Consider the following 141,404-nt stretch of genomic DNA (forward strand, 5'->3'; position numbering starts at 1 on the left):
TGCTCACTCTAATTATTACTGAGGTACAGCTGTTTGCTGAGGTGAAGTTGCCTCTTAAGTATTTCCCTGCCTGGCCAAGCCACAGACTGCAGCTCACTAGAAGGAAGCTGCCTGTCTCTGACTTACAGAGGTCACAGAACTAAAATGTCAGCCTCAGGGTCCTGACCAGGGAATAACTATGGGGAAATGTTTCACCTCTGGTATCACTGGAACCCAGTCTGGATAGTTTTTGCACATAATTGAATTCATTCTTCACTATTACTCTTCACATATACAAAGTATATGTGAGATTTAAAGGACTACATATCTGACCACAAAATGTTTTCATGCAAAGGGTGGAGGTCCACTTGGTGGGAACGTCTTCTCCATTCCTTTATTCAGTAAACATATATTGCGTACTTAACTTTGTGCCAGGCACCTATACAATATGAAAATGAATAGGGGGGTTGCTGCGTTGCAGGATCGGTGGCTGTGACACGTTTCTATCTGCGGCAGAAGATTGCCTGCGCCGTATCTCTGAGTCGTGGAGTTGCCTGAGCAAGTGGCCGTCGGGAGCGGTTGGGAAGGCCGGAGCCTTTCGCGCCGTATCTCTGAGTCGTGGAGTTGCCTGAGCAAGTGGCCATCGGGAGCGGTTGGGAAGGCCGGAGCCTTTCGCGCCGTATCTCTGAGTCGTGGAGTTGCCTGAGCAAGTGGCCGTCGGGAGCGGTTGGGAAGGCCGGAGCCTTTCGGTGAATTCCTTCGGACTCCGGTGGGAGCTCAGCCTCATCCAGTAGCCGGTAACAAAAAGTACAGAAATAGTGGTTCATCTTCACTCAGCACCTCCCAACCAAGAACCTGGTCCATTCCAAAGAAGTAAGAATTCCTATATCAAACTCTCCTTCAAAGAACTTGGCCAGACTGAAGAATGCTGCATGGCTGTTCATTTATCCAAAATTGTGTTCCTTGAACAACAGCTGGCATTGGTAAAAGGTCTCCAGAAATCCATTTCCCAATCATAGACTCTTCTCCCAATCAAGAAGTCCTGGACCAGTAGTAACAAGCTTCTTCATAGTATAGACTAGCTTCTCCTAAACTTTTAATGTTCTTAGGAGGCGGGGCAAGATGGCAGACTGGTGAGCTGTATGTTTTAGTTACTCCTCCAGGAAAGTAGGTAAAAAGCCAGGAACTGCGTGGACTGGACACCACAGAGCAATCTGTCTTTGGGCATACTTCATACAACACTCATGAAAACGTGGAACTGCTGAGATCAGCGAAATCTGTAAGTTTTTGCGGCCAGGGGACCCGCGCCCCTCCCTGCCAGGCTCAGTCCCGGGGGAGGAGGGGCTGTCAGCTCCAGGAAGGAGAAGGGAGAATTGCAGTGGCTGCTCTTACCGGAAACTCATTCTACTGATTCAAACTCCAACCATAGATAGACTGAGGCCAGACACCAGAGACTCTGAGAGCAGCCAGCCCAGCAGAGAGGAGACAGGCATAGAAAAAAAACAACACGAAAAACTCCAAAATAAAAGCAGAGGATTTTTGGAGTTCTGGTGAACACAGAAAGGGGAAGGGCGGAGATCAGGCCTTGAGGCGCATATGCAAATCCCGAAGCAAGGCTGATCTCTCTGCCCTGGGCACCTTTCCTTAATGGCCCTGGTTGCTTTGTCTATTAGCATTTCAATAACCCATTAGATCTCTGAGGAGGGCCGGTTTTTTTTTTTCTAAAACAATTACTCTAAGAAGCTCAATACAGAAAGCTTCAAAGAATTGAAATTTGAGCACGTCAAGTCAAGAGCAGAACTAAGAGAGCTCTGAGACAAAAGGCAATAATCCAGTGGCTGAGAAAATTCACTAAACAACACAACTTCCCAAGAAAAGGGGGGTGTCCGCTCACAGCCACCATCCTGGTGGACAGGAAACACTCCTGCCCATCGCCAGCCCCATAGCCCAGAACTGCCCCAGACAACCCAGTGTGACGGAAGTGCTTCAAATAACAGACACACACCACAAAACTGGGCGTGGACATTAGCCTTCCCTGCAACCTCAGCTGAATGTCCCAGAGCTGGGAAGGGGGAGCAGTGTGAATTAACAGAGCCCCATACAGCCATCATTTGAGCAGACTGAGAGCCTCCCAACACAGCCCAGCAGCCCAGAACTGCCCTGGGGGGACGGCACTCACCTGTGACATAGCACAGTCATCCCTCAACAGAGGACCCGGGGTGCACAGCCTGGAAGAGGGGCCCACTTGCAAGTCTCAGGAGCCATACGCCAATACCAAAGACTTGTGGGTCAGTGGCAGAGACAAACTGTGGCAGGACTGAACTGAAGGATTAGACTATTGCAGTAGCTTTAAAACTCTAGGATCATCAGGGAGATTTGATTGTTAGGGCCACCCCCCCTCCCCGACTGCCCAGAAACACGCCCCACATACAGGGCAGGCAACACCAACTACACACGCAAGCTTGGGACACCAATTGGGCCCCACAAGACTCACTCCCCCACTCACCAAAAAGGCTAAGCAGGGGAGATCTGGCTTGTGGAGAACAGGTGGCTCGTGGACGCCACCTGCTGGTTAGTTAGAGAAAGTGTACTCCACGAAGCTGTAGATCTGATAAATTAGAGATAAGAACTTCAACTGGTCTACAAACCCTAAAAGAACCCTATCAAGGTCAGCAAATGCCACGAGGCCAAAAACAACAGAAAATTATAAAGCATATGAAAAAACCAGACGATATGGATAACCCAAGCCCAAGCACCCAAATCAAAAGACCAGAAGAGACACACCTAGAGCAGCTACTCAAAGAACTAAAGATGAACAATGAGACCCTAGTACGGGATATGAAGGAAATCAAGAAGACCCTAGAAGAGCATAAAGAAGACATTGCAAGACTAAATAAAAAAATGGATGATCTTATGGAAATTAAAGAAACTGTTGACCAAATTAAAAAGATTCTGGACACTCATAGTACAAGACTAGAGGAAGTTGAACAACGAATCAGTGACCTGGAAGATGACAGAATGGAAAATGAAAACATAAAAGAAAGAATGGGGAAAAAAAATTGAAAAACTCGAAATGGACCTCAGGGATATGATAGATAATATGAAACGTCCGAATATAAGACTCATTGGTGTCCCAGAAGGGGAAGAAAAGGGTAAAGGTCTAGGAAGAGTATTCAAAGAAATTGTTGGGGAAAACTTCCCAAATCTTCTAAACAACATAAATACACAAATCATAAATGCTCAGCGAACTCCAAATAGAATAAATCCAAAAAAACCCACTCCGAGACATATACTGATCACACTGTCAAACATAGAAGAGAAGGAGCAAGTTCTGAAAGCAGCAAGAGAAAAGCAATTCACCACATACAAAGGAAACAGCATAAGACTAAGTAGTGACTACTCAGCAGCCACCATGGAGGCGAGAAGGCAGTGGCACGATATATTTAAAATTCTGAGTGAGAGGAATTTCCAGCCAAGAATACTTTATCCAGCAAAGCTCTCCTTCAAATTTGAGGGAGAGCTTAAATTTTTCACAGACAAACAAATGCTGAGAGAATTTGCTAACAAGAGACCTGCCCTACTGGAGATACTAAAGGGAGCCCTACAGACAGAGAAACAAAGACAGGACAGAGAGACTTGGAGAAAGGTTCAGTACTAAAGAGATTCGGTATGGGTACAATAAAGGATATTAATAGAGAGAGGGAAAAATATGGCAAACATAATCCAAAGGATAAGATGGCCGATTCAAGAAATGCCTTCACGGTTTTAACGTTGAATGTAAATGGATTAAACTCCCCAATTAAAAGATATAGATTAGCAGAATGGATCAAAAAAAATGAACCATCAATATGTTGCATACAAGAGACTCATCTTAGACACAGGGACACAAAGAAACTGAAAGTGAAAGGATGGAAAAAAATATTTCATGCAAGCTACAGCCAAAAGAAAGCAGGTGTAGCAATATTAATCTCAGATAAAATAGACTTCAAATGCAGGGATGTTTTGAGAGACAAAGAAGGCCACTACATACTAATAAAAGGGGCAATTCAGCAAGAAGAAATAACAATCGTAAATGTCTATGCACCCAATCAAGGTGCCACAAAATACATGAGAGAAACATTGGCAAAACTAAAGGAAGCAATTGATGTTTCCACAATAATTGTGGGAGACTTCAACACATCACTCTCTCCTATAGATAGATCAACCAGACAGAAGACCAATAAGGAAATTGAAAACCTAAACAATCTGATAAATGAATTAGATTTAACAGACATCTACAGGACATTACATCCCAAATCACCAGGATACACATACTTTTCTAGTGCTCACGGAACTTTCTCCAGAATAGATCATATGCTGGGACATAAAACAAGCCTCAATAAATTTAAAAAGATTGAAATTATTCAAAGCACATTCTCTGACCACAATGGAATACAATTAGAAGTCAATAACCATCAGAGACTTAGAAAATTCACAAATACCTGGAGGTTAAACAACACACTCCTAAACAATCAGTGGGTTAAAGAAGAAATAGCAAGAGAAATTGCTAAATATATAGAGACGAATGAAAATGAGAACACAACATACCAAAACCTATGGGATGCAGCAAAAGCAGTGCTAAGGGGGAAATTTATAGCACTAAACGCATATATTAAAAAGGAAGAAAGAGCCAAAATCAAAGAACTAATGGATCAACTGAAGAAGCTAGAAAATGAACAGCAAACCAATCCTAAACCAAGTAGAAGAAAAGAAATAACAAGGATTAAAGCAGAAATAAATGACATAGAGAACAAAAAAAACAATAGAAAGGATAAATATCACCAAAAGTTGGTTCTTTGAGAAGATCAACAAGATTGACAAGCCCCTAGCTAGACTGACAAAATCAAAAAGAGAGAAGACCCATATAAACAAAATAATGAATGAAAAAGGTGACATAACTGCAGATCCTGAAGAAATTAAAAAAATTATAAGAGGATATTATGAACAACTGTATGGCAACAAACTGGATAATGTAGAAGAAATGGACAATTTCCTGGAAACATATGAACAACCTAGACTGACCAGAGAAGAAATAGAAGACCTCAACCAACCCATCACAAGCAAAGAGATCCAATCAGTCATCAAAAATCTTCCCACAAATAAATGCCCAGGGCCAGATGGCTTCACAGGGGAATTCTACCAAACTTTCCAGAAAGAACTGACACCAATCTTACTCAAACTCTTCCAAAACATTGAAAAAAATGGAACACTACCTAACTCATTTTATGAAGCTAACATCAATCTAATACCAAAACCAGGCAAAGATGCTACAAAAAAGGAAAACTACCGGCCAATCTCCAAAAAAAAAAAAAAAAAAAAAAAAAAAAAAAAAAAAAAAAAAAGAAAATGAATAGGACATGCAGTGTTTGTCCCTAGAGAGCTCATAATCCAGTAGAATATTCCAGGACAGCCACCTAAAGAAACCTATGCAGCCAAAAAAAAAAAAAAAGGAAAAGAAAAGAAGGAAAAAACCTATGGGAGTGGCTAGGGAAGGAGAATGATGAGTCGCATTCCAAAGGAACACATCATGAATAAAGGCATAGAAGTGAGAAACAGTAGGGAGCATACACATGATGGAGTACCAGAAATGGAAAGCTTCAAGTAGGTAAGCTTTCAATCCTGACACTGTGATTCTCTGCCCTTTTCCACAGTGTTCATTTATTCCTATAGGCTTCTCTTAGACCAGTGCTGTATTTCCTGGTGTTTTCATAGGCTCCAATATGCACACTGAGTACTCACTCTGCTCCTTCTATCCTACTGTAACTGAGATAATTTGTACTCCACCATCCCTTAGAACTGGCTGGGCACAACTTAACCATTTTAGGTTTTTAAGGAGAGTTTTTAGGTGCCCAGGTCATAAAATAAATATGAACCAGTGAAGGTTACTTCGTGGTTTCTGTTGCCTTATTATGACATATACTAAAACCTCTATCCCATGTTAGCACTTTTTAATTCACGGCAGGCTACTCTTCACTCTTGTAGCTTGCAGCTGCTGGAAATCCTCTGAGAGAGTCACTTTATAGTGTTTGTCTAATCCTCCTACTGTGATTAAATAAATGGTCAAGAATTTGATCTCCTGTCAGACTTCCTGGGTTCAGATTCCAGCTCCTCTACTTAACTAGTGGGTGACCTTTCACAAGTTTACTCAACCCACTCTACTTCAGTTTCCTCATTTGTAAAATGGAAATAATAACCAACTTCGTGCGGGTGCTTGTGAAGATTAATAAAGTGATAAAGGTAACACTGAGTCCAGTCCCTGGCATACACTTACATACTCAATATTGGCTCTTATCTCCTACATGAACTACTTGCAAATAACTGACAATTGTAATATTGTTACTTACATAATTTTTGGCTTTAGAAGACTATTACATTTGATATTGAAGGATATAAGATAATTTGCCCTCACCTAGAATTGGATTCTGGCGTTTAAAGGAACCCCAGGCTTACATGGGGTATTAACTTTGGAAGCTGGCCTGTAAATTACTCTTTAATTTATATTTTTAATTGAAAACTCAGCTTGCCCTTTGCTGTCTTCCCTGCCCTGAAATCCTATTGTTTGGCCATTAAAAAAATTTTTTTTATTAAATTAAAGGACCATAATTCTCTCCTCTCCCCACAATGCATGAATTAAGGAGATTAATAATATGCACAGAATATAATAGTTATTACCTTGAACATGTACAAGCAAAGGTCTAGTCCTGTTTTTCACTTCTGGGAGTTTAATTCTTCATGTATGTGTAGAACGTTACAAAAATCATTGGTTTGGGGGTCAGGAAATCCGAGTCCTAGGCCCTTCACTGCCACCAAGATGCTACGATCGGTCTTGACCCTCTGCGCATTTGCTTTGTGCCTTGCGCAGTTGAGAAGTAAGCGCCTGGCACACGGCCGGTCAATAAATGGTAGGTATTACGTAGTAGCTCTCTGAAAAACAAACCCATTCTGATAAAGAAAATGGTTACACTGGGCAGTGACAAACTGCAACCATATCTTTTACACCTCCCACCGAAAGAAGGACGCAGAAACGTCAAGTTACACGAGGCAAACACTACACCTCCCAGCAGGCTTTGCAGCGTGGCCAGGCCGCCTTAACTTGACCCGGCTCCACTGCAGCCGCGCATCTTCCTTAGAGGCCCCGGATGTAGATGGTTTAGCTCAGTGGGTGTGGCCTCGCTGTAAGGCTTTTTTATTGGCTGTGGGCTTTCCGGCTGGACGTGGATGCGGAAGAGGGTGCTGTGTTCGACGCACTTTGCGCTGAGGGGACAACCAATCAGAAGCCTGGCCAAGCTTTGGCGGGAGGCGGGAACGCTGAGTCCGTGAGAATTTGGCGCGAGCTCGGCTGGCCTTTGCTGTTGCTGGTGTGTGGTTTTTGGGGAGCTTGTCGAGGAGAATCCCTGAGGCCGTGTGCGTGACAGAGAAGTGAGAAAAAGACTGCACTGAGGTGATGCAGCCCTTTGAGGTGGAAAGGAGAGGACTGCCGGGAAGAAGGGTGCTCGGGGAACCTGGGGTTAGGCAGCGGAGTTCTGTGAGGTCTGGGCCGAGGGCTGCGGGTTGCGATGAGGCCAGAGGTGAAGTGAAGGGAGGAGAGCTGAGACACTGGGAGGTCTGAGGTAAGGGTCAGGGGTGGGGAATGCCTGCGCCCGGAGGAATTTGGGCAGTTGTGCGTGTGTAAAGGAGCCGACTGCTGTGGAAGGAAGATGTTCCGGGTGGTGGTTGGGAGTTGCGTAGAGTGGGAACCGAGTGTAGGGTCCCAGGGAAGAACTGAGGGGAGGTTGTAAATGTGGAACGTTCCTGGGCTAAGCTGAAGATAAAGATGTCCGCCGTGCCTGGAGTGAGGGAGTTAGAAGTCTAATGGAAGTTAATTAAGATAAACTTCTTTACTGCATGAGAAGCAATATTGCTCAACAAGTTAAGAACATGGGCTCTGGAGCCAGAATGCCTGGGGTTATTTCCCTGCTTTGCTACTTCTAGTTCTGTGACTTTGGGCCTCAGTGACTCAGTTTCCTCATCTATAAGATAGGGGTAATAATAGTACTCACCTTCAGGGTCGTGGTAAAACATAAATGAGTTAAATATGTAAAATGCTGACAACAACATCTGTACAGATTTGGATGTGAAGCAGAACTGAATGCTAAAATACTGCTCTAACATAATTTACTTATGAAATAGGTGCTGGTCATGAGTTCTAGTGAACAGTATAAAATTCCGTTCGTTATCTTCACTTCATTTTCACCCACTGACTGGCTGACCCTTTTTCTTTCCCATACCCAGCTTGCTGCCGTCATGCCTCGAACCCGGTCTCAATCACAGGCTACGATTAACTTTCCAAAAAAGAAGCCATCTCGGACATTGGGCAAAGCTAAAAATTGTAGTGACACCAAACTAGAACTGATTAATGTCCAGGCTGTCCCTTGTTCTCCTTGTGTAAAAACTCAGCCTCTCAGCCCCAGAAAACGTCTAGGTAAGCTGTCCATTTTATAGGTACAACTTTTTGACTAGCAGCTCTCGAATTATCTTTCCTTCTGATATGATGTCTAGCCCTTTTAAGCAGCCTTCTATATTCAGTTAAGACCACTCTGTTCACTTTGGTTTTCAGAATGGTAGTGCTTATTGCTCTTTGGAGTTAAGGCACTTATTGAGATTACTTTCTGAACTACTTAATATGTTTGAGCTTCGATTCCTTAATATTGTACTTAGTTCTGTCAGCATTTTAAGATTTTGCAGTTATATATTTTGAAACTTGCCTCGATATTTGTGAAATTAAGATAATCAAATAAATGGTATTATTGATATTTTCAGTCCTTTTTTTGTTTTAGAACAGTAGTTGATAACCCTTTCTTGTTTTAGAACAGTTGTTTTTAGTGGGGCGGTGATTTGGCTGTATCTGGAGACATTTTTGGTTGCCATGACTGAGGGTATGCTGCCAGCATAGTGGGTAGAGGCCACTACTGAACATCCTACAATGCACAGGGCAGCCCCCCACAACAAAAAATTATCTGATCCAAGATGTCAATGGTGCAGTGCTGAGGTTGAGAACCCTATTTTACAACAATCTTAGAATTTCTTCCCGCTAAAACCCATTTGGCTTCTACCAAAGACTATTGAGATTCAGTGGTGCCATCTGGTGGCCAATATTTGCTTCTATTTGAGAAGACATTCTATTTGGTTACTCTGTCCCAGGTAGAAATTCACCTTGTTCTCAGGGAGCAAGAAGTCTTTGCAAGTCCTTGTACTTTCCACTGTCATGAATGAACACATTTTGATTTTCATATGTTTCAGGTGATGACAACCTGTGCAACACTCCCCATTTGCCTCCATGTTCTCCACCAAAGCAAGGCAAGAAAGAGAACGATCCGCCTCACTCACATACACCTAAGGGGCGCAGATTGCTATTTGATAATCAGCTAACAGTTAAGTCTCCTAGCAAAAGAGATCAGGCCAGAGTTCACAAAAGTAAAACACTTTCTTCAGTTCGGAAAGGTCAAGAGATCGCAACAACTCCTGAGCAGAGATATCCTCTGGAGAAAGAATCTGCATGTGTGAGACTCTTCAAGCAAGAAGGTTGGTTCCTAGATGGCAGCTGTTAGTGCAGCTTCATAAACAAAGCTGATGACTTTGAATGAAACCCACTGGGTCTTCTCTGTCACCTTCTGTTGTGTCTAATTGTCCTTTTGTGTCTGGCACAGGCACTTGCTACCAACAAGCAAAGCTAGTCCTGAATACAGCTGTCCCAGATCGGCTGCCTGCCAGGGAAAAGGAGATGGACATCATCGGGAATTTCCTGAGGGAGCACATCTGTGGGAAAAAAGCTGGAAGTCTTTATCTTTCTGGTGCTCCTGGAACTGGAAAAACTGCCTGCTTAAGCAGAATTCTGCAAGACCTCAAGGTACATTGAGGGTCTGAACGCTCTTGTTGAAATGACACTTGGCTATTGAAGGTTAAGAAAGAATAGGAGTGCTTAGAGGATTGAGGGTGTCCCCAAAATGGGACATTTTTAATTTCACTATCTTTCTAAATGAAAGTAGAGCTTCTCCTGTATGCTGTTAGCTCCTCAGACATTCCAGGTTCCATCAGATCTTTATCTGAGGCCAAAATAATTCTTGTATTTACATTTTTCTAGAAGGAACTGAAAAGCTTTAAAACTATTATGCTAAATTGCATGTCCTTGAGGAGTGCTCAGGCTGTATTCCCAGCTATTGCTCAGGAGATTTGTCAGGAAGAAGTATCCAGGACAGCTGGAAAGGACATGATGAGGAAGTTGGAAAAACATATGACTGCAGAAAAGGGCCCCATGATGTAAGTATTTCTCTGCTGCATGTTTCTTTCTGAAAATATGCAAGGTCTGTAGCCCACAAACTCACATTATAGTCTCCTGAATTATCTGTTTGCTCTTAGAGAACATTTCCTGTGTTACATAAAGGGGAAAAAAAAAGAAAAACACAACTTCTAATTACAAATTAGGAAAAAAAATGTTTTTAAATTAATTACTTGAAAACACCTGGATGTTACTTGTTTGCGATAGGGGTGTCTTTGTAACATTGACTGAAGATAGGACAGACGATGATCTTCAAACTGGTATCAGCTTTAGAAATGTGACCTAAAGTCAGCTCAAGTCAAACAGATTGGAGGTTTTAGAAGGTGGCCACACAAAATGTGACCCCTAATGTAAACTATGGACCTTAGTTAATAATATGACTATAATAATGTTGGCTCATTAATTGTAACAAATGTACCACAGTAGTGCAGAATGTTAATAGGGAAAACTGTGTGAGGAAGGGGTAAATAGGAACTACTTTTTGCATGATTTTTCTGAAATCCTACAACTGCTCTAAAAAATTAAAAAAAGAAAATGACCACATGCTAATTGTTAGTCTTTATTTGTAGTGTGCTGGTGTTGGACGAGATGGATCAGCTGGACAGCAAAGGGCAGGATGTATTGTACACACTATTTGAATGGCCATGGCTAAGCAATTCTCGACTGGTGTTGATTGGTTAGTGCGCATTTGTTAATGTTTTGTGGTAGTTCTAAAGTGTTCCTGCTTAGCTTATTTATCACCAGTTATTTTATCTTCAACCAGCTTTCTGCTTTCTATAAAATAATTCTATAAAGTAATAGTAATTTTAACCTAAGGCAAATCAATCTTGTTAATTCTGAATAGAAACAACATAATACTACATTTTAGAGACAGCCTCAATTTTTGGAGTATCTGCTGCTGCTTGTCAGTACCACACTAGTACCACAATTCTATACCTATGAGACTGTGTACATCTTACCTATGAGTATTGGGGGCCAATTAGAATGCTGGATTGTAACTGGAAATTTTATTTAGCTTTCTAAGGGTTTTCTTTTCCTTTGAAATGATTTGACCAATGATGAGTAGTATTATTTTATTTCCCCCTCAGGTATTGCTAATACTTTGGATCTTACGGACAGAATTCTACCTAGGCTTCAAGCAAGAGATAAATGCAAACCACGGCTTTTGAACTTCTCACCTTACACCAGAAATCAGATAGCCACTATTTTGCAGGATCGACTTAATCAGGTGAGTGTCATCCATTGTGCCAAATTATGTGTTCTTTGAATCCCTTGGTAGAGAAACCTAATAATGGTTCTAAAATATTTTGCTTTGATTGCTTTATTAATGGAACAGTAAGTTTCTAAGGGCTATAGTATATATATATTTCCACATATGTTTCCATTTAATGGATGCCTCAGTGTTGAAATAAAAGTAGGAGTTAGGGGAAGCACTCATGCTTCTTTAACAGCCTTTTTTTTTTTCTTTTTTTTTATCATTTTATGTATTTTAGATCCTGTAGGAAGTAAATAGTGGAGTTACAAATCAAAAATACAGTAGTATTGGTTTTTATATTTACCATGTAATCTTTACTGGAAATCTTTATTTCTTCATGTGGTTTCAGTCAATTGTTTAGTGTCCCTTCCTTTCAGCCTGCACAATTCCCTTTAGCATTTCTTATAGGACTGATCTACTGGTGAAGTCCCTCAGCTTTGGATTATCTGGGAATCTTTTCATCTCCCTCTCATTTTTAACATCCAGGTGTTTGTGAACTTTCCAAGTCTGTGATGGTTACCAACTTCTATTTGTATTCCACTGTGGTCAGAGAATATGCCTTGAATAATCTCAGTTTTTTTAAATTTATTGAGGCTTGTTTTATGTCCCAGTCCATGGTCAATTCTGGAGAAAGATCTGTGATCACCAGAGAAGATTGTGTATCCTGGTGATCTGGGATGCAGTGTTCTATATATGTCTTTTAAATTTCTCTATATCTCTCTCTTTTCTTTGTTTCTCTGTCAGTAGGGCTACCTTTAGTATCTGAAGTAGGGCAGGTCTTTTATTAGCAAAATCTCTCAGCATTTGTTTGTCTGTGAAAAATTTAAGCTCTCCCTCAAATTTGAAGAAGAGTTTTTCTGGATAAAGTATTCTTGGTTGGAAATTTTTCTCTCTCAGAATTTTAAATATGTCATGCCACTGCCTTCTCACCTCCATGGTGGCCGCTGTGTAGTCACTACTTAGTCTTATGTTATTTCCTTTGTATGTGGTGCATTGCTTTTCTCTTGTTGCTTTCAGAACTTGCTCCTTCTCTTCAGTATTTGACAGTCTGATCAGAATATGTCTTGGAGTGGGTTTATTTGGATTTATTCTATTTGGAGTTTGCTGGGCATTTATGCTTTGTGTATATTGTGTAGAAGGTTTGGGAAGTTTTCCCCAACAGTTTCTTTGAATATTCTTTCTAGACTTTTACCCTTCTCTTTCCCTTCTGGGACACCAATGAGTTTTATATTTGGACGTTTTATTTTATCTATCATATCCTTGAGATCCATTTCGATTTTTTTTATTTTTTTTCCCATTCTTTCTTTTGTTCTTTCATTTTCCATTCTGTGGTTCTTGAGATCGCTGAGTTGTTGTTCAGCTTCCTCTAGTCTTGTACTATGAGTATCCAGAATCTTTTTAATTTGGTCAACAATTTCTTTTATTTCCATAAGATCTTCTATTTTTTTATTTGCTCTTGCAATTTCTTCTTTATGCTCTTCTAGGGTCTTCATGTTCTTTATATCCTGTGCTATGCTCTCATTGTCTTTAGTTCTTTGATTAATTGCTCCAAGTACTGTGTCTCCTCTGATCTTTTGATTTGGTTGTTTGGGTTTGGGTTACCCATATCGTCTGTTTTTTTCATATGCCTTAAAATTTTCTGTTGTTTTTGGGCTCTTGGCATTTGCTTTACTTGATAGGGTTCTTTGAGGATATGAAGGATTATTCAAACACCAATCTCTTATTTGTCAGATCTACAGCTTGGTGGTGTACACTTTCTCTAACTAACCAGCACATGCGTCCACGAGTCACCTATTCCCTTTAAGTCAGTTCTCCCCAATTTTGTCTTCGTGGTGTGTGGGGGTCTGGTTCTTGTGGGGTCCAGTTAGTGCACCAAGTTTGGGTGTGTTGTTGGTGCTGTCCTCCCTGAATGTGGGGCATGTGTCTGAGTGGTTAGGGAGGCAGGGCAGCTTTAATAATCAAACCTCCCAGGTATTCCTGAAATTTAAGGCTGTTGCAAGAGTCTAAACCTTCATTTCAGTCTCGCCACAGATTGTCTCTGCCGCTGACCCACAACTCCTTGGTATTGGCGTAGGGTCCCTGGGATTTCCGAATGGGTTCCTCTTCCCAGTCATGCCCTTCTAAGGCCTCTGCTGAGGGAAGGTTGTGCTACGTCACCAGTGCGCTCCATCCCTCAAGGGAAACCCTGGGCCACCAGGCCATGCAGGGGCTGCTGTAAAGATGGCTGAATGGGACATGTTGATTTCCCCCTTTTCGCACAGCTCTGGGACAATTAGCTGTGGGTGCGCAAAAGGCTATCATCCACGCCCGATATTGTGGCATGTGCGCGGTGTTGCCGGAAGCACTTCCTGTCACACTATGTCCCTTGGCACGGCTCTGGGCTGTGACTCCGGCGCCGGGCAGGAGCATTCCCAGCCCTCCAGGAAGATGGCTGCAAGGGGCGTGTTTTTTTCCCCTTTTGGCTCACCTCTGCCATCCTCGCTCCGAGACAATTAGCAGTGGGTGCGCAAAAGGCTATCTTCCACGCCCGATATTGAGGTGTTTGCACAGCCTGTTCCTACCATGCTTCACTGTGTGGTTCTCGCTGCCGTATCTGCAGCCGCTTTTGGGTTTTTTTTAAAAAAGCACTAGTCAGCCTCCAAACGCCAGCCCACGATTTCCCCACACCACTGTGTGGCTGCCAGACTTTCAGCAGGCTCACTCACTCATTTCAGAACGCAGACTCCCAGTTTCGCCAAGTGCACGGTCCCTGTGGATTTAGCAGACCTTGTCTGGCTGGTGCATTGCTGGAAGTGGTGTTCTAGGTCACTTTCCGGCTTTTATCTAGTATTTTTCACGGAGGTGTTTTTTTGCCCTATCTCTCCTAGCCGCCATCTTAGGTTCTCCTGGATTGGCTTTTATAAAGGAGATTTGTTTGGTTACAGTTTGAAGGCCATGAAAATCTCCAAGTTAAGGCATCAACACAAGTACCTTCACTGAAGGAATGCCAATGGCGTCTGGAAAACCTCTGTTGTCTGAGAAGGCTTGTGGCTGGCATCTTCTTCCCTTGCTCCCAGGTTGCATTTCAAAATGGTATTCTCCAAAACGTCAGCGATGGCTTTCAATGGCTGTCTTCAAAATGTCTCTAAGCTGCAGCCAACGTCAGGGGTCCACCTTTAACAGCCTTTAAAAATAGGGCCTACAGAAAACTTTCTCTAACTTCTAATTGCTTTTTCCACTCATGAACCGCTACCATATTCTTCCAAAATCCTAATTGTGTGAAAACTCTCAAACATCTTCATTTACTTATAAGCCGAAAACGCATCTCTTGGACGCTACAGGGTGGCCAGTTAGATTTAGACTGAAATGTGAAAATATTTATATGAGTGGGACCTGGATTACAGACAGAAGGAATCTCATAGTTCAAACTGTCATCTTCTCTTTCTGAAGGTGTCTAGAGATCAGGTTCTGGACAATGCTGCAATTCAGTTCTGTGCTCGCAAAGTCTCTGCTGTTTCGGGAGATGTTCGCAAAGCACTAGATGTTTGCAGGTGAGTTATGGCACTTTCGTTGCTTTTATTAAAAAAAAAAACTGCTGTTAATTGTCTCATGTAACTCAAGTGAATGTGACTTCAGAGGCTCCATTCTGCTACTTTTTTATGCTCAGAAAGGAGGACTTGTTCCTCAGTCGGGAGCTCTGCATTTCTACCATGTTAATGTATGAAACATTATCAGTCCATTACCTACAGAGGGAGAAACAAATGAGATGTTGCTGACACTCCCTGTGGTGATTATAGATTGGTTAATTACATTTGTATTAAAAAAAGACTCCAGTTTACTTTTCCATTAGCTGGTCTCAAGCAGGTTTATTTATGGACCTGAACCATCTTTGCCTTTAGACATTTTTTCTTCCTTCCTTTGCTTCTGTGAGCACCCCTTCCCTCCAGTTGGTGGTCTCCCACAGTTGTACTCCAGACTATGTTCTCCCTTCCCATCCCCCTACCCCTCCTGCTGGGGAAAGCCTCTGTGCTGATGGATGAAATTTCTTCCTTCCCAGTAGGGACACTGGGTCCATTAAAATGTTACTTGCTGTGCTGGCCTGCTGGTCCAACCTCCCCCTACTGCCATACAGAAGATACAGGTCTGGCTTATGGCTTCCTGTGGGCAAAGTACTTTGGAGAGAGCAGTGGGAGAGTAAGCTCTTCCCATTGTTAGATGGCATGATCCTGGACTTGAAAGTCTCCCCTAGTCAGCAAACTACTTTGATAAAGACGGCAGCTCTGAGAATAGTCACGTATGCTGGTGTGGATGAGCCTACACATATCCTGTGTATATATAACTGACGCCTCCCCCTTTAGGTCTGGTGTGTGGGGGTGGTCCTCACTCTAGTCACCCACCCACCCTGCATATCATCTCTCCTATCTGTGATATTTTCTCCTCATCCAAAATGTTATCATTGGTTCAATGTAAGATGACCTACTTGGCATCTATAAAAAGAAACCATGTACTGTTAAAGTTTCTCATATTCCCTGGTCCATGAATTATTTCAAGGCAATTAAGTCCCCTTTAGTTGAGAAATAACCCAGTTTGGTTTGGGGACTTTAACATTATAAAATATGTTGTTTTAGTTAATGTGCCTGCTTTTGAGAGCTTGGTGGTTTGGTATGGTATTTGTTTTGGCTCAGCCTAAATTAATTATAGAAATATTTTTTTATAGGAGAGCTATTGAAATTGTGGAGTCGGATGTCAAAAGCCAGACTATCCTCAAACCACTGTCTGAACGTAAGTAGTTTTCCTCCTTCCTGCCTTCCTTTATGACTGGAAGCTTAACCTTTCTGAATAACGAGGTAGAAAGATGAAATGAATATTAAATCCCCAGACCCCCATTTTTGGGGGTGGTGTCTGTTTTTGGTCAATTTTCACCTACCTTATTGCAGTCTTGCCACGCATTACTGAAAGTGAGTTCCCTAGGGTATTACATAAATGGCTGGGACAGAGTAAGTTTTCTTTCCAAGCTCTATGAATGAAAACTGTAATGTGGTCAGATCACCTTCTCTCTGGTCGCTTAAATGTTGAGTGTACTTTGGATCTTGATGTAGGTAAAAGTAAAGCCTGATAAATAAAGGAGAGTCAGATAAAAGAACTGTGAATTCAACTTGGGTTATCTCAAGCTTTTGAACAAGTCCGGAAGGGTAGAGGTACAAAGATCATATTGCTACAGTAAACTGTAGACTATTACAGATGACAAAATTAATTTTCCTTTCCCCCAGCCTTGCTGTCTTAGCTGTTGCAGAGATAGAATGGCCATGAACTACATATCTTCCAAGTTTTTAATTTCCAGAATTAATCTTTAGAAACAGAACAGCCTGATTTGATTGTTTCTTCCTTTGCTGCTGCACTTCTACACTGGTCAGGAGTTAATAAGTTTGTTTCTAGCACTATAGTTCTACATAAAACACTTTCTTTTTTTAATCAACTTGTTAAAAGAAAATTAATAAAATTATTTCAAAAGTAGCCAAACTTTGTGCTTAGCCTAATGGTAAGCACTATATGCCAATGCATTGACCAGATGTTGGTTTTTTCTTCCTCAACTTTTCAGATTATTCCTTTTTTTCCCTACCAATAACATTTAGGCTTGTCATTGGCCTCCATGACCATCACTGGCACACATTCAGCTCAAAGAGTTTGTAAGTTCCTGGCATACATTATTAGACTAACTTAATTCCTGTCTTTTGACTTCTGGTACGTGTGGGATCAGCTTTAAATGGTTCCAGAAAGTTATCGGCAGACTGCCTTCAACTAAACATAAGAAGGAGCGTTCTAATAAATAGAACTAACTGGGCTTCTTTGAAACATAGTGCTTTCCCCAGCACTGAAACAGATAGATGACCACTTGCTGGGATTGTTTTAGAGGAGATTCAGTCCTTGTGTCGGGAGCAAGAATAGACCTTTAAATTCCTTTCAGCTTTAGATTCTGTTGTTTCATCAGTGATCTTTGGTTTCTTCACTATTAGTCCTCTGCAGCATTTTGTTTGTGGTAGTGAAATAGAGGGGAATTGTCATAGGGAAACTGAAAATGCTCTCAGGAAGTAACTTCAAGCAAAGGTTGTTACAGAGCAGATCCCTCCTCCATCTTGCAGTTCAGGCATCTCCAAACAATGAGGCCATAGTTTGTTGCAGCTTGTTGGTAGTTTCCCAGCCTCCGGCTTCTGAGATGGTACTATCTCTTAAGATATCCTGTTACATTTTCTGTAGCTACTGCAGGTCAGCTTAGACAAGTGAACCAAACCTCAAAGGTCATTTAAGGAGGCTGTCTGAAGGACCAATGTGGAATTGACTTTGTGCACATTTAGCTACTTATTTGATTCAAAGTAATGGGTAATTTTTCCATCTTTTTTTTTTTTTTCTTAATTACCAGGTATAGTCTTCATCTTTGCTTCATTTGGGATATTAGGCATGATAAAATAGTTCTCCATCTGGTTCTTTTTCTGTCATGAAGTAGATTTTTGTCCTCTGACAAATTACATTCTACAAGACAAAATAGCTCACTATACTGTGCAGAAAAAGGATAACCCTACACTCCAAGTCATCCCATTTTGGCATCTTTCTGAGGATAACATTGTTTCTCATCCTTTGGTTTCTAGTTAGAGAGTTGGAACCTCTGCTTTGCTACCATGTAACTATGCTTGAATTTCCCTTAGCTAAAACTTAGTATCAGCTGGCTCAACACACATAAACATACAATATTTTTGAAAATCGAATTAACCTTGATTTATTTACTTTATAGGTAAATCACCCTCTGAGTCTCTGGTCCCCAAGCAGGTCAGTCTTATTCACATATCCCAAGTCATTTCAGAAGTTGATGGTAACAGGATGGCTTTGAGCCAAAAAGGAGCACAAGATTCCTTCCCTCTTCAGCAGAAGATCTTGGTCTGCTCTTTGCTCCTCTTGACCAGGCAGCTGAAAATCAAAGAGGTCACTCTGGGGAAGGTAAGTTGGGAATCTCAGCAGATGGAACTGGGATGGGGAGGAGAATCTGCTTCATAGAGCAGATGTTTTCCAAAAGGTCTGTCATTCTCCAACTGATAGGAATTAAAAATGGATTTTGACAATAAATACTGGTACTATGTAAAAGGCAGTTCACTTATATTTCCCTTGGGTTGTGGTTGACAATTTATTATTAATCTCCCATCCTTTTCCCCCTCCATTTTTGTCTCTCCCAGTGAAACATAATACAACCCTTTTCCTGGATGGCCACGTAGGATTTTGGTAATATTTACAGAATGCCTGTTCAAGGATTTTGTTGAAAAGAGGAAGAAATAGGACATTTAGATATCTCTTTTTACAAACCCAGACTTAACATTTTTTAAAAAAGAGTGTAAGGTAACAAGAGATGTGCTTTTAAACAACACTTGTTCTCCTTTGTTTCCTCCCAGTTGTATGAAGCCTATAGTAATGTCTGTCGCAAACAGCAGGTGGCAGCTGTGGACCAGTCAGAGTGTTTGTCACTTTCAGGTCTCTTGGAGGCCAGGGGCATTTTAGGATTAAAGAAAAACAAGGAAACCCGCTTTACAAAGGTACAACTAACTGCTTTTTTATGATAATGTTTTTAATTATCCTGTTTTGGAGAGCTTTTCTTTTTTGCTAAAGTAAAAAATTTTTAGTGACCACAATTAAATGAATATCGGGCTTTTTTAAGTGGGGTTTAAGGTGTGTGTGGATGGAAGTGTGCTATGAATGGGATATTTTCAGGCTATTCAAAAGGCATTGTTTAATTTGCTTGCCTCATGTAAGAAAATTTTAACATGTTGGAAGTTTGTATAATAACAGCTTTACTTTTGTGAGTTCTGCACTGTGAGAAATCCTTTTCTCTTCTTTCCAGGTGTCTTTGAAGATTGAAGAGAAGGAGATAGAGCATGCTCTGAAAGACAAAGCTTTAATTGGAAATATCTTAGCTGCTGGATTGCCTTAAATCTTTTTTCTCTTCCACCAGTACCTCACCTGTCCAGTTGGCATATAGAGAGCTACAGAGTATTCATTTTAGTACTTTATACATTCAGATCTGAAAACAAATAGGACCTTTTTTTACCTGAAACCAATGAATTTTAATCTATAGGCATGAATATTAATACAAAATAATATCTTAGGGACTTTTTAATTTTTACCCATAAAAATGACCAACTAGACCCTTTTAAAATGATATTCACTACCTCTACCATTTGTATGTCTCTAGCCAGAATGCTTGCAAGTATGCAGAATTATGTTGTGGAAAGTACATATATTTGCCTGTTAGTGTCCTCAGACTTTGGTGTATTTTGTTAAGAACTTTGGAGTTAGAGTAAGAAGCATGAAAAATAATCCAGGAAAATAAGCAACTGCATATGGAAATTTGGAAGACTCTTTAGTGTCTTTTTGGAGTATACTGTGTACTTGTTGCAGATGCTACCACATTGTTACAACTTAAGGACTCATTGAGTTTCTTGGGCAGTCCCAAGGTTGTGGGGTGGTAAGGAGAATGTAACTCTACGGATTGTGAATATATTTATTTCACGTTGCATTCTTTGTCTTCTTAAGCAAACATATTTCAAGACAGCACAAGCTTTCCAAAGGCAATGTGAAAATTCCTCACCAAACATTCCTGCCATCTTAGCTGCCCCCAGATGAAGCCACTTGTTTCAAGTTGCCTTAGTTTGGGGTTGGATTTTCATCTAAACCACATATTTTTCTGTTCTTATTAGATAAATTAATCCATATGGTTCCTCACAGCTCCCCTTTTCTGGGTCTGTTCAATTGAGCTCCCAATGGCATTAAGTGGCAATTTGTAACTGGGACACCAGAGGGCACCATTTTAACTCTTACTGCCTCAAGAGTCAGGCTTGGGGCTGGGGTAGTTTTCTTTTGAGGGAAGGGGGAAAAGTACTGAAATTTGATTCATTGGGAAATTGCTATACTTTATAACTCAAGCTTGAAATCTAAACCTTGTGTGATATCAATGGTCAAAGAGCCAGTGACTAAGTCTCCTTCCTCAGCTCTTCTGCTGCCTGCCTTTGCCTTTTTGACTTGGACTTGAGTTTGGGAACTTGATCTGTGTATAAATGATCTGTTGGCCACTGTTTCATTCATCCTGCCCACTATATCCCTGAAATGTGATCTGGACCACAGCAGGTGGTATGGGATAGAAGGATGAGCAGAGAGAGCTATCTGGAATGAACACTACCCAATGGTGTGTGTAGCAGAGGGTAGTTCACAGGCACGAGTCTGCATGTTCTCATTCTCACTCCCCCTTATTGGAGCATTCAAGTGGGGTACACAGTTGCATACCTAGAAGGCTGGAGAGTGTCTGGGGCTATATAAGGGTTAACAAGCATAATTGCAAGATTGTCCGAAGGCTGATGGAAAGCAGAGACTGAATGGGATTGAGAACAGATGCGAAGCTTGATTTAAATTACATTTTATGGATACTGCAGTCTTAAGAGACGTGACTGCTTTACAGTTTGTTTCCACACTGTGGGCAGCTGCTGTCTGTTCTGTGTCCACAGTAGGATCCTGCCCAAAAAGGAGCGGCCTCCCCACCTCGTTGTGTTTGAGGCTTGGCGCCTTCCTCCTAACTGTGGGGCTTGAGTCAGGAACATGGCTTGATTCGCAGTGGAGCTGCTATGTATCCTCCATGGCTGCCAGCCAAGATCACATCTGCAGACTCAAAGGGGCTAAATTTCTTTCCTCTCTACCTCCTTTCTCTCCCTTTCCCCTGGTATTTGGAAATAGGTTTTTCTGTATTGGTTTGTTGGTTTCCTTTCCTTCAGTTCTCCCCCCACTGTCAATTTCTAGGTCATTGCTGCTCTCAAGACTTCAGCAATTGGAACAAGGTTGGTTCTGTCACTGATGCGTGAAGCAGTGTTAGAGTCCCTACCTGGCTTCTGCTGCCCTTGTGGGAACAAGAGCTGATGTATGTTTGTCAGTAAAGTCTTAAGTGTGATTCAGACAGCTGGGGAGCAGCTTGAGAGGAGAAAGACAGTCCTTTTCTTGCTGGCTTTTCTCACTGAAGCTGAGAGCTATGAGAAGGTGGTCAGATATTTAGTGGGCTGGGCTGGGCTTGCGGTTACTAGTTTTGCCAGGATCGTAGGCTGCTTCACATGGAGTGGTGGTGGCAAAGATGCTGACCTACATTTTTCCTCTTAGAGGTGGTGGGATGTGTTCTATGTCCTGGTTTTATATTTATATCTCACCACATATGTATATATATATATATTTTTTTTTTTTCCAAAAAAGATTAAGCTTCCTTAGAGTGTTGGTGAGTGTTGCCATGCAAAAGACAGGCACAATAAAGTTGGTGCAAGTTTCAGCCCACACTGCCAACTCAGATTATCAAAAAAGTTGATGGAGCCCTACCCCCTGCTCCCTACCTTTATTGAGTGCCCTTTTAATATATACCAATGAGAACTGGGGTGTGGAAATGAGGTATAACTTAAGACACTAAAAAAAAATCGACAGATGTTACCTTGAGTGCAACTGAGGGACACCTAGAAGAGAACCGAGGGGGAGATTTTATTCACATTTGTAACTCCAGCACTTAGCTCAGTATCTGGTACCTGGTAGGTATATTCAATACATAATTGTTGAATGAATGGTTCAATTAACCCAGTAAGAGTAAGACGGCTGCCGGTCTCTCCGTTTTTAAACAGTCCGAACCTGGAGTTAAACGTTGCTGTTCTTTCTGCACTGATGTTGAGCAGGCCCCTGCACAAGAAGCGTGCTCCATCTTACAGAATGTGTCTTGGCACAGTTGTGGGGTGTTTATTGGCCTCACAGATGCCTACCATTCACTCCCTCTGATGGGGCATTTTGCTTGAGGCAACTTCCATTTTGCTCTGGGGAAGCTTTTGCTGTGGGAAAGAGTCATACCTTCAAGCCTGTGTGAATGTTGTGTAGTGTCTGTGGAGATTGGCCAGAAGCTATGCCTTCAGTTGGTAAGGGATAGGAGGAACCCCCCTTTGCTCTCCTTTTTAACTTTGGAGAAAGTTGTGATCTCACCTTACTCCCCAAAAGATAAGGTGCCATCATAGACAAAAACAGCCCAGGTCTCTTCAGATCCATAGGGGGAGAAGGCCTGCCCTCTGGCCTCCCCTTGATTTTTAACCCCAACCCCAAGGCACTAGCAGTAGAAACTCATTGGGTACAAGGGGGCTGGGTAAGGCTTTCTGAAGACTGGCGAAAGGAGAGAGCAAGCTCCGTTTTAAAACAGCTCTAATTGAGTTCTGAATCAGCCTCACTCCCTTTGATCTCTCCTCTGTTTCCCACACTCCCCGAAAGAGCTAGATCAGCACTTTATAACAAAGGTGCGCCTGCTCCCCGGGCCTGCCCCCCTTCTGACGCTCTGCTGCTGCCATCCATTGCTTGTCTCCTTCAGTTAAGATAATGAAGATGCTGAGAGATAAAATGTGTATTTAATAAGGGTGGGGGTAGGGAGTCAGAAAGGGGCAGCCAGGGCCTTCTCTAGTTTGGGGCCTAGCCAAGATGAGCTGAAAGCAAAGCTAGAGTAAAACTTGGCCCCAGGGTGTAGGGGTTTCTGGGCCTCAGTCCAGCTGACTTCACTGCCTACTGTTGTCCTAAATTCCCCCACCTCCACCCTCTCACCCCCACACTTTCTTTTCTCTCCTGTTCCCAATGGGAGAAGGGACTCTTGCTCCAACTTTTTTTTCAGCTGGTAATTTGGCCTTTCTTGTGGTACCCCCACCCCAGAGTCAGCTGCCAGATCCAACTGGGGCAGCCCCCTCTAGCCTGGGCCTGTAGAAGCTGTGGGTTCATGGTGGGGGGTGCAAAAGCTGGAGTTAATGAAGACCAGCTGCTAGTCTGGGCTCTGCCTACAGCTAGCTGGAGGCCAGCCTTTGGTGGTGGTTAGAGGTACTTGGGTGCGTGACCTCTGTCCCTGGGCACAAGGATATCCTGTGGCAGATGAGGCTTGTGCTTCTCTCTGCGCTTGGTTTTATCCTTAGTTTGTAGGAGAGTAGTCTGTTTCTTCCCTTACTCCTCCCCTCCCCAAATAACACTCAGCCCTTATTGAGCTTTATAACTGTAGTGGTGGCCCAGCTGAGATCTGAGGCGCTCCAAGTCCTTTTGTAAACACTCATTAACTCTGCCTGGGAAGAACTGAGAGTCCTGTTTAACAGCTGGGAGAGAACTGAGGCACATTAGGGTGAAAGGGTTGACCTGAGCTCACCTCACAGACTCCACCCTGGGGCCCTCCATCATTACTCTCTAGCTCCTTTCCCCAGTCCTTCCTGTAGACAAAGAGGAGGAGGTAATGCTGTTACCCTCCCCACTTCTGGGAAGAGGCCATGTTCTCTCCCTTCCCTTAAGTCTGTCCCTGAGTTCTCCTGGCCTTTCACCCTATGACATTTTCCCTGCCCTGCTGCTAGAGAAATGTGCAACTCTCCTTGCAAGATGTTCTCAGTCCAGCCCTCTGCAGACTTCCCATCCCCTTTTTCTTTGCCCACCTGCCCCACCAAACTTGAGCTTTCCCCTTTGAGCTACTGAGATGATTGGCTATCTTAAATTGCATCAGTAGTTCACCTGACCGATGCTTCTGCCTAATGTTTATATCCCAAACAGCATGTGGGAAAATCTTCCCTTTCTTTAATTTGTTCATTCTGGTAAAAATCCAGAACCCTACTGAGGACTGGATAGGGGCACTAGGTGACCTTGAGGTTTGGCATCCTGTTCAGCCGTTGACAGTTGCCATTTCTGGTAACTGATGTAGCCCAAATTCTATTTGTTTTCCCCTTCTCCCCTAGCCCTACCTGCTCATACCCTCACCAGAATATGAATATTTACACCACACCCCACACCCACACCCACACTCAGGGATGCACCACTTCAGCCTCTTTTTCCAACTGCAATTCAAGTCATCCTGCCCATTTTACTTGCTGAAAACCAGGTAGGTTTTCCCCTCAGATGCTTCTTAAGCCCTTAGAAATAGTGGGGAGGAATGGGGAACCTGTACTGGATCTGTGAAGGGGAGGGTAGAAGCAAGCACAAGCACTCCACCCCTTCAAAGGTGAATGCCTCCTTCCCCAAATTCTCAATAGTAAACAGCTTAGCAGGGGTGACACAGAAAGAGATCTTAACCCCATCTCTAGCACCAAAGCCCAAATCCATCTGTTCAGTGAAGGCAGAAAGAAATTTATTTCCTGCTGTTCCATAATATCCTATCCTCAGCTAATTCATCCATGTGCCATGTATTTGAGACTGGAGACTGTTTCTATCCCCGGACCATGACTCAGAACCCCTATTTTTCTTCCAGTACTTTATTTCTCCCCCATCGGTCCTCAGCTCTGTACCCTCTGACCGAGTCAGAGCTGGCAGAAGAGAGCGGGGAGAGCCTAGCGTTAGAAAAGTGGACTTTAGGACCCAACGGGAGCCTGTGCTTCTTGCAGCAGCCTAACCAGAAGCAGGGGGGAATCCTGAATCGAGCTGAGAGGGCTTCCCCGGTTCTCCTGGGAACCCCACCACCCCCTGCCAACACACACCTGAGCAGGTAGGACCACACACACCCCTTCCCAATTCTTCCTTGGCCTCCTTCTGCCCAGGCCTCTTTGCTTCTGAACCTACCGTTTCCCTCTCGCCAGTTCAGGCTTCCCCTATCCCTCCTCCCCCATTGCTCCCTGTAGTCCTGGGAGGTGGGAGCCTGGGAACAGCAGGGTGTCCAAAAGCTCAGAGCCCCTGGACCCTCCAGCACCCTTCCTGCATTTCCCCCAAGGCATTCCCCAATCTCTAGCTAAGAGTGGAGAGGAGGAGGAAGGTCTGCCCAGGCCCCACACCCTTGCACCCACCTTTGCAGTATTGCCCAATACCCCTCACCAAGACAAGAAAATTGGCAAATGCTGGGGTCAAAGAAAGTGGAGGGAGCAGGAGAGGGATCTTGTGAGGGAACCAAGGTCTCCTTCCAGGTGTGTCTCACACTTGGGTGGCCAAAGGCTTTGCTGGTGGAGGTTGTGGGTGTTTTGGTGGCCTTTCCCTTGAAGGAAAGTTCTTTCAGCTCAGAGCCCCCATCACTGCCAACATCTCAACACCTATTGCAAAAATCCCTCCTGACCTGGTGCCATGTGTGTTGTGGGGAGAGACCATGTGTTGTGAGATCTATAAGCTTTGGCTGCAGGTGGCTGTGTTAAGGGGAGGGATCCCAGAGTGTAGCCCAGGCTAGAACAGGCTCAGCCCAGATGGCTGGGGAAGGGGGTGTGGATCAGATGGGAAGCCTTCCCAGCCATTCCAGTTCCCTGGGCACCTTGGCTTCAGAGACTCTGGCTCCTGGGGTTACCCTAGAGCTAGGAGGCCCTGTAGCCTCCACCCTCCTGCAGCCTCTGGGAGAGGCGGGCTGGCACCTACTGTTTGCAGTGGCTTATTTTCCCATCCCGTGGTGGGCTGACAGGTCCTGCTTTCTGAAGATCTGGAGCATCTCGTTCTGGTTCGGTAGGTTTGCAGGAGGGGTGTATGACTTGTCTGAGTAAGTGCGTGTGAATCTGTATATCGCCTCTGGGGTAGTAGACTGGGGAGAGGGTGATAGAAGAGACTGGGAACCCCTTGGGAGAGCCCCTGCAGCTCTGAGTGCAGGTGGGGGTGGGTGGCATGTCCCCCCCAGTAATTCTTTCTAGGAGTGGGGTGTGCTCTGCCTTCCTCCATGGCTCCCCCAGAGTCCCGAGGGTTGGGCTTGGAGGAAAGGGCGGATAAAGCACTGGCTTCATACTTAGTACAGCTCAGTCTTTTTTCAGGACACTCTTGACCTGAGGAGGGAAATAGAGATTCTCAGTGTGAGCAATAGTTTGGAAGTAGAGGCCTGAATTTGCGACTCAGCCAGAGTGTTTAACAATGTGCATTTATGCAGGGTTCCCCCACTCTCTAAGCTTTTTGCTTCATCGGTAAAAGTAGCTATCAACAGCAAGCCCTGCCTGCCTGACTGGGCACTAGAAAGACCCCACAAGATAATGCGAATCCTAAAGCCCAGCTTCTGGGATGGGCTCCTCTTCCTAGATGTAGGTCAAGCTCTCTGCCTTCAGGTTCCTTCCTCCATCCTTGCCCATCTGCGGGATGGAGGAGCCAGGCAAGGTTGTTGCCCCAAGGGCTGCAGAATCCCCCTAGTGTAGGTTGTGGTTGTCACAAGAGAGCCTGTGGTCAGGACAGGACAGGACCGATGTCTCTAGCAGCCTTCTCTTCCACTGAGACTCCACACCTTCTCCCCTGAGCCCTGTCTTCACCTGTCTTCTGCCATCTCTGCTCGGAGTCCTTGTCCCTATCTCTCCTCTGCCACGTGGCCTCCTTGTCCGGCTCACTGGGCAGGAGCCCTAATCGGATGCGACAGCTGAGCTATGTGTGGCAGCTGAGAGCAAGTGGAAGGGAAGCCAGTGGGAGGACGGTGTGAGGGCCGCCCCTGGCACTGCCCAGGCCTCCCGAGCACCGCCTTAGGCCTATGGGCTCCTCAGCTTGGCCCCTGGGAAGCTCAGGAGTGAAAGTCTGGCATCTGGAAGTTAGGATGGGGGAACACACCAAGGGCGCCATTGGCATTTGCCAGCTTTCATATCAGTATCTCGACTCTGATGGGGAGGAGAGGACAAGGAAGTGAGAGCCAGGCTGGTCTCGCCTCCTCCCCATTCCCACGGCCTGGCTTTCCTCTCTTGTTCAGAAGCGTGTTCGCTTTCCCCAGCTGGCCACTCAGCCAGCACCTCCTTAGGGGTCACGTCTGGGAGCCCCTGGGGGCACCAAGTGTCTGCCTTGCTTGGGGCTGTTTCCTCTCCTCCGAGGTATTTCTCTCACTCACTCTCTGGGCTGGACGCCAGGGCTCCTGGGTTTCCCGCCTGCCTCATGGTACGGGGCTCCCCTGCAGGCCTCCAGAGAGTCGCTAAGCTGGTTTCCTTCCTCCTGGGTGGGGAGGGCCTTCTCCCAGGGCTGGGCGGTGACAGGAGCCCCAGCAGGAGAGGGGTGAGGGTACAGTAGCCCCTGGCACCGCAGCCCCCGCCCCCCCCCCTGCTCCTCCCTCCCTCCTCGTCTCTGACTAAGCTTGGGGGCAGCAGATGCTGGCGGCAGAGCTGGCAGCCGGGCCGGCCTCGCCCCCAGGCTTCCATCTTTACATGTGGGTAGCCAAGATCTTCTGCTCTCCTTTTGAGCTTTTTTTTCCCGGGGCATCTGGGGGTGGCTATAGAAGCCCCTATGTCTGCACCCACACATTTTGGGGAGCAGGATACTAGCATGATTGAGGCTGGGGCACCATTTGTCTTCCAGTTCGGCCAGGATGAAGGAAAGTGGTACTAACTTCCCCACACCAATTCCCTCTACCCTCAAAAGACTAATCCGCAGAGCCAGGCCCTGCTCTCTCAGTGCCCACAATGTGGTTGGCACTGATTTGTCAGAAATTGGGAAGGTTTCCCTCTAGACTGCTTGCCTCTTTGCTCCTCCTCCCATGGGGTAGGGGCCACTCTGGGTTGCAGGCACTTATAGGCAGACCTCTCCATAGGGAAGGGGTGTGGGATGCCCCCGAGATGGCCAACTTGGCAGAAGCCCCAGGCTGGAGTGCTGGACATGGTTCTGAGCTAGGAGTTTGTGGGGTGGGCAGGACATGGGCCTCCCTGCCCCCCTCATTTCCTGCTCTTTGGGCAGCTGTGGGTGAGAGAGGCTGCAGGGACTATTTTTAGTTGGTCTGTCCCCTGGCAGGAGGGACGTGCAGAAAAGCACGGGGCAGGCAGAGGGGCTGGCCAAGGTGAGGGAAGGCAGGCAGGCGGAGGAGCGAGGAAGGGCCAGTGGGGCTGCAGATACAGTCAGGAGGCAGGCTGGCAGGGGCAGGCCCTTGCTGAGGCGAGTCGGGCCTGGGGAGATGGGCCGGCCTGGGCTGGACTCTCTGTCCGACTGGACTCAGAACTGGAAGGGACTCCAGAGGCACCACCTAGGCAGCCCCTTATAGAGGGGGGAGTCGAGGCTTAGCGAGGGGAGTGATTTGTCCTAGGACACTCAACCAGTCGTTGGCTTCACTGGGACCTGAACCCAGGCCCCCTGCATGGTCTTTCTTGCCACTGGCCCTCACCACACCTGGTTGTGCCTCTTTTACCTCCTGCAGCAAGGAAGACCTCAGGCCATGCATGCCTGGTCTGTTTCCATCTCTGCTTGTTTGTGCAAGGTCTCCGGTAAACCCCAGCTTGGTTTGTTTATAAGTCCCCACCATGTGGAGAGAGTCTGTGTCCAGGCTGGAAGGAGGTTGGGGTTGGGTGGCCTGTGGCCACTGGTGTGACCCAAAGGGCTAGGCAGATTCCAACAGGCTCTCAGGCTGGTGAGCTGTGAGGCTTGGCAGCACCTTAGAGAAGGGGCAGTGAGTCCAACTCCCTCATTGTAGGGACCCAGAGAGGGCCAGAGATTTGCCCCACTGTCCCAGGATGAGTTAGGGACAGACCACAGACTAGGATCCAAATGTCCAGACTCTCCAGAGCCCTTTGCAAGCCTCTCCTGTCACCCCTAGGACCTGTGCAGGTCATAGTGGTGGTTTGCCAATCCCCCCAACAAAAGAAGGGAGCAGGGCTGAGGAGTGGGGGGATGGCCACAGGTTTTTAGTCAGAAGGCAGAAGCCAGCCCTTTCTGAGGCCTGGAGGCAGGAGCTGGTGTTTCAGGAGAGTTGGGGGGTGCATGGGGAAAAAGTTTCTGGGAGATCTGTGGTGCCCTCAGAATTCAGTCTGTGTCTGTCTCCTACCTCAGCCTCATCCCCAGGGCCACCAAGTTGCCCACCTATGGGGGTGTCACTCCACAGACTGACCTGCCTGGTGTGCCCCCTGGAGTTGTTTAGGGACCTGCTTGTGCAGCCAAACACGTCCACCTGTCCCCCACCTCCTTTTTTGATTCAGCTTCAGACCCAGCTGGAAGGAGGTGTTCCAGGCAGGCCTTAGGCCAATTCCCACCCCCCCACCCCACCCCCACCACTCAACATCTCCTATTCCTTCTGCCCCCGAAGCAGGTCTCAGTGAGCCGCCATGTGGTGCTGGAGCCCCCCTCCTCTCTCCACTCAGTTTCTCTGTCTCTAGGGGGCTGATTTATCACACACACACACCACCCCCCAACAGGACTGCTGCAGTGTGTGAGAAGTCAATAGTGTAAATGGATTGAGGCTGTTCAGCCTGTCGACTCCCCTTGGGCCCTGTCAACTCTTCTGGGACTTGGGGAGTTACTGAGTCCCATTCCCTGTCACCATCACACACATTCACACGCTTAGTGGTAGGCAGAGCCCTGAGCACAAAATGACTCTTTCTCTCTCTCCTTCTCTCATGTACTGAGCTGGTCTTAGCATGACAAACACTCTTCAACATTTATTTTCTAACTTGGGTGGAGTGGGGGTGGTGGAGCTTGAAGGTGACAGGCTGCTAGCAGTGGTGGGGAGGGAGGCTAGGGGTGAGGGGCTGTGCCCCAGAAGGAGGACTAGCTGGGGAAGGGATTGGGTGACAGCCCACCCTGGTAACTCAATACCTGAAACCCCCCACCCCCCATCCCACCCTCTGGTTTCCCTCCTGCTCCACAACTTCAGCAGCTGCTGGCAGAAGCCGGGCTGGCAGAAGTGTGTATGAGGGCATGTGTGTATATGAGGTGATGGTGGTAAGAGGGGCTGTGGGGGCAGGGGTGCTGCCAGGACATGTTAAAGGAGACTCACAGCCTGGGTACAACTTGGGTGGCAGGAGGAGGAGGGGCTGGTGGGAGAGTGGGTGGTAAGTGAAGGGCAGGGGGCAGGCTGTGGCGAGGCAGTGGTGAGGCAGGGCAGCCCAGGGGTCTCACAAAACTTGTCTGCACTGGAGCACGGCCTGCGCAGGAGGTGTGGCGGGGTAGGCAGTGATGAAGGGGCAGGGGTGGGCCCAGCCACACTCAGCCCAGGATGCTGAGGCCTGTTCTTCACTAGGGGGCGCATGTAGCCATGGAGGGCAGAGCTGGCCCTGTCCCCCTCACTGGGCCATGCCTGCCGGGCATGATAGTACTGGTGACTAAGTCGCTTCGGTCTTGGGGCTGGCAAGGTGCCAGGCTCGGCTCTTCTCGGTAGGTGAGTCACTGTCCTGGCATCTTCCCTGGAAGCAGCTGAGTCACCCAGCTGTGCCGGCTAGGGAGGTGGGCACCAAGCTTGGGGTGTGTGCGGGGGCTTATGTGTGTCGCCCCCAGTGGCTTCTCTGATCTCTTTCTGGCGTGTCCTGGCCCCACCCATAAACCTGCAGAGCCAGGCAAGAGTGATGTCTCCCAGGGGCCCCACTGAAGGGTAAAGGAAGAGCAGCAGGGGGCAGTATGGAAATGTGCTCCATCCAGAGTAAAGGGGAAAGGGCAGAGCCGCAGACTGTGGGTTTGGATGCCAGCCCTGCCATTGACAAGCTGTGTGACACCTTGGGCAAGCCACTTTCCTTTTTGAGCCTCGGTTTCCTCATCTGTACAATGGAATCAGGAGCTCTGCCCAGGATTACCCTTCAGGACTGCAAGCATCAGATGGGAAGGGGCCATGAAGGTGTTTGTGGGAGGAGCTCCTTTGGGGAGGAGCACTGGGAGGTTGGGGAGGGAAGGAGGAGTCTATTGGGGCTGGTTCCTGCACATATGCCTCACCCCACCTGCATCTAGGATGGAGGAACTATTGCCTCCCATCCTCTGGTCAGATGACCAATGGTGCTATTCTTTAGGAGCTCCCCTCTGGCTGGGAGAGGGAAGCCTTGTTTTGCTCAGGAGAGTGGGTCTTCCTAGGGGGTGTCAAAGCTATTGTGTATCTTGTTTGACTGCTGGGGGCTGTCAGTAGCTCTGTATCTGTTATCATACCTAGTAGGGCTTTCTCTCTGGCTTCCTCTAGTTTGGAAGCGATCCTTGTCATGGGAAACCAGCAGCTCAGGTTCCTCCCCCAGCGCATCTCCTTCTGTGTGCAGGAGGGGAGGAATAGGCCCCAAGGAAGAGTGTCTTCCTAAAGTGTGAGGAGCCCCTGGCCTGTGGCTTTTCTCCTTCTTCCCCACCTCTTCCTAGTTTCTCTTCCCTTCTCCTGCACGAGAGTCCCTGGCAGGAGAGAGGACGGAACCCTGTTTTGAGGGTTCCCTGTTTCAGGCTCCAGTACTGCCGGAGTTCAGCTGCTGCTGCAAGTTGAAGACTCCTGCCCACCCCCTCTTCCTTACCCCTCACCTGGGACCTCTCCTGCCTCCTGGAGTCAGGTCTGGGTAGAACTGGACCTTGGTCAGGCAGCACTGGATGCCCTGGGTAGGGACAGAGTGTCCCAAAGGTGCGTGGGCTATGCAATTGTATACGGGTGCCGGTCCTGTGTGCATGAGTGACTGACCCTGTGGGGAGTGGGTTTGTGTGTGCATGAATTTCTTCCCCCATCTACACATGACGCTATTGCTCTGCCTTCAGGTGTGTGCCTGATCCTCCTCCGTTCATGCCCTTGTATGTGCACAAATGCCTGTCGCAAGTTCTTGTTCCATGTGTTCATGGATGTGCACACATGCGTGCCCTGGGAGTGCCTTTGCACGAGGGTGCCTGAATCTCGGTGTGCACTAGTGTACCTGGACCCATGTACTTGACAGGTGTACATGAAGGCCTGCGCCAAGTGTTGTGGGAGGCAGTGTTGCTGTGTGTATGCTCGCTTGCAATTTTGTGTCCAGGTCTTGCCGTCTAGTCTGCTGGAAATTAGACGGGTGGGATCTAGGCGGGAGGTGGGGCCTGTGGGCGCTGGGGCTGGGCTGGCGCTGAGCCCGCTCCTAGGCTCCTCCCTCGCCCCCGCGGCGCCCCCTGCTGCTGGTTGGGCTCAGGCTGGGAGGCCACCGAGGGAAGGAGGAAGGGGCGGGGGGGGGAGGTGGGGGCTGGGGGGGAAGGGGTTAAGCGGCGGCGTCCACATCTGGGAGCCATTGGCGCATTCCTGCCCGCTGAGCGCATGTTTGCGAATGGATCTGGACCGGACGGGACGCGACGGGGCGGGAGGGCCTGGGCAGGCGCCTCGCACCGGCAGACGGAAATCCAGACGGGAGCAGGAGACAGCCCCGGCCCAGCGCTGTCCCGGGCACCCTTCCCCTACGCAGGAACTCAGGGCAGAGCGCGTCTCCCCGACTTGTCCTACCTTTCCAAGGCTGGGGGACTAAAAGCGGGAGAGAGGCAGTCATACCTCAATTCTAGACCCGGATTTGCAACCAGTGCGACCATGGACAAAACCCTATACCCTCTCCAGGCCTGTGTTTCCTCCTCTGTACAGTGGGGGCCGTCGGACCTGTGGGTCTGAGAGCACTGCCAGTCGGGCCAGGCCGAGTCTCCTCACTGGGATGGACACCCGGGAGTGTGGCACTTCCCCTTTCAGTGGGAAGACTGTGGGGGCATTTGTGGCCCCTTCTCTGCCGGGGAACGGAGGCAGGAGACATTATGATTCCGTTCCTGCCACCTTCATGGGCTGCTAGAGGTGGGGAGGAGCAGACTGGGAGGGGGCTTGTGGCTCTGTTGGGACTGGGGTCTCTGCAGATAGAGGGTGACTGCCCAGCTGGAACATGAATCTGAGCTTTCCTGCTCCTCCAACCTTGGCCAGGGGGAGAGAGAAGCTCGAATCGGAGTCCTCTGGCGAGGGGGTGCTCTTGGGCGCCCCCTACTGGAAGATCTTAGAGCTTCAGCCCTTTGGGGGAAGGGGTCTTGAGAATGCCGAAGGGTTGGGTCAGGCCGCGAGGTGTACATGCGGGAGGTCTCCTCCTGCACTCCTTTTTTGCAGATGAGAAAATTAAGGTCCAGAGAAGGGAAGTGACTTGCTCAAGGCCACACAGCTCTCATCTCCAACTGGTCCCTGGAGGACGATTATAATTCTGGGAAGCTGAGGCTTGACAGCTAGTGACGGAGTCACAGTATGCAGTTCCAGATTATACCGCCGCCTCTTTCTCCCGGTTTAGGTGTGGGGCGGGTGTGTGGATCCGTGCCCCTGTGAGTGTGGGCATGTGTGGTGGCGAGACCAGGGTACAGGATATCACACACCGTCTTCTGTTCCTTTCTCCACCGAGTTCCTTTCCTATTCTTTACGCAGAACTTCGCCTCCTCCTCACTGAGTCCCCTCTTCTGGGTCCAAGGGAGGGATTCTCTCAGATTCCCACGGTTCAGCAGTCTGAGACGCGCGGCTTCTTTAAGAACGCCCCGCCTTCTCTGGGTCTGTTAAGGGAGGGGGGGCGTGATTATGTGGGGCCGCCCCCTTACAGATGATTGGCCGGTGGGCGGGCAGGGGCGGGCCTGAGGGAGAGAGCCTCCCCCCTTCTCGGCACCCTCCGCCCCCCCCCAGCGTGGGGCTCCGGGTAAAGTTTCAGCCTCCGCACGTGACTCGCCATGGCCGCTGCCGTCGCCCCGCGCCCCTGAGCCGCGGCCCCCGGGACGGCTCCTCTCTCGGGACCCCACACCCCTGACGTCGAGCAGCATCGAGGCACAAGGCCAGGGCAAGGCGTCGCGCCCGCGGGCGCCCGGGACAGATTGCGCTCCCTTGCTGCGAGGTAACCTCTCCCCCTGGGGATTTTGGGAGCCCCCGGCTCCCTTCGGCATCAGGGTCCCATGGCCTGCTCTTGATAGTAGCTGCGGGCGGGGATGGGGTGCCAGGAAGGGTCCGACAGGAACCCGGAGTTTCCTGGGCTCCCAAATCCGCCTCCGCCGGGTCCAGGGTGGGGGAGCCGTTTGTGCGTCTGTCTGCGCCCGGGTCTCCGCGCGCGGCCGAAGGCGTCTGGGGCCGTCTGCCACGCGTGTGCCCGGCACCCGAGCTGGGGCAGAACCACCGCTGGGAACTCCTGCTCGCGCGCTCTCTCTTTTCGCTTCAAAAACAAGCAAAACAAAAAGACTTTCAAACCTGTTTGGGGAGAGATCGGATGCCCAACGGACTAGCCCCCTCCCTTCTTCCCTCCTGTTATCTGAGCCGCCCTGTGGTTTGGGGAGAACCAGCCAGGGGGCCCACCCCCCACCAGAGGGAGCCTGGCTGGAGGGGGGGGCGGGGTCCACTCAGCTGGTGTCCCCCTGGAGTGAGGGGAGCCGTCAGAACTGGGTGCGGGAGCCAGTGCAGTTGGGGTGGGAGGTGTCTCAGGGCCTGGTGCTACCATGGGGTTGGGGAAGCTTTTTGGCGTGAGGGGAAGACCGAATAGACTGTCTGTCCTTGCTCTGCTGAGGTTGTCTGGGACCTGGTGCCACCCACGAGGACGGGAAGCTGCTAGCCAGATGTGTATATGTGTGTGGGGGGCGGGCTGGGAAATTGGCTTGGTGATGTCCCCTCCCCTCCTCTCTGGGCACTGCCCTATTGTCAGGCTGCTCTGTGGGAAGGGGTTAGGCCCCCAGTGTGGTAGACTGAGGGTGGCGACCAACCCATGAGATATTAGGTCAGAAAGCCCCTGCCTTGGAGACCTTTCTCTAGCTTCCATTCTGTCATTAGTAGAATGCCCAGTGGGCCGGTATGGCGGTATACCCCCTGCCCCCCATCTTCTGTAACAGTGCCTTCTGCCTGCTGTGTGTGTGTGTGTGTGTGTGTGTGTGTGTACTCTCAGAGAGAATTGTTTCTGAGAACACACCACCCCCTTCTTCTGGTTGCTCCCCCTCAACCCTCACTTCTGCTTCTGACCACTCTCCCTCTTCCGTGTCCTGGTTAGGAGATCCAGGGATGACTCTTGTCCCCTTCCCTGGCTGCAGTCTTCATAGGGCAAAGTCCATCTGGGGGAGAAGTGGTCAGCCAGGACCCCCAGATCTTGTAAGGAAGTTCGGGTTCAGGCCTCAAACTCTTCTCCAGGGCTTTGTGCTTGATGGGGAGGCTGGACCGGGGAAGCCTCAGGTTGGAGTGGGAGTGGATTGGAGTCCTGGGGCTTCCCCTGGGGGGTGGGGTGGGGATGAGTCTGGGGGTGGAACAAGAGAGAGTATTTGGAGCTGGACAACATGTAGCTCTCCCTCCTGGAGGAAGAAGGGGGTGGTTGTGGAGTCAAGAAGTTTATGGCTGTGAAAGACGTTGGTGCACTGGGAGGGGCCAGGACATCTGCACCGCCTGGGAGTCTGGGCCATGCTGTGTCCTGAGACAGAGAGGTCACTAGGGTCAGACGCTGAGTAGGCCCTTGGGAGCTGAAGATCTTGGATTTGGAGGGACTTTGAGGGTGTGAGTGAGCATGAGTGTGCATGAGGTGGTCACTGCAGGCGTTTCGCCACCATGCTGGCGAGGGCGGTGCAGATACAGTGGCAGTTCTGAGAAGACCCTGGGCTTGGAATGCCTTCATCCTGGCCCTCTCAGTCTGTAGCCTCTGAATCTCTGTCTGTTCAGTCTGACCCCAAATGCCCCTGGGGCACCTCTCTAGCCACCCCCCTCCACCTTCTTCCAACTGTGTGGCAGCCTGGCAGGAAGCTTGCTGTGCACATCTCCATCCTGACCACCCCCAAGCCTCCCCCACTGGGCACAGTCACCCACACGTGCCATGACGTGGTTCCTGCTACCCTGTCTAGAGTGGAAGAGAGGGCATTGTCTGAGTGGCCCTTCAGGTCCGTTTTGGGGATACTGACCCAGACCTCAGTGAGTGAGCTCCCCTGCCCCTTAATCATTTGGTCTCAGAAGCTGGCTCTGCCCTCTGGGACCTTTTCCCCCAGGCCACTCCTTGTTCATTCTCCAGCATCTTAGGTGGGATGGTCACCAGAACTGTGTGAGGTGCAGGTGGGGCCTGCCCCAAAGAACAAGCCTCATCACCCAGTTCCGAGTCCACTGGGTGCTTGGGCAGGGCAAGGCCTGGGCTAGGCTGGAGGGGTGGGTGTGGTTGGGCCTCTGGGGGTTCTATTTGGGACCACTGCCTGGGATCTGGGGTGACAGGCATCTGGGGAAGGTAATCCCATCCCTGTGACAAATCAGTAGGGTAATCTCCTCTGGCCCAGCACCCCACCCCTCTCTGGTGCTGGTGGTTTGGGGAGTGTGGGAAGCTGGCTGGGCCCCTGGCAGGATGACCAGGATTGTCTTGACTTACTGGGTTTTGGGAAAGGACTGTGGCAACTGATACCCCCAGCTCCCAGGGCCTTGGCTGCACATCCTCGCTGACGCCTGCTGTCTTTCCTCTCTGCTCCCCTCTCCACCCTCCTGCCGCTGTCTGCAGCCCACACGGTTTGGGTTGGGGGGTAGAGCGGGAGAGCTGGATCTCTGTGTGTGTCCAGGGAGTGTTCTGGGAGTTGGCAGTATTGGCTGAGGATGTCTGGGTGTCTCCGCAGGGTGGGCGGTGTGCGGGGACCTGGCCCAGAGTGTGAGAATGTGTCAGCGTCGGTATGTCTGTCCCCAGTCTGGCTCGGGTGTGGGTGTCTCTTGCTGCGTCTGGATCTTGCCTCCAGCTCCAGTTCACCCGCTGCCCCCCCGCCCCCCAGCTGGGACTGCCTGCTATTGCTCTTCCTCGCTCCCCGCAACTGGAGCCTCCCTTGCCTGTTCCTGGAATTTGGAGAGGAGGAGGAGGAGGAAGAGGCAGGCAGACAGACCTCCCACACTCTAGCTGGCCTGCCTGGCATTGTGGGGAAAGGAAATAGGTGATGTGGAACTAAGGATTCCCTGGCTCCCCCAGATACCCCAACACGCATTGCAGGGGCCACATCTTACAGAAGGGCCAGGGATTGCCCCCACCAGCTAGGTAGCATCCTGCCCGACCCCCAGGCACCACTGTTAGCCTGGGGAGGGGGTGGGGAGGATTAGGCTGCTGCCAGCCTGGCCTGCACCTGTTGCCAACCCCCAGCTCTGTAACTGGAGCTGGCCAGAGAAGGGGCTGCAAAATGACAGGTGGAATTTCTGCGGCCAGGCAATCCCCCCCCACCACTAGGTATGTCTTTCCCTAACAGCCAGAACAAGGAAAGCCTGTCCCCCACCCCCCCCACCCACCAGTGTCAACTTGATCTCATGGATGTTGCCCCTATCCTGCCTGGGGGGGGAGGGGGGTGCAGGGCCTGGGAGATGAGCAAGGGGATGAGTTTCTTGCTATTGCCTGATGACCACCCATACCCCTCATCCCTGGCTGCAGGGCTGGGCTGCCCTGGTTCAAGATTTCAGAGCTCTGCTGCCCTGGCAGGGCTGGGGGTGTGTGTAGGGGTGTGGATGGGGGTGGTTCTCTGTTAATGTTTTAATTGCATAAAAACTGGGAGCTCAGCTCCGGGCCAGTGGGGAGTCTGGGTCTGGCTGGCCGCCCGGTTTGGGCTAAATATAGTCTGGGACATCTGCAGAGAAGGGGAGGGGGGTAGAGGGAGGTTCCATTCTCCCCACCTCCGGCCAAGGTGCCCTCATCTGGGCGGGCACCTTGGCGCAGGGAGGGGGTTTCCTTAGCACAAAAGGCAGGGGAAGGTGGAGGGGGCTGGGCAGTTGGGACCCCGCTTGTCATGAGATGCCTGGGATGAACCTGGAGGCAGGGTTGGGGCTAGGGTCGGGGCTAGGGAGTGGGGTGCACCCGGGGCTGGGTCCTTTGGCTCTCTGCCCCCTCCCCCCGAGACTGCCTGAGGTCAGGCAGCCTGCCTGTGTGTCACTGCGCCCAGGCAGTGTGTCACCATGACCCACTCTCTGGGTGTCTGTGTGTACACACCTACTTTTGAGTGGCTCCCTCCCGGCCCCTCCCCCTGGACCTCTGTCTCCTGGGTCCTACTGCAAGTCCCCAGCCCTTTCTCCCTCCTTCCCTCGACCCAAAGTGAAACCTTCAGCCCAGGAATCGAGACCTGAGAAGGGGAAGCTGCGGTGGGGAGTTCTCTGATCTCCAGTCACGGCAGGAAGTGGAGGGGAGGGGGGCCGAGGGGGGAACTGTGAGTGGCAGGCGGGGAGGGTGGGCCCGACAGCCCTGCCCCCGTGCACACTGCGGTGCGGGGTGGCACCCCTCCTGGCTTCCCTCTCCTCCAGCTCTCTGTGGGGAAAACTTGGGGGACAGCTGATTTCATCACCACACACACACACACACACACACACACACACACACACACACACACACACACACACACACACACACACACACACACACACACACACACACACACACACACACACACACACACACACACACACACACACACACACACACACACACACACACACACACACACACACAGAAAAATGTCTTCCTGTCACGTGGCTGTCACTTCCGGTCCCACCGTGGTTCCCGGGCTGTTTGTTGTTGGTTGCCATGGCGATGCCGCTGTGGGCACTACCCCTGGTTCTTGTGGGGAGGGAGCTGCCTCTTCCCCTAAGGCCCATGGTTGGGGAGGGCTGGGGGGCCCTGACTAGGGGGCCGTTTCAGGCTGAGTGTGTGTGGTCTCCGATGCCCCAGATCCCCACGGGCCCCCCAGACTTGTGTCTGTGGGAAGGAGTCACAGCCACCCACTCAGACGGTGTGTTTGGGGAGACTGTGACCGTGTCTGGCTGGGCTTTCCTGGGGCTGACTGTGAGTCTGACTGATTCTGCAGGCCCCGTCCCGTCCCCTCCAGCCTGGGCGCCCGGACCTCTGCCCTCCCCATCCTGTTGTACCCTTTAGGAGCCTTCTGCCATCCTGTGTTCTGATGGAAACTCCCTTGCCCAGGGAGTTTCTGTGGCTTCTTGGGGTTCAGGCTGGAGTGGGGATGGGCTCTGGGTGGGATCCGGGTGGGCGGTGAGGTGAGTGCTCTGCTCATGGTCCGCTGTCCCTTCACATAGAGCCTGCACCAGCTTTTCCCTGGTCTCGCAGGCCCTGTTCTTTAGGGCAAAGGCCATGGGACCGTGTGACCCTTTCTCCCCCACCCTGCCCCTGTGGGCTTCCCTGTTCAACTGAGTTTGGAGTGGGGTAGAGATTCCCTCTAGTTCTAGCTCCTACTAAGTAGGTGAGTGTGGGAGTAGGAAGTTCCTGGGGGGTTGCTGGGTGGGGGGGTGTGGGGCGGGGCACCGTCTGAGTCAGGCCTGGTCTGGGGTCAGAGCCAAAAGGATATCCTGAGGCAGGAGTTGGGGGGGACGTTCCCGGCTTCCCCGCAGCCCGGGTCCCCAGGGAGGGTGCTGGGAGGGGCCTAGTAGCACTCAGTCCTTCCAACCGTCCATCTGCCCTGAGATTCAGAATCTGACAGTCTCAGGTTTGGGTTTGAGCTGAGGGGTGGGTTTAGGGGCTGCTGTAGTTCCCCACCCTTGCTCCTCCCCCACATCTCTGTAGGGTCTGTTCCCCCATTGTGAGAGAGTTGTGGTTCCTGCACTGAGGGGGGGGGTGGGGGGGTGGAGGCAGTGGTGAGGAGGCAGTGCCAAGGTGAGGGTGGGGAAAGCCCCGTGCCAGGCTGGGCATGTGGATGGTGGTTTCCAGGCTGGGGGGGGTCCCCTTTTGTCTGTGTCCCCTTGTCCTCCCACCCAGGACAGAGCTGCCTTTGTATGGTCCACATACTCCTGTGGTCTGGCCGCGGCCTCACCCAGATCATCTCTTCCTCTTCCTGTTTTCTTCCTTCCCCGTGGGCTGGTCCCTCCTTGAAGCCTGGGCTGCCCCCTGACCTTTCACCTACTCTCCACTTTGAAGGAAGACGGTGTAGGAGACTCCAGCTATGGTTCTGAGTGGGCCCCTCAGCTACCCTGGGCTTTGGAGGCCCTGAGCATATCTCCCAGGGGCTCTGGGGTGCAGTCACTGGGAGTGGAGGAGTTGGGGGCACTGCACTGCCCGGCAGAGACCCCCACTTCCTCCTCCCCAAATCTGTCCTGTCCTGGGCTTGGGTTGTCCAGTTGTCCCTTCTGCCTGGTCTTCAGTCATTGCTGAGATCGTGGCAGTTGGAGATGGGGCAGCTCAGTGCAGCTGGGGCAGACCCTTGGGCTGGGGAGAGGTGCCCAAGTTGGGGAGATAGATGGCTGACCCCCTCTTCTGGGACTGGGTGCTGCATCTCGATGCAGTAGCAGCACCCGGAGGGAGGAGGCTGGACTCCAGCTCGTCCCTCAACCCCTCTGAGGATCCGCACATGCTTGGGGCAGGCCTGGGGTGCCGTGGGGCTGGTGGGGAAGAGGTGCCTTCCACCCTGGGGAGCAAGTTGGCCAGGGGGGTACCTGGAGGAAGGGAAAAGGGAGTAGTGGTCACTGTCCTGCCCCTCGCCCCTCATCGAGCAGCATGGGGCTGGGGCGGTTGTGGCTTTGTGTGTGTGAATGTGTGTTTTCCTGGAAAGTGTATAAATAGTTTCAGCCCACTGTTCTCATTTGAAGTTTTCCCTGTGCTGCCAGCTCCTGGTAGGGCAGGGGGACCGGAGCGGGCCGGCCTTGCTCTCTCCGCCAGGGCTGGAGTTCCCCCCACCCCCAGTTGAGCTTGAGCTCTGGGTATCATTTGCATATGATTCATTGACTGTCTAGAATGCTTAGGAAACCCTCTGTCCCCCCTTGTTTTAAGTTCCCCAGTTCTTGTCCCTTTTTTGCAGCCCCTCCAGGACTGCTTGGCTTCTGTTCCTTGGGAGCCATTGTTGGTGTAAGGGGGGTGGTGGTGGTGGGCAACCAGGGAGCAGGGAGGAGAGAATGAATGAAGAAGGGGGGCCGGACCCAGCTGGGATTGGGGTTCCCTGGCTCCACTCTCTGAAGATAGGGGAGGAAATGGCCTGTTTCTCTTTCCCTCCTCCCCTCCCTAAATCCAGAGGTTTCCCTTTTTTGGTTTGTGAAATGAAAGAAGAGAATTTGGGAAAGGGTTGTGGTCAGGTCTCCACCCACACCCCAAATATCCCTCTCCCCACATCCCTCTTCTCTGTCTCAGAGGAAGCAGACCCTGGAAGACAGCGTAGTCCTCCTTCCCTGCCCTGTCAACAGACACCCAGCCTGGGTGGGCAGGGGGAGGAAAAGCAGGCAGGCTTCGAGGCACCGCCGTGGGGGTGAGGCGCGTGTGGCGAGGGACGGACCCACTGTGTGCCGGGCTTGACGCCAGGTGCTTTCCAGGACTTGAGCTCTCAAATCACCCAACCAGTTGTCCAGGCAGGCAGGTCACAGACGAGTAAACAGATGCCTCGAGAGGTTAAGCGACTTGCCCAAGGTCACCCAGAGTAGCAGAGCTGAGATTTGATCCTTCAAACCCTCTGGCTCTTTCTATGATCTTCAGGTTCAACCAGCTCTCCTTTTTCTTTAGGTGTGTGACTCTGCAGGGCATAATGAACGGGTAGCTGGGCTCCCTGCCTCTGGGGAAGGGATTATGGTAACTTTTAGGGGTGAAGGAGGCTACAGAGAGCAGGGGCGGCTGGCTGGTGGCGGGCACTCCACCCCCTACCCACATGCGCTTCTGTGCATTGTCGAGGCTGAGCTCTGTATATCTGGAGGTGGGACCCAGGGTTTTCTCTCCCTCTAGGGAGGTTGATCATGGGCAGTGCTGGTGGCTGGCATAGGGTGGAGGTTGGATGTGGGTAGTTTGTTTTCCCTTCTTTGGGGTTGGTTTCGATTCTCTAATGTTGCCTTCCCCCCTTCTTGGGTGTAGGGCCTGGGGGCCCAGGCGTCTTCCCAGGGCAGATGGCTCAAGAGGGACCTTGGAAGGCAGGGCCTGTGCTCCTTCAGCCCTGCCTCCACCATCCTGCCTTCACCCTTCCCTGTTCCCTGGCCAGCCTGACCTTTGGCCCATTTCCATGACCTTTATCCTCTCCCCCAGCTCAGGCCCTCCCCAGGGAGCTGAGTAACTGCACCAAAATTTGCAGCCTGAGCTGGGCTAGGTGTGTTGGAGGCTCTGATGTGAGGGGATGGAAGGAGGGGGGCTTCAGGCTTTCCCCGGGTGTGTCTCTGTGGGAGTTTGAAGTCTACGCCGATTTCAAACCCTTCAGGGGCAGAGTTGAGCAGTAATTCTAAGGTGACTGTAGTTATCTCCCCCCTGGGAGCAGGCGGTGGTGATCTGGACTGATTGACCCACCCACCCACCCAATCTGGGTCAGATGCCTGGAGTCTGGAGTAAATGGCTCTCCAGGCTCAGCCTTGGCACAGGAGGCCTTCCTTCCAGACAGCTGCCTCCAGGGCTTCACCTGTAGGGAGGCCAGGTCAGTGTTTGGTTGCAGAACCACCTGAATAGTTCGCGAGGCAGGGTGCATCTCTGTGTTTCAGGGTGCATCTCTGTGTTTCAGGGTGCATCTCTGTGTTTGTGGACCCCATGTGTTTTGGGAGTGGGCACTGGGCCTGGGCTGGGGCCACAGGGAGAACCTTAGAGTGTCTCCTGTAGAAGAGGCAATTATCAGGGCCAGCCTAGCTGAGTAGGGACCAGGGAATGTGCATTTGGGAAGCTGAGGCTGTGGTCGTGTTTGCAGGGAGCTGTGTCCTGGGGCCCGTGCACCCCAGCCCTAAGCTGTGTTCATTGTGTGGTGGAGCCCAGGTGTGGAGAGATGGTATCTCCAAGCTCCCTCTCCTTGTGAGCGTGCCCGCACACACACAAGCTGGGGCGTGCAAGTGTGCTCTTGCCCACCCAGATGCTTTCTGTAGACCTGCGTGCATGTCTGCAAGTGTGTGGGGTGTGTGTGTGACTTGTCGACACTGTTGAGGTCCAGCAAACCCCTCCTTCCCTTGCCTGCCCCCCACCCCCAGCCCCAGCTCAAGTTCCCCTTGTGTAGGGCCTCATGGGGGTGGGGGGGGCAGGGCGGCAGCTGGTAGGGTGGGTGGGGCCGCTGTTCCTCTGACGTCAGCCCTCTCAGCCTGGGAGGGAAGCAGCAGCGGCCTGGGGAAGGGAAGGGGGCACCTCATTGGGGAGTGAGGAGGGAGGCCCTATGGTTGTCCTATTTAGTAACCGTAAAAATCCCAATCATTAACAAGGACCCCCCCCCAGCAAGAACCTGTCCCCCTCCTTCTCTTCCCCAGCCCAGCTGGGCCCAGATGCCCTGGTCTCTTCCACAGTGGCCTTGGCAGGGATCCCCCATCTCAGACCTGGGCCTCGGCCAAGTGCTGGCCACATGCTTGTCCCCTGGTGTGGCCTGAGCCCAGAGGACTGGAGAGGGGTTGGGAACGGAGGCAGTCCTTATTTTCGGTCTCAGTGGCCTACTTTTTTCTTTATTCCCAAAACAGCTTTATTGACATTTAATTCACATATCATAAAACACCCATTTAAAGTGTACAATTCAGTGATTTCAGTATATTCAGAGTTGTGCAACCATCACCACCATCAATTTTAGAACATTTTCATCACCCCAAAGAGAACCTACATACCCATTAGCAGTCACTCCCCATTTCCCCCAGTCCCACCCCCCAGCCCTAGACAACCACTGATCTATTTTATGTCTCCATAGATTTGCCTATTCTCAACATTTCACATCAATGGAATCATATAACATGTAGTCTTTTGTTACTAGCTTAATGTTTTTAATGTTCATCCATACTGTAGCATATATCATTTCTTCCTTTTTAAGGCCAGATAATATTCCATGGTATGGGTAGACCACATTTTGTTTATCTGGTCATCAGTTGATGGACATTTGGGTCAGTTCCACTTTTTGGCTATCATGAATAACAACATTCATGTACAGATTTTTGTGTGGACCTGTGTTTTCATATCTCTTGGGTGTGTAGCTAGGAGTGGAATTGCTGAGTCCTACAGTAACCCTATGTTTAACATTCTGAGGACCTGCCAGATTGTTTTCCAAAGGACCTGTGCCATTTCACACTCCCACCAAATTCTCCACATCCTCGCCACCACTTGCTGTTATCTTTTAGATTATAGCCATCCTAGCGGGTGTGAGGTGGTAGTTTATTGTGGTTTTGATTGGCTGCTTTTGTCTGTCTCTTTTGTCTTTCTTATAAATATAATGTGTGTGTGTGTGTGTGTGTGTGTGTGTGTGTGTGTGGTGTATTTGTTTATAATCTCCTACGCCCAAAATGGATTATCATCCGCTCGTGGATCTGTTTCTCTCTTGCTGCCTCTCTGCTTTTGGAACTGCTGGGCTCTGTCTCCCTGTGGCATGGACTTCGGGTTCACATCCCATATCCGTCTCTCTCTCTCCCCCTGGTGTTATCCATGCGAATCCTCTGGCCCCAGCTGTTCAAACAGGGTGTGGATCTGTGCACACGCGGGGTGGGGGAGGGGCGCCTGGCTTTTCCTCTTCTGCCCACCTCCCACCCTATTCCGGGGGTGTTGCTTCTGCAGACAGAAGTACATGGGTGAAGGCTGAGAGTCTCCCTGCCCATGCATTGCCTGGGGAGGGGGCTTCCATCCCCAGCAGTCCCTGCCCCCCTGCCCCTGGCCTGTGCATGCTTTAAGCTTTGGGGGTGATGCCTAGGAGAGTCCTTGGTTCCCATTTCCCCATTTGTGTGTATGTAAACGGACCTCCTCCCAACGTCTGTGGCACAGGCGCATCTGGGGTGCTGGGACTTGGATTTTGGGGGGAAGTGGTGTAAGAGGCACCCTGGCCTAGGAGTCATTTTTCTGAGAAGTGCCAATGCTTTAGGGAAGCGGCCTTTCCTCCCCCTGCCCCTCCATAAGCACACGTTCTTTGCATCTTGACCTCAGGTAACCTTCACTGGAGGAAGGAGGGCCAGCCGCCTGCCTCAGCTATGGGGGTCCTGTAGGGTGGCACCGTGGGCCCTTTCCCCCCGGGACTGCGGTGAGAGGCCCTCCACCGCTCTGGGCTCTGTCCCTGTCTCCCCAGCCTGGCCATGCTATCCTGCCACCCCCAGCAGTGTCTGGGCCCTGCTCCCAGGCCGTCTCTGCCAGCCAGGCATGGTGCCAGCTGTCTGCTCAGCCGGGTGCCACGGGAAAATCTCCGGCCGCCCAGGTTGGGGAGCTCCGTGGGGAATGCCCATGTGCCTGCTCCTCAGTGCCCACTCACCTGTCTTTCCTCTTTCTGCAGCATCACAGGACATGCCCCCCCGAGCCGCCTCGACGGGGCCCGTCTAGGAGTGGCTTCCCTTTCGGCGCCCTGAGGGCCAGCTCTGGACCTTCCCAGGAAAGTGCCAGCCCACAGAACTGCTTGAGCAAAGGACCAACTCCAGGGACGCCCCTCAACCCACCCGGCCCCCAGCTCGGGTGGGGGCTCCAGGTGGCCGAGATTAGCCTGCTGGCCTTCGACAGCAGCTCTGGGACAGAAAGGGGGGGTGGGCTGACCACCCAAGCCCCCTCTGGGCCTGGGCCCCATGCCCCGGGGAGGGGCGGCCTGAAGCCCGCCAGAGCTCGCTGCCGGACTGTCTGCCTGTCCTTCTGTGGCTGCTTGGCATGGCCAGCAACAGCAGCTCCTGCCCGACACCTGGGGGCGGGCACCTCAATGGATACCCGGTGCCCCCCTACGCCTTCTTCTTCCCTCCTATGTTGGGTGGACTCTCCCCGCCAGGCGCTCTGACCACTCTCCAGCACCAGCTTCCAGTTAGCGGCTATAGCACACCATCGCCAGCCAGTAAGCTGGGGGGCAGGAGGATTCAGGGGGAGGGGGCCGTGGAGGGCGGGCAGGGCCTCAGGGCTTGGGCTCCGGGCGCATCTGTTGTACTGTAGGCAGGGTGAGCAGTGAGGACGCCCCCAGACAAGGGGGTGGTCATTTGGGTGGCTTGAGGATGAAAGCCCACAGTTGCAGGCTGCTCAGCGGGGGTTGTGTTTGATTTGGGGGTGGCAGGAGGAAAGATGGAACCATGTTGTCTGGAGCCTGCAGTGCTCCTCAAGCCCCTTTGCTGTGCTTTGCCATTGGGGGTCTTATAAATAGCTCTAGGGACCAGATGCAGAGGTTCAAGGAGGATAAACAAACCTCTCAAAATTTGGTGGAACTGGTAGCTCCGCCAAGAGGGTACCCACCTACTCCCCAGCCCCACCCCCCCAGGCCTCCGAGGGAAAGGGCTTGAAGGAATAGACAGAGGCAGGCTGGCCGGGTCCGCTCCTTTCCGCCTGCCAGCTCTACTCACGGCCATGCTAGCATGTGCTTCCCTTTGTGGGGAGAGGTAGAGAGAGACCCCTCCCGGAGTGGGCCGGGAGAGCCGGTGAGGACCCCAGGAGGGGGCACTCAGCATGGACGCATGGTGCTCTCGGAAGGGCCTGTGTTTTCTCCCTGCCTCCATCTCTGTCACAGGGGTCGCCTGTTGGCTGGCTGGGGGTCTCTGTACCCTTCCCAGGCTGGCCGAGCCAGGTAGTGGGAGGTGGCGGTGGCTGTGGCCAGCTGGCAGAGTCCAGGCCTGGGGCCTGCCAGGCCGCTTACTGTAACTCTGGCCCCCAGGGCCCAACTGGGCGTCCGGCCAGGGCTGGGGGGAGGAGGGAGCCGGGGCCTGGCCTGGGGCGGGAAGGGGTGGAAGCAGCGGAACGGGCCCTGGACGGCCGGCGGGGCGGTCAGCTGCTGACCTGGGAAGCGTGTCCCACCTCTCCTGGCTGGCAGAGACTGAACACCCTGCTCTGGGCACCCACCACTCCTCCCAGGGCTGCTGGCAAGCTGCCTGGCACCACTGCCCTGTGTGCCCTGCTGGGCTGGGTCAGGGCCCCCTTCTCAGTGTGGGGGCAGCACTCTCTCCCCGGAGCCAGGGAGTCTCTTTGTCCCTGGGGCAGGCCCTGGCCGGGCGCCTCACTGCCCGCACTGGCTCCCTGCCCACTGCCACCACTGCTTCCTGGCTCGCCTCCTCCGGCTCCGCTGCGGCCACCTCCCTCCCAGGCTCCACCAGCCAGTTAGGAGTGGGACCCTGTGTCTCTGCTCCTTTATGTCCCCAACTCTTATGGCTGGTGGTGGGGGTAACAACACAGATGCTGCCTCAGTTTCCTCTGCCATCCTTCCTTGAACCTCCTTCTGTTTACTTCTTTCCACCTCACACAGAAGTGTTAGGTGGATGGCATATTGAACACCGATTTTGGTCTGGTCTTCTGGTCTGTGTCAGGTGATAGGGGAAGGCCAGTCCTTGGGGCTCAGGGTTGCTGGGGAATGGGTGGGTGTGTCTGTGGGTTCCTACTATCTTTGTGGATTGTTTGCTGTATCTGAAGGGACTGGGGTTCAGATTCTGGGCTCGGGTAACTGGAGCTGGAAGAGCATCTACTTCCTGCCAGGGTGGGACTTGGGGGGAGGGAAAGAAATTGGGGGCCTGTAACCTGGTGCCTGTGGGCAGCTTGCCCTTTCCTCAGGTGATGTGGACAGAGCCCCCAGGCGGGGGTCTGGACCTGAGGGAGGGTTGCAGGAGGTGGCTTGTGCTTGGCCTCTGCCCCTGCCTGGTCCTGTGCCAGGCCCAGAGAATGCTTTGCCCTCCCCTGAAATGTTGCAAGCTGCTTCCTCTTTCTTAGAGGTTGGTGGGGAGGGCTTCCGGATTCCCCCGCTTCCCACCCTGGTAAGCCTTCTCCTCCCAGGGTGAGGGCAGGGGTGGGGTACCCACATTTCTTTGGGCAAGTGTAGCCTCTGACTCTCCCCACCCAGGTTGGGCAATGCCCTCTTCCTGCCCCCTCCCTCTGTGAGGGTTCCCAGTTCCTCCCCCCTTCCTAGTAAACAACTCCTCTTCCTACCCTGGTCCCCAGCTTCTGAGCGTCAACTTGACCTTCCCCTTCTCTGGAAGCAGAGGTGTGTCCCTGGGCCTGTGCGAGCCCAGCATGTCCCTTCTTCACCGGCAGGGTCCGGTGGCCTGGTGATCAGAGCTCGTCAGCCTGGGCAGTGAAGCATGACAGATAAGAAACCTGCCCGCAGTGGAGATGGAGACACCTGTCCTCTGTTCCTCCCTGCCTTGGGGCTGGCCTGGGAGGGGTATGGCGGTTCCTAGGAGAGGTGAAATCTGTGAGCACCCCCATTCCTGCAGAGAGTGGTGCTCTGCTCCTCTGCCACCCCTTTTGTGGGAAGTCCAGCGCAAAAGTCTCCCTCTTCCCACTCCCCACCAAACAAAGATGTATGGGTGGTCCCCCCTCCTTTCATTCTGCCCCTCAGGTGGGGAGAGGAGGGGCCCGAGGTGTTCTGGGTCCTGGAGGCCTGTGGACAACAGAAATCCTCTCCGGGTCACCATGGGGGAGGAAGGGTGGGTGTTTGTCCTGCTGCCATCTCCCAGGGTGTCAGGGAAGGAGGCTCAGGGACAGTACAGATCCCCCCAGCAGCCACCCCCACCCCCACTGCTCTCCCAGGCAGCCTCTGGGGCTGGTTAGGTCTCTGAAGATTCGTATTTACTGTGGAGGTTTGGGATTCTGTGTGCATTGTGGGGAGGGTCATGGTGGTATGTTTTGGGAAGGAGGGGTCAGGGTCATGTGTGTTTTAACAGTGGGGGGTCAAGGTTGGGTGTGTTGGGAGAGGAGTTAATGGCTCTGGTAGGTTGGGTGAGAGGGTCAGAGAGTTGAATGTGTTTGGGGAAGACAAGTCGGATCAGTTTGCTGGGGTGTTTTGGGGCATTGAGCGGGTTAGGAGGCGTGGCCTGCCGACTGCGTCCCGGTTGTAGCTGTGTTTGGGAGGGGAGGGTCTCTATTTCTTATGGCTCTTCTAGGCTGGACAGGAAAACTAACCTGCCTTTTTTGTTGCTCACCCTGGGAATGCCATGGGCAAGGGGCAAACTCGGGGCTGTGGAGCAGGCACTGTAGCTTAGCGGTGAAGGGCTCAGATGTGGGTGCCAGCCGGCCCTGGGTTCAGGGTCTGGTTTCCACACTGACTATGTGCTGATAACCTCTCTGAGCATGTTCCTAGTCTGTAAAATGGGGGTAATACCAGAACCTCCCTCAGATGGTTGAGCATTAGGCAAAATCGTTGGCGTAATGCACTCAGCTCCACGCACCTGATAGGTGCAGCGGCTACAGCCGTGGAAAGGGATTCATGTTCTAACTAGGTGAGAGTTAGAGAGAAAGGATGCTGATGTCTGTGGAGCACCTACTGTGTGTCAGGAACTTTATGTTTTATACAAATCCTAATCCTTACAGTCCTAGGGAGAGGGACGTTATCCTCATTTACATATGAGGAGACAAGAACTGGCTGTGGTCATGTGATGGTAGAATTGGGTCTGTGGGATTGTAAGGCTGGATGTTTCCCGCCATCCACATAGGCAGCTGCAGTGGGGGACACTCCTGTGTGTGGAGACCCTTGGGGGGTCAGTGCCATTGTTGGAAGCCCCTCCCCCATGGCCCAGGTCCTGCTTCTGCAGTGCCACCCCGTTTCCCCCCAGTAGGGGGCGCAGAGAAGAACCCAACCCCCGCCCGTCTTCCCTGTTTTGGATCTTGAAGGCTAGAGGGAAAGGGAGGTAAGCGGCACAGGGCCAGATCCCCATCCTGTCCTGGAAGCTGCAGATACAATCTGTTCATCCCCGGCACCACCCCCGAATCTGCCCACTGCAGCCCACAGGAGTTTGCAGAGCTCAGCGGGCACCCTCCCCCATCTCCAGACAGACACTCAGGGAACAGAGTGTAAAAGCCACAGTTCTTAGTCTTATTTTGTTTCCATTTGGGGAATGGGGGCAGGGAAGTTGGAAGCAGTCAACAGAGGAGCCCGGTGGTGGGAGCCCCAAAGGGCAGCTCAAAACTTGGCTGTCCACATCTTCACCCTGTGTGCCTGGAGACCAGGGAGCAGCTGGGACGGCCAGGGGGTCTGTGGTGAGATTGGCAGGAGACAGAGAGGAGACGGGGTGGGTGCCCTTTGCCTCTTCCCTCTCCTCTGCCACTTCCACCTCCTTTGCAGTCCGAGAGGGCATCCTGGAGGAAGCTGCCTGTGCACCCTCCCTCCCTTCTTTCCACCCTTTCCCTGGACAATAGGAGGGACAGCCCAGGGGGAGGGGCACGGCCTAGATGCCTTTCATGGCATCTAGAATGCAGAGTCAGCCAAAAGACATGGGGTTTTCAGTGCAAATGGAGCCCCTCACCTTTTATCTCCCAGCACTGATAATGCACAGGCCCCCTGTTGCACAGGACCCCAGCCTGGGCTGGAGGAGGGGTCACTTAGGCTGCTCTTAGGCTGGCCGGGGCTTGAGACATTGTGCCCACCCCATGCCAAGGGGCGTGTGTCCGTGGGGCTATGCCAATTCAGGTCCTCACTGCCCTTTGGGGGGTAGCATCTGAGGAAAGAGGAAGCCGTTCCCTTTTCCAAAGCATTTTGGGGTGGTGCTCAGACTTTCCCTCCCTCCCCCTCCACAGAGTAGGGGCACAGTGTCTGGTCTCCCAGGGTAGACTGGAGGCCACTCAGCCCTGGCTAGGTCAGAATAGAGACCATCTCCTCGTCATGGAGCTCTCTGGGTTGCTGGAAACTCCAGCCAGCCCACAGACCAAGGCACCTGTGGGCAGAAGTCTTAAAGGACACCTTTTCCTATGTGGCCTTGGGCAGGTCACCCCATGTCTCTCTGAGTTTGTTTCCTCCTCTTGAAAACAAGACTCATAATCCCTCCCTGGGTGGGCAAGTTGCCATGAGGCTACAGTCCCTGCTTGCTGGCAAGGGCATTGGCGAGCTTGAAGCAGCCCGTGTGGGCAGTGGTGACAAGGGGCGAAGTGGAGCCGGGCCTTGTCTTGGGGGGTGGCCACCCTGTGCTGGGACCTGATGCCTGGTGCTGGGCCTCGTGATTTCCTGTCTGTCATCCCCTCCAGATGGGGGTGGGGACAGGAGGGAGCCCTGCCTGGCCCAAGAAGGGCTAGTTCAGTTCAGCCCATAGCTGCTGAGGGCCTACTAAATGTAAAGCCCTGGAGAAGGAGCTGTGGGAGATGTGGCTGAGCCCCAGGCCTGCAGACAGTTGCCACAGGAGGGGACCCGTGTGGCTGGCCACAGCCTTCCTTTCTTCCTCCTCTCCCGTTTCCCTAGAACACAGTGTTCTGCTCTGACTTTCCCCACGACCTTGCTGTTGCCCAGACAAAGGATCTCAACTCCCCGGCCTCCACTCCCATCCCCTCTGTTCTCCTGTCCTGCTCCGGAAATCCTCTCCATCCTTCAAGGAACATCTTGAATGCCGCCTCTTTTCAGAAACCTTCGCAGATGTTCCCCTTTCCTTGCAACACTGTCTCTCCCTCTGAATGCCTGTGGGTCTTTATTTTTTTTTTCTCTTTTAGCACTCATCCCTCTACCACGCAGTTACTAATACCCCACCTTGTTCCTGCCATGAGTTGTGATCATCTGGGAGATCTCTCCCCAGCGATGAGGTCTTTGATGGCAGGGACAGGTCACTGGTGCCTTAGCACCTCGTGGCCATGAACAGAGAGCCTGGTACATGACTGGTGCCCAGGAGCTGCATCATTTAGGAGGAGAGACACCAAAGGCCGTGGAAGCCTTTCCCCTCCTACCCCCGGCAATCTCGTCTACTCCCAGGGCTTGTAGACCTGCCCCAGACCACATATCCACCTGTCCAGCAGCATAGTGGACTTCTCGCTGTTGCATAAGCCAGAACCAGAGTTCTCTTTGTTACCTCCTTTCCCATCCCCCCACTGATTCTACCTTCAGAATATCTGGTGAATCCACCTTCCTCTATCCATCACCACAGCCAGTTTCCTAGGCCAGGCCACCATTGTCTGCTGCCTGGATTCTTGCAGGAGAGTCTGACTGGTATCTCTTGCCCTCCATTCTTCACATAGCTGCTAGAAAGATCTTTTTACTCTGTAAATCAGATCTTGCGTCTCCTCTGCTTGGAAACTTTCTGTGGTTTCTCAATGTATTTAGGATAAAATCCAAAATCCTTATTGGGCCTACAAGCCTGTCTGGTCTGGCTTCAGCCCATCTCTCCAGCCTTGCCCTGTGCCCCCACTCCCACCCCCGCATTCTCTGCTCTAGCCACCCTTATCCTCTGTCAGTCCTGGAATGAATTTACCAATTTCTAAAGTCCCAGGACCTTTGCACAGGCTCTTCTACTGGGATTTCACTGCCTACTGCTCTTTGCCTGGCTAACTTCTACCCTTTCTTTAAGTCTCTGCATTGAAGTCTTCTCTGACCCGTCAACCAAAATTTGTTACTTCTATTAATTCTCCTTCAAAGCATTTGTGTCATAATAGCACTCTTCTCAGTTTGCAATTATATATGTTTATATTTATATTTTTGCATGTGTGATTATTTGCTTTATGTCTGTTGCTCTGTAAAGTCTAAAAGAGCAGGGACTGTTTTGCTCACCAGGGAATCCACATAGGAGGCGCTCAGAAAATACAATATTTCTTGAATTACAATCAGTTCGGCCTGATGGGAACATGGGCTTTGGCAGCAGAAAGCTCAAATACCGGGTCCACCCTTTATTAGTAGCTTGACCTTGGACAACCTACGTAGTCTGCTAAGGCCTGTTTCTTTATTTGTAAAATCGGAATAATGTCCACTTGATCTGTTGTGGAGTTGCTGTGAGGATTAAATGACAACATATGTAAAGAACCTGGCTTTTAGAAAAATATCCTTGAGAGGCATGTAATTACCCATCCCTTCTTTTTAGAGTAAAGGAGCAGGTGGCATAGGGTAAGGGAGTAATTGGGAAGCTCCCTTCTTTTGGGCCTTTCTTGGAATGAAACAGGCGTCCGGAGGGCTTCCGGGAGGAAGTGGTCAGCTGGAAGGCACCGGGAGGGGGGTGCTCCTGGTTTCGGGGCGGGAGACACTCTAGGCGGGACTTGGCTCGCTGGAAGCACCCTCTGTAGGTGCTGTGCCGACGGCACCCGCTCCGAGCGTAGGGTTCCGGCGGGCGGGCGGCCGGAGTCTCACATGATGTCACAGACAATGACACCAGCGGTTGTCTCATTCCGACACAGCGCTCGAGCTGCACAATGTCACACCCGGGACACCCGGCACGCCGCGTTCGTGGCCCTAACGCTTAGTCACAGCCCCGCGGCCCCTCCCCTCCCGCGGCCGCTCTCTCCATCACCAGGGACGCGGGCCGGGCCGGGCCGAGCAGGGGGCCGGCGGGCGAGCCCTGCGGGCGGGCTGGCGAGCGGGTGATGTCACGGGCAGCGGTGGGTGGGTCACCCGGAGGTGAGGCGCCGCCGGGCGAGTTCAGCGAGAGTTCAGTCGCATTGCATTAGGCAAATGAGGCCCGGACTGGGTTGGGGGATTGTTGGCGGGGAGGACACCGGGACCACCCCCCTCCTCCCCACCCCACTCCCTCCCGTCTTCGCCGGGCCGGGGATTGACCAAACCAAGGGGGAGGCTGGGAGCCGGAACTGGGATGGGGGAAGACCCCCGCCCTTGTTCCGTCCTTGCCTCCGCCCGCAGCCCCTTCCTCTTCCCGTCCCCAGCCTCCTCGGGTACTGTGCGCACTCCTCCCCTCGTGCCTTTTTCCCTTAACTTCCCTCTTCTCTCCTCCCTCTCCCAGGCTCCCCCCACTCCCTATCCTCATCCCGCCCCTCTGTCTCGGTTCCCTGCATTTCACCGGCTGCAGCCAGACCCGCCGGGAAAGGGTTAAGCCAGGGGCGGTGCCTGGGCGGGGCGGTGCCTGGGCGGGGCGGGGCGGAGGGAAGGGGGTGGGGTCCAGGGAGGAGTGGGGGCGCGCAGGGCTGGGGTGGGGTGCCGCGGCGCGCACCATCGTAGACCCAGCGAGTTGCGGGCTGCCGGGCCCTGGGCGGAGGCGGAGCCGCGCGTGGTCCCCACCCCCACTCGGAATCCTCGCCCCGGAGAAGCCGGGAGCCCCGGAGGGGAGGAGGAAGTGCTCGGTGACCTCCTCCACCCCCGCCCTGCGCTGATCCCGCCCCTGGCCTGCGGACTTGGGGAGCCGCCGGACTCTGTGTCGGACACCGTGAGACTCCAGACGGGAGTCCTCTGGAGGTGAAACCGCCGAGTCTCTGGGCCTGTGCCGGGCGTTCCCTGGGAGAACCGAGGGACCCCCTCTCCCCGTACTCACAACTTCCCCGCTTTTCACCTGGGACTGGCGGAGCGGTCGGCGGACTTAGACGCGGGGACTTCAGGGCAGGGGGCGGCCCCCTGCCCGGCCACCAGTCCGGGTGGGGGGACGTGCCCCTCGCCCTCAGCGGCTCTCCTCGGATGGCGCCGCCGGCTGAGTGAGGGGGACGGCGCGCTGGACCACCCCGCCCGGACCTCTTGTCTTCGCGGGGGAAGATGTACGAGAGTGTGGAAGTGGGGGGGCTCACCCCCACCCCTAACCCCTTTCTAGTGGTGGATTTTTATAACCAGAACCGGGCCTGTTTGCTCCCGGAGAAGGGGCTCCCCGCCCCCGGCCCCTACTCCACCCCACTTCGGACTCCGCTTTGGAATGGCTCAAACCACTGTAGGTACCGGCCTCCCCCTCTCCTTGGTGGGGGGTGGGGACGGGGGGCGGGGGCTTCCGCTCCTCCCCGCGGATGCGGGCCGGGGGACACTTGCCTCGACCCTTTGCTTTCCCCTATCTTTCTTGCTGAAACTCGGGTGCCCATGCTGGACAATTGGAACCTCCCCCAACTAACCCCGGGCGCTGTTTCTGATATATTAGGGATTAGGGCTGACGAATTTCAGGGGTTCCTCCTTTCAGAAAGTATTGGTTCCTCTCCCCTTGCACTTCCTCCAGTGTAAATGAAGCCCCTTCTGCCCTATTTATACCGTCTTGTTGGAATCCCTTTCTCCACTCAGGCGGTGGGTGAAGTCCTGTCTGGGGGCTTGTCTGCTGAGGGGGAGGGGCCCACCCCCTAGATCCCACCCAGGCCAAAGCCTGGGGGAGAGCCCCCTTCTGTGTGACAGCTGCTGCTCCCAGCCCCTGCTTTCGCCCATTAGAGTGGGTGTCAGGGCTGCTCCATGTCTCTGGTGTTGGCAGTGGGGTGCGACAGAAAGGGGCAGCTTCATCAGACATCCATCCATTTCACCACTCTCAAGGAGGGGCACCTGGTCCCTCTGGGGGTGTCCTGGCCCCCGACACTTGGCTGGCACCTTTGAGGCTCTTGCCTCAGAAATGGAGGGGAGAAGCCACTCTGGCTTTTCTCTGGGAGATGAGTTTGTTTTTTTGTGGGCCTGGAGCTACTCTGGAAATGAGGAACACACCTCCTGCCAACATCACCAGGTCCTTTTGTTACCCTGTCTTCACTAGGGGATAGGGCCAGGCACTGGGCTGTCCCTTCCTAAGAGAGGTGCTGCTGAGAACCCTGTAGTCCTGAACACCTTGCCCTTTCTGAAGAAGGGGCTCTGCACACGCGGGAGCTGAGAGAGCATGGGGTGCGCACCTGGCTGGCGCAGACCCCTCCGTGAGGCAGTGTGCACTGGGTGGGGGCAGGCAGGCACTTGGGGCTTATTGTTATATGGCTCGGGTTTCTCCCCCCCCATTTCCCCCCCACTGGGCTCAACTCTCCCTGGAGGTTCTCCCACCCTCCCTGCCGTGCTGCCTCCCTCCTGCGTGTCAGGCCAGGGAGGAGGGGCGGAGGGGGTCCCTGGGGGTCTGGCGGACGGGAGAAGAGTTGGAGGGCAAAGAGCTTATCCCCACCCAGCCAGCCCCTCTGGCGCTAGGGAGAGAGACCTACATGGAGAGAGACCTCACCTCTGCCCCTCCCCAGAGCCACCCAGCCTTTCCTCTTTCCTCTGGTCCTGCCCCCTGACCTTTGCCTCTAGGGTAGAATCTGGCTGGAAGGCTGCTGTGGGTGGGAAAGGAGGGTGTGAGCGTTGGATGACTTTGGGAAAAGGGAGAGGTGAGAGGTGTGAGGCCAAGACCCTTCCCCTGCTCCCAGCGCTGGAGGAAAGGGCCCCTCTCCCCGCAATGGGCTAAGTGGGACGGGGCTGCCAGGGCCACTCTTTGCGGGGGGTGGGGGGGGGTGGGGGCTGAGACCTCAGCCCTAGGGCTCCAGCTCCTTCATTAGCCTTTGGGAACGGCCTGGTTCTTCCTGGACCAGAACTGGACGGACAAGAGGAGTGTGGAGAGTCGGGGGGCTGGTGGTGGGTTGGGTGAGCCTTGCTTCCCTCGACTCCTGGATGATGGTCTGGGAGTGGGTGGGATGTAGAGCTAGAGCCCTGGGCTCCCAGTTCCCCTGGTCTCTGTGTATTTTGGTGAGGTATCTGTGGACTCAGGCCCCAAGACTGGGATAGCAGTGTGGGCGCCGGGCTTCTGAGGCCCAGGAACCTCCTGGAGGCACAGTCAAGGCTGGGGCTGGGGACTAGACCCTGTCCAGGGCACATGGGATTCATGCCAGCACCTTGGAAGGAGCCCTTTGGTGTTTGTGTGGGGTCCTCTAGGGACTGGAACCACCCCCCAGCTCCCTTATGGAGAATTTTCCACTTTCTCTTGCCACCTCCACTGGAGGTGGGAAGAGACAGCTGGTTGGCTGTGGGGGGAGGAGACCTCCTGGGTCCTACAAGACCTCGCTTCCCTCCCCAGAGCCCCCATTTTGGTGCACTAGAGGGCAGGGGGTGCACAGGATGTGGCGCCCCATCTGTCCCCACCAATCACGGCTCACGCCTCCGCCCGCTCCCAGACGTCCAAGAATGTGAAGCACGTGGATGCCCCTAGTGGGGGGAGGGGAGATGCTTATCGGCGGCCGCTGGGCTGGGGGCCTTCTTCCGCCGCTGTGCCCCAGCCACCCCCACCCTCTCCCCGGGAGGAGGAAGGGCGGTACCGAGGGCCGGGCGCCCCCTCCCCACCCTTCCCCAGGGGCTGCGCGGGGAGCTGCGGAGGAGCGGGCGCCAGCTGCATTGGGAGGGGAGCCGCTGGCCGGGGGCCCGGCCGATTTCCTGCTGATCTCCTCCAGGAAACCAGCCCCTTGTGCGAGCCTGCGAGGGCTCTGGGGCGTGGGGAATCCGGAGCGCTCTGCGCGCCCGCCCGCCCCGGAGGGAGGCAGCGGGGAGGGGGACCCTGGCAGTGCCGGTGGAGGGGACACCTGGCTTCCTGGGCCGGTTCCAGCCCTCCGCTGGGCGCTGGAACTTTGAGCCGAGGAGGTGTGGTGCTTCCCCAGCCTTAGTCCTTCTGCAGGAAGCGGTGAGATTTGTGGGCTGGGCCTCTGGGGAGGGAGATTAGCAGGGGAGGGGCCAGGCACGGCAGTACCTCCCCCTCCGGTCCCCAGACGGACCTGTACGTGCAGAGTTAAAGCTGGGTCCTGATTCAGAGTCTGAGGGGTCCCAGAGGCCCCCGCCCCTGCCTCTCCTCCCTTTGACTGCTGCCTGGAGGCTTTGGGAGGGGAGTCTGTACCCGGGCTCTGGTTCAAAGGGCAGAGCTGGAACCCTCAGAGCTGTTACCTGGTGACAGGTGGGGATGTGTTGAGGGTGCAGGTGCAGGGCGCATTAGTCTCAGAGGCAGCCGGCCAAAGCGAGGCCTCACCCAGCCCAAACTGTAGCCCCTGCCTGGGGTCATCTCCCTCATCCTGCCAAAAACCAGTTTTAAAAAGCACATTTTTTCGGTTCTATAAACACCCTCTGGACTTTGCCTTAGTTTCAAATTTCCACCGGCCTTTGCCCCTCTAGTTTGTCCCCGGCGTTAGAGCTGTTGCCCTCATCCTGGTGTCCTCTGTGCCTGCCCTCCCTCCGCCCTGCTGGTATCCCAGAGCTGCCCAGGTCCTCGCTCCCCCTGGAGACAGGTCTATTTTAGAGGCAGGGCCTTGGGGGGGGGGGCAGGGCAAAGGGTAGATCAGGAGGGGAGGGGAGGTCAAGGCCTTGGTTCCCTCCTTGTTGGAATGCTGACCGGGATTCTAGGCTGTGCCCCCTTCTTGTCCTTGACACCCCCATCCCCATCCCCCCCCCCCCCCAGCCGCAAGCAGTCTGGATTGTCTATTGTTACTGCTTTTACGTCTTGGAAAAAGTTAGTCCAACAAAGGGCTCCTTTGTCACTCACCCCTCTGCCTCCTGTCCTCCCCCCGGGCCCCCCAACCCCACCCCCAGCATCTGTTCTCAGGCCTCCCCGCCTGTCTGATTTGCTTGTCTGGCCTCCGGGAGAATGAAGTGGGGGAGAAACCAGGCCAGGGCAGTTTGGTACTGGGGCAAGGAGTAGAAGGGCCGGGGGAGGTCAGAGAAGAGGCTGGGTGGGGAGGTAGGCCACTGTCCCTTTGCTGCCTGCCGGTCTGTCTATGGGCAGGGAAGGGGACATGGGGCTCCAGCAGTGCTGGCACTGATCCCTAGCCGTCTACCACCTGGCACCCCCCACCATGTGTGTCTGCAAGTAAGGGGGAGTAGTAGCATGGCCGACCCCAGGGTCTAGGCATGTCCTCCCCGTACCCAGACTTTGGGGCCACGTGATCGTGGCTGTAAGGTGGGTGGGCCAGGAGCCCTGGACACCTTTGAATGCCAGAACCCTGGGTGCTGGAATTTGGAGTGGGGCCACATAGGATTCTGGGGTGTGGGAGGAGACAGGGATCCTTCTACTCAGTGAGGTCTCCTCTCCCACCTGGAGACTTTGGAAGGGCCTCAGGGGGATGCTGGGTGGCCCCTTGGGAATCTGGGATTCCCTCAGTCCTGGTTCTCCCACCCAGTATATCCCCCACTGAGGATCTGGGCTGAGGGTCTGGGCACGGAGCCCCCACCCAACCCAGCCCCGTTCTGCCTGGGGTGAGGGCACGGGGCCAGGCACCGAGGAGGATTTGGCTCGTGGGGGCTGCCCCTGCAGGCTGGGTCACCCCTCCTGGCTGCCCTCTTGGAGTCCAATAACAGGAGGGGAGGGGGTGATAACTCGGACATAGTACTGAGGCAGGACAGACAGGGCATTGATGGGAACAGGACCCCTTTGTCATGCCCCCCCCCCCAGACTGGGGGCTCTCAGGGTGATGGGCTTCCAGGTCCACGGGAGGCCCGGCTCCCTGACTCCAGGGGGTCCCTCTGCCTATCTCGGGGAGACCCTGCCTGCTCTGCCCCACCTCCAGCAGGGAGGCAGAACGTAGGCGTCTCTTCTTCATGCACACCCCGCCTTGGGTCCCCCTGGTCAGGGGATTGTTTGGTGGGGGAGGGGCTGTGGCCGCTGGCAGAGGGGGGTGGAGGATAGCGGAAGCAGAGGGGGCGGGGAGCGGCCGGCTCTGAATATCCTGTTGACCCCAGTTTCCTCTGCCCCCAGCCTGTGTCCTCTTCCCTCCCTCCTCACCATGCCTTAACTCCTTCCTAACTTGGGGGATTGGGGCCTGGCAGAGTAAGGGTGGGGGCTTTAGCCCTGGGCTCACTCCCAGCCCCAGGCATAGATGTATGCACACACATGCAAGCTGAAGATCTGTAATCTGATCTTTTCTGTTTTTTTCGCTGTGGGGGGGGTCCTGAGGGAAGTGGACAGGAGTGACGCGGTGCTGGAAGCTCCCGTGGCAGACTCCCTCTCCGAATCCAGCTCGGGAATCCCAGCTTTCCCGAGGCTGTGTGCCCAGAACGATGAGGCTGGGAGAGGGTCCTGGGAGAGGCCCTGAGGTGGGGTGGGGCACGGTCTTAAGGATGGCGACCTGGGTCTCTAACCACCCCACCCTCTTCTCTCTCTAGCCATAGAGACCCAGAGCAGCAGTTCGGAAGAAATCGTGCCCAGCCCTCCCTCCCCGCCCCCCCTCCCCCGCATCTACAAGCCTTGCTTTGTCTGTCAAGACAAATCCTCAGGTTACCACTATGGGGTCAGCGCCTGTGAGGGCTGCAAGGTGAGTTGGGGGGTCATTGGGAAGGACAACAGTGACTAGATAAGTGTGATGTCCCCATCTCCGTGTCCTGGGAGCATGCAGTCGGGTGATGGTGGGGGAGTCCCTGAGGCTGCTGTTCTTGCTTCTGTTCAGAAGGTGGTGGCAGGCCTGGAGGAGGGGGAGATGCCGGGGATAGGGACTGCCCCCCCCCCCATGGATGAGCAAGGGCTCCCCGAACCAGAGATCCCCTTCCACCCTGCCTGAGCACCTTTCCCTTTCTCCGACCTCCAGCTGGCAGGGCGTGCACCCGCTGCTGTCACCGCTGCCTGGGTTGCCATGGCGAGCTGGCTGCCGCCTGGCTCTTGGCTGGGGACCCAGGAGGCTGCCCCCGGCGGCCCTGCTTGAACCGTGCCATGGCAGCCTGGCAGGAGGCAGTTCGAGGCTGGCACCCTGCCTCAGTCTCCCCTGCAGTACCCAGGCTGTGGCCTCCTGGGTGTCCAGCTGGATTTCCCTGCCCCCGTGTTAGGCCCCAGGGCGCTGTGGCTGCCATTTTCCCAGTGGCTCTGGGCTCTGCTTCTCCTTCCCAGGGTCTGAGCCTCTGTACCTGTTTCTTCCCCTGGAGACTATAGAGACTGGGGCTCAGAAGCTGCACAGCTTTGGGACTTTGGACTCTGGGCTACTGCTCAGCCTGGAGTAGCTCTCCCCAGGTGTGGGGCAAAGGTCAAGGGCAAAGCGCAAGGCCTCAGACTCTGTGTGTCTGCCATCCTGTCTGGTGGTTCCTGGCTTGCCCTTGGTCTATCTGTCTGTCTGTCTGCCACACTGGTTAGGCTGTGGGTGGAGCCTCTGACCAGCCCGGGTCTGTCTCTGTGGTGAGTCTGTGCACGTCCGTCTGGCTGGCGACTGTTTTGCTTGCTGCCTGGCTCATGAGGACATGCGTGCATGTGTGTGCACGTGTGGGGGCCTCCCTCCCCGGCCAGCCTGTGTGTCTCCCTCCTCGGCCTCTTCCTGGTTGGTCTCTCTTCCTGTGTTCTGAGCCAAGGGTTCTGGGTTCCAGATCTCTGCCTTTCTCCCAGCCAGCTTCTACTCCTTTTGCTGAGGCCCTTTTCTCCAGAGGGGAGGAGGCTGGGAATGTGGGTGTGGGTTGAAGGAAGACCCCTGCCCACCCTGCAGCGTTTAGGCAGGTGCTAGGATTTTCCTAGGCAGCATCTTGGGAGGTGAGCCCTCTCCCCCCTTGTCTGGCCCACCCAGGTTGATGATGGCCAAAGGCTCTGGGTCGACACCTGGGCGGAGGCTACAGGCCAGGAACTGCTCCCGGCGTGGGTGTGGCTGACCTCCTCCCTCCCCTCCACACCCCCAGGGCTTCTTCCGCCGCAGCATCCAGAAGAACATGGTGTACACCTGTCACCGGGACAAGAACTGCATCATCAACAAGGTGACCCGGAACCGCTGCCAGTACTGCCGGCTGCAGAAGTGCTTCGAAGTGGGCATGTCCAAGGAGTGTGAGTACCACAGGGACCAGGGGCCCAGCCACGCCCTAGGCAGGGCCTGAGGGCCCCCTGAAGGCCACGGGAGCAGGGGCGCAGGGGTGTCTGTGTACGCGAATGTGCACGCAAGTGGTGCCCAGGCTCATAGTTAAGGTTGGTGTCTGTGTAGCTGCGAGGACCTGGCTGGCTGTGTGTCTGGGTACTGGTTGGTGGTCAGTGCTTAAATACAGTGTGTCTGGCCATGTGCACTCGCACACATTGCACACATGTCTGCCACCCAGCTTGCTGTCTTCCATGCCCTGCTTGGCTGGGTGGTGGGGCTCGGAGGCATACCTGAGCCCGTTTTATGTGGGAGGGCCTGAACTCGGAGGGGTGCTAGGTTGGTGGGGGCAGGCACAGGGATCAAAAGCCATTGTGTGGTTAGGCCTGGGACCTGGAGTTGGAAGAGAGAATTGGGACCTCCCAGATCCCAGAGGAATAAGGGGTTTCCAGTTTGGGCTCAGCTGAGGCCGAGAGAGAGGGAGGGAGGAGCTGGACCCAGAGACCCTCTTGTGTTGAAGCATGGGTGTTGCCGTGGTGACCGGTGATTGATGATGTCAGAGATAAATGACGCTGACAGACGCCTCCTTGTCTGCGTGGCCGTTGCCATGGAGCCTGAGCCTTGGGGGATGGAGGATGGGGGAGGGGTCTATGGGACCCCCTAGACCTTTGTGGGAAGGGCAGTGGGAGAGGGAAGTGAGAAAAGACTTGGTGGGGGGGGGGGTGGATACACAGGGAGCCCCAGACAGGAATGGAAGGGCCCCGCAGCATCCTGCCACCTCCCCATGGAGCCTGGGGGATACCTTGCCCTTAACCCAGGAGAGGCAGAGGCTCCCCACTGCAGGAGTGGGTGACAACTTGGGACCCCGAGGCCTGGCACCCTCTGCTTAAGGGTCCCTCACCACCTCCTTCCTCTGCTTCTGCCTCCTTCCGCTCCCAGTGCTGAAAGCACAGAAGGACCAGGGTGGGGACCCCCTCTGCCTTCCACCGCCAACTCCCCCCTTCCCTCCTGCCTTCCCCTCTCTGGGCTGCTCTGTGCCCCGGAGCTGAGCAGCTGCCATTTCAATAGAATTAAAGCTTCCGAATGATAAACGTCTTGTCACAGCTGCAATTTTCTCTTCCCAAATTATCCCCCCACTCTCCCTCTCCCTCTCCCTTCTCTCCCCTGCACTTTATTGAATTTGCAGAATCGACATGAGTGATCTTCAAATTATGCCAGCTCCCCCCCCACCCGCTGCCCCCTCCCCAGGCCCCCTCACCCCCACCCTTCCTTCCTCCCGCGTCAGCAGCCACCACCACTGGCCGTGAGTGATTGTGTGTCTGGGATAATCGGCTGGTAACGACCCCATCGCTTCTTTAAAGCCGAGTGGTGTGTGTGGCTCAGCGCCCCTGGTGATTTGTCAGCTCTCCGGCTAATGGGCCAAGAGATTCTCCCCACCCAGCCCCCCACTTGGGCTGGGGAGCCCTACTCCCTGCTCCAGGCTGCTCTGAGCCAGTCCCAGGGACCCCCAGGGAGAAAGCTGCCAGGAGGACTGGGCAGGACTTTCCTGGAAACAGACAGGAGTGGGGGCCAGGGAGATGGTGGGAGGTGGGGACACACTCTGCACACAGGCGCTCAGCCGGTGACACCCACCTGGAGTAGATGCGTTGGAGTTCTGGCCACGGCTCGGGTGTGCATGGACACGGCCGTGGTCTCGAGGCCCTGGGGTCGGGGGGTGAGCTGGGCACCGGGGCGGAGCTCTGCCTTCCATGCCCTCGCGTGTGTGCCCTCCTTGGTGACCTGCCCAGCCAGCCACTCTCTGGCTAGTAGGAGGCGCTTGGGCTGGGGAAGGGCCCTGGGCCTGGGGTGGGCCATGCACCTGCCCCCTAACCCGGCCCTGGCCTCTGCCCTCCACAGCGGTGAGGAACGACCGAAACAAGAAGAAGAAGGAGGTGCCGAAGCCTGAGTGCTCCGAGAGCTACACGCTGACGCCGGAGGTGGGGGAGCTCATTGAGAAGGTGCGCAAGGCGCATCAGGAAACCTTTCCTGCCCTCTGCCAGCTGGGCAAATACACTACGGTACGGCCTCTCCGGGCTGCCGGGGCTCAGGATGGACACCCATGGGGCACCCCTTCTACTGGGCTTTCCCCTCCCCACCCCCACCTGGGCCTCTGCATCCTTCCCTTTCCTCTTTCCCCCTCCTCCTGCTGCCTCCTTCCAAGGAGTTTGCAGGAAGTGAAGGCTGGGTGGGGCCAGCTGAGAAGGGGTACCGTGGAGGAGAAGGCCCTCATCACCCCCCTTCTCCCAGAACAACAGCTCAGAACAACGTGTCTCTCTGGACATTGACCTCTGGGACAAGTTCAGTGAACTCTCCACCAAATGCATCATTAAGACTGTGGAATTCGCCAAGCAGCTGCCTGGCTTCACCACCCTCACCATTGCCGACCAGATCACCCTCCTCAAGGCTGCCTGCCTGGACATCCTGGTGAGGGGCTGTCCCTGCCCACCTGGGCCCAGCCCCTGTGTCCTGGGAAGATGTCCTCCCACCCAAACAGCCACCCGCTTACAGTCCGTCTGGAATCACCCCATCCAGATGCCCACCCACTCAGTATTTACCCTTCCTCTCACCCAAATTCTGCCTGCCAGCCATCTGCCTGTGCGCTTCTCCGCTCAGCTCCCAGATGTGCAGTGGCCCACCCACTCACCCATGTGTGCATCCATCCATCTGTAGCCCATCCTGCCACCCATCTATCCATATCCATTTGGTCACTAATGAAGGTTCACCCAGGATCTTCCCTCCCTGGCCAGGCCTTGCTCTGGTTGTCAGGAACCCAGAGGTGAAAGAAACAGGATCCTCTCTCCTGACAACCTTCTGTTTGGTGGAGGCCCCAGACTTACAAATAGAGGTTGCCAAACTGACAAGTGCTGGCCATGGATAGGGAGGAGGGCTGCCCCCTCCTGGCAGAAGAAGGAGCCACAGCTGCCTGGGACAGGTCCCCAGTGAAGATGTCCCAGAGGGAGTGCCATTCAGGAGTTTGAAGGAGGGGCAGGAGGGGGCATCCCTAACTAGATACAGTTCTGGAGGAGACACAATCACTATATGTGTTTCTCTGCTTGGAGTCAGGATGATCTAGAGCTGCACTATCCAACACGATGGCCCCTAGCCCCATGTGACTATTCAAATTAATTATTAGAAGATGAAACTAAATCCAGTTCCTCTTTTGCACTAATCCCATTTCAAGCGCCCAGTGCACGTGTGACTAGTAGCTGCTGGATTGGAGAGCACGCAGGAAGTTTTCTCCGACAACACTGGTCTAGGTGTTTGCCAGGTGGTCCTTGGGGAATGCAGGTGCTGGAGAGCCGGGGGTGTTTGGCTTGAGTCCTGGAACGTTTGCGTCCTCTGCACCCAGATCCTGCGGATCTGCACGCGGTACACACCTGAGCAGGACACCATGACCTTCTCGGACGGGCTGACCCTGAACCGGACCCAGATGCACAACGCTGGCTTCGGCCCCCTCACCGACCTGGTCTTCGCCTTCGCCAACCAGCTGCTGCCCCTGGAGATGGATGATGCGGAGACGGGGCTGCTCAGCGCCATCTGCCTCATCTGTGGAGGTGGGCTGGGGCTGGGGCTTGGGTCCCCGGAGTCTCCCCCAGGGAGCTGTTCAGAGAGCATCAGATCAGGAAGGGACTTTCCCCTAGGGGGAAACCAAGGCTCAGAAGGGCAGGGGCTGGTCTGTGGGCACCGAGCGAGGGAGTGGTGATGGGGGCCTGACCTCTGGTTCCTTCCTCCTGGGGCAGCGCTCCTGGAGGGGCTCAGGGGGAAGGCAGGAGGGTCAGATCACCTGGGCTCACATCCTGACCAGCGGTGGGACCTCGAGCAGGTTGCTGAACTTCCCTGAGCCTCTGTTCCTGTAAAATGGGGGCTGTAATGACCCCCACCTCATAAAGTTGATGGGAGGATTAAGGTGGTAATAACTAAAGCAGGGCTGCCCAGAGTAAGACCCAGTAGACAGGGGCTGCCGTTAGCATTTGATTAGTTTTTGCCACATCACACTGGTCTCCAGAATGTGAACGGGGTGGGAGGGAAAAAAAAGGATAAGAACGGGGTGGGAGTAGGGGACTGCCTGGGAACCCTTCCCCTTGGCCAGATGGCAGAGCCTCTGTGCAGGGGACCCGTTCCCACAAACTGGGCTGTTGGGGGGCTTTGGATGACACTTGTCTGCAGCTCCTCTTTGCTCACATTTATGAGCCATAGGGTCTTTAGGCCTCCACCCCCCACTCGCAGCGTACAGCCCTTCCCCGCATTGCTCTGCTGTGGGGAAAGGGGAGCCAGGGTGAGGAGCCCCACCCCAGGCCTGCTGGGCCGGCCTTCAGGCTGTGGCCTGGGCAGGTGCGCCCCCCAGTGGCCACGCTGGGAATGCCGCTGTGATCCCGTCGGGCTGGCCCGGGGCAGCTGCTCGAGGGGGCTCCTCTCTGCTTTCTCATTTCTCAGACCGGCAGGACCTAGAGCAGCCAGACAGGGTGGACATGCTGCAGGAGCCGCTGCTTGAGGCGCTGAAGGTCTACGTGCGGAAGCGGAGGCCCAGCCGCCCCCACATGTTCCCCAAGATGCTGATGAAGATCACTGACCTGCGAAGCATCAGTGCCAAGGGTGAGGAGCTCACACCCCGAGGGTGATGCCCGATGTGTCCCAGGGCCGGGCCCCCCAGCACTGGGAGCACTGTTGACGTCCAGGGGGTGCCCCCCACATCTGAACCAGCATCCCCTACTTTGGGCCCAGACGGTGCCCCACTCCTCTGGACCCCACATGCTCCCACCTGAGACCTCGCCCTCCTGTCTTGCTCCAGGGCGGCTGCAACCCCTTGCATGCTGGTTGAGCACCCAGACCCTGTGGGTGTGTGTCCTTGTACAGGTCACTTGGTACCTTGGAGTCTCACTTTCCCATCTGAGGAGTGGGGATAATGATGGTCTTTGCAGAGTCGTTGTCAGGTGACAGAAGGAAAATCTGTAGCACACGACACGTAGGAAGGACCCAATGCCAAACGCAGGTGGTCCGACCTGGGTGCCCCCCGTGCGTAACCACTTTGCCCCTCTGTCCTTGGCCTTGGGGGTGAGGAAGCTGGCTTATGTAAAGGAACCAAGCCCCGAGTTCAATGCACGATCGATGCTGACAGTGACGGTATTGCTCCCCGAGCCCCAGCAGCCCTCCTGGAGCCAGACTTGCTGGGTGGGCGAGTGGGCCTGGGGTGCTGACCTCTGCCCCCTCCTTTCCGGCAGGGGCTGAGCGGGTGATCACGCTGAAGATGGAGATCCCGGGCTCCATGCCACCTCTCATCCAGGAGATGCTGGAGAACTCCGAGGGCCTGGACACTCTGAGTGGACAGTCGGGGGGCGGGGGGCGGGATGGGGGTGGCCTGGCCCCCCCACCAGGCAGCTGTAGCCCCAGCCTCAGCCCCAGCTCAAACAGAAGCAGCCCGGCCACCCACTCTCCGTGACTGCCCGCGGCCCGTGGACACAGTCCTCGCTCCCACGCCCCGCCTTTTCTCTGCCTTTTTACCAACCGTGGGGCCCCCTCTAGCCCTGTCCCCCACCTGTCCTCCCAGACAGAACCGGGGACCTTCCCCTGAGGACAGGAGGGAGGAGGCGGTGGCTCTTCGGACAGAGGCACAGGCCCGCGACGGACTGCCCTCTCCTGAGCCTGGGCTGGCGTTGGGGGGCAAAAGGCTGTGAACTGCGTGAGGACTCCTGGACCTGGGCCTTGGGCTGGGGGGCGCCTGGCAGCCTCATGTTCATCAAGACGTCCCCCTGCCCACTTCACCACATCTTCATCACCAGCAAATGCCAGGACCTGGCTCCCCCATCCTCAGAACTCGCAAGCCATTGCTCCCCAATTGGGGAACCTCTCCCTCCTGCCTTGGTTGGTGACAGAGGGGGCGGGCCAGGGGTGGGGGGGGTCCCCCTGTACATACCCTGCCATACCAACCCCCAGGTATTAATTCTCGCTGGTTTTGTTTTTATTTTAATTTTTTTTTTTTTTTTGGTTTTGATTTTTTTTAATAAGAATTTTCATTTTAAGCACATTTATACCGAAGGAATCTGTGCTGTGTATTTGGGGGGGAGCTGGATCCATAGTTGGAGTGGGGGAGGGCAGATCCTGGGGAAGGGATGGGACTCAGAAGGGGCTCCCCCTCTCCCTCCATGTCCCTGTACCCCCCTCGCCTTCCTCCCCAGCCTTTTTCTCCTCAGTTTTCTCTTTAAAACTGTGAAATACTAACTTTCCGAGGCCTGCCCTCCCCTCCTTTGTGCTGTGGAAGCAGCCATCCCCCCCCCCTCCCTCTGCGTACCCCCTGGATGTGGACAGTTTCCAGCAGCCCCGAGAGGGAGGAGGCTTGGGCCTTTGGCACCTGCCCCGCTAGCCCTGAGGGAAGGGGGGACGGGGCTGGGGGCCCCTGGAGCACACCCACCAGCTTTCTCAGTCCTCCTCGGACAGAGCTGCCTCCCCAACAGGACCTGTTCACCTAAGCCCCCAGACCCCACTGTGAAGGGGCTGGCCAAAGGGTCTGAGCTGCCCCTGTCCCCGGCCTCACAGCCACCAGCACCCCTACAGGGCCCCCAGACACGTGTGCGCACACATAGACACACACACACACACACACACACACACACACACACACTGAGGACAGACGGGCACTGGCGTGAGTCCCTCCACCCCCTGGCCCCCACTTCCCCCGCCTGCCCCACGCTCATGCCCCCTACTTGCCCCTCAGGGCGGGCCCACAGGGGTCCCCTCCCCTCACCCCTGCACCCCTGGGCTGGGGCGCTGGCGATGCCCTGCCTTTCTTGCCCTGGGGCAGGGGCCTCATCCCACGGAGGCCGCTGTGCACCTGTTACTGTTGGACTTTCCACTGAGATCTACTGGATAAAGAATAAAGTTATATTTATTCTACACGCGCCTCAGAACCTCGCTGCCTCTGCCCCTTCTCTTGGTATCTGGGCACAGGGCTTGGAATGGGGGGGCTTCCCAATGGGCTCTGGGCCGCTGCTGGCCAGATGTGAGTGCCAGGGGCCAAGGACTTGGCAAATGGGCCTCCCCAAGCTGCCTCTGGGCCTTCCTCCCCGTGCTGGGGTCTTTGGAGCTCCTGCGGAAGGAGACAGAACTGCCTCAGGAAGCGCTGTGTACACAGTCCATGGAAAGGCCACAGTCTGCGGGGAGGAGGCAAGCCTGCCCTAGGTTCAGGGGCTCCCCAATCTGAGGGCGGAAGCCAGCTCTGCCTCTCAGGGAGTCTCAGTCTGAGGGGGGAGCCAGCTTCTGCCCGGAGAGAGCCCTGGCCCTTGGGATGCCGGAAGTTAGGTCTGGGAGTTCTAGTTCAGACTTGAACTTCATGGCAGGAATGAAAGCTGGCAGGGGGCTGGGGTCAGGGGCTCGTGAAAATCTCAGAGAACACAGGGTTGGGGTGGAAGTCTAGGAGGCCAGCCCCTCCCTCTGCCTGCAGGAAGGCCCGGCCAGCCCTTCCCTGCCCACGCCTAAGGCGACAGCTTTCAGGAAGGCTTGGATGCCCCTGGCGGGGAGGAATGAGAGTGGGAGGCCCCGAGGGCCCTCAGAGACCAGCCCCTTATCCTACTCATCAAGGCCCAGAGAGGGCAGTTCCTTGCCCAAGGTCACACAGCATGTTAGTAGCAGCTCAGGGACAGGTACTCAGGGCTCCCACCTCAGACCAGGGCTCTTAACTGGATCCCTGAAGCCCCCACCTAAGCATCAAGCACTGAGTTCTGACGGATTCAGGGAGGTGGCGAAGGAGACTATCAGGGGAGGGTAGGCAGGGTGCGGGGGCGGGCAGAGGCAAAGCCTTCCCCTGGGGGCTGCTGGCCATTTCTCCTTCAGCCACCAGGTGGCGGCAGCTTCTCGCTCATCTCTTGTCTGCCCCAGGCTGGAGGGAGCTGGGAGACAGGCTCGCTCTTTCTCTGGTAAATATTTTCTAACACGTTCTTTACAAATCTGAAATGAAATTCTAGTATACCCTACCTACATGCATTCTTTCAAAAACCAATATGCTATCACAGCTCTGTTACATAGAGAAGTTAAGAGATTAAGTCCTTTATAACTTTCACTTTTGGGCACAAACACTCGGCAGATATGGCAGTCGCTTGCCTCGATTTTTAATAAATATCTTTGGATTTGAAAGTCGTATGAAGAGCGGAAGCTATTTTGCACAAAAAAGTTCAAGAAAATTAAAAGGTGTGGGTGGACATTCAAATAAAAACTGACCTATTCAATTATAATAAAATATGCCCCCAAATCTCTTAATGCTTTTTCATGTAACACAGAGTCAGGTTTTGGTCTCAGGTAATTGTATAGAGGTCTTTCACGATGAGACTGTCCAGTGGGACATTCTAAAGCTGTGCGTGACAATTCGTTGCTGTGGGACGATGTCGTGGCATTCGTAGCCCCTGCCTGCTAAATGCCAACAGGGGCCCATCGTTGTGACACCTAAAGCACTGGCCCCCACATTTACAAAGTGGTCCCCTTGGGGTGCTGCAGTCCCTGTTGGGAACCTCTGGACTTGGGGTCACCCTCGATTTTCAACAATTCATCACTGTCGAGCAGGGTTTCCCAACCTCAGCTCTACCGACATTTGTGGCTGCAGAATTCTCTGCTGTGGGGCCTGCCCTGTGCATTGTAGGATGTTTAGCAGTATCCCTGGTCTCTACCCAGTAGCACTGCTCCCCCAGTTATGACAACTGAAAACCTCTCCAGACATTGCCAAAAGTCTCTGGTGAGCAAAGTTGCCCCCATTGAGGGCCCCTGCTGTAGAGGCATGTGCTTTGCTCTGGGCCAGCCCTAGATGGGGGGACAGACCCAGAGGGTTCTGAGTGGGACGCCACTGGCAGACTAGAGGCTGAGTCTTGCACGGGTCTATGGAGTGCAGGGCAGAGGTATCGAACCAGGCCTGGGGTGGGGTTTGGAAGGCTTTCTGGAGGAGGTGCACCCTCACCCCCCAGCTAAGTCTCTAAGGGAAAGAGCTAGGGGAAGGCAAAGGTGATACAGAGTTTCTTGCGATCAGACACCATCAGTTTCTGATGGCATGTTTTTAAAACTTTGGTTTTTGAAGGGAAGGAATAGCTGTAGAGGCTGGGAGGGGCTTAGATCAGCCTATTTCAGGAGCTGGACCCGATCCTGAGGGCAATAGGAGTGGAGGGTTTTAAGCCAGGGTGTGAGGCGGTCAGACCGGAACTGGAGAGGGTAGTAACCGGGCCGTGGGAATGTTCCACAACATTGTGACGGGGCTGACCCTGGGCAATCCCTGAAGGGACAAAGAGTGAGCATGGAAAGGAGAGGCGTAGGTGGTAAAAGGGAGGACCAGGTGATGGACGGGATGTGGAAGGTGGGGAGAGGATGGGCTGGAGCCCCGGCAGGGGGAGGTGTTCTGGTGGGTGGGGCTGCGTTGACGTGCTCCTTGTCACTCACTCCATCCCAGCCACAGTAGCCTCCTTGCTGGGCCTCAAACCCTGACCGCACGCTCCTGCCTCGCTCCTGCCTCCGGGCCTTTCCCCTGCCTGCCGGCTCCTGGAAAGCTCTTCCTGGAGATGGCGTCCTGGCTAGACCTTTGCCACATTCTGCTCAAGTGCCACTTCCTCAGAGATGCTACTTTCCCTCCCCTTACCCTTATGGCTACCTGACTGGTCATTCTGTATCTCTTTTTTTCTGCCTTCCTCCCCAGAATGCAACCTCCAGGAGAGCAGGTTTTGTTCATCACTGTAGCCCCAAAGCCCAGACCTGATCTGTTCAATACAGCAGTCACTAGCCACATATGGTGACAGGGCCTTGGAAATGAGCCTGGTGTGGAGTGAGAAGTGCTATAAGTGTAAAATGCACATCAGACTTTGAAGACAGTATGAAAAAAAGAGATTGTAAAATAACTCAATATTTTTTTTATGTCAATGTATTGAAATGATATTTTGGATAGGCTGGGTTAAGGAAATATTTTACTAAAATTAATTTTGCCTATTTCTTTTAAATTTTTTATTGTGGTTGGTGGAAGACTTGCAATGACATATTGTCGCTTGCATCCTGCTTCTACTGGACAGTGCTGATAAACACACCTGGCACATAATAGGTGCTCAACAAGTATTTGTCAGATGAATAAGCCTGGAAAAGAGCTGGACATCCATGGCTGCCTCTGACCATCATGACAGAGAAGGTGGTGCGGGCAGTGGGTGTGGATGAGCACTCAGGCACCGCGATGCTGTGGGCCTTGGGCAACTTCAATTCCTCACCCGACTCATCTTGATGAAGCACCTACTATGTGCCAGCGAGGGGGTGAGGGCAATGCCAAGCAGCAGAGAAGTGTGCTGCCTGGGGAAGCATCCAGCTCTGACTCGTGGGTGGGGGGCTCATCAAAGGCATCTATTTTCTTCCAAAGCGAGACCCAAAAGGCTTGTAGGAGTTGGCTGGGCGAGGAGGGGCCTGCAGGGAGAGGGAGTTGCTCTGGGCAGAGGAACAGCATGTTCAAAGGCTGGGAAGCAAAAGGGGGCACGGTGCTTGGTCAGAACAGAAAATCCGGTGTGGCTTGGAACACAGACACACGGGAGAAACCGTGCGATGGGGCGAGGCTGACGAAGCAGAGCCAGACAGTGCGGGGTGACTTGGGAAGGTGTCTGGACTTGACTCTGAGGGCAGGGGAGCCCCTAAAGGGCTTGAAACAGGGGGCTGGTATTTAGAAAGACCCTTCTGGCTGTTGTGGGGAGCACAGGAAAGCTGAAGACAGAGAGGGAATGGCCAGAGGCAATGAGAAAATCTGGCAGGGTGGGGCGGTGGCAGTCACAGTGTGTGGTAGGGTCCCATGAGGCCCCAGAGGTGCCATCAGATGGTGGCCTGGGAAACACCCCTGGAGTTGTCGTTTAGGCCGTGGGTGATTTCATGGAGACAGGTCCCACTAGGGCGGTGAGGGAGAAAGACAGCTGGGAGGCAGAGGAGACACAGGCTGCCATGTAGGCTGCTCTTTGGGGGAGAAACGAGGGTGGTAGGTGGGGAAGATGCAGGGCTAGGAGCATGTTTGTTTCGGGGGGAGGTTTCTTCTGCGGTGGAAGGGACTCAACCCTGTTCTTAGACTGGGGGAGCAGCAGCAGGGTGGGCAGGGTGAAGATGGGGCCACAGTCATGCTTCCTGCCCTTTGACCCCACAACCACCCCAACCCATCTCACATATAAAGGGAGCTGCCCGGCCACCCTGCCCAGGTCACAGGTCAAGAGTGTGGATGGTACCCACAAGCTTGACCAGACTGAGGCCGGCCCCAGGGATGGGTGGGGTCTCCCCTCCCCTCCCAGTCCCTTCCTGAATGGGCTCTCATCAGCAGGGAGGCCCTTCCTGTGGCGCCCTTCCAGGTGGGCTGGGTTTGGGTGGGATGGAGCAGCATCTGCCACTGCTGTTGGCATTGGATCCTGGCCACCCATACAGCGCATAGCACAGATCACACACAGAGCTCACGTAGATATGCACGTGTGCGTCGCACAACACATAGCTAACACAGGATGTAGTGTGTCCACACATGCACAGCCCACAAGGGTGTACATCTTTATGAGTGTGAACATGGCTCAAAAAGGATGCACATGTGTATGTGTGCACACATGCACTCACAGAGCTCACACACACAAAGCGCTCCCACAAGACATGTATGTGCACATGCTAAGAGATCACAAGAAGTACACCAGTGCACCTGTGTATATACACAACTCACAGGATATACATGTGTACGTGTGCATGCTCACACCCACAGCTCAGTGTATACATGTGTACATGTGCTTACACACACAGGGCGCCCCTCTGCCTGAACAAGGAGAGGCTCCTGGAAATGCTGTTCATTTGTTCCCAGTTAAACACACCTGGTCTCCAACTCCCGCTCCCCTTCCACTCTGCTCTGCCCTCCTTTTGTGCACTTTCTCTCCGGCTTCCTTGCCCCCTTCCTTTCCATCTGGATCTGGGTATCAATGACCTGCCTTAGTTCATTCTCTGCCCCCCGCTCGGCTGTGCAGGGCTGCACCCAGGGCCAGTTGAAAGTACTAGGGAAGTGCGGATGCTGCCCCTGCGGCCATCCCCACTGCGAGTCTCCGGCTCAGGTGGGGTCCTGCAAACAGTTCTTGCGGACGCCACTTCTAGCGTCTGCTCCGAGGGCCAGAGCGGTGGAGTCCGGCCTCTGATCTCATCCCCCTTCCGAGCCTGCCGCTAGATGGCCAGGTCCTGGCGGATGGTGGCGAGTGACGCCTTGCTGCGGCCGCTGCCGCCCTCGCTGTCGCCGGCTGGCGCCCGGTGCGCATAGGCGGGCGGGGCGTAGGGGTCAGGGTCCTGCCGCCGGGAGGGCAGGGCTAGCGGCGGCGGCGGCGGCGGGAGCAGCTTCTGCGCCTCCTCGTGTGCGCGGTTGCAGCGGTTGTCGTGCTCGGCAGCTTGATGAGCGTGCCCGGGGCCGCGGCGGCGCGGGCGGCCCTTCCAGAGCAGGTGGCCCAGCTCGGCCACGCTGAGCAGTGCCGAGAGGAGCCCCACGGCGAAGTAGAAGACCACGAACACAGTCTTCTCGGTGGGCCGGCTCACGAAGCAGTCCACCGTGTGCGGGCAGGGCGGGCCGGCGCAGGGAAAGTGCGGAGCCACGCGGAAGCCGTAGAGCAGCGTCTGGCCCGCCAGGAAGCCCAGCTCGGCCACCAGGCGCAGCGTCACGCTGAGCAGGTAGCAGCGGCGCGCGCGGCGGGCGCGCTGGGCGCACGGCACGCACGGGCCATCGGGGCGCCCCCGGGCGCACGCCGCCCCGACTTCCGCGGTCCCGCCGTCTGCGTTCCCGCGGCCCGGCTCCTTGCTGGCCTGGTGCATGGAGTAGATGACGAACAGTACGGGGGGTGCCGAGAGCAGCAGGATGTGGAAGAGCCAGAAGCGGTAGTGGGAGACCGGGAAGGCGCGGTCGTAGCAGGTCTGGCGACAGCCCGGCTGCAGCGTGTTGCACACGAACTCCTCCTGTTCGTCCTCGAATACCGCGCCGCCCACGGTGGCCAGCACCAGGATGCGGAAGATCAGCATAACCACCAGCCACAGGCGGCCCACGAGCGGCGACTGCAGCTGGACGGCATCCAGCAGGGAGCCTAGGAACGCCCACTCCCCCATGGCGCTGGGGATGCAGGGCGGGGCGGGGGGTGGGTGGGTCAGAGGACGGGACAGATCAGGGACTTTCCCCTCCCGCGCTCACGCCCATGGGGGAGAGGTCAGTTAGATCTCTAACTTCGGTGAGGCAAGGATTAGCAGTGTTTTTGTGAGCCCAAATGATGTGGAAAGCCCGGGGTGGGGGGTTTTGAGTGTAGGAGGTGATTCTTAAATATGGGTTCCGTTCTCCTTGGGGTTGATAAGTGCTGGGGAGGAGCACCCCTGGTTTTTTTTTTTTTTTACCCAGGCACCCATGGGCCTGCTTGTTTAGACCCTAGGGGCTTCTAGGTTCCAGATTCTTAGGCAGGGACCTTAAAAATCAGCAGGGCCAGCCCCTGACTTGCATTTGTGGAAGCAGAAACCCAACTGGTGCCTTTATGTGCCCAAGGATGCTTTCCAAGGCCAAGAGTGGTGCCTCAAAGGCAGGACACCAGACTCAGTTTGGTACCCCTGGGAGAGGTGGGAGTCAGCAGGTGCAGCAGGACCCCACCACCTTTCTCCACCCATCACTTCTCTTGCCCTAAAGTACAGTGAACTCCTCTCAGGGTTTGGGGGCTGGCTCAAAAGTGGCCCCCAGTTCCATAAATTTATCAGGATCCTTTGTCCTAGGTGTCCCCAGCCACCGCTACTCTAGCCTGGCTGGAAAGCAGGCCCAGCCCTCTCCCATCTCCTCCCTGGAGCCCCTCCGCTTCCACCTCCCACGCTCCTTAGAGCCTTCCTCCTCTCCCCAAAAGTTCCCGCAGGCCCCTACTGCTCTGAGGCTCTCACTTGACCTCACTCACCCTGCGGTTGTGGCTGGGGCGTCAGAGCTGAGTGCAGCACCTCAGATGCTTGGGACCTGGTCCTCCTGGTCCTTCTTTCATTTTCCCTTTCAGATTTGGCTGGGATGGGTGATAGGACAGGATGACCGAGAGGGGCTAGCGCTCCCCCTTCTCTTAAAGGGACAGGACGACCCTGCAGGCTGGCTCCACCCTTGGGAGCAGACACAGGGCCACGCCCCTTGCTGGGCTCTGTCAGCCCTCCCTTTCCATCCCTCAAGCACCCTCACCCCATGGGTATGTCTCCATCTGGAAATGGGGGTGGGGTTCCCCAGAGCCATACCCCTTACTGATAGGCACTCTTCCCTGGCAGATTCCCTCCCATGAGAGGTGTAGATCCTCTATTAACTGTCCGCCCCCAAAGGAGATCCTCAGGGCTGGGGAGGGAGGTTCGGTGCTGGTGTTGGGGGCCCTGTTATTTTAAGAGGCAGCAGCATCCAGTAGGTTCTGGTTCCAGCTCCATCTCTAACTTGACTTTGGACAAGTCACTCAATAACTCTGAGATGGAGTCTCCTGGTTTGCCACTGAAGAGGCTGGACCAGCTGATCCCCAAGTTTCCTTCCAGCTCAATATCTTAATGCTAAGGTTCCAGCCATGCTACAGAGAACCAAAAAACCCATGCCTAGGAAAAATTCCATATGGAAAAACATTAAGGTATCAAAAGTGGCTGGCCTTGTTGGGTAAATAAAAGCTTTTGTTTTCTTTCTGCTTTTCTGTAATTTCCAAATTTACAATAATGAATATTATTTTATAATACGAAAAATAGAGAGAAAGGCTTCTCTAACCCCTAGAAGGCTCTGAATTGAGCGTCACCTCCCTTGGCTCTAGGAAGTGGAAGGGGCTGGCCCGTGGTGGGGGTCTTAGGATGACAGGCTGGGATGTTCTGTTTGTCCGTCCCCACTGCCTTTGTAGGAGGCTGCCCAGTTGGCAGGTCACCCCTACCCCCTCACCTGTGTACCTGCTCCGGGCGTGAGCCTGTGCTGAGCCTGTTCCACAAATTAGCTCATTTAATCTTTGGAACCACCTTACAAGGAGGGTACAATTCACAGTGGAGGACACGGAGGCTCAGAGACATTTGCCCACGTGTCCTCTCGTCCAGCCTGATTCCAGAGCCCCTGGAAGCCCACCATGGAACTGTCCTCCCTCCAGCCTGGCTGGCTTCTCAGGCAGCGTCCCAGGGCCTGAGAGCACCTGCCTTCTGGGTGACATTTTCCCTCCCCATCAGCCATGGGTGCTTGCCTGGTTTTCCATCTGTTGAGGAGGACCCACTGGCCCGCTTTCAGGAAGGGGTGGGAAATATGTCCTTTCACCCTCTCTGGCTCAGGGCCCCAGCCCAGCCTGGAAAAACTCAAGGTTAACCCCTGCTTGGGCAGGCCAGGGACCCCTCCCCACCCTTGTGCAGCATTCCCTTGGGAGCAGGCTTGGGTGGGGACACGCTGCCCTGGATGAAGTCCACCTGTAAAAGCACGTGTCAGGGCCCACATTCCAAAAACAGGATGTGGGGTGGGGGCACTGCTGACCTCCCCCACCCCCCACCTCCGCCTGCCCCTGGCAAAGCTGTTCCCACCCCCCACCCCCAGCCATGGGGGCTCCCAGATACACCTCATCACTGACTGCCCAGGAATGGCCCCCGCCCATCCTCATGGCCCCCTGCTGGGTCAGGCCACCGGCCCAGCCTGGAAAAACCCCATCAGGTCCCTGTCTGCTTGCAGGAAGTGGAATGTGCCAGAGGTGGTGGGCAGGGCAGGGTGAGGGGTAGAGAGCTCATGGTCACCCTGTGCTGTCCCCGTCCCTTGCTGCCACACATCCAGACACAGGAGACTCTACAATCTCCAGGACCCGTCCTCCTTCCCTGATAGCACCGTCCAGTTCGGGGGAAGGTGTTGCTGACACTGCCCAGAGCCAGCAGGCACACGCCCCGTTCTTGGCCATGCTTGAAGTCTGGGGCTGCGCTGAGAGGCCTTGCCTGGCTTGATTCGCATCCAGCCTCTGTCCCAGACACCTCCCCTGTCCTTCGCCTGTTGCAGCTTGGAGCCACTTCCTGCATGGCTGGCACACAGATGCAGCACATACATGTTTGTACCCAGGATGTTCACGCCAGTGACAGAATCAAGGCACAATGGTATTTCCTGCCTCCCATGCCCCTTTAAAGTCTTTACAGAAATGTTGCCTTTCAGCATGGCCTCCCCAAGCCACGCTAACTGAAATGTTTCCCCCTGCTTCCTATCCCCCTTAGCTTTCTCTCCTTGGCACTGATCATTACATAATACGCTTTCTATTATGTATTCTAGCATGTAAGCTCCATGAAGGCAGGGATTTTAGTTTTTTATTCCCTGCTCTACCTCTGGTACCTAGAAGAGTTCCTGGTACAAGGTAGAGGCTCAGTACACACTTGTCGGACGGATGAATGAATGAAGGTGGAATGCCTCTGCCTGTGGATGAGGACTCCAGCTGGCCCCATGCCTCCGTGGCTCACTCTGGACTCCTTATGGGCTTGTGGTCACGTTAAGTGGCTAATTTGGTCTCAGATCAGTAATCAGAATGACCAATCCTGGCTAGAAATGAAAACTCCAAAATCGATTAATGGCAAATTCTTCTGCCCCCAGGTCAGCTGGCTTTGGTCTGGGTGCCTGAGTGGGAAAGAAGAGGGGGTGAGAGGGGTGGCCATGGTGCTTCTCCCCCCACCCCTTGACAATTTTGCCTTGTGCTTCTACCCTCACCCCCTAAGAGCTACCACCACTTTGTGGCCCAGTTTCTAAACCTTCAAGGGTGAAGCAGGGGAAGTGAGGCAGGTTATGGGGCAGAAAAAGTTGTCTTTGTACTGGGGCCCTTGTAAGCAGGCTGTGCCTGCCAGACCTGGCAGGTGTCTAAAGCTGACTCTTTCTCACTTGCGGTGCTTTTGACGGTTCTCTCTCCTGGCTCCCTGGACCTGGCTGGATGCAGCTGAGTCCAGATATGGGTCCCCCTGGCTTTCCAGGCAGCCCTTACTGGTCAGGACCAAGACAACCCAAGGCTGGTTCTGGCTCCCATGGGGCCTGGGATGCCCCATTCCTCTCCTTTTGGCAGAGCACAGGCCCTGTCTTTAAGGAGTTTGCAACCCCATGGATGGGACAGACATAATCATCCAATCCTTTTGAACAGATCTGTACTTCTGAGGGATCTTAGACTGAGTCATCAGGGAACGCCTCCCAAGTGCCCTGGAACCGAGACCAGAAGGCGAGAAGATGACATGACTGGGTGGAGGGAGGAGGGGCTTTGCAGGAGCCGACTTGGAATATCCAAGGAAGCCGAGCCAGCCACTTTGCAGGGGGATGAGACTGGGAGACCAGGCAGGGCTCTGTGGGACACAAGAAGGAGTCTGGGCTTCATCCGGAGCACCCCGGGAAAGAATGCTCAACGTGAGGCTACATAATCAGACCTGGATTTTGAAAAGGTTATTCTGCTGGCTGCACTGAGAATGAACTCACCCGAGTGGACAGGGAAGAAGAGAGATGGTACAGCCCCCTCCGCACCCTGAGCCCGGCCTTCAGGCCCCTTTTCTGGGTTCCATGGGCCCCTCTTGGAGCTTTGGATGGGTGGGAGTTGTCTCCAGGTGCTCTGGGGCCTCCTCAGGAAGCTGGCAGATGTCCTGGGGCAGAGAGAGAGGATTGGAGTTCAGTTTCTTCTAGCTCTTTTCTTACAGACTTACGCTGGGTTTTCTCACATGCAGAGCCAGGCACCACAGGACACAACAGAATGGACCAAGAAATAAGTGTCAACTGTGCGTGTCAAAGTTCCTAGAGCAAGGAGGAACTTTAAGGCTTTATGGCTGCCCTCTGATGTTACTTTTTTTTTTAAATTAAATTCAGTTTTATTGAAATATATTCATATACCACACAATCATCCATGGTGTACAATCAACTGTTCACACCACCATCATATAGTTATGCACCTCTGATGTTACTTTGACAAGATGAATCTGGGATTGAGATCCAGAACCTGGGAGACTTTTGGTCCTCTGAGAGGGGTGCCCTGCAGTGGACAAGGTAGGGATGCTTGTTTCCAAATTCCTATTACGTGCATGCAACTTTAGTGATTTTTCCACATCCTCCTAACTCTATGCTATTATTTCCTTAATTTTTTAAGTCAACTTTAGTTGATTCACTTTTTTTAGCACTGTTATCAGCAATGTCTGGGAAATGATGAGTTGGAGCCACCTATGTTTTTTTCCTAATGCCCAACAGTCCTTCCAATCCACCCTAAAAGCATCTCATCCTCCTCTAGTGATACAGCTCCCTACCATGGAAAACTTTAGCACGTTAACCCAGACAGTTTTCAGAAGCCTCTTTCCCTCTTTGCCCTGATTCTCACCACACAAACCTGAGCCCAGTTTGGCTCAGTGCTGTAGAGGTGTTCCCCAGGAGGGTTGTGAGAGAACCCCACCTATAAATACATCGAGGCTCTTTTGGCTTATACAGCATTCTCCTGTGAGTTTGTTCAGCAAGAGTCTATCCCCAGCTTCCTGATAGGTTGCGACTCATAAGCTACAGTGAAGGTTCAGACTTCAAACCAGAATTCCCCAGAGTGCAGCTTCCACATGTGTGGATGTGCCACCATCCAGCCTGTACACCCATGTGCTTCTTTCTTCACAGCAGCCCACCCAGACAACTCTCCCCAGCGGCCTGCAAACCTCCAGTCCCGACAACCTGGTCACCCCCAGCCTCTCCTCACCCCACAATTCTGGTCATCAGCCTTTGGCTCCCAGTACATCTCTCAGGCTTTGCGGTTTTACCACAAACTGGGACCCACTTCCTTGCCCAGCCTCAGCTCCTCCCGTAGCTTTATAATTACTTAGGATTAGATTCGGCTGTGGATAGCAGCAAGAAACGTAAACAGTGGCTAAAATAAGAGAAAAGCTTGATTCGCCCCCACATAAAGGAAGGCGGGCGGTTGGTAGTCCGGCGCTGGTAGGGCGGATCGCAGCCTCTAGAGGTCCTTAGGGGTGCAGGCTCCTCCCGAACCCCTCCTTGGTTGTGCTCCTTATTCTCAAGATCCACAGCCTTTCGGGTTCAGGGCAGCGGAGAAAAAGGTGCAAGGAAGGCTGTCGAGGTGGGCCGATGATCGTCACGTGACCGATGTGTTCACATATCATTGGCCAAGAGGCGCTCCCATGGCCACACCTATCCGCAAGGGAGGCTGGGAAATGCAGTCTTTCTTCTAGGTGGCCCTGCGGAAGGGAGGAATTAGCCTTTAAGGTCACCGATCAGCCTCTGGTTTTGGCTCACCGCGGTGAGATGGGGGAATCGTTAATAAAGACACCCAGTTACCACAACTCTGCACCACCAGCCGTTTCTGAGCAGCTTCTCCCTAAGGAAGAGAGAACAGAGCCCCCACCCCCCCATCCCATAACCCCGACCCCCGTCCCCTTGCTTGTGCCTTGTGCCCAGGCCCTTCCAAACCACTCCCCCTGGGCCTTCCTTCGTGCGCCTCTGTCAAGCCCCGTCCCCACTTTCCGGTTCTTGGGCAGAAGGGTCATTACGGTCAAGCGGAGACCCCCACCCCTTTCCTTTTCCTTTCCCCATTTCACCCATTTCAAGGTTGCACGTGCAGCAACCTCGCTCAGTAAGGACAATAACACAACCAGAACACGGCTGTGCCTTCCGGCATCCTCATCTGAGCTGCTCAAGGGTTAGGGGCCCCCCTCTCTTCCTTCCGGGGAAAGCCCAGGGTGAACTGAGGAGAGAACTCAGGTTGAGATGGGGGGGTGGGGAAGGGTCAGGGTTTGAGTTGCCAAGTTCGTCTCCTCTTCCTACCAGCTATGAAAGGCTCGTGTTTGTAAATGTCAAGATGTATATGTAGCCACAATCAATCTGTCGCTTGGGGTCCGCGCACTCTCTCCATCAGCCCAGCCTCGGGATCCTGGACTTGAGACCGTAAGGAGAATGTGCACGGAGGCCCCTTCCTTTCAGCATCTCTCAAGGAGGGCTGTGCAGAAGTGGGATCAGGTCAGCTCAAGATCAGCTGACCACGGGACCCTAGCAAGTCCCTCCATGGAAGCAATTCTTCTGGGTCCCAAGGACAGCACCTGGCACAGCCCCTGGAAAGTTACTGTGGGCAGGACAAGGCCACCTATGGTTTGGGCTTCCTTTCCTCTTGCTGAAATAATATTTACTGTTCTATCTTTTTGCACTCCCCGGGATGTATTGGGGCCACCTTGAGGCCAGAAAAGATATGGTCTTACCCAAAAGAAACAAAAATCTGACTCCTGAAAGTACTGGGAAAAAATGTAAGCGGATTGTAAAATGATACAGCTGCTTTGAAAAACAGTTTGGCAGTTTCTTATAAAGTTTAACATACACTTAACATATGACCCAACAATTCCACTCCTAGGTCTTCACCCAAGAGAAATGGAAAAATAAAAGTCCATAAAAAAGACTTGTACTCTAATGTTCATAGCAATTTTATTCATAACAGACTAAAACTGGAAGCACTCCAAATGTCTGTCAACAGGTGAATGGATAAACAAATCCATACAATGGAATAATATTCAGCAATAAAAAAGAGGGAATTATTCTATGAATAACATAGATAAATTTCAAAAACATCCCAATGGATGAAGCCAGACACAAAAGCATAACTACTGTTTGATTTTATTTATATGAAGTTCTAGAGTATAAAACTAATCTATAGTGATAGAAATCAGATCACATTGTCTAAGACTGAAGAGACACATAAGATCTTTTTGGGTGCTGAAAATGTTTTATATCTTGATTGTGATGGTGTTTATGCAGGAATATACATTTATAAAAGTCATCAATCTGTACACCTAGAATGGAGGTATGTATCTATGTATGTAAATTATACTGCAATAAAGTTGAAATAAAGGGAAAAAACATAATGCACGTCTCTACTGAAAATCTGTTGAGGAGGTGATGAAAAGAAGAGAGCAAGACTTTCTCTACATTATCATTATACACGTTTCTCAAAACTCCACCTCTCTGGGTAAACTTCTCTCCTCCTCTTTCTCCCCCACTCTACAGTGACTCTCTAGCATCTGCCTCTTTTCCATTCTTCTGAAAACAGAGTAATTTGCCTGCTCCTATCAGTTTGACTTTGTAATGTTTGAAGGGGCCTTCTGTGCACAAAATAATGATCCTTGGGTTTCAATTCATTTTCAGTTTATTAAAAATCTAAAAAGAATTTAAAAACCTACTTTTTTCCCTTTTAAGTCTTTAAGTTCAACTTATAAATTTTGTTATTCTATTTATACATTTAATAATTTGGGTATAAGAATAAGACCAATCACTTTCACTTGCTTTTTGATTAAAATCCAATGATCTTATAATTTTGAGAAGTTATATTTGCCTAAACAATTAACATCAATAATAAACCTGGTTAATTCAATTTCCAAACACTGCCAATGCCTTATGGGTGAAACTTACAACCCTAACAAATAACATTTTCCTATGTGTTTCAGTTTGCTAAAGCTGCCAGAATGCAATATACCAGAAATGGGTTGGCCTTTTCAATGGGGATTTATTAGGTTACAAATTTACAGTTCTAAGGCCATGAAAATGTCCAAATTAAGAGGAAGATAGCTTCTCTGAGGAAAGGCTGATGGCATCCAGGGTTCCTCTGTCACATGGGAAGGTGCATATCAACTGGTCCTTCTCTTCTGGGTTCTGGTTTCAATGACTTTTTCTCTTAGCTCCTGTGGATCCTTGCTTATTTCTCCCAGGGTGTTTCTCTCTCAGCTTTCTTGCCTTTTACCTTTAGTAAAGGATTAAGATTCACCTTGAATGGGCTGGGTCACATCTCAATTGAAATAGCCTAACCAAAATGTCCCACCCATAATAGGTCTGCCCCCAGAAGAATAGATTAAAAGAACTTGGTCTTCAAAGAGGGATGTGAAAGGAAATGAAATAAGCTTCAGTGGCAGAGAGATTCCAAAAGGAGCCGGGAGGTCACTCTGGTGGGCACTCTTACGTACAATATAGACAACACTTTTTAGGTTCTAATGAATTCGGGTAGCTGGTGGTGGATACCTGAAACTATCAAACTACAACCCAGAACCCATGAATCTTGAAGACAATTGTATAAAAATGTGGCTTATGAGGGGGGACAGTGGGATTGGGGGGGGCATAGGGATCACACTCCCGTTTGTCTAGTTTGTGGATGGATGAGTGGAAAGGTGGGGGAAGGAAACAAACAAACAAACAAACAGACAAGGGCGCCCAGTGTTCTTTTTTACTTTAGTTGCTCTTTTTCACTTTAATTATTATTCTGGTTATTTTTGTGTGTGTGCTAATGAAGGTGTCAGGGATTGATTTTGGTAATGAATGTACAACTATGTAATGGTACTGTGAACAATCCAGTGTACAATTTGTTTTGTAAAAAAAAAACAAACAAATCTGAAAAAAAAAGAACATGGTCTTTCCTGGGGTACATAATAGATTCAAACCAGCACACTATGCATTTAAGCAACTCTTGTAAATCTAATTTACATATGTAGTAATCCAAGTTTGTTAAAACCTTATCTTAAACTTTTCATATTGAAGTCACATCTAAAAATTAGTTGCATATTTAAATTGAAGTTACAAGGCTAATATCAAATTCTCTTAAACATTAGGGTCATTTAAAATATGTAACACAAACATGTTAGACTGATGATTATGCAGCATCACTAAATTTAAACCCAAAATTATAAATACAATGGGTTTGATTACTTCATCATTTCTATGTTTATATCTTTACAGTTGCAAATTGTAAAGTCATCTACACAAATAATCATGGGTAGTTTAATCATGTCAGGTGGACTGAGAATTACTAAATAAAGTCAAGCCTGAGATTCAAGGTCAGAGATTCAACGCTGAGACTTGGGACCAGGCTGATTCTTTTCTTGTGGTTGAGCTCTGTCTGCTTCATCAGCAGGCAGTCACCAAGCCCACTCACTTCATTCAGTGGGAATTTGTTTTATAACTCAATTGTCAGATTGTTTTCTCATGATTAGATTCAGGTTAAACCTTTTGGCAAGAACTTTACATTAGGAGTCCATAATGTCAGTTTGTCCCATTTTTTGCAATCCTAAGTTTGAAAACTTAATGTGGTGTGCCAGTTTGAATATATTGTGTCCCCCAAACTCCATTATCTTTGATGAAATCTTGTGTGGGCAGACATTATCAGTGTTGATTAGATTGTAATTCTTTGAGTGTTTCTTTGGAATGCACCCCACCCAGCTGTGGGTGATGACTCTGATTGGATAATTTCCATGGAGGTGTTGCTCCACCCATTCGGGGGTGGGTCTAAATTGATCAGTGGAGCCATATAAATGAGCTGACATAAGGGAAGGAACTCAGTGCAGCTGTGAGTGATGTTTTGAAGAGGAGCTACAGCCAAGAGGGACACTTTGAAGAAAGCACAGGAGCTGCAGATGAGAGACAGTTTGAAGACGGCTGTTGAAAGCAGACTCTTGCTCCGGAGAAGCTGAGAGAGGACAAATACCCCAAGTGCAACTGAGAGTGACATTTTTGAGGCACTGCAGCCTAGACAGGAACATCCTGGGAGAAAGCCATTTTGAAACCAGAACTTTGGAGCAGATGCCAGCCATGAGCCTTCCCAGCTAACAGGGGTTTTCCAGACACCATTGGCCATCCTCCAGTGAAGGTACCCGATTGCTGATGTGTTACCTTGGACACTTTATGGCCTTAAGACTGTAACTGTGTGACCAAATAAACCCCCTTTTATAAAAGAGCCGATCCATCTCTGGTGTTTTGCATTCCAGCAGCATTAGCAAACTAGAACATGTGGTGTCTGCCAGAACTCACCATTGCATAGGTAACATTTTCCCTCTGTAATTTTCAAAGATAGGTTTTCATGTTCTCATTAGTCGTCCTTTCATAGATTCTCTTTTTAGCAAAGAAAAAGACAAAGTCCGTAAATTGGGTTATGCACTCCCTGAATTCTTCAACCATACAGGTGGCAACGTAACCCTTTCCCCATCTGCTTCAAACTCCCCTCTTCCATTTGATAAGAAAAGATACATTGATGGTTTCCATAGAGCTTCTTCAAGGCAGATGGATACTTTCTTCCCAGTGCAAATCTCTCCCCAATAACCACAGTACACATTCTGATACATGCTGCTGCAGAGACTGCCCGTCAATTCCAGATTGTATTGGTAGGTGACATTTTCAGTTTTCTCTTTTAAGTGGATTTCTCACATAAACACACAGAGATTTGAGATCCCAGCAACTTGAACACAAGAGTATCACTTAGCAGGACTGATGGCCACCACTTCCACTTATTTCTATTCCAGTCGTGATTTTCCACAATTATAGAAAACCTATCTACTGTGCCAGAAGGGATCTAATGCCACTCTACAGAATATTGTTACCAAAAACTGCAGCCAAAGTGAAGGACCTGCTCATATGCCTCAAGGCTACTGTTTCAAAACTTGGGAAGTTACAGTACAAGAGGCTCAGTGTCAACTCGTAAATGCAGTTTGTGGCACAGGACAATGGGCTCACCCTTGTCTGCTCATTCTTGGCAGTGTCATTGCCTTTCTGTGGTTCTTTGATTAATTTCTCTGTCTACACTGGCTCCTCCATTTTACAGTTGTAGCCTTCATAGCAAACCAAAGATGGTCTTATGCAGACAAACAGCATCAAGTCTTTGGAAATCTTGCTGTGCATCAGACCAGTAAAAGCAAGTTCAGGTCTGAAGGCAGGTTGAAGTCAACTTGTTCTTACTGATTTTTTGGTTTTCAGAACAACTTGACTGCCTGCTTTAGGGATGTCATTATCAGGAGTTACAACCCATCTGACCTTACGCAATTCAGCTGGTGGGTTGCATAGCTTGTGAACCCTTTGTGTCTGGGGGGCTGTAGAAGCAGTAAAAATGACAAGGCTTTTCAGAAGATGCTTTAATGAAAATCATCATCTGCTCCTATTTGGTCATCCCCAAAGCTTCAGTTTTGATGTAGTTGAGAACTGAAGCCAAATACTGTGATGGTGATTCTGTGTTGAACTCTAGTCACACACAGCTCAGTAGCTTTGCAAACTTTCCCTTGTTTTCTACCGGCAACTTGTCACTACTGGATATCTATCAGTAGGTCAGGTGGCAGCTGTGTTGAAAGCTTTCTGATGGTAACCAGAAGTGAACATGTGCCCACCAGTCTTTTAAAATTTTATTTTGATTCCTCACAACTGAAGAGATCAGCAGAACTCAACAGTTGCACACAGTTTTCTGCATTTACTATTTTTTTTTTAAATTAGGTATTCTCAACATTGTTGCAATGCATCTTCCATCTGTGGGAAACAAGTTGTTTCAAAAAACTGTTCTACAGAATTGTCATTTGTTGCTGTTACTGTGTGTGCATAAGTTACTCTTATTGTAAGTTGGCCACATCTACATTCCCTAGGTATGAGTGTGTCTGTTTGCTATCACTTGTTCACTCATGAATGTGGCCTGACATAAAAACTGCACATTGCAAGAACCATCTTATGACAAGAGAATTCAATGCCTCTAACAGTTAACACTATGCCAGTGAGTAAGTTTTTTTAAGCAGTTTGTTAAGCAGTTTTATCGCTTCCAGCAAGGACACAGCAGATTCAGGATTGATCTACTTTTCTCACTGTGATGGACATGACCGACTGTAATCTACCTGCATCTTTGGGGGCATGTTGGAAAAGTCAGTCTTCCTAATGAAAGAGGATCAAGTGAATGATTCCAAAGTGAAAAAAAAAGAGGGGCTTTATGCTACATTATCTGCAGCATTCAGAACTGAGGCTGACACACAAACTATCCCAGGTTGCCCTGAGTTCTTTAGGTGCCAAAATGTTCTTTGGAGTCTTTCAACAAAGCCTGCTGGCATCCTGTTCAGATTTGAAATGATGCAGCACGTGAGTGAAAGAGAAGAACATCTGACATGAATGTTGACGCCACATCCTGGGGAATAACCCTGTCTGGATGGGATTTGATCCCACTAGCAGCCCGAGGACACAGGGGACTTTCAGGCTGGGGAAGTCCCATTATCTAGACTTTCAGTTCTTTGTTATGATAGATATTGTTCTCTTTTGCTTTGGTATTACATACATACGTTCATGTATACTATACATATATATACTATATACATATTTGACGATACAACTTTGCCACTATTGATTACTTTAACTTCATGTATTAGATAGGGTTCTCTAGTGGAGCAGAACCAACAGGAGATATCTGTAAATATAAGATTTGCAAAAGTGTCTCATGCAACCGTGGGGATGCATGAGTCCAAATTCCATAGGGCGGGATGCACAATTACATGTTCTGTAGGGCAGGCAGTGAGCTGGCAACTCTGATGAAGGTGTTCAATGAACTCCCCAGGAGACTAAGAAGTCTAGCTGAAGACTAGACTTCGGCTAGGAAAGGTTCTCTCTCTTCTCCCTTAAGTCTTCAACTGATTTGATTAAATCCAGCTGATTGAATTCTCTCATTGCGGAAGACATGGCCTTCATTGATGTAATCAGTCACAGGTGCAGTCAGTTGACTGATAATTTAATATACCACCCTTCTGGTTTATTAAGCAGCCACAAATGTCCTTGCAGTAACAGTTAGGCAAGTGCTTGCTTGAGCAACTACCTGGGCACCATCACCTGGCCAGACTGACACATGAACCTAAGTAACCATCACACTTCATATTCCACTTTCAGCGTTTTCAAGCTTTGTCTCTCATGTTTACATTTTCACTGTAGTCTTGTGTAGCAAATCCTCTGAGGCTTTATCTGCCTAAGAATATTTTTTATTATGTCCCTAATATTTGCCTGGAAATAAAATTCTATTGTTCTTAGTTATTTTCTTTCAGTGCTTTGAAAATATTACTATTGTTTTCTCACATCCAATGCTTCTTTGAAAATCTGATTCTTGTTCCTCTATATGCGATTTGCTCTTTCTCTATATAGGTTTTCTCTGTTTTTGATATTTAAAAAATTCACTCTAATGTATCTAAGCATGTGTTTTCCCTTATCTTTTCCCTATGGTACTCCAGTAACCTTTTCAATCCAAGGTCTTACACCTTTTCTTCTTTTCTTTTTTTTTAATTCTAGGAAGTTTATCCCCATTTTTTCTTCCAGCTATTTCCTCCTTTCTATTTTTATTTCTCTTTTTTGGGGGGCCTCTAATTATCTGGATGTTTGAACTTCTACTTCCATCCTCCATCTCTCTTAAATTTTCTTTTCTGGTGTTTTTGTTTTGTTTTGTTTTCCCCTTCCCATTTTCCTCCTGGGAAATATCCTCAATCCTGTCTTCCAATTCACTAATTCATTGTTCAACTGTATCTACTCTGCTACTCTCCCACCTTTTAATATTTTTTTTTACTTCAACTATGATATTTCTCATTTGTAATATTTTGTCTGGGTTCCTTTTTCTGCATTCTTTGCTACTCTTTCATGTTGTCAATATCTTTTTTTTAACTTTTATGTATTTTTTGCTAATTAAAATTTTTATGTTGTCTAGCTGATCTAATATTTCTTCTTCTCAATGAAGTCTGTATTCCTATATCCTGTTTTTCTTTTGAAAAGTTGTTTCCTAAATGTCTTACTACTTTGGCTGGAGCTCATTTCTCCTGGGGTTATCTGCTACATTGTCAGGCTTATGTATAGGGAAATTTAGGACTCAGTTCTCCTCAGCTTCTGTGAGCTCAGTTGGCAGCTGAATCAGTCTGAGTAGAGAGTCCCAGCACCAGAAAACCTAGTCAATTATTCCTCACCCCAAAAGAAACAGCTCACTCAGGGCCTTACTCTTTGACCCCAGAAAGATTCACTCCTAAATTTTAATCTCTAGCCTTGGGGTTTTGGGGGAAAAGGAATGGAGAGATTGTTGAATTCCCAATTGTTTCTCTCAGCTTCTTACAATCACAGGGCTTCTGTGCTGGCCCAGTTTTACTCCTGAAGATATTCAGGCCAGAGGTCTGAGTTGCCACAAGTGTGGAACAGACACTGTTCCCAAGACTTTGGTAGAGGAGAGGCAAGAGCAGAATTCCAGTAGTTCACTTCCTATACTACCCACAGCCACAGCCAAGGCTGCTTTCTATCCCAGTTCAAAGCCACTAACCCATACCACACATGAATTCAAAAGAATTCTCTTCAGCACAGAGTTTCTCATCATTTTGTTTTCCTTAGTTCCTCTGTGTTCCATCTTCCCGGAGTGGTACTTGTTCATTCAGCATTGGATTAGAATGGGAACCCATATGTTACTTTTGAAAATTTTTTAAAACTTTCATTAGTTTTTATTTTTAGTGAAGTTACACATGCACACGATTTGAAAATTCAAAAAGTTCAACAAGATTTGATACAAAATGTAATAGCTTCTTTTCCTCTGCCCCCTCCACAGATCTTAGCTGATTATTTTGTCATTTCCTACATTTCTCTGAACATATATTACTTTTATAAAGAAAAAAAATTATAAGCTATTTGCATTTTGAAAGAAAACATACATTTACTTTAAAAATTGCAAATCTCATTATTCAGAGAAAAGCAGCTGACGTTCTGCTGTAACTTGCAATGGGTCTTCCAATTGTTATCAAAGTTCAGTGTGCATCAGAATTAACTAGACAGTTTGTTAAAACAAATGTTTCTCAGTAGTTCTAGTGTGGGCCCAATAATTTGAAATTCTAACAAGCTCCCAGGTGACAGCTGATCCTGCTGGTCCAGGGACCACACGCTGAGAAGCAGCAATACACCACCTTTGCTCTTCCAAGTGTAGGGTCCCCAAACAGCAACACTGGCATCACTTGGGAACCTGTCGGTAATGCAGAATAGCAAGCCCCTACTGAATCAGAATCTGCAGTTTAACAAGTTATCTAAGGGATTGGTAATCAGAAGCTTGAGGAGCACTGGTTTGTATTTGAGCCTCTTCCTGTATAAATGTTAGCCTCACCCCTTACTTTATTGAGCTTTAAGTTACATACAATAAAATATATCATTTTATAATACATGATTTGATGAGTTTTGACAAACTATACAGGATACTTTTGTATTCTTTTTCCTCCCTACCCAAAATAAAGAAAACCTTCCTGTGCTATTAAATTTTCTTGGAAAACATGACTTTCAATGGCTGCACAATACATTGTAAGCGAGGATGTACAAGTTTAACCAGTTCCTCTATTGTTGGATATTTATGCTTTTCCCAATTTTTTATCAGTATAAATAATGCTTCAATGAATACTTTTGGCATAAAGATCTTTTCTATGTTTCAGACTTTAGAATTACATTCAAGAAATGGAATTATGGAGGAAACAGGTACTGGGCAGGCAAAAATAGATGTCCATTACTCTTGAAAATTGAAGAATTAAATAATTTTCTATGTGTTTGGGTTTCAGGGAAAATGACCAGAAATCACTTAAAAAAATTTCATTGCAGCTGGAGCAGTGGAATGAAAGAGATGTTAAAAAAGACTTAGTAATGAATGGGTCTTCCTGGAGATGTGGGACATGGATTCCAGGAATGAGCCTGACCCTGGCAGCAAGGGATTGAGAATGCTTTTTGACCAAAAGGGGGAAAAGAAAGGCAACAAAATAAGGTTTTAGTGGCTAAGAGAATTCAAATAGAGTCAGGAGGTTGTCCTGGAGGTTACTCCTATGCAAGCCTCATCTAGATATGCCAGATGACCACAATGTGATAGGCCCAAGTCAACAGTAGTCCCCAAAATCTTCAAGAGTGCCCTGATTCCTATCTGAGACTGTATAAAGGTTTCACTAAGTTTATTCATCAGAAACGTAGATCCTTCAGCGGGCTCCTAGGCCAGCTAAGTCCCAAAACCCAGAGGGAATAGCCTCTCTTCAAGAAGATCAACTAGATGTGTACTCTTGCTTATGAAGTTGTCACCCCTTTTCAACATGAACAGGTTAAGGTGGTCACTGCCTAGACCTCCCTGAAGATCAGGAAAGTGCTTGAACTACAGGAAGGGGTAGCAACAGACAAGATGGAATTTAGCAAAGGATTATGAATACTGAATATTTATATAATTTTCTTTTTCTTAGTTGCTAGGGTATTAGAACAGTTAGAAAAGAACTGAAATGGTGGCACTGTAACCCAGAGCATCCTTTGAAATTTGTTCTATAGCTACTTGTGAAATGGTAATTTGAAAGCTATACCTGTGTGTATATATGTTGTATTTCACAAGAAAATAAGCGAAACTATGGTACTATAACTCGTAATAACTTTGGAAGTTTCCTATATGTCTACTTGTTAAATCATACTTTGAAAGATATTATCTTTTGTATATGTTATATTTCATAATGAGGAAATAACGAAAACCGTGGAATTGTAACCTATAATATTCTTTGAAATTTGCTGACTACTTGTTAAATTGTACTTGGAAAGTTGTCACTTTCATATATATATGTTAATTCTACAATAAAAAAAACATTATTGAATCAATTATCAATTAATAAAATTTTCAAATCTCTTATTTTCTCAACCATTCTTTGAAAATTTTATGTAATATTATTTATCTAAGCCATATTACACATGTATAGGAAATAACTACATCCTATGAAGGGTGTAAATATGTATAACCAGAAAGTTTATTAGCACTAGAACTTTTATCTTCTCCTTGAATGTCAGTGGCTTAAGGAACAATGATTGGTCTTTCCCTTCAATTAGCAAACACTTCACTGATCAGGAGTGAACTTCCACTTTCTTGAAAGGAAACGTTTCTGATCTTTTTGTTTCTCAGGAGGGATTTATGTGCTTTTTCTCCCACTTTTTTTTTGGTAAGTAAATGTATAGTTACCAGATGGGGATTTCATCTTTGATTTGTAACCTGCTTTCTTCTCTCAGTGATGACATGAACATCTTTTCATGGCAATAAACACAATGATCATTCTTAAGGCATTCCTCATTTACTATAATTTGTTTAACCATATTGTCTTACCAGATATCCTTATTGCTGGACATTTAGTTTCCTTTCAATTTTATTACAGAAATTTCAAACATCTTTGTGGCTTTTTTCTTGTGCATGTATATATATACAAAATTGTAGGTTCGTAGGCTCACACGGTTTTAATAAATACAGAGATCCTTTGGACACTTTGTCTACCTTCTATCAATGGTTAGCATTTTGTAAAATTACAGTATTTCACAGCCAGGATACTGATGTTGATATAACCCAGTGATCTTATTCAGATTTCCCATTTTACTTGTACTTATGTCTGTGTGTACTTAGCTTTTTGCACATGTCCGATTCTTCTCTTGAACTAATATCCTCAGAGTAGGAACTGCTGGGTGAAAAGAACTTGGACTTTCTGTCTAGGTTCTGATGAAAGGGCCCATTTCTCCATATTTTGTCAACACCATTTCCCCTATTTTGTCAACACCAGGTATTTTTCTTTTTAAGGATAAGGGAAATGGCATTTTGTTTTCATTTGCTTCTTTGAATATGATTAAGTTTCAAGACTTTCTCATTTCAACTATAGCTTTTCTCTAGAGAACTGACTTTTTGTTTTCTTAGTTCATTTAAAAATTATGTAGCAGTATCTGGGAACTCCATTTTGTGCATGATTTTTCTGTAAACCTACAACTTCTCTAATAAAAAAAAAATTAAAAAATAAAAACATTTTCCTGGCTCTTTTTTTCATCGCTTTTAATTTTTGTATAGAAAGCGATCATAAATTTAAGTTTATATAGTAAAATCAAACTTTTTATGATTTTGCCCTTGGGGATGTTTAAGATATCTCTCCATAACAAGATTACCTTTCTTTCAGTACCCTTTAAAAAGTTTTCCTTTTAACTTTTAAATATCTAGTCTACTTGTTATTTAAATTTTGGTGTAGGATGTGAGGGAAAAGTTGGATTTATCTAACATTTTCCCCCTCAAATGATTTGCCAGTTGCTCCAAAATAATTTATGGGTTTAGTCTTTGCCCACTGAATTGAGATATCACTTTTATCATCATAAGCTCTCTTTCTGGATACCATCAAGTAGTTGACTAAGTCATCAGAATAGTTGTTAAAGTAGGGAACTAAAAAAAAAAAAAAAAAAAGATACATGCATATGTAAAATGATTTACTGCTTTAGGAAAGGTCAAGGCCTTTGCTTGTGGAGGAGATGAAGAACTTCTTTTAGTACCCGAGTTTAAACTCCCAGGAAAAACCTGATTAGCCTCAATTAGTTCATGGCGCCCATCTCTAGGACTTATCGTCATGGCCAGGGCTTCTCAGGCCCATTAGAATATGATTCTTAACAAGCAGTGAAGTGGGATGTATTTTAGAGGAGGGAAAAGGGTGTAATTAGAGGAAAAAAAGGGCAATCAATGGCGGCAATGTTTAGAACATTTTATTAAAGTACAAAATTGTTAGAATTAAGCTAAATAGAAAAACACAGTAAATATTTACAAAAACATTGATAACACCACTCAAGTCACACACATATATAATAATTCAGAAAGGTCTTATGAAGTTTATAAACAGACATTATGGAGATTTCCCAATGTGGATTTAATAGCTCACTGCTGGGCATGGCGTCAATACATGTAACATCCTCGAAAGAATGTTGTTCCCACTCTTCAGTGACCCAGGGCTCCCGAGGAATTTGTTCCTTGGGAGATTCAGATTCAGAGGTAGCCAGAGAGGACAAGTCAAGAGTTGAGATAGTCACGTAACTGGTCTAATTTTCTTCATCCTATTGACTGTGTTGGGATTATACAGACAGAGCTAGGATGTTTTTCTTCAGCCTCTGATGATATTCAAAAGGATATGAAGAATAGGAACAATTTCTCATTGCTTAGAACGAAAATTCAGCACATAAGAGGCCGTGCAGGGAATATTTACACTAGAACTAGAAAGCTCTATCTGATGAAAAATTACCTATAAACTAAGATAAAACAGGATGAATCATGCTTCATGCTCTATCTTGTATTCACTAAAAGTAGGAAAGGAGGCAGAGTAGACACTTTAAAATCAAAGTGTTCCAGTTTTAGCTTGAAGAATGGTCAACAACCAAATTATTTATGCTGAAGTGACCACATAACTATCTCTTGAGTCCAGTAGAACTTAAAATCAGATTTTAAAGACAAAAGAAAACAGACTTAAAACACAGACAAAGCAAAGAAACAATGCCAATGAATTGGTCACTATTTAGACAGTATTATAAAAAGTTAAGGGGCACTTGGCTCTACTCAAGTTCACTTCGATGGTTCTAGATTTAAAATACCTCCCGAACTAAATTCAGAGGGGAGGAAATTAAGAGCTTCAGACAACTTTAAAACCAGTCTTGGGCTCAATAAGACTATTCCTTGAAAAAAAAACAAAAATAACCATCTTGCATTTTAAAACAGATCATCTTCATCTGATTCTTCAAGGTATTTTATAGGTTTCTTAGCTCGTCCAGATTTTGCCCGAGGAGCCACAGCTGAATCTAAGTCCAGCTGGAAGTCATCACTCTCCCCTTTGGATTTCTAAAAGAGAAAGGCCCAAAGAATTTGCACAATGTAAACCTAACTAATTTTAATGTAAAAACTTATCAACAGACTACAATTCAAGGAACTTTCTTCCTTTTCGTAAGTAGTTAAGAAATAAATATAAAGCAACTCTCCTACTGACTAAATAAGTAAGTGGAATATTTAACTTCATTACAACTAAACCACCAATAGTAAAAGCTGATGGATTATAAGGTTTAAAATTCTTTTTTAAAAAATGTGCCATATTATTAACAGCAATGCTTGGTTATGTGTTTCAAAACACCTACAGCAAAAGGATTGGTTAGCATAAATACCTTGCTTGTGGCTGCTTTAGAAATCATTTTCTCAAAATTAGAGTCGGAATCATCAGAAGTAGATGGCTTCCTTTTGCGGGGATTCTTGGTTTTGGCAGGACCAGGCTTTTGAGAGGTGTCAGAATTCAAGCCAGGATCCTTCTTGGCCCGTCCTTTTGGTGCAGCCCCTTTTTTGGTGGTGGCAGTGGAGGTGGAAGACTGACCTGCAAGTCAACACACACATTCATCATGGCCATTCTTAGATGGATTTCTCTTATTGTGAACCTTCTTTAGTAACCTGTTAACTGCCTATATTTGACATAGGAAAAGACAATCTAATATAGCCGGAATACATTAGAGAAAGAAAGCTTCATTTTTTCCCATAGGTACATATTTTACATTAAACATCTATAAATGCTTATAAATCCTATCCCTTTCATAGAAATGAGTTTGAGAAGGTCTGGCATTTTGAAACATAAGCTGACTTTAAAACTTTTGACTACTACTTTTGATTATAATTATCTACAAGACAATTATTTCTATTTGGAAAGATTTAATTTCAATACCAATAGTAATTGATAAATATTGAAATTGACTTACAGCAGCCAATTAGCTAATCCCAGTATCAATCCATCTCAAAGATTTAGGCTTACTTTTTGCTGCTGTTTTCTTTACTGTCACACCCTTTTTAGAAACTGGGTTTATAACTTCAGTTTCAGCTGGTAAATCAGCAGGAGGAGAGCTTGAAGAAAGTGGTACATTGTCCTTAGCATCATCAGTATCCAGGTCCATTACTTCAAATGGAAACGAAAACAGTACATATAAAAAACAAATTATGAAAATCTGTTTCCTGCTTTGTCTGCCCTATGAATTCCTAGTCAAAGACCAACTATGAAGCTTTTCAGGAATATTTAAAAGATACTCATAAACTTTTAGTACACTAAGATCTTCATGTGCAAGTAAACATCATGATAATGCTAATAAGAACCCAAATTTACTTCTAAAGGCAATACTTGGAAAATTACTGGAGTTTTATCCGAATCAGTAAAAATCTAAGAATGTTTTTGAATTGGAAAATGGCTGTGCCTGCCTTGGCAGTGTTTTCATTTATAAAACTCCTTCACACCCAAATGATCTTGACATTAATCTCAGGGTGCAGGCAATGAGCCCCAGAAAGGCTGCAAGTTGCTCACGGTTACATTATTAGTAACACAGCTAAGATCAGAACTCAGTTGGTCCTCTGAGTGCCTCAGTAAAGCAGACATCTGACTATTTTTCCTTAAATATATACCTGATATGGCACTTTTCTGTGGCTTCAGTTCTTTGTTAGTACTTCTGGAATAGAAAAATAACATTCTAAATGTGTCAAACAACAAAGACTATATTGACTACAATTGAAAACAATCATGATAACATCCATATTAGATAAGACACTTACTTTGGGGAAGTTTTGGTCTTAGGTGGACTAGCATCTGATGGGATAAAATCTTCATCTTCACTTTTTTCATCAAAATCAGAGAAATCTTCATCTGAATCCAAATCTACTGTGAATTTGGTTTTTGCTATTAAAAACATACATATGCAAACAATTAAAGAGGGTAACAGAAACATTTAACTCACAGATATACCGTTTTATGAAGACTTAAGCTTCAGTTTAATCTCTTAGAAGATGCTTAGTTTTTCAAATTTGTGACATAATCACTGCTCTAAGATATAGTAATTTCTGGGATTAATGCCCTGAAGTATATTGGCCATTCCAATCTTGCAGCAATATCTAGCATGTCCTTCAGCTATTCTTACTTGCTGCTCTCCGAGGCTCTGTTTCTCGTGGAGGGACATCAAAATTACTTTCATCATCGCTCATATCTGATTCTGAATCAGACCATGGATTTCTCTTCTTTCCTTTTTTAATTGGTTTAAATGGCAATGTAGTTTGTTTCTTTGTCTTGGTACCTAAAGGTGAGACAGGAGTTAATCACCTTTAATATATTCACTTCTCTCCATCTGTCATTTATCCATTCTTCAAATATTTATTGAGCACTGGGAATAAAATGAAGAACAGAAACAGATATAAACCCTGTTCTCATGGAGCTTGGAGCCTGGTCATGTGACCCTCTAAGTAATTATAATGTACTGATGTAGTATATATGGCATGTGGTATGTATGTAAATGTGTGTATATGTCAGGCTTTTCCAACAAAGAGATGCTTGAGCTGAGATCTGAAGGTTGAACAGAATTAACTAGTTCAAGAGAGGTGGGTGATGGAAATATTCCAATTCACAAAACAGCAAGCACAAAGGCACCATCAGGCAACATAGTGCATTTGGGAAACTGAAAGACCATTAGGCCTAGAAAGCAGAAATCAGGGGAAGAGTGAAATAATTAAGGCTGGTCTTGTTAAGGATTTGTTTTTTTTAGCAGAGAACCAAAACGACCAGCTTTTTATTTAAAAAGTTCTTTCTGGTTGCAGTGTGGAGCTTGGAAAGGAGCAAGAATAGATGCAGGGAGAGAAGCTCTCTCCCAGCAAGCGAATACAGCTCAGCTGAGCTCCAACTGGGGTTTTAAGTAGCGAGTGTGAACTGCTCACTACAGGTACGCAGCCCCAAAAAACAGACAGAGGCTTTGGGTGACGACTGACCTGGGAGAGCAGGAGGGTCGCCTTGACTGGGTCTGAAGGGGACTATCTGTTTCTTTTTTGGCTCAGTGGAGAAAGCCCCAGCCATTTTCAGTTTCCAGGGCTGTGACTCCGGGAAGGGTGGAGACACCCCAAGCAGAGAGTGAAACCATTGAAATGCTAATGACCTCCACCTGAGGGGACTGTCTTCTCTAGGAGGAAAGGGGTGGGGCCCTTTCCATTCAGAACCAGACCCCAGAGCCTGGGGGAACACGGCCATACCTCCTCACACCAGTCAAGAATTATAGGCTAACAGGCGTCACCTGCTGGGCAGAAAAGCACAGTGACCCGAGGCATCAAAGGGTGGAGCAATTTTCTAAGACACACCCTCAGGGAAACCAGATACTGAATATTTCTTCCTTCTGGGACCTGAGCCTGTTCTGGTCTGGGAAAACCTGATTTGGATAACCGAGGAAACCATGCCTAGACAACAGAAAGTTACAACCTACACTAAGAAAAACAAAGTTATGGCCCAGTCAAAGGAACAAACGTACACTTCAACTGAGATACAGGAATTTAAACAACTAATGCTAAATCAATTCAAAAAGTTTAGAGAAGATATTGCAAAAGAGATAGAGGCTGTAAAGGAAGCACTGGACATCTATACGGCAGAAATAAAAAGTTCAAAAAACCTACTAGTAGAATCTATGGAAATGAAAGGCACAATACAAGAGATGAAAGACACAATGGAAACATACAACAGCAGATCTCAAGAGGCAGAAGAAAACACTCAGGAACTTGAGAACAAAACACCTGAAAGCCTACATGCAAAGGAGCAGATGGAGAAAAGAATGAAAAAATATGAGCAACGTCTCCGGGAACTCAAGGATGAAACAAAGTACAATAATGTACGTATCATTGGTGTCCCAGAAGGAGAAGATAAGGGAAAGGGGGCAGAAGCAATAATAGAGGAAATAATTAATGAAAATTTCCCATCTCTTATGCAAGACATAAAATTACAGATCCAAGAAGCGCAGCGTACTCCAAACAGAAGAGATCTGAATAGGCCTATGCCAAGACATTTAATAATCAGATTATCGAATGTCAAAGACAAAGAGAGAATCCTGAAAGCAGCAAGAGAAAAGCAATCCATTACATACAAAGGAAGCTTAATAAGACGATGTGCGGATCTCTCAGCAGAAACCATGGAGGCAAGAAGGAAGTGGTGTGATATATTTAAGATACTGAAAGAGAAAAACCACCAACCAAGAATCCTGTATCCAGCAAAGCTGTCCTTCAGATATGAGGGAGAGCTCAAAATATTTTCTGACAAACAGACAATGAGAGACTTTGTGAACAAGACGCCTGCCCTACAGGAAATACTAAAGGGAGCACTACAGGGTGATAGAAGACAGGGGTGCATGGTTTGGAACACAATTTTGGGAGATGGTAGCACAACAATGTAAGTACACTGAACAAAGATAACTATGAATATGGATGAGAGAGGAAGGTGGGGAGCATGTGAGACACCACAAGAAAGGAGGAAAGATAAAGACTGGGACTGTGTAACTTGGTGAAATCTAGAGTATTCAACAATTGTGATAAAATGTACAAATATGTTCTTTTACGAGGGAGAGCAAGCAAATGTCAACCTTGCAAGGTGTTAAAAACGGGGAGGCATTGGGGGAGGGATGCAATCAGCATAAACTAGAGACTGTAACTAATAGAATCATTGTATTATGCTTCCTTTAATGTAACAAAGGTGATATACCAAGGTGAATGCAGGTAAGAGGGGGGGAGGGGAGGCATGTTAGACACTTGACATTGGTGGTATTGTCTGATTCTTTATTCTACTTTGATTTAAGGTTATTTTTCCTTTTGCTGCTTCCTAGCTGTCATTTTTTTGTTTCCTCTTTCTTTTGCCTCTCTACCTTCTTTGACTCTCCCTCCTGCCTTGTGGAAGAAATGTAGATGCTCTTGCTTAGTATGAGCAGAATGTTCAATTAGGATGAACTTAAATGTTTGGAAATGAACAGGGGTGTTGGTAGCAAGATGTGAGAATAACTAACAGTGCCGAATGGTGTGTGAATGAGGTGGAAAGGGGAAGCTCAGAGTCATATATGTCACCAGAAGGAAAGTTGGAGGTCAAAAGATGGAAATGTATAAAACTGAATCCTATGGTGGGCAATGTCCATGATCAACTGTACAAATACTAGAAATCACTTCATGAACCAGAACAAATGTATGACAATACAATTAGAAGTTAATAATAGAGGGGCATATAGGGAAGAACTATATACCTATTACAAACTATATACTACAGTCAGTAGTATTTCAACATTTTTTCATAAACAGTAACAAACGTAGTATATCAATACTAGGAGTCAACAATTGAGGGGGGTTGGTTAGGGATAGGGGAGGTTTAGAGTTTCCTTTTCTTTTTTTCTTTTTTCATCTTTCACTTTATTTCTTGTCTGGAGTAATGAAAAGTTTCTAAAAATTGAACAAAAATTAAGTGTGATGGATGCACAGCTGTATGAGGGTACCCGGGGGCAAGTGATTGTACACTTTGGATCTTTGGATAATTGTATGGTATCTGAACAATCTCAATAAAAATGAAAAAAAAAAAAAAAAAAAAAAAAAAACTGAAGGAGGGATTAAGACATTTCCAGATAAACAAAAGCTGAAGGGTTTGATCACCACTTGGCTGGTCCTACAAGAGATGCTAAAAAGATTTCTGCAAAAATGAAAGGAAAGGACAATAGACAATAGATCAAAGCTGCATGAAGAAATAAAGATCTCCAGGGCAATTTTATGTTACATATATGTTCCCACAACTTAAAAAAAGAAGAAAGAGGAACAACTAAAGAGACAATAACAATCAAATGCAATACATGATCCTGAATGGGATCTAGCAAGGGAAGAGAAAGAGCTTTAAGGGACACTGTTGGGACATACTTAAAAATTGGAATCTAGACTGTGAGCTTTATTTCATTGCTAAATTTCTTGAACTTGATAACTGCACATAAGTTCTCAGGAAACAAACATGGCAGTATTAAGTGTTCAAGGAGCATGATGTATGCAAACTACACTCAAGTGTTCAGAAGACAGACAGACAGACAGATAGGCAGATAGGAAGAAAGAGAAAGAAAGCAAGCAAATATGGCAAAATGTTAAAACTGGTGGATCTGGGTATCAGGGGGAATAGGGATATGTTGGAATTCTCTGTATGGGATTTCTATTATTTTTGTCACGATCCTATACATTTGAAAGTGTTTCAAAATAAAATGTTTTTAAAAATGGCATATATACAATTAAAAGAAAATTAAGAAAACAACCATCACACACACACAAAAAAAAGAATAGATGCAGGGAGATCTACTGAAGGTTCTCTAGTCCAGGCAGTTCTAGTCTAGACAGTTCAAAGAAAAAACAACAGCAAGGACCAAATCTTGAGGGCTGTTTGATGGTTGGGTAGGAAAGCGTGAAATCATTAAATTTTGTTAATTCTTTTCCCCCCAAATGCCTCTCATCCCCATCTTTTGCTCTATTTCCCTCATCCTGACCCTCAAAGATAAGGGCAGGCTTCATTTTGGTCTGACACAGTCCTTTCTTCATATTCTTGTTAGATGAATTTTGGTACCTATTTCATACTGGTAATCTATATGAAATACTGATGCCAGTCTTATCCAATCCAATCCTATCTATCCTTTTCCAACAACCTGGTTACCTAGCTCTCCATAATCTGGTGAAACCATCTAATTTACAGTATTTCCCAGTAAAAAACCTCCCATTCTGTTAAGAGGATCTTCTCATTATCCCATGAACATTATACACTCATTTTTCCCCTCCTCAATCCAGAACACCTACACCTTAATTGTCAAGGCTTTAACCCAACTCCCTCACAAAGCCTTCATAATCCACATGGGCCCATACTTATTTTTCCCTTCTTGAAATCCCAACAATGACTAGCACAAATGGCTTAATTTTCTTTTTTTTTCATATATGCAGTAATTTGTGTGGTTTGTCTATTTAATTCTGTGTAATTTTATCACATGTGTAGATTTGTGTGATTACCACCACAATCAAGATATAGAACAGTTACATCACAAGAATCCTTTTATAGCCACACCTACCTTTTCTTCCCTCCTAGTATCATTGTAATACAAACTTTATGGATTTAGATTGCTCATCTTAGTTCAGGGGTTTTTGTTTGCTTGGTTGCTTTTAGGATTTTTGCATCTATGCTCAGCAGAGATGAGCCTATGAATTTCATTTCCTATAAAGTCCTTATCAGATTTAGTTAATTTTGTTTTTAGATAAACTTCTTGAGCATAAATGGCATGCTCTCCCACTTCTTGTGCTCTTACAATATTTCATACAGTGATGGGAACATTGATGCTCAATATACTTAACTGACTCATTGGTTTTATATTATATACTAAATGATTTCTGGCTAGGTTTCAAGTTAAACGAGTGCTGCATTATAAGGACAATATATAATTTTGCAGAACATGGCATATACAAAATAACTTCTCTTTTTTAATATTAGGATTTTTCCGTTTCCTTTATTCATCTTTATATTCCTCACAGAATTGAGCACACATTATCTATCATAAGTAGAAACTCGAGGGGATAGACATATAGATAACTGGAATAGAATAGAATTGAGAGTCTATAAATAAACCTAAATATTTATGATGAGTTAATTTTCAACACGGGTGCCAAGAAAATTCAATGGGGAAAGAAAAGTCTTTTCAAAAAATAATGCTGGGACAACAGGATATCCACCTGCAAAACAATGAAGCTGGACTCCTTTATACCATGCAAAAAACTAACTCAAAATGGATCATAGATCTAAATGTAAAGAACTAAACTAGAAAACTATAAAACACTTAGAAGAAAACATGAGTAAATCTCTGTGACCTTGGATTAGGTAATGGTTTCTTAAATATGACATAAAGAGCACAAGTGATGAAAGAAAACATAGATAAATTAAGACATGTACTAGGATAGCTATAATCAAAAAGATAATAAGAAGTGTTGGTGAGGATGTGGAGAAATTGGAACTCTCACACACTGCTGATGGGAATGTAAAATGGTACAGCCACTTTGGAAAACAGTCTGGCAGTCCCTCAGAAGGATAAATGTAGACTAACAAAATGATCCTGCAATTCCATTCCTAGATACATATCCTTGAAAATGGAACCATATATCTACACAAAAACTTGTACACAAATGTTTACAGCAGCATTATTCATAATAACTAAAAAGTGGAAGGCACCCAAATGATTATGTGCTGATGAATGGGTAAGTAAAATACGGACAGTGGAGTATTATTCAGCAACAGCAACAGCAAAACAAAAACAAAAACAAAAACAAAAACAACAACAAAAAAACAAAACAGAAGTACTGATAAATGTCATCACACGGATGTCCCTCAAAAACACTGTTAAGTGAAAGAAGCCACATATTTATGTGAAATGCTCAGTAGAGGCGAATCTATAGAGAGATAGTGGTTGCCTAGGTCTGGCAGTGGCAGGTTCTAAAACTCTGAATATACACTAAAACTATTGAATGGTATACTCTAAATGAGTGAATTTTATGGCATGTGAATTATGTCTCAGCAAAGAGATGTTTAAAAAAACTAGATATTCATTAAAGGCATAATCAACCATACTGTATTTACTGAGTGTGTTTTAACTACATGCCAGGCCCAATGTTGAATTCTAGGGATAATACAACATGACTAGGATGTGGTTCTTGTCCTCAGGAAGCAGTTCTTGTCCTCAAGAAGCTTTATACACTAGAACTTGATTGGCTGCAAAGAGGAATCTAATAAACTGGGTGTTTAATTCCTAAACTCCAACTAAAGAAGTCAGTTTACCAAAGTAAAAAAAAAAAATCATTATCAAATTATCTCTTCTAAAATGAATCAAATCCTAAGAAAGAACAATATTAGAGAGGTTCGAGTATATTTCAGACATAGCCCTCTTCCACATTATTCAGTTCAACTAAATAAAAACTTACTGAATATCTGTGTGGAACAAAAGACAGGTAACAAACACAATCTAGTCTCAACTTTAAATATTCTCCTTAAAGTGTTTTAACTTACTTGTTTCTTTTTTTTGTTTCTTCTCTAATCTTTGTTTTAGGCTTTCTGGTTCCACACCATCCTCTAGAGGACTTCCTTCAGTATTTTCATTCTAAAGGACAGCAAGACAAAGATGGTTGAGTTCAGCCAACTTATTATTTGGAATAACATATGTATATGCCATGTATACAACGGTCAAAGGTGGTTTGTGATTTTTCTCTAGGTTTTGGTTTAGAGCTCTGAATAAAGGTACAGGTATGACTTTTTAAAGATACTTGAACATTAAAAAACAGGCTCATAAGAAGGAAAGTTATGGCATTATGGCTAAATACAGGATAAATTCTAAACTATGGAATTAGAGATTTTATAATGTAGTTAATTATAACTATAATCTGTGACAAAAAGTGTTTGTATAATAGGTTACTTAGACCATAGTTCTCAATTTTGGCAGGAATATCTTTAGATAGTTTAGTTTAGGGATACACCGATTTCTAAATCTCCCTTAAAAAAATCCTTATATAAATTAATAAACCAATTCACAGTTTAAATGCCTGGCTTATCTGAAAAACAAATTTTAGGTCTTTCATGAGAAAAAAGAGAATGTAGCAATATGGATCAATACTTAGCTATTTAGAAGACAAGTGCCAAAATATTTTGTTTGGTTTTATGTGGAAATATAATGCTTAAAGTGTTTTATGTATAAAGTTCTCAAGAGTATTACCTTAATTTTCCTTTTAATTTTCTTTTCTGCCTCTGCTTTCATCTCTAAGGTCACTCGTGGGATGACTCTTTTGCCACACGGAGAAGGCAGAACTTCAGCCATTTGTGTTTTTTTCCCCTTTGCTTTCCCCCCTTTCCCAGGAAGCCCCACTTGTTCATCTTGTTTTTCCTTGGCTTCAACAACCTACAAAAGGGATAGAAGAAAGCAAGTTTATAAGCTAGTAAAGACATTATAACATCTATATTGCTTTATAGGGATAGAATAAAAGGCAACAGTTAAAACAATCTCAAGTAGCTACAATTTGTGATAAACTCCTTCAACTAAGTGTACCATCAACAATAGTGGAAGTATAAGTAAGGCACACTTTGAAGGGAAGTGGAGACAGAAGATTGGGTTCTTCTCCTGATTCTACCACTTAACCTCTCTGAGGATAAAAGGGGAACCAGGTTAAGGATAAAATACACACACATACTTTGGTTTTTGTAAACTCAAATAAGAAAGGATGTGGTATCAGTAATGTACAGTTATTCAATCAGCTGATTGGATAGCCATTCTTAAGTGTAATAATATAAATTTGAATATGAAATGCTTTTTCTTATTCTTATTAAAATAATGTAAGGGAGATTATTAGGGAGATTCAGGGAACAAAGGATCTTTTTAAACTAACTGATTGGCTAGCACTGAAGTTAAACTGACTTTGTCTTTTCAAGTTCATTTGGGGGACTGGGATGGTTTTCTTCCACATTTATACCCTCTATCTTCTCAGTCCCAGTGAGTCTTTCCCTTTACTAAACTCCCGACTTCTCTTTGTCCAAAAACGTCTGAGCAGTACGCTTCCGGGCATCATTTACTTTCATCTAAAAATCTGTCCTTTTATGTATTATCTTGGAATCTATTTTTATGTCACCTATATCCTATCTCCGATTATGAAATTTACTGACAGAGGTATATTGCTAGAATATATTATTTCATTAAGGAAAACTCTAATATGGGCATAATAAACTACACACCTCCAGTTCTTCAATAAAAGCAGCCAAGTCTTCTTTCCACAAATCCGAAGGACTCTTTCTTTTTAATGTTTCCAGTTCTTTCTCCTTTATAAGATAATCAGAAAATTAAGAGCTATTTTATGTGTACAAACAGCATTCTCACAGAAGATGATTAAGTTTTTACTTTTACCATCAGAACATAATTAAGCAACCAATCAACAACTTACTTTTTCATTTCTTTGTTTGCATAGTTCATCTTTCTTTTCCTTGGTTAGATACCAAAGGGGCATATCAAGGAGGTAATTGAATGTTGGTCCAGAATCTGTTACAGATTCACTCTTTTCAGTGTCCTTTTCATTGTCACTCTCTTCATTTTCTTCTTCATCTGGAACCTAAAAGAGGAATTAAACTGTAGCTTTCACAGGAAATGTGAAGATAGGCAACAGATTGAATGGTGTTTAATAGGGAAAAATGCTAACTAAGAAACTACCTTTTGCTGGGCTTCTTTCCATGCCTTCACAGGATCTGAATCATATCCCCTCTGAATTAGAACTTTAATTAATTCTTTCTTTGGCTTATTTTCTATTTAAAAAAATATACAAAAAGAGACAATAGTTTTGAGTAGTATTTTTAGGAAAGGGATAAGGTTTTACCATATTAAGTCAAAAGATTAAAATTGGAAATTAAACCTTTTCTATCTTGGATAAATTTGTACATCCCAATACATAGACAAGTCTTTTCCCTAATTGACAAATATACTCACCACAAGGGGGCAGTCAAATCATAAAATAAAAGAACACAACACAATCAAAACTTTAATTTCTAAGATAGACCTCAATTATACTCAATTATACTTCCTAGTTTTTTTGTTTGTTTCACCATTTGATCAGGGAAATGTTTAGTGCACCCAACCAAAAATTGATTTCTCCTGACCATGATCATCCATGATGCCTTCTCTTTTTATATAGTACCTCTCTCATCCAATGCCTACTGCAGTTAATTTATTACATTGTGAGGGATATTGAGAATTCTAGCTATATATAGATGAATTTCAGAGTACCACCTTTCATCAAGTATGCTTTTAGGCCACCTAAATTCTTCAGGAAGATTGGATAATCTCTAGTGTTTTCTAAAATCCTATCAACTGAGTATATTTACTTTTAGTTTTTGAATCATGTCCAACTTTAATCATTTTAGCCTTGCCTTAAACAATAATATCTGTGAAACTAGAGGGTTGATATGTTAGTTTTATATTTCCTTAATGTTCATGAAAATGTAAGTATTAAGTTAAAAATAGGAGGCGGGGCAAGATGGCAGACTGGTGAGCTGTAAGTTTTAGTTACTCCTCCAGGAAAGTAGGTAAAAAGCCAGGAACTGCGTGGACTGGACACCACAGAGCAATCTGTCTTTGGGCATACTTCATACAACACTCATGAAAACGTGGAACTGCTGAGATCAGCGAAATCTGTAAGTTTTTGCGGCCAGGGGACCCGCGCCCCTCCCTGCCAGGCTCAGTCCCGGGGGAGGAGGGGCTGTCAGCTCCAGGAAGGAGAAGGGAGAATTGCAGTGGCTGCTCTTATCGGAAACTCATTCTACTGATTCAAACTCCAACCATAGATAGACTGAGACCAGACACCAGAGACTCTGAGAGCAGCCAGCCCAGCAGAGAGGAGACAGGCATAGAAAAAAAACAACACGAAAAACTCCAAAATAAAAGCAGAGGATTTTTGGAGTTCTGGTGAACACAGAAAGGGGAAGGGCGGAGATCAGGCCTTGAGGCGCATATGCAAATCCCGAAGCAAAGCTGATCTCTCTGCCCTGTGCACCTTTCCTTAATGGCCCTGGTTGCTTTGTCTATTAGCATTTCAATAACCCATTAGATCTCTGAGGAGGGCCCTTTTTTTTTTTTTTTTTTTTTTTTTAAATCCTTTTTGCTTTTTCTAAAACAATTACTCTAAGAAGCTCAATACACAAAGCTTCAAAGAATTGAAATTTGGGCACCTCAAGTCAAGAGCAGAACTAAGAGAGCTCTGAGACAAAAGGCAATAATCCAGTGGCTGAGAAAATTCACTAAACAACACAACTTCCCAAGAAAAGGGGGGTGTCCGCTCACAGCCACCATCCTGGTGGACAGGAAACACTCCTGCCCATCGCCAGCCCCATAGCCCAGAGCTGCCCCAGACAACCCAGTGTGACGGAAGTGCTTCAAATAACAGGCACACACCACAAAACTGGGCGTGGACATTAGCCTTCCCTGCAACCTCAGCTGAATGTCCCAGAGCTGGGAAGGGGGAGCAGTGTGAATTAACAGAGCCCCATTCAGCCATCATTTGAGCAGACTGGGAGCCTCCCAACACAGCCCAGCAGCCCAGAACTGCCCTGGGGGGACGGCACTCACCTGTGACATAGCACAGTCATCCCTCAACAGAGGACCCGGGGTGCACAGCCTGGAAGAGGGGCCCACTTGCAAGTCTCAGGAGCCATACGCCAATACCAAAGACTTGTGGGTCAGTGGCAGAGACAAACTGTGGCAGGACTGAACTGAAGGATTAGACTATTGCAGCAGCTTTAAAACTCTAGGATCATCAGGGAGATTTGATTGTTAGGGCCACCCCCCCTCCCCGACTGCCCAGAAACACGCCCCACATACAGGGCAGGCAACACCAACTACACACGCAAGCTTGGTACACCAATTGGGCCCCACAAGACTCACTCCCCCACTCACCAAAAAGGCTAAGCAGGGGAGATCTGGCTTGTGGAGAACAGGTGGCTCGTGGACGCCACCTGCTGGTTAGTTAGAGAAAGTGTACTCCACGAAGCTGTAGATCTGATAAATTAGAGATAAGGACTTCAACTGGTCTACAAACCCTAAAAGAACCCTATCAAGTTCAGCAAATGCCACGAGGCCAAAAACAACAGAAAATTATAAAGCATATGAAAAAATCAGACGATATGGATAACCCAAGCCCAAGCACCCAAATCAAAAGACCAGAAGAGACACAGCACCTAGAGCAGCTACTCAAAGAACTAAAGATGAACAATGAGACCATAGTACGGGATATGAAGGAAATCAAGAAGACCCTAGAAGAGCATAAAGAAGACATTGCAAGACTAAATAAAAAAATGGATGATCTTATGGAAATTAAAGAAACTGTTGACCAAATTAAAAAGATTCTGGACACTCATAGTACAAGACTAGAGGAAGTTGAACAACGAATCAGTGACCTGGAAGATGACAGAATGGAAAATGAAAGCATAAAAGAAAGAATGGGGAAAAAAATTGAAAAAACTCGAAATGGACCTCAGGGATATGATAGATAATATGAAACGTCCAAATATAAGACTCATTGGTGTCCCAGAAGGGGAAGAAAAGGGTAAAGGTCTAGGAAGAGTATTCAAAGAAATTGTTGGGGAAAACTTCCCAAATCTTCTAAACAACATAAATACACAAATCATAAATGCTCAGCGAACTCCAAATAGAATAAATCCAAAAAACCCACTCCGAGACATATACTGATCACACTGTCAAACATAGAAGAGAAGGAGCAAGTTCTGAAAGCAGCAAGAGAAAAGCAATTCACCACATACAAAGGAAACAGCATAAGACTAAGTAGTGACTACTCAGCAGCCACCATGGAGGCAAGAAGGCAGTGGCACGATATATTTAAAATTCTGAGTGAGAGGAATTTCCAGCCAAGAATACTTTATCCAGCAAAGCTCTCCTTCAAATTTGAGGGAGAGCTTAAATTTTTCACAGACAAAGAAATGCTGAGAGAATTTGCTAACAAGAGACCTGCCCTACTGGAGATACTAAAGGGAGCCCTACAGACAGAGAAACAAAGACAGGACAGAGAGACCTGGAGAAAGGTTCAGTACTAAAGAGATTTGGTATGGGTACAATAAAGGATATTAATAGAGAGAGGGAAAAATATGGCAAACATAATCCAAAGGATAAGATGGCCGATTCAAGAAATGCCTTCACGGTTTTAACGTTGAATGTAAATGGATTAACTCCCCAATTAAAAGATATAGATTCGCAGAATGGATCAAAAAAATGAACCATCAATATGTTGCATACAAGAGACTCATCTTAGACACAGGGACACAAAGAAACTGAAAGTGAAAGGATGGAAAAAAATATTTCATGCAAGCTACAGCCAAAAGAAAGCAGGTGTAGCAATATTAATCTCAGATAAAATAGACTTCAAATGCAGGGATGTTTTGAGAGACAAAGAAGGCCACTACATACTAATAAAAGGGGCAATTCAGCAAGAAGAAATAACAATCGTAAATGTCTATGCACCCAATCAAGGTGCCACAAAATACATGAGAGAAACATTGGCAAAACTAAAGGAAGCAATTGATGTTTCCACAATAATTGTGGGAGACTTCAACACATCACTCTCTCCTATAGATAGATCAACCAGACAGAAGACCAATAAGGAAATTGAAAACCTAAACAATCTGATAAATGAATTAGATTTAACAGACATCTACAGGACATTACATCCCAAATCACCAGGATACACATACTTTTCTAGTGCTCACGGAACCTTCTCCAGAATAGATCATATGCTGGGACATAAAACAAGCCTCAATAAATTTAAAAAGATTGAAATTATTCAAAGCACATTCTCTGACCACAATGGAATACAATTAGAAGTCAATAACCATCAGAGACTTAGAAAATTCACAAATACCTGGAGGTTAAACAACACACTCCTAAACAATCAGTGGGTTAAAGAAGAAATAGCAAGAGAAATTGCTAAATATATAGAGACGAATGAAAATGAGAACACAACATACCAAAACCTATGGGATGCAGCAAAAGCAGTGCTAAGGGGGAAATTTATAGCACTAAACGCATGTATTAAAAAGGAAGAAAGAGCCAAAATCAAAGAACTAATGGATCAACTGAAGAAGCTAGAAAATGAACAGCAAACCAATCCTAAACCAAGTACAAGAAAAGAAATAACAAGGATTAAAGCAGAAATAAATGACATAGAGAACAAAAAAACAATAGAAAGGATAAATATCACCAAAAGTTGGTTCTTTGAGAAGATCAACAAGATTGACAAGCCCCTAGCTAGACTGACAAAATCAAAAAGAGAGAAGACCCATATAAACAAAATAATGAATGAAAAAGGTGACATAACTGCAGATCCTGAAGAAATTAAAAAAATTATAAGAGGATATTATGAACAACTGTATGGCAACAAACTGGATAATGTAGAAGAAATGGACAATTTCCTGGAAACATATGAACAACCTAGACTGACCAGAGAAGAAATACAAGACCTCAACCAACCCATCACAAGCAAAGAGATCCAATCAGTCATCAAAAATCTTCCCACAAATAAATGCCCAGGGCCAGATGGCTTCACAGGGGAATTCTACCAAACTTTCCAGAAAGAACTGACACCAATCTTACTCAAACTCTTTCAAAACATTGAAAAAAATGGAACACTACCTAACTCATTTTATGAAGCTAACATCAATCTAATACCAAAACCAGGCAAAGATGCTACAAAAAAGGAAAACTACCGGCCAATCTCCCTAATGAATACAGATGCAAAAATCCTCAACAAAATACTTGCAAATCGAATCCAAAGACACATTAAAAAAATCATACACCATGACCAAGTGGGGTTCATTCCAGGCATGCAAGGATGGTTCAACATAAGAAAAACAATCAATGTATTACAACACATTAAAAACTCGAAAGGGAAAAATCAATTGATCATCTCAATAGATGCTGAAAAAGCATTTGACAAAATCCAACATCCCTTTTTGATAAAAACACTTCAAAAGGTAGGAATTGAAGGAAACTTCCTCAACATGATAAAGAGCATATATGAAAAACCCACAGCCAGCATAGTACTCAATGGTGAGAGACTGAAAGCCTTCCCTCTAAGATCAGGAACAAGACAAGGATGCCCGCTGTCACCACTGTTATTCAACATTGTGCTGGAAGTGCTAGCCAGGGCAATCCGGCAAGACAAAGAAATAAAAGGCATCCAAATTGGAAAAGAAGAAGTAAAACTGTCATTGTTTGCAGATGATATGATCTTATATCTAGAAAACCCTGAGAAATCGACGATACACCTACTAGAGCTAATAAACAAATTTAGCAAAGTAGCGGGATACAAGATTAATGCACATAAGTCAGTAATGTTTCTATATGCTAGAAATGAACAAACTGAAGAGACACTCAAGAAAAAGATACCATTTTCAATAGCAACTAAAAAAATCAAGTACCTAGGAATAAACTTAACCAAAGATGTAAAAGACCTATACAAAGAAAACTACATAACTCTACTAAAAGAAATAGAAGGGGACCTTAAAAGATGGAAAAATATTCCATGTTCATGGATAGGAAGGCTAAATGTCATTAAGATGTCAATTCTACCCAAACTCATCTACAGATTCAATGCAATCCCAATCAAAATTCCAACAACCTACTTTGCAGACTTGGAAAAGCTAGTTATCAAATTTATTTGGAAAGGGAAGATGCCTCGAATTGCTAAAGACACTCTAAAAAAGAAAAACGAAGTGGGAGGACTTACACTCCCTGACTTTGAAGCTTATTATAAAGCCACAGTTGCCAAAACAGCATGGTACTGGCACAAAGATAGACATATAGATCAATGGAATCGAATTGAGAATTCAGAGATAGACCCTCAGATCTATGGCCGACTGATCTTTGATAAGGCCCCCAAAGTCACCGAACTGAGCCATAATGGTCTTTTCAACAAATGGGGCTGGGAGAGTTGGATATCCATATCCAAAAGAATGAAAGAGGACCCCTACCTCACCCCCTACACAAAAATTAACTCAAAATGGACCAAAGATCTCAATATAAAAGAAAGTACCATAAAACTCCTAGAAGATAATGTAGGAAAACATCTTCAAGACCTTGTATTAGGAGGCCACTTCCTAGACTTTACACCCAAAGCACAAGCAACAAAAGAAAAAATAGATAAATGGGAACTCCTCAAGCTTAGAAGTTTCTGCACCTCAAAGGAATTTCTCAAAAAGGTAAAGAGGCAGCCAACTCAATGGGAAAAAATTTTTGGAAACCATGTATCTGACAAAAGACTGATATCTTGCATATACAAAGAAATCCTACAACTCAATGACAATAGTAGACAGCCCAATTATAAAATGGGCAAAAGATATGAAAAGACAGTTCTCTGAAGAGGAAATACAAATGGCCAAGAAACACATGAAAAAATGTTCAGCTTCACTAGCTATTAGAGAGATGCAAATTAAGACCACAATGAGATACCATCTAACACCGGTTAGAATGGCTGCCATTAAACAAACAGGAAACTACAAATGCTGGAGGGGATGTGGAGAAATTGGAACTCTTATTCATTGTTGGTGGGACTGTATAATGGTTCAGCCACTCTGGAAGTCAGTCTGGCAGTTCCTTAGAAAATTAGATATAGAGCTACCATTCGATCCAGCGATTGCACTTCTCGGTATATACCCGGAAGATCGGAAAGCAGTGACACGAACAGATATCTGCACGCCAATGTTCATAGCAGCATTATTCACAATTGCCAAGAGATGGAAACAACCCAAATGTCCTTCAACAGATGAGTGGATAAATAAAATGTGGTATATACACACGATGGAATACTACGCGGCAGTAAGAAGGAACGATCTGGTGAAACATATGACAACATGGATGAACCTTGAAGACATAATGCTGAGCGAAATAAGCCAGGCACAAAAAGAGAAATATTATATGCTACCACTAATGTGAACTTTGAAAAATGTAAAACAAATGGTTTATAATGTAGAATGTAGGGGAACTAGCAGTAGAGAGCAATTAAGGAAGGGGGAACAATAATCCAAGAAGAACAGATAAGCTATTTAACTTTCTGGGGATGCCCAGAAATGACTATGGTCTGTTAATTTCTGATGGATGTAGTAGGAACAAGTTCACTGAAATGTTGCTATATTATGTAACTTTCTTGGGGTAAAGTAGGAACATGTTGGAAGTTAAGCAGTTATCTTAGGTTAGTTGTCTTTTTCTTACTCCCTTGTTATGGTCTCTTTGAAATGTTCTTTTATTGTATGTTTGTTTTCTTTTTAACTTTTTTTTTCATACAGTTGATTTAAAAAAGAAGGGAAAGTTAAAAAAAAAAAAAAAAGAAAAAAGACAAACAAGGAAAAAAAAAAAAAAGATGTAGTGCCCCCTTGAGGAGCCTGTGGAGAATGCAGGGGTATTCGCCTACCCCACCTCCATGGTTGCTAACATGACCACAGACATAGGGGACTGGTGGTTTGATGGGTTGAGCCCTCTACCATAAGTTTTACCCTTGGGAAGACGGTTGCTGCAAAGGAGAGGCTAGGCCTCCCTGTATTTGTGCCTAAGAGTCTCCTCCTGAATGCCTCTTTGTTGCTCAGATGTGGCCCTCTCTCTCTGGCTAAGCCAACTTGAAAGGTGAAATCACTGCCCTCCCCCCTACGTGGGATCAGACACCCAGGGAAGTGAATGTCCCTGGCAACGTGGAATATGACTCCCGGGGAGGAATGTAGACCCGGCATCGTGGGATGGAGAACATCTTCTTGACCAAAAGGGGGATGTGAAAGGAAATGAAATAAGCTTCAGTGGCAGAGAGATTCCAAAACGAGCCGAGAGATCACTCTGGTGGGCACTCTTACGCACACTTTAGACAACCTTTTTTAGGTTCTAAAGAATTGGGGTAGCTGGTGGTGGATACCTGAAACTATTAAACTACAACCCAGAGCCCATGAATCTCGAAGACAGTTGTATAAAAATGTAGCTTATGAGGGGTGACAGTGGGATTGGGAATGCCATAAGGACCAAACTCCACTTTGTCTAGTTTATGGATGGATGTGTAGAAAAGTAGGGGAAGCAAACAAACAGACAAAGGTACCCAGTGTTCTTTTTTACTTCAATTGCTCTTTTTCACTCTAATTATTATTCTTGTTATTTTTGTGTGTGTGCTAATGAAGGTGTCAGGGATTGATTTAGGTGATGAATGTACAACTATGTAATGGTACTGTAAACAATCGAAAGTACAATTTGTTTTGTATGACTGCGTGGTATGTGAATATATCTCAATAAAATGATGATTAAAAAAAAAAAAAAAAAAAAGAGAGTAGGAAAGTGTCCTCCCCCCTACGTCGGACCTGACTCCTGGGGATGAGCCTGGACCCAGCATCGTGGGATTGAGAAAGTCTTCTTGGACCAAAAAGAGGAAGAGAAATGAAACAAAATAAAGTTTCAGTGGCTGAGAGATTCCAAATAGAGTTGAGAGGTCACTCTAGAGGGCATTCTTATATGCTACATAGAACTGCAACCCAATAGCCTTGATTTTTAAAGAAGAATGTATAACTGAATAGCTTACATGGTGTAACTGTGTGATTGTGAAAACCCTATGGCTCACACTCCCTTTATCCAGTGTATGGACTGATGAGTAGAAAAATGGGGACAAAAACTAAGTGAAAAATAGGGTGGGATGGGGGGGGATGGAATGTTTTGGGTATTCTTTTCTTACTTTTATTTTTATTTATTTTTTTGGAGTAAGGAAAATGTTCAAAAATTGATACTGGTGATGAATGTACAACTATATGATGGTACTTGAATCAGTGATTGTACATTGTGGATGATTGTAGGGTATGTGAATATATCTCAATAAAACTGTATTAAAAATGTAAAAAAATAAAAAAATAAAAAAAAATAAAAGGAATTAAGAAAGAAAAAAAAAAAAAAATATGTTTACCATCAGGAAGTTATCCTGTGATCACCAGTAGCTTGTGTTATCACATCTCAAGACCCACTACCATAACCCCATTAGTTTCCTGGCTTTCCTAATTAGCCCTGGCCAGAATTGAGCTATTTCTTTTAAGTCTCTCCTTATGTTACAGCTTTAGTCAAGATGGTTTTCTTTCCTGATCCCTTAAATCCTGATTTAGTTGCATCTAAAATTTCTTAAAAAGACACATTCCTTTTCAGGTCCTGGGTACACAAACCATTCATAATGATTCCTGCTTTTTTTCCCCAATCAGACTTATTATCTCTGCTCCTCTTGAATTCAGTGTCCTCTTCTAGTTCTCTATTATTCTCCTATATAAATATCAGCTAAATCTTGATTTCTCAAGATGCTCAACCCAGGAAAGCTATAACTATAAATGTCTAATCAGGTCTTTGAAAGGAATGTTTATATAAGTAACCAACTAAACCAAATGAATTTTGTGCCCTGCCACCATTACTCTCACCAAAAAATGTTTAAAGGAAATTTGGCATGATTGCAGTTTCAGTACAGGTAGTTATTATTCTAAAAACATACCAATGATTATTTTGCCATCTATTTTCTCTAAAATAAAGCGAGCCTGATTGTTCAGTTTAGCAGATTCGGCACCAAGCATCCCTAGAAGCCATTCTTTTCGTAATCCATAATATTTAAGCCTGAGTTCAAAGAAGTCCCTTAGGATATCCAACACTGTGTCATATTTCTTTAAACAGCCTACGTGGTCAAAAAGCACCTAGAAAGGGAAAACAAGGTTTAGAGCCAGGAATAGAGAAGTTGGCTAAACTTCATTAAAAGAGCTTAAGAGAAATGACTTTAATCATTGAAAATATAAAATCAGCCTAAGATATCCTTTAAAAATTGGTATTAATCTTTAATATATTGAAACTTATAAATCTCTCACAAAATGAGACATACCATTGAGTTGCAAGTGAGACTAGTTTGGAGTTTGAATACTTTGTGTAATCCAACTCTCTCTGCCTCTGCCAGTTTTTCTTCAGTCATCTTCACAACAAACTTCACAGTGGTATCTGTATGGTATTCCCTGTAGTCTGTTATGAGAGGAGGCGTCTTCTCAGTGCCATTCATCATGGGCTCTAGAACCTGTTCTTTATATGTCTAAAGAAAGAATAATCCTTTTGTAAGTTTCTAAAACATATGCTCCTGAATATTCAACAAGCAATAGTACAACAAGTGTTTCTCCTCTCATCACAAAATCAAAAAAGAAATCCACATTACTTGCCTGGGTCCATGTTCTGATGGGAAGCTCTGAGATTTCAATAGTTGTGGAATTAAGAATAGCCACTTCACCACTAATCACATACTGATTTGGAGCCAGCTCTTCAATAGTACCTTTGAAGTTCTTGTAACTCGGAAGCTAAATTGGCATTTTAAAAAAGAACTTTTGCTAAGTGTGATACTGAAGATAGAAATCACAACTGCATTAATAAATCTAACATCAAAATATGAAATAAATTTTATATTTGTTTTCTTTTTGAAACCAGAAACTAGGGTTCCAAAGGCACCCAGAATAGTTACCATTGGCAAAGGTTCTTCTCCATCCATCAAACGCCTGATGTTATTCACAACTTCACGGACATCAAAGTTGGGGATTTTGCAGGACCAACCAGTACCAATTCCTTCAGCACCATTTATCAGCACCATGGGTATAATAGGAATGTACCATTCAGGCTCAACGCGTTGGTTGTCATCATATAAGAACTTTAATGTGTGATCATCTTTTGGTGGAAATAACAACCGTGCCAAAGGACTAAAGAAAACAATCCAAAAATGTTATTTTACATAAATACTGGCTTTCACATTTAACTTCCATGGAAAGGACATGTGTCTTCTCATACCTATACATGACGATTACCTTGGCTTTCATTCAGTGGTGTATACTGAGCACTTTCTATGTGCCAGGCACTGGGGACAAAGAAATGCATAAAACAAAGTCTCAGCCCTCAAGGAACTCACATTCTAGTACAGGATGACAGAAAACAAACATACATTTTGTCAGTGGTGAGATGAAAGCTAAGAAAAAAAATAAAGTAGGTAAGAGTGATTGAGGGAGTTCTGAGGAAAGGTAAGCACTCTCTGATAGCATAATATTTAAGAACAGAAGCAGCTGAAAGGTTCTGAGCCAGAGTGACATATTTTTAAAAAATTGGCTGCTATGAAGAAAGAAGAATGGAAGAGGGTGGCAGCAATGAGAGTGGTCAGATCCTGGATATTTTTCCAATTTAGGGCCCATAGGATTTGCTGACAGATTGGACACAAGTGAGGAGAAAAGGAGCTGAGAGTGACTCCTTTTAGCTTGAGCTATTAGGAGGATAGAGTTCCATTTATTGAAACAGGAAGACAAAAGATTTAGTTTGGAATTATGTTTGAGATACTTTTTAGATATCCAAGTGGGAAACGTTGAGAAGGCAGTTGACATACAAATTTGGAGTTCAGTAGAGGAAAGGTCTGGAGGTTTCAAGTTATAGGACTGGATGGATGGAAGATAGTTTGGGAAGTAAGTTTAGATAGTGGGTAGAGGTCTGATAATAGGGTAGTCCACTGTTTAGAGGCTGGGAAGATGGGAAGAACCCAGCAAAGAAGACTGATAGGAAAGAGGAGAACCAACAGAGTCTGGTGTATTGAATACCAAATAAAGAAGGAAGATTTTCAAGGAGGATGAAATGACTATGTGGAATGCTGCACAAAGGTTGAATAAGAGGAGAGCTGAAAATTGACCATTCATAACGTACTTTCCATAGACTTGTAAAGGAAGTCAAATTTCAGTTGTGGTATTTGGGAAGAAATAAGCTCTTTTTTACTCAGACCCAACCTCTATATCTGGGATTTTTAACCTTGACACTTCTGACATTTTAGGTTGGATTATTTGTGGTGGGGGGCTATCCTGTATTTTGTAGGATGATTAGCAGCATCCCTGCCTCTGCCCAATATCACCATTTCCATAGTCATGACAATCAAAATGGTTCCAGACATTTGCCCTGGGGGGGTGGTGGTGCAAAATCTACCCTGGTTGAGAATTACTGCTGTATATAAAAAAAGAGAAGCAAATATAAGAAAAGGAAGTAAAAGCTTTTATAGTTTGGCAAGGAAATAGTGCTTCTAAGGGACACAAAGCCTCTGGCTATCAAATTGGAATAGGGTTTTGACTTTCTGCTCATTGCAAAGAGTAGCACAATGAAACTTTGAAGAACTAAAACTGGTTTCTAATTTTTTTTAATTAATGACTCAAGCACCTACATTAAAAGTACATTTTCTGTATGTTGAAAGTTATCACCTTTCTGTATATATGTTATATTTCACAATAAGGAAATAACTGAAACTGTGGAACTGTAACCCACAACACTCTTTGAAATTTGCTATTTGTTAAATTGCACCTTGAAATGTATCACTTCTATGTATATAAATGTTTTATTCCACAATAAAAAAAAAAGTACATTTTCTGATTAATTGAATTTTTGTAGTTTTGGTCAACTAAATCTCACATTGCATCAAAATTGGAAATGGTAATTTCACTAGATACTGAAAGCATACTGACCTGAGCATTGTGAAGATGTATCGAGGACTAGCAGAATCCTTGCCACCATGCAGCCTGGTACCAAATTGACCAATGGGCTGCAGGAGGTTCACATTATTGCTACCCACAAAATTCTGAGCCAAATTGATAATGGTCATCATTAGAGACATCTGGGGGAAAAAAAAGATTCATTAATCTCATCTGAAAGCTTTTAATAATGTATATCCATTGTTATGATTAAGTTTCACTATAATCCTGTAAGATTTTATGCAGTTCCGATTTTCAGTGACTTGTCCCGGGTAAGTAAATAGCAGAAACATTACCTAAACCCAAGACTTCTGGCTCAAAGTTCAGGGCTCTTGGTTTGCATTAATTTCTACCTATTAAGTCCTACTCATCCTTGAAGGCTTAAGTTTAAATGACTCCCTTCCTCTTGTCACTCAGCAGAATACTTCCTCCTTTATGTTACAATACTGCTCATTTCTATTATAGCATATATCACTTTATTCTACCTGTGTGTGTTGGCATCCTGGCTAAATTGTGATTACCTTGAAGACAGGGATCCACATTCTGATTTAAAGCAACAAGTAAGACAATCATTATATTTAAAGTTCTAGAAACTTATAGGTAGTTTTTAAAAACTGTTTTATACAATGAATGCAAAAAAGCATTCAACCATAAAACAAAACAAGAATACATGTTCATGTAAAGTCAAACACTATGGATTGTGTATTTACCTCACCATGATGATAAGAGGACATCTCAGCCACTGACCCAGCTAACTGGGCAACCTTCACCTCTCGCTTGTCATTCCGTTTGAAACAAGTAAACAAAACCTTTCTCTGACCTGGTTTCAAACCTTCAAAATGGAAGAAGAGCAAACATTAGTATTCTCAATTTAACCATTTTTGTGCATTGATTTCTATCTTACGATAAAAAGAGACTAACAAATTGGAACTCACCGTCTACCATAGATGGGATAGATCTTTCGTTATCAGAGTTTGAGAACAGGATAAGTTCCTTGTTTATGAAATCATTGTATGTCAGGTATGTAGTAGTTTGTCCGTACAAGTAATCCTGAAGGACCAAAGAATCTATATTACATGATCTAGTTTAAGATAAAAAAAGACCACTGGTCTTAATATTGCTTAATTTAAAAACAAAACAAAACAAACATACCTCTCAGAATTATAATATCTAAGACTTTTTAAGTCCCTCAAAAATACAGAATTATGCAGAACTATTTTATATGTTTTAAAAATAAAACAAATTAGAAAAAAATGTGCAAGGCCTTCATGATCTTTTAGGCCTAATACCTTTATGTATATCATGTAAATAAAAATAAGAATATTTCTACAGTAATCTAGTATATTAAATTTTTTTACTGATATAATGTCTTAGTAACTTTATTTTGCTATAATATTGATCTCAAAATGTCAAATAAGAGAATTCACTTTGTAGGATATATTTAAAAATTTTACCTCTGGAAGGCCAAGCAACTTCCGTTGTCTTCTATCCTCCATGAAATGAGTTAACCATTCCTTTCGATCATCTGTCTGTTTTTTGCTAAAGGCCTACAAAGAAGATGAAAAAGATGACACTGGTACTAATAGTTTCCAAAATCTCTCTTCTATAAAAAGCAAATAAATAAATAAACACCACTCACAAAGCTCAGTTTTCTAAAATATCTGGTCCCCTTTCTCTAGGATATGCTTACTAGAAACATTCTATTATATAAGATTTAAATGTTCCAATTGACTAGCTTAAGCAGTAATTCCTAAAAATGGAATGTATGTATGCAATATAACTCAAACTCACCAGACTGATTGCAGCATCATCTTCAGGACCAGAATATTTGAACTGGATCCGATGTCGTCTCATATCTGCAAAATATTCTTTAGCTTCTTTTGATGTGCTGGTGCCTAGACCTAAAAAATGAAGAGTACCAAATTAGCCCATATAATCTTGTACAATAGTATATAACAAAAATGAGAAGTTCTATATTGGTTTAATTACAAACCTTTGTAATACTTGACTTTCCATTTTTTATGATTTGGAGTAGAATTCTTCCATTCTTCAAATTCAGGAAGGCTGTAGAATGCCATTTCTTGCTTGTTTTTAGATACCTGTGGTAAAGAACACATAGTTGTGGCTTTGCACAATGCTGGGTCCCTTGCCTACCAGCACACATTTCTGGGGTCATATGTATATCCTGGTTTGAGGAGCAGGGCCTTAATATCCTTTAAGGTATTTTAGAGGTTAGTGTACCTTTACAATGGGAGTGATAAATTCCTCCAGAAAACGATGTCGCAGAAGAGAGGGCCAGTTGTGATGGATAAAATTAATCAGCAAGCCTTTGATATGGGAACCATCTTGATCCTAGAGTAAGTCACAGCACAAGAGAACTGTTTAGAAACTAAAGAAATTATAATCGACCTACAATTTCTCAAAAATTTTTCTGGGAGATAAGAATTTTTCTGGGAGATAAGAAATTTTTCTGGGAGAGTCAAATCCTGACTCACTTAACCTATACAGTACATATAATATACATAGATACAAGCATAAAACTTGATTAGATGAAGATTAGATAATAAATAAAGCTCCAGGTTAAGTAATTTCTTTTCATAGCTGGAAAACAATGCAACAGTAAGACATACTTAGTCAATATAAAATATTTGATAACAAATCTGACCTGATCTGTCATAATCATTATCTTCCCATAACGAAGAGTCTTCAATGAATCTTCATCTTCATAGTTTTTCTTGTACTGAAGACCCACAATCTTAATGATATTGTTGATCTCAGCATTTTCCATTATCTGAAATGGATATACCAAAATGTAATATTTTGTTTATAAATTTCAAAAGAACAAAGAAATACAACAGTATATACTCCTGGAGTTTTCTTGAGTGCTCGTATTTTGAATTATTAGCTTATATGCTTCAATAAGCCAAATGCTCAGTGAAGGAATGAATTATAAGCATGAAGTCCTGCATTATAAACTAGGTTTAGAATTTAAAGATAGTTTTATATTCTACCTGTTTATGAGAAGCTTCTCGAACATTGAGTATTTTTCCTCTAAGAGGGAAAACCCCATACTTGTCTCTCCCAACCACACCAAGGCCTGACACAGCCAAAGTTTTAGCTGAGTCACCCTCAGTCAAGATAAGCGTACACTCAGTGGAATTTCGGCCTCCTGAAATAAAAATTGACAAGTTAATATTAGCATATTTAGTTCAACCTCAAACATACTAACTCAGGCATGCTGTTAACAGACTTGTCATAAAACACAAAATAATTTAAAATTCATAACAAGTTGACTTAGGAGTGAAATGGAGTAGGTAAATATATATTTCAGCTAAAGTTCACAGTAAATAAAAAATATCTTAGTTTCTTTCTGATGATATTTATACTGCTGCTAAACATCTATCAGATCATACTATATTAAAATATTTGTTAGATAATAGATCACTACATAAACATTCTTGTTATATATACAAAAGTAATCATCTCAGCATTATTTATAACCACCCAAAATTGGAAATAAACTACATAGTCAGTAACAGGGAATTGGTTCTTTTTTTTTTGGTTCATTTTTAACAAAGTATTCTGTTGAATATTAAATGTCAAGGGGAAGATATTCATGATATGCTGTTCGAGTACAAAACAATATTATCAATGGTGATTGGAATTTTATTTTTTCAAATATTTTATATTCAAACACATACAGAAAAAAGATTGAAGGATATAAACCAGCAATGGTGGGTGATTTTAATTGACTATTTAATTTCTATATTTCCAAATTTTCTACAAAGAATGTTACTTTTGAAATCTGGAAAAACATTTAAATGGTAAAAAAATCAAACTGAATCAAACAAATAACTAAACTGAAAGATGTAAAGTTTGGAAACATTAGATATATACCTGCATCATTGGCATCATCAAGTTTGGGAATTCCCTTGATTCTATTATGTTTTACAGCTGAACACTTCTTATTCAACTGAACTTGGGCCTTAAACTTCACCCAGTTTAGTATGCTTTCTACAATACCACAGCCAATTGCCTGAAAATGAGAAGATTCATGTTAGGGAAGAAGGGCTCTGCCAGAAATCTAGAATATGAATGAGTCCCCATAAACTAAAAAACCTAAAAGATAAAAAAGAGTTAGAATTTCTGGATAGATGGTGGCATATCTTCCAGTCTTAGGTTATCACCAGTGAAGGAGGTGGTTCGTATTGTGCCATTCATATAATATTTACTATGCATTTACATTGTGCCAGGTACTGGGCTATTTGATGCAGATATGGAGGCTAAAACAAATTTGACATGGTCCTTGTCCTCAGGGAATTTAAGACACTCTGGGAAGCCAGAAATAAAATAAATTATGCAATGTTATGAATAAGTGAAAACTGTGCTACATATATTAATAACGTACACCCACTGTTACGTTGGAACAAACTTAGTTGGAGGGAAGGCTGGAAAGTAAAGCCTTTCCTAAGGAAGTGACATTTAAGACCTATAGTAATTGATCAGGTGAAAGCTTTTCAGGCAAAGGAACTAGCACATGAATAAGTTCTAAGGAAAGGAAGAGCACCATGCTTTTGAGTGACTGAAAGACAGCCGAACTGAAGCTTAGACAATAAAAGAAAAAGTGTAACGAGATGAGGTTTGAGATATAGGCAGGGGTTAGATTATGGTAGGGTCTTGTTGGCCAAATTAAGGAATTTAGACTTTTCCTAAGAGTGAAAGTCACTGAAAGTTTTCAAAAGTAAATGAAGACAAAATGGCATAATTTAGGGTACATAAATGATATTTTAATAAAATTCTTAAAAATAAAAAGCTTTAGAGGGGAAACAAAAGTAAATGAAGACAAAACTGTGTTTTAAAACAAGTATGAAGGTTAAGAACCTCTTACAGTAATCCAGAAAAGAGACGAGGGTGGGAGACTATTGAGGTATCCAAGAGATGATTCTTAACGGTTGGATTAGAGAGGAGAGGGGGATAAAGAGGAGGCTCCCATCAGTCCTTGCTTATGCAACCCAATGGTTGGTTGGTAGTATTTAATACCATAGGAAATAGTTTTGTTTTTTAGGGGGTGGGGAATTCATTGCACGGAGTTCTGTGAATATGTAGAGAATTCAGTTTTAGATACATTCATTGAGAGTAACTTTAGGGCATTAAAGTGAAGATATTTGGTAAACAGTTAAATAGGTTGAGTTCAGAAGCAATTTGAGCTGAATGGTGATATGTAATTGGGAATCATAAGTATACAGGTAGTAATTAAACTCCTGGTAAAACCAGTGAGGCAAAGTTGTTTTTCATTTTCTTATCAGATTGGGAAGAATTGGAAGATGTGCAGCATGGGAAGAATCATTGTTTCTGTGAAGCACAGAAAAGCAATGGGAAAAATAAAGTAAGGAACTTCTATTTTTATTTCCCATTAAGTAAGTACTCACAGCTTTGATGAATTTTTCACTTAAAAGACATGTAGATCCAAAGCTCTTGGCCTGCAAAGTCATGTTTTCCTTTGTCTGAGAGTCAAAGGTTGGGTTTTCAATTAAAGCATTCACAAAAATCCACATGTGATTTTTCACCTGCAATATAAGTTCATTATTAAATCACTAAAAACTTACTCATGATTTATAGCATTTCTCTTCTCCTTTGACTTTAGAAAACCGTGCTAAAATATCTATCATACCTGATGTGCTTTTACGGCAACACCACCCTTGTTCTTTTTCTTCACGACATCAACAAGTTTAGTCACAATCTGGTCAGCAACATAATCAACATGTCTGCCACCCTGATGAAGAAACAATACCAAAGTATAAAGATCTGTATCCTCAAAATAATAATATTCAAACATAAAACAAAACAAAAACAAAACTAAGCTAATTTAGCTTCTTTTATACCAAAACAGACAAATATTAAAGTTCATTTTATATATCAACAGTAATAACACTTAAATGAAAAGATAATTTATATAAAAGCTAATTCAAGAATAAAATTACCTTGGAAGTAGCAATGCTATTGACGAAGCTTATTTGCTGAAAACCCTTTTCACTCATTGTTAAACACACTTCCCACCTATGGTTTACTTGTTCGTGGATAATTTTCAATGGGTTGCCAGTTTCATCTACCTTGTCCTTCAAATACATGTCCACATAGCTTCGGAATCCTTTTATCTGTACAGGAATTAAAGGTATAAAAAAACAAGGAAGATAGACCCAAGAGAACTGAAAGCAGGGACTCAAACAGATATTTGCACACTGATGTTCACAGTGGCACTATTCACAATTGCCAAAAGATGGAAGCAACCCAAGTATCTATCAGCCGATGAATGGATAAATAAAATGTGGTAGATACATACATTGGAATATTTATTATTCAGCTATAAAAAGGATGAAGTCCTAAAACATGTGACAACATGGATAAACTTTGAAGAAATCATGTTGAGTGAAATAAGCCAGACACAAAAGGACAAATATTGTATGATCTCATTGATTTTAAACAATTAGAATAAGCAAACTCATAGATTCAGAATCTAGAATATAGGTTACCAGGGGATGGGGTGGGAATAGGGAATGGGAAGTTAAGGCTTAAAATGTACAGGGTTTCTATTTGGAATGATGGAAATGTTTTGGTAATGGATGGTGGTGATGATAGCACTGAAATATATATATGAATGTGATTAAAAGGGGAAATATTAGATTGTATATACGGTAACAGAACAAAAATTAAAAAAAAAATCCATGGAAGTACAGTACACAGTGAACTTTAAGTTAAACCATAGATTTTAATTGTACAATTATTAAAATGTGCTATTATCAACTGGAACAATTGTTCCACACCAATGCAAAGTGGTAGTGGTGGTGTAATGTGTGGGAATCTTGTATTTTATGCACGACTATTCTGTTTACCCACAACTTCTCTAATAAATTAAGAAACATATATACAAAAAAATCAATTTTGTACTCGATAATGATCACAAAGTTCTTTATCATCCTTAACACCCAGGAAAATACTCACTGGCAGCTTATTTCCATTGAGAAAAACTTTGACATCTTTAGTGGATCCAGCAATATCATATGCTCTTCTGACCATTAGTGCAACAATATCTTTGTCCAGGCTCTGCATTTTAAACTTAGACAAATCAGGCTGGAAGGTGATGCATGTATAATCTTCTCCATTAAAGGACTTGAGTTCCATCTCACTAGCTTTCCCCATGTTATCCATCCATGTCTAAGGAAGAAGAATAAGAAAGGTGAAAAATTCAACTCATTTCACAAATTAGAACTAAACAAAGCAAACTGACAAGTCCTAGAAAATAACCTAATAGATGTTCATGAATATTTTTCCACAATTTAATAGTTTATAAATTATATTAAATAATTCTAACCATTAATGCCATTATAAATTGATGCAGTTCAATTTATAATCAAGGTACAAGATACCTATTTACTTGCCTGTTTGAACATTTTCTTGTATTCTCTACTGGCTGTTTCCACAGTAAATTTGGTACTGAATATGTTACACAATTTGGCTCCATAGCCATTTCGACCACCTGGGCAAATAAACAAACAAACAAGAAAACATACACACACACCACAATTTGTTATTTCACAAACAGGTTTATTTCTTAATCACTGGCAGGAGGGGATGAGGTCTGCAATTCCAGCAAAGCTATTCGATTATGGAGATTTCCTTATTTTTAACCCTCATACCACAGAGAGTCATTGAAAAGACATTTTTTCGTGAGGATATGTTCTTTAGTTTTCTCAATACTTTACCTGTTACTTTTTTTTCATCATCATCATAGTTACTAGAAGTTAGGAGTTGTCCAAAGATGAGAGCTGGGACATACACCTTTTCAACTTTATGTTCAACGACAGGAATACCTTTTCCATTATTCCATATACTAATCAAATTGTTTTCCCTAAGAAGAGAAGATTGAAAATTTTATCATAAAATAAAGTTTAAACTCATGCTTAACATTTCAAATTTAAATATTGATACTATTTCTAAAATATATAAACTCACAAGTCTCAATTTTCTTTGACTCTTTTCATATATACCTTCTGAAATTCAGCATGTATTATCTTTCTCACCATGCTGAAATAGGAGTGGTCTATAATGCCAAGAGGAATTATAACAATAACAACAACCACTAAACAACCTTTTCCAACATCTGGGTAGACACTGATAATGTTGGAAAAATAGGAAATTTTTAAATGTTAGCATAAACAGAGGGAAATAGTTTATGTCTAATGGAAAGAAAAAGACACAAACTGGAAACTATTATTTTACTGCTTTTCAGAGGATTATTTGTACTCCCCTCGTTCCCTTAGCTTTTCCACCCACAAGTCACCTCACAAAACAAAAATAAAAGGCAAAAACATTATCAATCATAAACTGTCCAGCTGGCTAATAAAGTACTATACACTTATTTGAACTTATCTCTTAGTTATTATTTTAGGTTAATGCTCAGACAGACCACATTTTAGCTATAACTGGGTATACACTACAGTTCTCATTCTAAATAGTACTTAATAGTACCTTTAAAAAGGACTAAAATTATTCTCTACCACCACCTGCTGGCTTACTATTTATGTAGCATTATGAGAAAAAAGTTAAAAACTCAACTCCAAAACAGGCCAATTCTTTATTGGAGATGCTTGCTAAAATATTTAGGGGCTAAGCGCCATAATGCCCATAATTTATTTTGAAATGATTCAGAAAACAATATTTATAGATGGAAAAAACATGGCAAAATGTCAATAACTGTTGGATCTAGGTAGTGGGTACCATAAAGGTTGTTCATTTTAATGGTTTGCTTTTCTATAGTTTTGCAAACTTTTGTCAAAAAAAAAAAAAAAGGTCAACTTCACTAATAGTCGAAGTAAATGATGAAATGATGTAACTAAGTAATAACGATAACAATAAGGTATCACAAACAAAAGGTTAAGCGAAAGACATACGGATCAATTGTGACTCTAATACAAGACATTTTGGGGTCCCTTTGCTTGTTGTCTGCGGCGTTGACTGAAAAAAATAAAAATACATGTTTTTGAGAAATTAAAGTCATTTTTTAAAACATTCTTTAACTCAAAGATTTAGGGAAAAAAATTCCCAAACAGTACAGGAATAGCATTAACAAGATTGTTCATTTAGCAAGTTTTTGTTAATAGCACTGTTTCTAAGAAAGAACTCAATATCCTGGACTCCAGAGGCAGATCCAGTTTTGCCAACTGTTGTTTGAAATGACAGGACCTCTGGCTACAGAGGGTTTGGTAGCAATGAGAACCTCTTATGAAGGGTTTGACCTGTAGATCTTTTTATGAAAGAATTTACTCACCTAGAATCTCATCAAAGATTTTGTACAAACCAGGAACAAAAGTGACTTCCCTATAGTTAATGCCGATATCTTCATCATAAACCCACATTTGCTAGAAATAAGGCAAAGAAGTACAATTATTTTCACTTTATATTTCTTGTTTTATAATCATGATTACTATAAAGTATTCTGGATTAAATACTACAGTACATATGTAAACACTTAGGCAGTTCCAGTGACACTCAAAGTACAAGAGGAAAAGTACATACTTTAAATGATAAGTAATTGTTTTAATTAGCTTGTTTTACCTGGGTCACTAATTCCACAGAGCCAATGTAGGTGTCTGGGCGGAGCAAAATATGTTCCAATTGTGTTTTCTTTTGATAGATTCTTTCAACAGACAGTCTTTTCTTAGCATCTTCATTTTTTTTTATTTTGTTGATTTGCATGTTTTCATTTACAGGCTGGCAATTTAAAAAAATTGAAGAAAGGTTTTTTTTTTTTTTTTTAAGAGAAGAGTTTAAAACATAGGTGTATCAGAATCTATGAACAAAATGTCTACCATAATGATGTGCTTAAACATGCTATAACAACTTGTAGTCTTTTGGTACATATTGGTGAAATTTACAGTTTTCTACAAACATGACAATTAAACTGCCGCCTAGTTCCCAAGTGTCAGTTTAAACAGACATATATTATCTCACAAAGTGTATGATTTTCCTTGAATCAAAGTGTATAATTTTCCCTGACTCGCTCTCTAGATGTCATCAATAAAAAACACCCACTTCGTTCACCTAGTCCACAATTATTTATCAAGCGCCTACTATGTCCCAAGCACATAATAAATTCTAGTTCTGCAGCAGCAGCTTGGGAGACTACATCAATTCAATCATTTGGCCACGTTCATGTTTTGAGCACAGGAAGGACATTTTTTGAGCAACTCGGGTCCGCCAGTCCTCCAGTGAGCCAGGCTCTACACCTTCCAAGGTCAGCGACGTTCCACCCCACCTTCCCCCGAGGGGAGAGGAACGCATGTGCTACTAAAGGCCACACACGGCCCGTTATAATACAGATCCACCACAGAAAGAATTGAATTCTGCCCCTAGAAACAATAAAACAAAACCCAAGTCTGGCAGCCAGTTTAGCCGATAATCCTTCAATACTAGCACTATAAAGGGGTTTCACCTCAGTCACGATCACCCAGAGCCCAGGGAATATGAGCTCTCAGCCCTGGGAAGAGTTCCGAAGCGGCGCCGGCGCCCAAGGGCCCTCACCCCTCACAGACAGCCGGAGGGATGTCCCGACGCGCTGAGGCTCCCGACCCGGCCCCCTCCGCGAGCTGTACCTGCAGCGGTGACACTTCCATGGTGACAGTCGTGAAGGGGCTCGAGAACCCTGAAAGCGACTAAACCGGCGGGAGCCACGAGACGACCCAACACCAACCCGACTCTCCACAGAAGAGCGTCGGTTAGACTAGCTCGCTTAGTCCCAATTGAACCTTCCTCCAGCCCGCCCAAACCAGATAAGCCAATCCCTGACTCGCTCTCACACGCTCCTTCCAGAAGAACCAATCGTGGCTGTCCATATATAATCCACCTATAAACGGCCGAGTTGGCCGGGGGCTGTTCGAATAAACCAATTAGACAAGCGAGGCGGGACTAGAGCGTTTTCAAAAGGCACCACTCGGCGTCGTATCAGAGAGACAGATTAGGAATCTGGCCAATGAGTTGTGGCCGTTTGTTCTCTCAGTGCGGAAAGCTCTGAAGAGAGGAGCTGTAAAAGCAGGAAGGGATTATTTGAGGTGCCAGCCCTAAAGGAAAAGTGAAGAGGGTGAAAAGGATATTTATTCTCCTGGAACCGCTAACCTATTGCTCATCTCTGCAATCTAAAAACCGTCCTGAGGTGGTCAGTGAGAGGAATAGGAGTCTTAGCTCCATTTTCCCGAGGAAGCTGAGCGCCGGTTTACAGGACGGGCAGCCTAAAGATTTGGTTAAGCGAACGGGTTCTGGCGTCTACCTCAACTTCCCTTACCCCCAGGAATTTATTTCCAAAGAAACAATTTATGCTGCGGTTGCGGTTTTTAGTTTTTGTATAGTAGAAGAATGAAGAGAGGTCATGTAAAACAATACGGCATTCAAGTGCCCCAGTAGAGCCCCAACTGGTGATAGAGCAGCACAGGGCTGCGCAGGCGCTCAAGCCCACTGGGGCCGGTCCATGGTGTGTGGGGAGGTAGCGTATCGAAGTAGCGTACTTTTTTCGCCCATCATGCATTTCTCCCACCTCCTGGCCTAGTGGCGTGGCTGATCTGACCTTACGTCTCTGCCAGAGCGTTAAGACTTCCCAGCTGCCCCTCTCTAGCACCAGTGGTTGGGATGAAGAGGCTGCAACTCACCCTGGCAGTTGTTGGCGCTGGGGCTTGGACTTGACCTTTACACCTGGCAGAGATTTGGTCAGCAAGACCTGGGCTAACCCAGCCATGAACCCATCCTTGCTCCCCCACCCCCAGACTCTTCAGCTCCCCGTGTCCCTCCTCTATACCCCACAGTGTGGAAGTGGTTAAGGGAGCAGGACAGGGAGACCATGGGCCCTCCCATCCGACAACAGAGGTCAAGGCTGGGGCCCTTTTGCTTTCTTGGCTTCCCACACCAAGGAAGGAGAGGCAGAGTTGGATTGAATATCTTGATGGTCCTCAGGCTCCCTGAGCGCTCACTCCCAGTACTCTTACCTGGTCACTCGGAGCATAACATGGAAGGGTCATCATTGAGGAACTGTGTCAGAATCCTCCACCTAGGGAAAGGAGGTGTCTTCCCTCTGACACTAATCTGGTAGTTGTCCCTCCTGATGTCACCTCCATGGCCACCAAAGCCAGGTTTAGGTCCACAAGACCCCCTTCACAGGGTGATCTGAGACACCAGGCAGATTGGAAAGGGATGGAGTGGAGCTAGGAACAAGTTATTCACCTGAAAATAGAAAGCTATAAGCTTTTGTTTGAGATTGAAGAAAATGGTATTTCCCAAAGACCTGAAGCTAAATGCTGCTTACACATTTCTTTCCCTTCCCACTTCATGATGAAAGGAGAGATGCTACAGGAACAGGAAGGTGGGTATTTTACAGACAACAGAGAAGACTGTCAGTTGGAGTAAGCAGATAGTTCTTTCCTTACAAGAGGAATTAGAGTCTATGGTAGGAGAAAGCCTGCATGGTTTTTTTTTTTTTTTTTTTTTTTAGTTAAATTCAGTTTTATTGAAATATGTTCACATACCATACAGTCATCCATTGTGTACAATCAGCTGTTCACAGTACCATCATATAGTTATGCATTCATCATCCCAATCTATTTTTGAACATTTTCCTTATACCAGAAACAATCAGAATAAGAATAAAAATAAAAGTAAAAAAGAACACTCAAACCATCCCCCATCCCACCCTATTTTTTTTAAATTTTATTTTGAAATAAATTCAAAGTTATAGGAACAGTTGCAAAAAAAATACAAACCCCATACACAGAAGTCCAGCATTCCCTGACCCTCCCCCCGATACCCCAATCCACTAACTTTAACATGTTGTCACACTTACAAATAGAAAAATATACACATCACTCTCTCTTCATAGATAGATAATCTGTGTGTGTGTGTGTGTGTGTGTGTGTGTGTGTATTTTAGAGAGTGGGGTAAAGAATAATAAAGCAAATAAGGCAACATGTTTAAAAAAATTAAAACATCATAGACCAGAAAACAAAACAAAACAAAACATGTTGTCACACTGCTATTTCTTTCCCTGCCTCCCTCCCTCCCTCCCTCCTTCCCTCTTTCCCTATATATCATCCATCATCTATTGCTCTGTCTTCTGAACATATGAGAGCTAGCTGCACACATCCTTGAACAAACACTGTAATTCACATATACAATTCCCATGAACAAGAACATTCTTTTATACAATCCCATTAAGCGCAGCTAAGAAGTACAAGAGATTCAACAATGATACAAAGCTTACATTCTATATTTCCTTTTCCTTATGTCTCAACTGTGTCTCTTTGAACCTCCTGTCCTCCATCCTCAGATCCCATCCAGGGTCATCCTTGGCATTCAGTTGTCATCTACTTAGACTTTTTTTTTTTTTCTCAATTGTGGAAACATATATACAGCCTAAATCTTCCCATTCCACCCCATCCCTAGCATTCCATTAGTGGGATTAATCACATTTAGAATGTTGTAATGCTATCACCTTCCCACCATCCATTACTAGAAATTTCCCTTCACCTCAAACAGCAACCCTACACTCATTTCTTAACTCCCCATTGCCCCTTCTCCCATTTCTCTTAACCCATACTCTACTTTTCATCTCTATGGTCATATTCTCTGATAATTTCTTTGTGTTTACTGTGGGGCTTAAAATTAAACTCTTAAATCCATAACAATCTTATTTTTCTTTGATACCAATTTAATTTCAATAGGACACATAAACTATGTATCTATACTCCTCTATTCTCCCACCTTTATATAGTTCTTGTCAAAAATTACATATTTTACATTGAGTTCAAAACCACTGATTTGTCATTAGAGTTTGTGTATTTTATATCATGTAGGAAGTAAATAGTGGAGTTACAATTCAAAAATTATTGACTTCTATTTGTATTCCATTGTGATCAGAGATTGTGCTTTGAATATGTTCAATTGTTTTTTTGTTTTTTTGTTTTTTAATTTATTGAGGCTTGTTTTATGTCCCAGCATATGGTCCATTCTGGAGAAAGATCCGTGATCACTAGAGAAAAATGAGTGTCCTGGTGATTTGGGATGTAAGGTTCTATATATGTCTGTTAAAATTCTCTATATCTCTTTCTCCTTTCTTTGTTTCTCTGTCGGTAGGGCTCCCTTTAGTATCTGAAGTAGGGCAAGTCTTTTATTGGCAAAATCTCTCAGCATTTGTTTGTCTGCGAAAAATTTAAGCTCTCCTTCAAATTTGGAGGAGAGTTTTGCTGGATAAAGTATTCTTGGTTGGAAATTTTTCTCTCTCAGAGTTTTAAATATGCCATGCCACTGCCTTCTCGCCTCCATGGTGGCCACCGAGTAGTCACTACTTAGTCTTATGTTGTTTCCTTTTTATGTGGTGAATTGCTTTTCTCTTGCTGCTTTCAGAACTTGCTCCTTCTCTTCAGTATTTGACAGTCTGGTCAGAATATGTCTTGGAGTGGGTTTATTTGGATTTATTCTATTTGGAGTTTGCTGGGCATTTATGCTTTGTGTATGTATATTGTGTAGAAGGTTGGGGAAGTTTTCCCCAACAATTTCTTTGAATACTCTTTCTAGACCTTTACCCTTCTCTTCCCCTTCTGGGATACCAATGAGTCTTAAATTTGGACGTTTTATTTTATCTATCGTATCCCTGAGATCCTTTTCAATTTTTTCAATTTTTTTCTCCATTCTTTCTTTTGTTCTTTCATTTTCTGTTCTGTGGACCTCTAGGACACTGAGTCGTTGTTCATCTTCCTCTAATCTTGTATTATGAGTATCCAGAGTCTTTTTAATTTGGCCAACAATTTCTTTTATTTCCATAAGATCTTCTATTTTTTAATTTAATCTTGCAATTTCTCCTTTATGCTCTTCTAGGGTCTTCTTTATGTCCTTTATATCCTGTGCCATGCTCTTCTTCATGTCCTTTATATCCTGTGCCATGCTCTCATTCTTTGACTGTAGTCCTTTGATTAATTGCACCAAGTACTGTGTCTCTTCCAATCGTTTGATTTGGGTGTTTGGGATTGGGTTCTCCATATCGTCTGGTTTTAGCAAATGCTTTAAGATTTTCTGTTGTTTTTGGCCTCTTGGCATTTGCTTTGCTTGATAGGGTTCTTTCAAGTTGTAAAAAAAAATACCAATCTAATTTTTCAGAAATACAAGTTGGTGGCGTACACTTTCTCCAACTAACCAGCAGATGGCGTCTGCGAGTCACCTATATCCCTCAAGTCAGTTCTCCCCAACTCTGAATCTGTGGTGTGTGGGGATATGATTTTTGTGGGGTTCAGTTGGTGAATTCAGTTTGGGTTTGTTGTTGGAGCCATCTGCCCTGAACATGGTGCATGTGTCTGGGTGGTCAGGGAGGCAGGGCAGCTTTCATATTCAAACCTCCCAGGTGTTCCCAGAGATTCAAGGCTGTTGCAAGAGTCTAAGCCTTCCTTTCAGTTTTGCCCCAGCTTTTCTCTGTCGCTGACCCACAAACCACCGGCATTGACATAGCATCCCTAAGTTTTCCAAGTGGGCCCCCCTTCTCAGCTGCGATCTTCCAGGACCTCTGCTGAGGGAAGGCTGTGCTACGTCACTAGTGCATGTCGTCCCTCAAGGGAAGCTCCGGGCCGCTGGCCCGTGCAGGGGTACTCTCTGCCTGATGCAAAGATTAGCCTACAGTTCTTGACTGGTGTAAGTTCTGAATGAAAGACAGGTAGTTGAGCTGGGCCCCAACCCTTTCCTCTTAGAGAAGATAGACGCCCTAGGGGGAGGTCATTAGCATTTCAGTGGTTTCTCTCTGCCTGTGCCACACCCCTGTCTGGGTCACAGAACTGGGAACTGAAAATGGCCGAGGCTTTCTCCACTGAGTTGAAAAAGGAACAGAACTAGTGTGAGGCGACCCTCCGGCTCTCCAAGGTCAGTTGTCACCCAAAGCCTCTGTCTACTTGTTGGGGATTCGTACCTCGTAGTGAGCAGTTCACACTCGCTAATTAAAACCCCAGTTGGAGCTCAGTTGAGCTATATTCGCTTGCTGGGAGAAAGCTTATCTCTGGCACCATGAGGCTTTGTAGCTCGGGCTGTGGGGGAGGGGACTCCCGATTTGGATCCGCAGTTCTTACTTACAGATTTTATGCTGTGATCTTGGGCCTTCCTCCCAATTCAGGTTGGTGTATGATGAGTGGACGGTCACGTCTGTCCCCCTGCAGTTATTCCAGATTATTTACTAGTTGTTTCTGTTTTTTTTCAGTTGTTCCAGGGGGACTACTTAGCTTCCACTCCTCTCTATACCACCATCTTAGATCCTCTCCCTACCCTATTTTTCATTTAGTTTTTGTCCTATTTTTCTACTCATCCATCCTGCATGCAGTTTTGAAATCAAGTTGCTTTGAAGCCTTCTGGATGTCTGAGAAAGGAGTTTTGACCTGATGGTTGCAGGACAGGTTTAAGGAAGTGTTCTATTCAAGGCTGGGTAAAAAAACAGGATAAGGTTAGGCTGTGATAGGAAAGAAAGAACAATTACTGAGAGAGGTGCTGATAGAAGAAAGTATCCTATAAAGAAAAGGTTTCCAATTAGAGTTGTCCAAGAATGGACTGTCTTAGGAGATAAGGACCTCTTCCAACACTGGAATGTTCAGAAAGAATCTGCATGACCATTTTCCATATATTCTGTATGACCGTTTTCCATATATTCTGCAAGAGGGATCTGTCCAAGCTGAGGGTTGGACTCAAAGAGCTATGAGATCCCTTCTAACTTTAAGTTGCTATGGTGATTTTATCCAGGAGTTTTTATGTCTATAAGTCTTGCTATAAATTGATAGTCATATTCAAATATAGGCCTATTTAATGCTTATGTTTTACTAGTTTAACAAAGAGTGAATTTTTTAAAAACCATAATCAAGTGAGAAAATGTACTATAGGCCCTGTCTGGGGTAGCCTCTGCCTGGAATGCCCTCCATTTCCAACAATAAGTTTATCGGTTATTATTTATTGGGTGCCAACTATAGTAAGCATTATACATAATTTTTTTCCCTAATCTTCACAAGTCTTTAAAGTGAGGAAACAGGCTTGAGGGATTAAGTAATTTTAAGATTGTAAATTTTGACTTATCTTTCAAGACTCAGATCCAGTTTCACTTCTATTTGAAGCTCCCCCTAACCATCTCCTCCCCTCCTCTGTTTCCTTGGCTCCCTGTGGATTTCTTTCTGTTACATAGCACTGATTACTGTGTGTGTTTACCTGCAGGTCTCCCCGCTTAGATCTCCCCCTTCAGACCATCCACTCTTCTGAAGGCAGGGGTTTGACCGTCCTTTTTGGTGCCCTTAGCGCCTAGTCAATGCCTGCCCCTCGGGAAGCCTCCATGAATGGCACTATTAGTACTGTCATTGTCCACCTGGGGGCAGCATACCCAGCTGCAGTCCCTTTGTGCAGGAGGATGAGGATTTTAGCCAGGTAGCTGGGCAAGGTGAAACACCACAGTGAGTGGCAGGGTCCTCACATGCATGTGTTTGGACCCCCATGGAAGCTGGGGCCCACCAAACCAGCAGTTTTGTGCCATCCTCTGGGAGTTTGCAGGAAAGCACAGTACCTGCTGCTGAAATATGCCAGGCTGCCCTCAGGGACATGGGGCTGTCTCAGAACATGTGCACTTTGCACTTTGGACTCGAGGGAATTGCAGGAATGAAAACCCAGCAGGGGCAGATGGAGTCAGCTGCAAGGGTCCTGCGGAGACTCTTTCTTCCTGGGTAAGAGCTGCATCCCACAAGGTAAAAGGAGGAGAAGAATTCTCCACTTGAGTGAGTGAACCTTGCTCCTTATTGGGAAATAGAGTCAGTAGCCCAAGCAATCTCATTTACAAGCTCTTTTTCTTTAACCCTTCTCTCAGGTATTTTTCCCCATCCCTCAATCAAAACCCACCTTTAGAAGGGATCTGAAATTATTCCAGGCTAAATTTTAAATGATGGACTTGCCCACGATCACAATTATTAAAGAGGCAAAGCTGAGATTAGAAACCAGGCCTGCTAATTCCAAGTTCCCAGTGTCTCTGGAGCATGAAAAGAATTAATCTCTAATGGTGGAGTGTCAGCTAACGGTAAGAGCCTCCCTGTACAGCGTGATCTATTTATGAAGGATCCTTCTGCGGCAGTTTACCTTCTAGAAGGGAAAGGAGACCCTATTGGAGGAGCTTAGAGCTAAAGCACTTCAGGGGGTTAGAGAGTGAGGAGAGGATTAGCCCTGCCCTTCAGCTGGAGGGTACTCCAAGTGACTTCTCCCCATCCCATTCTGTCTCCCAATGGCTCTGATTCTAGGGTTAGTTCAAAGAGGTCTACAGAATTATAGGCCTTGCCCACCATCTAGTGAGTCTAATTCTCATCTTAAAGATAAGAAATTGGAGGCCGAGAGAGGTGAAGTGATTTGGCCACTGAAGCACAGTCAATGAATGACAAGTGAGACTAGAACCCAAGTCTTCTGACATCTGAGTTCATGACTCTATTAAGCCAAACTGGCAGAGCACTGGGAAGGGAAGATAAAAAGAAACCATTGATTGAACAACAGGCACTTCAACATACAACCTATAATCTTCATCACCCCTCTACAAAGTGGCTCTTGTAGTCCCCATATGGAGACTAAAAGCTTATAGAAGGGAAGTAAGTTCACCTGGCTGGTCAGTGGCAGAGCCAGGCTGTGACATGAGACTCTGCACACCACTCCACATGGCTGTGCATTACTAGAGACCCTTTACCTGACACTCCTGGGAGGCTGGCCTGCAAATGAAGAGGGTGAGGGAAGGAGTGAGGGGGTGAGCTCTCTATCCTGTCTCCCCCACTGCTCCAAAACTGGAGTCAGCCAAAAGGAGACCAAGCCTTTTTTGAACATACTGAAAAAGACCTGTCCCTGACACCTTTTATCTCCTTCAATTCCCTAGAGCTTCAGATATTCTGCCCTTAGCAGGAAGGGAGACCAAGACTTTAACTAGGTCCCGGACAGGGAGTTGGGGGAGGATGGGGGAGGCACTCTAAGATCCACATGCTTCACCTGGGTTCAGCAGAGTGGTGAGAACTGGGTTAAGTGCATCCTCTGAAAGCAGAGACAGGGCAGTGGGGGGGGGTCTCTGTAGACACTTTGCTACTTCTGTCACCTGGGGAATACCTGGAGGCAGAAAGTAGGTGTACGTGTGCGTGTGTATATGTGTAGGGGGGTGGCACTTGAGGTGCTGGAGGGAAGAGAGAGGAGAGTATGTATTTATGCCTGAGCACTTTGGGAGCAGTGGAGCAGATGAAGAAATGAGGGGAACAGCAGGGTAGGCCAAAGGCTTAAATCTTGAGCAAACAGATGAGAGAAGAGAGGATGGAGGAGGCATCTGGAATTATTTATCCAGAGAGAAGAAAGACATTTTCATAGGCTTCACTGAAATACAAGAAGTGACATGTCCAAGATCATATGACTCCTGGTGTATTGGAAGTTCTACTACATACACTGCCTCCTTGATGCCAAGGGAATTAATCTTTAATGGTGGAAGATGAGATTTTAGAAGAATGCTTGGGGATGTTGTTTCAGGGAGGAAGACAAGGTGGAAGAGAAAGAGGGGAGGGCAGCTCCAACTTGGGGACATAGGCTTCTGCTCTCTCAGGGACACTTACCTGAATGTAGATCATCTTTCCTGTGGGCTGGGGGCTCCAGGAAGCCCCTTCAAGTCTCTCTCGTTAGGCAAGTCTGGAACACCTGGGGGTCCTCGCTCTCCCTTCAGGCCCTGTGTTGGGAAGGGGATTTAGGACATGGGATGAAATGAGTCCTCCAGCCTTGGGACAGACCCCAAGGAGAGTATCAGGGCATGTGGGGCAGAAGGTCAGTAAATCAACACGTATTGCTGAGCATCTTTTTGCACCAGTCTAAGACCACACAGAGGTGTAGGACACGGTATCTTACATGTGAGCCACATTCACTGTAGGAAAGTGCATAGGGAAGGATGAGGGTTGGTGAGGGTCTAAAAAAGGAGGGAGGGAGAGACAGAAATAATAAAGGGAAGAAAATGAGTGAAAGGCACTTGTTGATGTCCAGTAACTCACATTCCAGTTGTAGCAATAAGACAGCTAGAAAAAGGAGGGCTAAAAATCTTGGTGATAGATAAGAAATCCCAGGGAGAAATTAAAAGGAGTGTCGAGGGAGGTTTCAGGAGGACTTGGGATAGGGGAGTGAGGGGCAGAGAAGAGAGCTGTCAAGGTGCATGGCCTCTTCTCTCCTGAGGCCCTGACTGGCCTGTTTGTCCTGGAGGAGACTCCGGCGCAGCAGGCACCACTGGTTCCTGAGCTTCAGGGACCCCAGGGAGCCCATTTGGGTCTGGCAGCCCTAGACAGTCAGGGAAGCCTGGGGTCCAGGAAGACCTGGTGTCCCCAGGATTCCTGAGAGCTCAATGGCCCAAGGATATCCAGGGTGATACTGGGACATCTTCATGGCCAAGATGTCCCTGAGGTCCTGGGGGTCCTGAGGACCCTGGGCAGCAGAGGGACCAGGATGCCCCATCCCATCTTTTCTGTAAGGAGAGGGAGGAAGGGTGGAGGTGAATCACAGAGGTGGGGTTGTACAGTAAGGATTGGGGAACTCTTGTAGGGGACTTTTCCTCTTGCAGGGGAAGGCAATATGGCCAAGCCCAGGGGTCCCAGTGGGAGTAGAAACTGCCCAGGTCCTGAGGTCAATTAGGGAAATCAAAGATGGTCCTAGGGGTGGGCCGTGAATTTAGTCAGCCATAGAATCATTTTTTTTTTTTTTTTTTTTTTTTTTTTTTTTTCTTTTTATTGAAATACATGCACAAAGTTTGACATCAGGTAAAGAAAAGGACAAACCCCAGAGACTGAGAGGTAGTTAACAGTTCATTTTTTATCTTTTATTTGGTCCTTTTCTCTAAAAATGTATAGTTTCTTTAAACAACCCTTTTGTATGCTACTAAAATGTTATAAAAAATATATTACCAGTCTATAAGGTTTGATGTTTTTCTAGTGATATCCAACCCAAACCTTCCCACCCACCGATGTTTATGGCAACCACATATGACATCTAGTGTATACTGCTATAGAAAGGGAGAGGAAAAAAAAAAAAAAAAAACACCTTTATTTTACAAACACCCAAAGTCAATGTCTCTTGTGAATTCTTCATCTCAGGTTATTTTAAGTGTCTGACAGACATGAATGCTTTCCTCATATCTATTACATAGTCAAGGTTTAGCCTTGGAATTTAATATCTGATGAGGACTAAATTCCTATAGATAAGTTTTTTCATATCCAATACATTTATTACATCATCACAAGTATGCATTCTCCGATAAGCTTTGGTTTAAGGCTTTTGCACATGGAAATCTACTTTCTAGGGGTTCTCTTCAATATGAATTTTATAATGATTCGTAAGAGATGACCTGTGGTTGAAAAGTTTCCCACACGTATTACATTCATAGGGTTTCTCTCCAGTATGAATTCTCTGATGTGCAATACGTGATGAACTTTGTCTAAAAGTTTTCCCACATGTATTACATTTAAAGGGTTTCTCTCCTGTATGAATTCTGCGATGTTGAATAAGAGCTGAACTTTGACCAAAAGACATGCCACATTCCTCACATCGATATGGTTTCTCTCCAGTATGAATTCTCTGATGATTACTAAGGGATGAGTTACACCTGAATGTTTTCCCACACTCACTGCATTTATAGGGTCTTTCTCCAGTATGCATTCTCTGATGTTGAATGAGAGCTGAACTTTGTCTGAAGGCTTTTCCACACACTTTACATTTACATGGCTTCTCTCCAGTATGAATTCTCTCATGAATAATAAGTGTTGAGTGGGAACTTAAGGCTTTACCACATTCATTACAACTATAAAACTTCTCACCAGTGTGAATTATTCGGTGTCTATTAAGTCGTGAAATAGAAGTGAAGCCTTTTCCACATTCATTACATCTATAGGGCTTTTCTCCAGTGTGAATTCTTTCATGTTGAATAAGAGATGCACTCTGACTGAAGGCTCTCCCACATTCACTACATTTAAAAGGTTTCTCTCCAGTGTGAATTCTCTGATGATAACGAAGGGATGAACTAGACTTAAAGGTGTTGCCACATTCATTACACAAATAGGACTTCTTTCTGGAATGAATTCTCTGACATCCAGGAAGGGATGTGTTGCAACTAGATGACTTCCTACCTGGATTATATTTATAGGGATTTTCTCCAGCATGAATTTTTTGATGTATAAAAAGTCCTGACCTTCGGCTGAAGGATTTGCCACATTCTTTACATCTATAGGATTTTTCCACAGTATGGGTTCTTAAATGTTTATATAGTGAAGTACTAAGAGTGAAGGCCTTCCCACATTCTTTACATACATAGGGTTTCTCTCCAGTATGAGTTATTTGATGCTGAATCAGAGCTGAACTTTGGTTGAATGCTTTTAAACATTCTTTACATTTAAATAATTTCTCTCCACTATGGTTTTTCTCATGTTTACGAAGGGATGAGTTGTTAATGAAGGTTTTCTCACACATACTACATTTATAGCGTTTCTCTGCTGTGTTGATTTTTGGTTGGTTAAGTAAATTTGAATTCTGTTTGAAGTTGTTTCCTTGTATTTCATACTTTGGCAGTGTTTTTTCTCTAGGAAGAATC

General features: G+C 47.0%; 5 protein-coding genes, 1 long non-coding RNA gene and 1 pseudogene across 9 annotated transcripts in view; 2 read left to right on the top strand and 5 right to left on the bottom strand.

Moving 5' to 3' along the window:
- Positions 1-7,097: 7,097 nt before the first annotated feature.
- CDC6 (cell division cycle 6) lies at positions 7,098-20,094 on the top strand. Its single transcript, XM_037809316.1, has 12 exons — positions 7,098-7,459; positions 8,290-8,479; positions 9,298-9,579; positions 9,705-9,904; positions 10,139-10,314; positions 10,903-11,009; positions 11,422-11,561; positions 15,018-15,118; positions 16,285-16,349; positions 18,355-18,557; positions 19,004-19,144; positions 19,450-20,094. The coding sequence occupies exons 2-12, from the start codon at positions 8,302-8,304 to the stop codon at positions 19,537-19,539; spliced, it is 1,683 nt and encodes a 560-aa protein (XP_037665244.1). The 5' UTR covers positions 7,098-7,459; positions 8,290-8,301; the 3' UTR covers positions 19,540-20,094.
- Positions 20,095-33,849: 13,755 nt separating this feature from the next.
- RARA (retinoic acid receptor alpha) lies at positions 33,850-68,209 on the top strand. 4 transcript variants are annotated; one of them, XM_037808574.1, is made up of 9 exons: positions 33,850-34,045; positions 45,282-45,821; positions 59,631-59,779; positions 61,116-61,257; positions 63,179-63,339; positions 63,569-63,745; positions 64,671-64,875; positions 65,756-65,914; positions 66,541-68,209. In XM_037808574.1, the coding sequence occupies exons 2-9, from the start codon at positions 45,644-45,646 to the stop codon at positions 66,756-66,758; spliced, it is 1,389 nt and encodes a 462-aa protein (XP_037664502.1). In that variant the 5' UTR covers positions 33,850-34,045; positions 45,282-45,643; the 3' UTR covers positions 66,759-68,209. The 4 variants fall into 4 exon arrangements, with proteins under 4 accessions (XP_037664502.1, XP_037664504.1, XP_037664505.1 ...); XM_037808576.1 differs by lacking the exons at positions 33,850-34,045; positions 45,282-45,821 and adding an exon at positions 47,440-48,149; XM_037808577.1 differs by lacking the exons at positions 33,850-34,045; positions 45,282-45,821 and adding an exon at positions 47,441-48,140.
- Positions 68,210-72,858: 4,649 nt separating this feature from the next.
- On the bottom strand, positions 72,859-75,378 carry GJD3 (gap junction protein delta 3). Its single transcript, XM_037809410.1, has 2 exons — positions 75,226-75,378; positions 72,859-74,411 (listed from the first exon to the last, which is right to left on the bottom strand). Exon 2 carries the CDS (start codon positions 74,405-74,407, stop codon positions 73,484-73,486), a length of 924 nt encoding a protein of 307 aa, XP_037665338.1. The 5' UTR covers positions 74,408-74,411; positions 75,226-75,378; the 3' UTR covers positions 72,859-73,483.
- Positions 75,379-77,629: 2,251 nt separating this feature from the next.
- On the bottom strand, positions 77,630-80,344 carry LOC119514964. Its single transcript, XR_005212896.1, has 3 exons — positions 79,972-80,344; positions 78,729-78,889; positions 77,630-77,891 (listed from the first exon to the last, which is right to left on the bottom strand). It is a non-coding gene; the product is annotated as an uncharacterized LOC119514964 (long non-coding RNA).
- Positions 80,345-85,183: 4,839 nt separating this feature from the next.
- On the bottom strand, positions 85,184-86,399 carry LOC119514751 (annotated as a pseudogene).
- A 7,144-nt stretch (positions 86,400-93,543) lies between these two features.
- TOP2A (DNA topoisomerase II alpha) lies at positions 93,544-129,498 on the bottom strand. Its single transcript, XM_037808714.1, has 35 exons — positions 129,388-129,498; positions 128,351-128,506; positions 128,064-128,154; positions 127,687-127,750; positions 126,499-126,644; positions 126,175-126,272; positions 125,738-125,950; positions 124,720-124,893; positions 124,410-124,511; positions 124,168-124,305; positions 122,636-122,774; positions 121,750-121,907; positions 121,404-121,529; positions 120,980-121,090; positions 120,732-120,837; positions 120,530-120,639; positions 120,193-120,285; positions 119,674-119,788; positions 119,449-119,570; positions 118,733-118,881; positions 116,716-116,947; positions 116,420-116,554; positions 116,095-116,295; positions 115,717-115,912; positions 105,879-105,970; positions 105,616-105,780; positions 105,410-105,493; positions 104,400-104,582; positions 103,700-103,790; positions 96,771-96,923; positions 96,409-96,532; positions 96,262-96,305; positions 95,624-95,764; positions 94,992-95,194; positions 93,544-94,674 (listed from the first exon to the last, which is right to left on the bottom strand). Exons 1-35 carry the CDS (start codon positions 129,406-129,408, stop codon positions 94,546-94,548), a joined length of 4,605 nt encoding a protein of 1,534 aa, XP_037664642.1. The 5' UTR covers positions 129,409-129,498; the 3' UTR covers positions 93,544-94,545.
- Positions 129,499-139,545: 10,047 nt separating this feature from the next.
- Positions 139,546-141,404, bottom strand: part of LOC119513763 (zinc finger protein 354A-like) — a 2,582-nt gene continuing 723 nt past the window's right edge. Inside the window, 1 exon segment of the mRNA XM_037809197.1 lies at positions 139,546-141,404. This exon segment is cut by the window's right edge and continues 340 nt beyond it. Coding sequence (XP_037665125.1) covers positions 140,117-141,404 — 1,288 coding nt within the window. The 3' untranslated portion in view covers positions 139,546-140,116.

The sequence above is a fragment of the Choloepus didactylus genome, chromosome 18 (genome assembly GCF_015220235.1).
Source record: "Choloepus didactylus isolate mChoDid1 chromosome 18, mChoDid1.pri, whole genome shotgun sequence".
In the NCBI taxonomy this organism is placed as follows: domain Eukaryota; kingdom Metazoa; phylum Chordata; class Mammalia; order Pilosa; family Megalonychidae; genus Choloepus; species Choloepus didactylus.

Excerpts from the sequence above, each read along its gene's own strand:
- CDC6 (XM_037809316.1), top strand. The coding sequence starts at position 8,302 with ATGCCTCGAACCCGGTCTCAATCACAGGCTACGATTAACTTTCCAAAA. Across the intron at positions 8,480-9,297 it reads CAGCCCCAGAAAACGTCTAG|GTGATGACAACCTGTGCAAC; the intron begins GTAAGCTGTCCA and ends CATATGTTTCAG. Across the intron at positions 16,350-18,354 it reads CCTCAAACCACTGTCTGAAC|GTAAATCACCCTCTGAGTCT; the intron begins GTAAGTAGTTTT and ends TTTACTTTATAG.
- RARA (XM_037808574.1), top strand. The coding sequence starts at position 45,644 with ATGGCCAGCAACAGCAGCTCCTGCCCGACACCTGGGGGCGGGCACCTC. Across the intron at positions 59,780-61,115 it reads GCGCCTGTGAGGGCTGCAAG|GGCTTCTTCCGCCGCAGCAT; the intron begins GTGAGTTGGGGG and ends CCACACCCCCAG. Across the intron at positions 65,915-66,540 it reads GCGAAGCATCAGTGCCAAGG|GGGCTGAGCGGGTGATCACG; the intron begins GTGAGGAGCTCA and ends CCTTTCCGGCAG.
- GJD3 (XM_037809410.1), bottom strand. The coding sequence starts at position 74,407 with ATGGGGGAGTGGGCGTTCCTAGGCTCCCTGCTGGATGCCGTCCAGCTG.
- TOP2A (XM_037808714.1), bottom strand. The coding sequence starts at position 129,408 with ATGGAAGTGTCACCGCTGCAG. Across the intron at positions 126,273-126,498 it reads TGATGAAAAAAAAGTAACAG|GTGGTCGAAATGGCTATGGA; the intron begins GTAAAGTATTGA and ends TTATTTGCCCAG. Across the intron at positions 96,533-96,770 it reads AGAGCCTCGGAGAGCAGCAA|CAAAAACCAAATTCACAGTA; the intron begins GTAAGAATAGCT and ends TGTTTTTAATAG.